Source organism: Salvelinus fontinalis, chromosome 17 (genome assembly GCF_029448725.1).
Source record: "Salvelinus fontinalis isolate EN_2023a chromosome 17, ASM2944872v1, whole genome shotgun sequence".
Classification (NCBI taxonomy): Eukaryota; Metazoa; Chordata; class Actinopteri; order Salmoniformes; family Salmonidae; genus Salvelinus; species Salvelinus fontinalis.
Window position 1 is genome coordinate 43,211,961 of NC_074681.1, and position 144,179 is coordinate 43,356,139.

At 42.4% G+C, this 144,179-nt stretch overlaps 2 protein-coding genes across 2 annotated transcripts; both read right to left on the bottom strand.

Moving 5' to 3' along the window:
* Window positions 1-398: 398 nt before the first annotated feature.
* On the bottom strand, window positions 399-65,729 carry klhl18 (kelch-like family member 18). Its single transcript, XM_055867557.1, has 10 exons — window positions 65,513-65,729; window positions 61,608-61,738; window positions 54,898-55,038; window positions 47,690-47,888; window positions 36,897-37,057; window positions 18,695-18,831; window positions 13,833-14,055; window positions 9,549-9,653; window positions 7,402-7,513; window positions 399-3,193 (listed from the first exon to the last, which is right to left on the bottom strand). Exons 1-10 carry the CDS (start codon window positions 65,645-65,647, stop codon window positions 2,807-2,809), a joined length of 1,731 nt encoding a protein of 576 aa, XP_055723532.1. The 5' UTR covers window positions 65,648-65,729; the 3' UTR covers window positions 399-2,806.
* Window positions 65,730-77,587: 11,858 nt separating this feature from the next.
* Window positions 77,588-138,301, bottom strand: puf60a (poly-U binding splicing factor a). Its single transcript, XM_055867558.1, has 11 exons — window positions 138,197-138,301; window positions 128,716-128,811; window positions 121,144-121,233; window positions 107,826-107,876; window positions 107,376-107,537; window positions 101,487-101,579; window positions 101,184-101,397; window positions 95,385-95,575; window positions 93,990-94,104; window positions 82,282-82,529; window positions 77,588-78,298 (listed from the first exon to the last, which is right to left on the bottom strand). The coding sequence occupies exons 1-11, from the start codon at window positions 138,215-138,217 to the stop codon at window positions 77,999-78,001; spliced, it is 1,581 nt and encodes a 526-aa protein (XP_055723533.1). The 5' UTR covers window positions 138,218-138,301; the 3' UTR covers window positions 77,588-77,998.
* Between the last annotated feature and the right edge of the window lie 5,878 nt (window positions 138,302-144,179).

The following is a 144,179-nucleotide window of genomic DNA, read 5'->3' on the forward strand; positions in this document are numbered from 1 at the left end:
GTGTATTCTTTTGCCCCTTCTGTTGACAAGACTCTCTCAGAACTACAATCTGCCTTTTTTACTTTCCTTTGTTGAACTGAAACTGGTACTTCATCCAGGTAAAAGTAATCATATGTGATTTTCCAAAAAGCTTAAAAATGTAACGGATTATTTATGCATTGGATGGTGCCCACATTGATCATGTCTGGGTATCTGGATTGATACAAAGCTATCTTTCAAAAAGCATATCGAGGTAGTTAAGAATTTCAAAATGGGCTGCTTCCTTTATAGGAATAGGGCATGCCTTTCATTAAGTCGCAGAAAACAAAACATTCAGTTGACATTCATACCGGTTATAGATTATGGTGATATCGCCTATATGAATGCGGCTCCCACTGTATTGAAACCATTGGACGCAGTTACTCATAGCGCACTGCGCTTTATTTACAGGTGACAGGTTCAGTACATATCACTGCTTTCTGTATCAGAAAGTAAGCTGGCCCTCTTTGAAGTCTCATTGATCGACGCATTGCACTATTTGTGTTTATAAAGCGCTCTTACACAAACATCCGCCGTACCTCACTTCATCGTAACCTAAAGATGTACGAGCGACCAGACCCGGTCTCAGAGATGGCTAACTCTGGAGAGCCCATCGGTGTCCACTGAGTTCGGTAGATCTGCGTTACGTTTATTTGCGCCTTACTTGTGGAATGATCTCCAGAACTCTCTCAGGTTGGATGTCTTGGTGCCACTAGAGCAGTTAAGACGACTGGTTGATTTATTACCTTTTTTTACTGAGGGAATGTGTTCGTTTGTCATGAAAGTGTCTTGTAAGTTACTTTTCTTAAATGACTTGTAAATAGTGTATGTTTTTATTGCGTTGGAATTGTAAATATTGTGAATTTATATGATTGTGTGCAGGGCTCCCTTATAAAAAGAGGCCATGGTCTCAATAGGATGTCCCTGTTAATATTTTTTTTAAATGGCTGCAACTCAATTTGCACCAATTGTGATGGTTTTGAATGCACTACTAACGGATGGAATCCTACATTCTCCCGAAATGCTAGTCAGATTATTCTCGACGTTGCTAAATGAACATCTAAAAAATTCGTAAACGGTTTTGGAGAAAAGAACAACACCCTAGGGAAGTCATAAAAAAAAATCACTATCCCTTCAGGCTTACATATTTGTGATAGTAGTACTAATTGTACAGTTAAGAATCAAGCAACAACAACAAGAAATGCACTAATAAATACAATTTTGTAGCCTGGGACCAGACAGTACCAAAAGTGAAGAGCAGTAAGAATACTGCAAACATAATTATGCAAAAAATATATATATATATATATATATATATATATAAAATGTGTGTGTAATATATTACCAGAACATCAGCAGAAATAAGCAGAACATCAACATTTCAAAAGTTCACAGTAATTAATCCCAAAAGAAAGTTATTTAAATCGTGACAAATGCAGCAGGTAAAGTCCGACAAACAAGCAATACTACATCTCACTGTACAATCCATTTTCAATTACATTACACAATACCTCATTCTTAAAATTCTTCTCTTCAAATCACCCTCCATCATATTTTAGCCACTTAAGTTCTCCCATACTATTTTTATAATAAAAGATGGAATTGCACTTTGAGCAGAGGTGTGTTCAACAAGGGTTCTGTTTGTGACGAACATGTTACTTAGTAACAATCTCAAGTTGAACGCTTTTGAATGAACGTTCTGTTGAAACATTAATAAAAAGCTAAACGTTTGTAAGGATTACCATGACAGTTTAGCAATGAGAATCAAACTGAAAATGACGTTCCTATTCCTACTACATGCAATAGAAAGCCTACGTGGTGGCGGCTTAGACCCGAAACAGATAGTGTACGTTCGCAGCGCACTACCACCTTCTCACACTGTTAGCGAACTTTCGCAGCCAACAGAAAAACAAACGGAATATGTTAGATAACGTTAGCAAACTACTTCCTCTGTTGAACGCACCTCATGTGTTGTTCATTTTGTTTAAAACAATTTGAAGGGTGATCAAGTTGCCTAACAACTTGGTGTTGTGGCATCGTAATGCAATCAACCCGGAAGACAGTTCTTCAGTTCCCTTTTGCTGAGACCCTTGTTGGGAAAACAGTTCCCACAACCAAAGGGCAAACAGTTATGGTGGTCAGTTACTTTATAATAATATTCATAAGCAAATGATCCCAATCGAAATAATACCTATTTTCCCAAAACACAAAGAAATTCACCAACATTGTGAAACCTGTACCATATTATGAAACCACGACAATGCTTCCAAATCAGATAGTGCAACTCAATCCTCAGCACAATGGTGCAGACATTGATAGTGATAGTCACATTCGGGACAGATTCTGGTATGTAGTATCACTTCAAGATTGTAAAGTCTGATGCACATATCATACGATACAAGTCCACACTTATCCTGCGATCCATTCACGACAAGTTCATTTATGGTCGCGCCTCCCAAATAGGAGCTTAGGACCCAAATAGGAGCTTAGGACCCTAATGGGTCAGGGCAGTTACCTCCGGCCATTCCAAAACCCCAGCCTCTGTATCCCTACAAACTACGCAACAGAATCCCAACATATGTTTACTCATGTACTAATGCCCTATGAACATTCTCATTATAAACCTTTCAAATGGTACAATGGCTAAGCCAGACTTAAATTAATCAAATGTTTTGAACTGTGGTACCTGGTATACAGAAACATACAGTTATACATTTTTCTTGTTAATTGATTTAAAAATTCATTTAAAAAAATCTAAAAGTCTTTGGGCTTTTGGGGATGGTAGGGGTTAAGCAGGCTGAAGGGGTATACAACCAACACCCACCCCACCCTCGTGGCACACCATGGGTGCCATGAATGTCCAGCGGTTGGTCTCAGCGTCGTACATCTCTACAGAGCTCAGGTTGGATTGTCCGTCATAGCCACCCACGGAGTAAAGCCTGCCACAGTTTGCCACCAGTGAGACTCTGCTGCGCCGTGTGTTCATGGCCACCAGGTGGCTCCATTGGTCTGCCACCGAGCTGTACACCTCGGCCCCGCTGAGGAACCCGGAGCCATCATAACCCCCCGCCACATAGAGCTGGCTGCCAAGGGCTGCAGCGCCATGGCGACAGCGCTTGTTCATCATGCCAGCAACGGGGTGCCAAAGGGCTGTGTGCTGGTTGTAGTACTCCACCTACAGGATGGGAGGGGTCATTAGTCATTCTCTTTCAGTGTCTAATGCATTTTAAAGGGTATGTTCACGATTTAAGAGATGAAGAACTTTTTACCATTCACCCGTGATGATATTGATTGATCCAAACCGTTTTTGAAATGTAAGCTATCTATTGGTCATTGATTATTTTTACCAGAGCAGCCTCCAGTAGATTACTCTGATTAGAATGGAATTGGAAGGGCAAAGCTTGTTGCTTGTTTAAACAGCACTAAAGTGTCAATTTTGAAAATGCTAAATTGCCTCTGCAGCCACTTAATGTCATCAGAGATTATACATGGGTATAGTACCAGATACACTTAAAAGTTTGGAGCGGAGAGTGAAGAAGTCAGTCGGAGCGGGGAGTGAAAAGGGTTCGGAGCGGGAAGGAGAAAGGGTTTGGAGCGGAGAGGAGAAGGGTTTGGAGCGGGGAGGAGAAGGGTTTGGAGCGGAGAGGAGAAGGGTTTGGAGCGGAGAGGAGAAGGGTTTGGAGCGGGGAGGAGTAAAGGGTTTGGAGCGGGGAGGAGTAAAGGGTTTGGAGCGGGGAGGAGTAAAGGGTTTGGAGCGGGGAGGAGAAGGGTTTGGAGCGGGGAGGAGAAGGGTTTGGAGCGGGGAGGAGAAGGGTTCGGAGCGGGGAGGAGTAAAGGGTTTGGAGCGGGGAGGAGTAAAGGGTTTGGAGCGGGGAGGAGTAAAGGGTTTGGAGCGGGGAGGAGAAGGGCTTGGAGCGGGGGAGGAGAAGGCTTTGGAGTGGGGGCGAGTAAAGTGTTTGGAACGGGGAGGAGAAGGGTTTGGAGCGGAGAAGGGTTTGGAGCGGGGAGGAGAAAGGGTTCGGAGCGGGGAGGAGAAGGGTTTGGAGGGGGGGGGAGTAAAGGGTTTGGAGCGGGGAGGAGAAGGGTTTGGAGCGGGGAGGAGAAGAGTTTGGAGCGGGGAGGAGAAGAGTTTGGAGCGGGGAGGAGAAGGGTTTGGAGCGGGGAGGAGAAGGCTTTGGAGTGGGGGCGAGTAAAGGGTTTGGAACGGGGAGGAGAAGGGTTTGGAGCGGAGAAGGGTTTGGAGCGGGGAGGAGAAGGGTTCGGAGCGGGGAGGAGAAGGGTTTGGAGCGGAGAGGAGAAGGGTTCGGAGCGGGGAGGAGAAGGGTTCGGAGCGGGGAGGAGAAGGGTTCGGAGCGGGGAGGAGAAGGGTTCGGAGCGGGGAGGAGAAGGGTTCGGAGCGGGGAGGAGAAGGGTTCGGAGCGGGGAGGAGAAGGGTTCGGAGCGGGGAGGAGAAGGGTTCGGAGCGGGGAGGAGAAGGGTTCGGAGCGGGGAGGAGAAGGGTTCGGAGCGGGGAGGAGAAGGGTTCGGAGCGGGGAGGAGAAGGGTTCGGAGCGGGGAGAAGGGTTCGGAGCGGGGAGGAGAAGGGTTCGGAGCGGGGAGGAGAAGGGTTCGGAGCGGGGAGGAGAAGGGTTTGGAGCGGGGAGTGGGGGGGGAGTAAAGGGTTCGGAGCGAGGAAGAGAAGGGTTTGGAGGGGGGGGGGGGGGAGTAAAGGGTTTGGAGCGGGGAGGAGAAAGGGTTCGGGGCGGGGAGGAGAAGGGTTTGGAGGGGGGGGGGGAGTAAAGGGTTTGGAGCGGGGAGGAGAAGGGTTCGGAGCGGGGAGGAGAAGGGTTCGGAGCGGGGAGGAGAAGGGTTCGGAGCGGGGAGGAGAAGGGTTCGGAGCGGGGAGGAGAAGGGTTCGGAGCGGGGAGGAGAAGGGTTCGGAGCGGGGAGGAGAAGGGTTCGGAGCGGGGAGGAGAAGGGTTCGGAGCGGGGAGGAGAAGGGTTCGGAGCGGGGAGAAGGGTTCGGAGCGGGGAGGAGAAGGGTTCGGAGCGGGGAGGAGAAGGGTTCGGAGCGGGGAGGAGAAGGGTTTGGAGCGGGGAGTGGGGGGGGAGTAAAGGGTTCGGAGCGAGGAAGAGAAGGGTTTGGAGGGGGGGGGGGGGGGAGTAAAGGGTTTGGAGCGGGGAGGAGAAAGGGTTCGGGGCGGGGAGGAGAAGGGTTTGGAGGGGGGGGGGGGAGTAAAGGGTTTGGAGCGGGGAGGAGAAGGGTTTGGAGCGGGGAGGAGAAGAGTTTGGAGCGGGGAGGAGAAGGGTTTGGAGCGGGGAGGAGAAGGCTTTGGAGCGGGGAGGAGAAGGCTTTGGAGTGGGGGCGAGTAAAGGGTTTGGAACGGGGAGGAGAAGGGTTTGGAGCGGAGAAGGGTTTGGAGCGGGGAGGAGAAGGGTTTGGAGCGGGGAGGAGAAGGGTTTGGAGCGGGGAGGAGAAGAGTTTGGAGCGGGGAGGAGAAGGGTTTGGAGCGGGGAGGAGAAGGCTTTGGAGCGGGGAGGAGAAGGCTTTGGAGTGGGGGCGAGTAAAGGGTTTGGAACGGGGAGGAGAAGGGTTTGGAGCGGAGAAGGGTTTGGAGCGGGGAGGAGAAGGGTTTGGAGTGGGGAGGAGAAGGGTTTGGAGCGGAGAGGAGAAGGGTTCGGAGCGGGGAGGAGAAGGGTTCGGAGCGGGGAGGAGAAGGGTTCGGAGCGGGGAGGAGAAGGGTTCGGAGCGGGGAGGAGAAGGGTTCGGAGCGGGGAGGAGAAGGGTTCGGAGCGGGGAGGAGAAGGGTTCGGAGCGGGGAGGAGAAGGGTTCGGAGCGGGGAGGAGAAGGGTTCGGAGCGGGGAGGAGAAGGGTTCGGAGCGGGGAGAAGAAGGGTTCGGAGCGGGGAGGAGAAGGGTTCGGAGCGGGGAGGAGAAGGGTTCGAAGCGAGGAGGAGAAGGGTTCGGAGCGGGGAGGAGAAGGGTTCGGAGCGGGGAGGAGAAGGGTTCGGAGCGGGGAGGAGAAGGGTTTGGAGCGGGGAGGAGAAGGGTTTGGAGCGGGGAGGAGAAGGGTTTGGAGCGGGGAGTGGGGGGGGAGTAAAGGGTTCGGAGCGAGGAAGAGAAGGGTTCGGAGCGGGGAGGAGAAGGGTTCGGAGCGGGGAGGAGAAGGGTTTGGAGCGGGGAGTGGGGGGGGAGTAAAGGGTTCGGAGCGGGGAGGAGAAGGGTTTGGAGCGGGGGGTGGGGATTGAAGGGTTTGGAGCGGGGAGTGAAGGGTTTGGAGCGGGGAGTGAAGGGTTCGGCGTGGGGAGTGAAGGGTTTGGAGCGGGGGATGGGGATTGAATCCCAGTCTCTGATGGGGAGAGGCGTATATACAGTGCCTACTGAAAGTCTTCACATCTTTTGCACAGTTTTCACATTTTGCTCCCTTCATTTAAAATCTAGAAATGCATAAATTGGGATTTTCCCCCACTGATCAACGCAACCTACTGCACACTTTAAAAGTTCCACAAAAAAAGGTATAATTGTGTATTATTATATTGATGGCGTAGCATCTTCACACCCTATAGTTGATACTTAGTGGAAGCACCTTTGGCAGCAAATACAGCTGTGAATAATTGTTATTAGTTTCCACCAATATTGCACAACTTTTGGGGCAACATCTATCCATCATTCTCAGAAAAATTGCTCAAGCTCAGTCAAATTGGTCGGGAATCATTGATGGACTGCAATATGTAACTATTGTCTTTGATTTTCAACCAGTTTTAAAGTCAGGGTTGAGACTAGATATATTTTGTGAAAATGTTAGTTCCTGATCTTAAGATGTACCACAGCAAGGAGTGTGAAAATGTTAGTTCCTGATCTTAAGGTGTACCACAGCAAGGAGTGTGAAAATGTTAGTTCCTGATCTTAAGATGTACCACAGCAAGGAGTGTGAAAATGTTAGTTCCTGATCTTAAGATATACCACAGCAAGGACTGTGAAAATGTTAGTTCCTGATCTTAAGATGTACCACAGCAAGGAGTGTGAAAATGTTAGTTCCTGATCTTAAGATATACCACAGCAAGGACTGTGAAAATGTTAGTTCCTGATCTTAAGATGTACCACAGCAAGGAGTGCGAAAATGTTAGTTCCTGATCTTAAGGAGTGAGAAGGCCTACATTATGTAATCCAAAATTCTAATTGCATTTTCAAGTAGGTTGTGTCGATCTTAAGAAAAATATCTAATCCATTTTTAGATTTAAAGAGGCCATACATGGCACATTTCCCACCTGCAAATAGTGCCGAATAGACCTAATCCTCTCATGTTTAGAACCACCATACTGTGAAATTCGTAATGTCTCTCCTGTTCATCTACCGTAGTCCTGTCAGCAATGTGCAGGCTGTGTGTCAAATGGCCTCCTTACCGTATTGAAGATCTGTAAACCGTCATGACCACCAGATACAAAAATCCTTCCATCATAAACAGTCACCCCAGCTGCACTGCGACTTGCACTCATCTCTGTCATTACTGTCCACCTGCACAAGTGTATAAAGAAAAGCAGATGCACATTAATGTTGATACAGATGGGCTACACCTTTTCACTTCATGTAAAAGTCACACTGCGACAACATTTTGATTTGCAACAAATAATTATTAAAGACAAAAATTGAAATGACCAATTCTATTTCATGGATTACATTTGAAAAAATGGTTTTACATACTTGATATGTGTGATGTGATATGATCTAAAGTAATGGTTTTGGATAGGATTGGATAAGTGTAAGCAAGTAAAACACAGCAGAAATACACAAAATGAATGTTACAAAATATGACATTAGCAATAAAAAATATATATAAAAATAACTTTTACATTCCTCCACAACCAAGCTCAGAATTAAAAAGGTAGTCGGCGGGGCTCCCGAGTGGCGCAGCAGTCTAAGGAACTGCATCTCAGTGCAAGAGGCGTCACTACAGTCCCTGGTTCGAATCCAGGCTGTATCACATCCGGCCGTAATTGGGAGTCCCATAGGGCGGCGCACAATTGGCCCAGCGTCGTCTGGATTTGGCCGGGGTAGGCCGTCATTGTAAATAAGACTTGCCTAGTTAAATAAAGGTTTAATAATAATAATAATAAAACATGTTTTAATGCATTAAGTAAACAGCAGTATCAGGCCGACTTCCACAACAGTTCATGTGGAGGTAGGAGCATGTATATACACTGAGTGTACAAAACATTAAGACCACCTGCTCTTTCCATGACAGACTGACCAGGTGAATCCAGGTCAAAGCTATGATCCCTTATTAATGGCACTAGTTGAATCCACTTCAATCTGTGTAGATGAAGGGGAGGAGACAGGTTAAAGAAGGATTTTTAATCCTTCAGATAATTGAGACATGGATTGTGTATGTGTGCTATTCAAAGGGTGAATGGGCAAAACAAAAGATTGAAGTGCCTTTGAACGGGGTATGGTAGTAGGTGCCAGGCGCACCGCTGCTGGGGTTTTCACGCTCAACAGTTTCCCATGTGCATCAAGAATGGCCCACCGCCCAAAGGACATCCAGCCAACTTGACACTAACTGTGGGAAGCATTGGAGTCAACATGATCCAGCATCCCTGTGGAACGCTTTCAACACCTTGTAGAGTCCATGCCCTGACGAATTGAGGCTGTTCTGAGGACAAAAGGGGGTGCAACGCAATATTAGGTGTTACTAACATTAAGTATTCCTAATGTTTTGTACACTCACTGTAGATTACATCTCCATTGTCAATCAAGGGTCAAAGCCTTGGGTTAAATGTGGAAGTAGTTCCATCTTCTCCTTCAAGGGGGAATTGTTGCTGTACGGCAGACACCTATCCCGAGTGGCGCAGTAGTCTAAGACACCGCATCTCAGTGCGAATCCAGGCTGCATCGCATCCGGCCGTGATTGGGAGTCCCATAGGGCGGCGCACAATTGGCCCAGCGTCGTGCGGATTCGGCCGGGGTAGGCCGCAATTGTAAATAAGAATTTGTTCTTAACTGACTTGCCTAGTTAAGTAAAGGTTAAATGGGAGTACAATGGGAGTAGGGACTAGGTCAGTGATACGCAAGTGGCAGCCTATTAAAATCATTTTAGAATGTCATACAAAAGTATTACTGTGTGTGCAATGTGATAGGTATATATATATTTTTATTTTAATTAACATAAAAAACATTGAATTAATAAAATATTTTAATTGATTGTCTTCCTCAAATGAAGGGGATGATGACGCAATGTTTGCGAGAGAGAGAGGGAATATGATTCAGTTGGTCCTCAACTCACGGCTCAAAAATCATCCAGGATAAACTGAGTTGGGCCTGAGTTAGCCTGCCCCGGAGCAGGTTAGTTCTGAAGCATTTGTTGCCATAGAAATGTACCTGGCTAAAAGGTGAGCCACTTTCATGGTACCGGTTATCCCGAGTGGAACTCAGAGTTGACCAACGTTACCTCACTAACTCCTCAAACCAGCTACGTAAGAATACCCTCTGGTCTAGCTTGACTTGGAATTCAGGGAGTCAAAGGAAAGTAAATCACATAGGAAATGTACAGAACCTGTTGGCTTCTGGAGAGTAGCACTCTACTGAGTTGAGTGAGGATTTGCCGTCATAGCCCCCGCACACATAGATATGTCCGTCAACCACCACTGTTCCCATTGCACTGCATTCGGAGAGATGGAGAAAGGGGAACGAGGATAAACACACTGAGAAAAACAACGTGCTTTTGCAGACCCACCAACTGGATCAAGAAGCTCCTGTCCATTTAACTAGGGTTTTCGCCAATGGTGTATAAAAACCATAGAATATACAGTAACAGTCAAACGTTTGGACACACCTACTCATTCAAGGCTTTTTCTTTATTTTACTATTTTCTATATTGTAGAATAATAGTGAAGACATCAACACTATGAAATAACACATATGGAATCATGTAGTAACCAAAAAAGTGTTAAACAAATCAAAATATATGTGAGATTCTTCAAAGAGCCCCCTTTGCCTTTTTGACAGCTTTAGACACTCTTGGCATTCTCTCAACCAGCTTCACCTGGAATGCTTTTCAACAGTCTTGAAGAAGTTCCCACATATTCTGAGCACTTGTTTGTTGGCTGCTTTTCCATCACTCTGCAGTCTAACTCATCACACACCATCTCAATTGGGTTGAGGTCAGGTGATTGCGGAGGCCAGGTCTTCTGATGCAGCACTCCATCACTCTCCTTCTTGGTCAAATAGCCCTTACACAGCCTGGAGGTGTGTTTTGGGTCATTGTCCTGTTGAAAAACAAATCATAGTCCTTCTAAGCGCAAAGCAGATGGGATGGTGTATCGCTGCAGAATGCTGTGGTAGCCATGCTGGGTAAGTGTGCCTTGAATTCTAAATAAATTACTTGCAGTATCGCCAGAAAAGCACCATCACACCTCCTCCTCCATGCTTCATGCTGGGAACCACAGATACAGAGATAATCTGTTCACCTACTCTGCGTCTCACAAAGACACAGCAGTTGGAACTAAAAATCTCAAATTTGGACTCTAGACAAAAGGACAGATTTTCACCGGTCTAATTTCCATTGCTCGTGTTTCTTGGCCCTTCTTCTTATTGGTGTCCTTTAGTACTGGTTTCTTTGCAGCAATTCGACCACGAAAGCCTGATTCACGCAGTCTCCTCTGAACAGTTGATGTTGAGATGTGTCTGTTATTTGAACTCTGAAGCATTTATTTGGGCTGCAGTTTCTGAGGCTGGTAACGCTAATGAACTTATCCTCTGCAGCAGAGGTAACTCTGGTTCTTCCTTTCCTGTGGCGGTCCTCATGAGAGCCAGTTTCTTCATAGCGCTTTCAAAGTTCTTGACATTCTGTTCTTGCCATAATATGGACTTGGTCTTTTACCAACACAACTGTCACAACACAACTGATTGGCTAAAATGCATTAAAAAGGAAAGAAATTCCACAAATAAACTTTTAACAAGGCACACCTGTTAATTGAAATGCATTCCAGGTGACTACCTCATGAAGCTGGCTGAGAGAATACCAAGAGTGTGCAAAGCGGTCATCAAGGCAAAGGGTGGCGGTTTGAAGAATCTCAAATATAAAATATAATTTTGATTTGTTTAACTCTTTTTTGGTTCCTACATGACTCCATGTGATATTTCATAGTTTTGATGTCTTCACTATTATTCTACAATGTAGAAAATAGTAAAAAATAAATAAAAACCCTGGAATGAGTATATGTGTAGCAAACTTTAGACTGGTAGTGTATGTCTATGCTTTCCCCGGGGCTTATTCGATGATGAGATGACGTTCAAGCACACCAAGTCAAGTTGTAGGTTACATGACTTAAATAGGGTGGGTACTAGTAGAACTTTTCACAATAGTAGCTGTTCCACAACTGGGGAAAGTTATCATTGTTTGGTTTGGGGGAGAATTCATTTACTTGTTTGAATGCAGTCTATGGACAAAGAGTGACTGCAATCTGGTTTTGATAAACTAGCCAATGCCAACATATACTAATGAATTGCATTCAGGGACCAAAATCCCAGTCAATTACTCCTATTTATCATGTTTTAAATTGCATGCCTGATTCCTCTCCAAATCATTTTAAACCTATTAATTTACAAGGACCACCGCACTTTAGTGCAAAGTAAAACATGTGAACCATCCTCCTTTAAGCATTTTAGAATGTCTCGATCAGCTACTAGGTAGATAAAATAGGGTCAATTTGGAGCCTACTAAACAACCTATCAAAATCTACAGGTAATCAGTACATCTACAAGTAATCAGTACACTGTATCTACTTAATAATGGGCCGTTCTATAGGAATTCAATCACTTTCGACCACACCCATTTTGCTTTGAATGAAACCTTCCATACATGGTTGCCGATGGTAGAAGATGTCAGAAAGTAACATTTTGGACCTGAATGCCAAAACATTCATGAGATAGAGGTGCTCAAAATGTGACCAATTTTGCATACCCCACCCTACCATGAGACATCCATGGCAGCGTCACTGAAAAAGATGAATAGTTCAGATTTGATTTGAAAGCTTATAAACAGGGTTTCAAAACTGTTTTATAATATCTAGAAAAAATATAAACGCAACATGCAACAATTTCAATGATTTTACTGAGTTACAGTTCATATGAGGAAATCAGTCAATTGAAATAAATTCATTAAGCCCTAATCTATGGATTTCACTTGACTTGGCTGGGGCGCAGCCATGGATGGGTCTTGGAGGGCATAGGCCCACCCACTGGGGAGCCAGGCCCAGGCCCAGCCAATCAGAATTAGTTTTTCCCAACAAAATGGCTTCATGACAGACAAAAATTATCCTCTGTTTCATCAGTTGTCTGGGTGGCTGGTCTCAGACAATCCTGCAGGTGAAGAAGCCTAGCTGTGGAGGTCCTGGGCTGGCATGGTTACATGTGGTCTGCGGTTGTGAGGCAGGTTGGACGTAATGCCAAATTCTCTAAAGCGACATTGGAGGCAGCTTATGGCAGAGAAATGAACAATCAATTCTCTGGCAACAGCTCTGGTGTACATCCCTGCAGTCAGAATGCCAGCCGTCCAAGAGAAATACGCCTTTTGTGTGTATGGAAAATGTATGGGATCTTTTATTTCAGCCCTTGAAAAATCAATTATCTCAAATATTTTTGTTATTTTTACATACAGTTGCGGACAAATATATTGGCACCTTTGCACTTTTCTTAAATAAATTGAAATTTATAAAAACTTGTCTCCACACAGTATTAGATCTTCAACATTACAGAATTCTAAAAAAATAAATTGTACTTAAGTTACCAAATTTTACATTTGGAAAAGAAACAAATGGCATGCACATAATTATTAACATGGATGTTAAAGGTACATAAAAAATTATCATGGATGTTAAAGGTAATTTTTTTTGTAATGTTTAAAAATAATGTACGAGAAACTATGAAATAGTTTGACAACCCTATGCACACGCGCGGCATTACATAAAGGCCAATCATGGCTCAGCCTCTACCTTGAAATTATGGGAAATTGAGAAAGTATCTCTTTCCTCCAGAGGTGGCAATATGGTGAGGAAATTGTTAAGAGAGGCACTTTGGATCGAATGCTTAGATCACATGGAGCCAAAAGGTCTGAATGAACAGCCCTCTCCTTTTTTGTAAGTACATTTTTCTTTCTTTGTTTATTTCTCTGTCTTGTTATTCAAGTTGAATGTATGTGTAGGAATCTTGAATGATGATCATACTCATTTGAATAACCTGGGTAGTTACTACTACTACTGACAGTATTGACATGTCTGATTGACATGACAAGCGGGACACTCCCTTGCGAGGGAATATAGGTGCCTCCCCCAGTTTTCCTATTCAAGGTTCCGATGATGGCGATTCATGCCAAATCGTAAGCCTATTGTTTGTTTCTCCGGTCAATAAATCTATCAGATTTACACAGCAACAAAGTGCTCCTTTATATTTATTCCCCCAGATAGTCACCAGTTGAAGTATCCTGGGGTAAGGAATGTTTTTTGGGATTTTCAAATTCCACAGTTAAGCACTTGATCCCCCCCCCTTTTCGTTTAAGCTGGGCGGAAGCGTGTCTGGGTATACCCTTTTTCCAGTTTGACAATCCCTTTTGTAAGCGATCAAATAATATCAAACTCAAGCGTGTATATTTTTCAGTGATTAAAATCAGTCATCTTTGAGCACCTATCTCCTGAATGTTTTGGTATTCAGGTTCAAACGTTTCTGACTACTTCTACCATGGACAAACATTTATGGAAAGTTTCATTTAAATCAAAAAGGGCAAAGTGATTGAATTCATATAAAACAACCCTAAAGTACATCATTGGAAAGACATTCTCACCTGCGTTGACTGTTCATGCTAGCAACACATGTCCAAGTATCCGTTTCTGGGTTATAGACCTCCACTGTGCTTAGCCGTGACTGTCCATCATATCCACCGATTGCGTAAAGTAACCCATTGACAACTGCCACACCCACTCGACTTCGAGCTGTACTCATTGGCTGACAGCGGTCCCAGCAATTTGCAATTGGGTCAAATACTTCAACTACAGTCAATGAGTCACCTGGATAAAAAAAAAACAATGCACAACATTTAAACAAAAATAAACAAGTTTAGGGTGTAATGATTCACTTAGTCCGTGATTTGATCCTCAGTTTTTGGGTCACGGTTTCAATAACTTCCAATGGCTTGTGTACTGATATGTGGGTCATTGCACAAAGAGTGCCTTTTGAGTCCCGTTGATATTTTAAGTAGAAATTGTGCACCAATATTACATTTAAAAAAGACTGTTATCCACAAATGAAGTGCACTTTAATATGAACCACATGGAAAATTCAATATATCAGATTTTTTATAAAGACTTGCTAAAGTGCCAAAAATGTCCCTCGTTGTGTTTTTACAACTTATCCCACTTTACCACAAAAGTTTTCACCATCATTGTAAAGCCCTAGTTACTTTGTTGCTTTGATTTAGGTTGCAAAGGGACGGTATATTACTGGAAACCTTCGAAGTTTACCAGTAAACTATCAGAATTTTTGTAATTTAAAGATTTTATGTTATTTATAACAAGATATCTAGTAGCCCTTTTGGATACCTTAGATTTCCACAGATGTCTGTAATTATCTCTGGCCCTCTGTGTGGCCTTAATAACACATGTAAAATATATTTTTTTCAAATAAAAAATAGAATGACAGCTGTGAAACATGATCCTAAATATAAACCAACTTAGTGAACACCACTGATGTTTAATATGAGGGTTTCAGCTTGAAATATCTTGTTTTATACAAACATTTTTTTACTATGTCTATGTATTTCTTGTACATTTTTTGGAACCAAACTGGTGGTAGTTGTGAAAAAAGTCTATAGTAGGAAGAGTTAATTGAAAAAAAATGCCATTGTTGATTTTTTCTCTCCATTAAATTAGCCTATTTTCTCTTTAACCATATAGAAAGTCATGGACAATATGACACACATACACGTACAGTTGAAGTCGGAAGTTTACATACACTTTAGGTTGGAGTCATTAAACCTCGTTCTTCAACCACTCCACAAATGTCTTGTTAACAAACTATAGTTTTGGCAAGTCAGTTATGATATCAACTTTGTGCATGACACAAGTAATTTTTCCAACAATTCTTCACAGACAGATGATTTCACTTATAATTCACTGTATCACAATTCCAGTAGGTCAGAAGTTTACATACACTAAGTTGACTGTGCCTTTAAACAGCTTGGAAAATTCCAGAAAATTATGTCATGGCTTTAGAAGTTTCTGATAGGCTAATTGACATAATTTGGGTCAATTGGAGGTGTCCCTGTGGATGTATTTCAAGGCCTACCTTCAAACTCAGTGCCTCTTTGCTTGGCATCATGAGGAAATCAAAAGAAATCAGCCAAGACATCCGGGGAAAAAAATTGGAGACCACCACAAGTCTGGTTCATCCTTGGGAGAAATTTCCAAACGCCTGCAGGTACCACGTTCATCTGTACAAACAATAGTACGCAAGTATAAACACCATGGGACCACACAGCCTTCATCACGCTCAGGAAGGAGAAGCATTCTGTCTCCTAGAGATTAACGTACTTTGGTGCAAAAAGTGTGACTCAATCCCAGAACAACAGCAAAGGACCTTGTGAAGATGCTGGAGGAAACAGGTACAAAAGTATCTATATCCACAGTAAAACGTGTCCTATATAGACATAACTTGAAAGGCCGCTCAGCAAGGAAGAAGCCACTGCTCCAAAACCGCCATAAAAAAGCCAGACTACGGTTTGCAACTGCACATGGGGACAAAGATCATATTTTTTGGAGAAATGTCCTCTGGTCTGATGAAACAAAAATAGACCTGTTTGGCCATAATGAACATCGTTATGTTTGGAAGAAAATGGGGGATGCTTGCAAGCCGAAGAACACCATCCCAACCGTGAAGCACATGGGTCTTCCAAATGAACAATGACCCCAAGCATACTCCCAAAGTTGTGGCAAATTGGCTTAAGGACAACAAAGTCAAGGTATTGGAGTGGCCATCACAAAGCCCTGACCTCAACCCTATAGAAAATGTGTGGGCAGAACTGAAAAAGCATGTGCGAGCAAGGAGGCCTACAAACCTGACTCAGTTACACGAGCTCTATCAGGAGAAATGGGCCAAAATTCAACCAACTTATTGTGGGAAGCTTGTGGAAGGCTACCCAAACCGTTTGACCCAAGTTAAACAATTTAAAGGCAATGCTACCAAATACTAATTGAGTGCATGTAAACTTCTGACCCACTGGGAATGTGATGAAAGAAATAAAAGCTGAATAAAATCATTCTCTCTACCATTATTCTGATATTTCACATTCTTAAAATAAAGTGGTGACCCTAAAACAGGGAATTTTTTACTAGGATTAAATATCAGGAATTGTGAAAAACTGAGTTTAAATATATTTAGCTAAGGTGTATGTAAACTTCCGACTTCAACTGTATACACACAAACACATACACCTTAGTCAAATACATTTAAACTCAGTTTTTCACAATTCCTGACATTTAATCCTAAACGTCTGTCCCTCATTTTAAGGTCAACATTGTTACGTGAACTGAACTCTTAATTATGGTGAAACAAACCCCCCCCCCAAACATTGAAAATATAATAGTCAAATCATAGCTTAAAAGCAGTTGAGCTGGTGGAAACCTGAGCGCGTTGAGCATAACAAGAACCAACATAAAATGTTATCTTTTTTAGATAAAACTATACTAAATATATTCACGTCACCAAATACGTGGTTAAAACACACTGTTTTGCAATGGTCTACAGTAGTCTCAACAGCACCCTCTAGGGTAGCACCATGGTGTAGCTGGAGGTAAGCTATTTTCCATCCTCCTCTGGGTACTTTGACTTCAATACAAAACATCTGTCTCATCCTACAGCCCCTTGTCTTGGCTGGCTAAGCTGGGAATAGGTGTGAAAAAAACTGGTAAAAAGGCACTAAATACTTTTCGGGGGGTGAAATATAAAAATTCGGACAAATGAGCAGTGTAAAATACAAACATTTAGGAATAGTCAGGCAAGGAGCAGGACGTCTCTACTACCAGTATCAATCCTTTCCTGACATGACCTGAAGCCATGTCTCATGTGCCCTCTCATCCACTGGCAGACAATGTTTCCTTTCCAAGCACTGAGTAACCCTGTCAATTTTCTCTCATTACCGTACGTAGAGTCATTCAATCACACAGTGCTAACTAAATAAAATACATTTTTATATTAATATCACATTTCTGGGTAACAATTAAAGGAGAAGTTTACACAAAATTCACAAGTGATTCCATACATTGAGACTAGTTCAGTGGAGTTTGCCCGCACTCCCTTTAGTGTTGTACTGAAACAGCTGCAAAAACGGTCAGGTGACTCATGACGTTGCTGGATGCAGGCATTAATCTGCTCAGTTGCCAGTGAATTCAAGATTCAGAAATCCGCGAAGTGTGGACAAATGTTGTTTTATTGAAAGCGTCTGGCCCGAATGAGCATCCGGCAATGTCACGAGTCACCTGAGCCATTTTTGCAGCTGTTTCAGTATTGCACTAACAGGGAAAGTGAGGGCAAATTCCACTTAACTAGTTTCAATCTTTGCAATCGTTTGGGAGTTTCCGGGTTTTGGATAAACCTCTCCTTTATGTACCTTACTGTAATAGTTTCCCATTAAAATGGTCAAAAAGAAAGCAATACTTTTTCTAAGACTGTCTGGGAGTGGTCTGAGTGAGGAGGGGAAAACGGGAAACTAGCTGTTAAACTAGCTGTTATCTATTATACTTCACCCATGCAAAATCTGCCGATTAGACGTATAGATTCAGATTGTATTTTCAACCAGCAACTATCATATTTTTTCACACTTTTACAGTGTTAGTTTCATCAGCTGTTGTACAATATGACACAGTAAAAACAAACATTTTGAGTGCATTGGGCCTTTAAGTAAAACCGTTAAAGTGAGAATCCTTAATAGGTAAAACTTCAGCATCCATTTGGGATATTACAACAAAGAATTACTGCAAACAACTAACATTGTTTGTTTTCCTCAGACATTGCACAGGCGATAGAACAGCAGAATATGTACTGCAAAAAATATATTCTTTCATCAACAAGAATTGCAAAGGCGCTGGGGGGGGGGGGGGGGGGGGGGGGCAAACAGTGACAGTGTTTCCGCAAATGCGGATTAGATCTTTACATCTCATTAAGGTATTTAAGTAATTTCTTCAATCACAAATTATTATTTGAAATTACAGGACATATCACAGACCCTCTGGCAATTTCATTGTAAAAGAGTAAATTCACCACTTTTTAACCTCCTTCATTATCTCCAGCACCACACCATAAAAGGCACGTTTATACTTTCCGTAGTTAAATAGATTAAAAGAAAAAGGTCCTTTGAAAGTGCCAGCTGATGTCATCAAAAAACACAGTCACTTTCAAAACCTGCAATGAGTTTCCGCATTACTGCAAATCTCGTTGTCTGTGACAATCACTGTTGTTTTTTAAAAATGTTTGATGACATCAGGTGGCACTTTCTTAGGACCTTTTTATGTACCGAATGACGAAACGATCGTTTTCGCATATGTTGACACTGATATTGTGCTGGAGATACTGGATATGAGGTGGAAAAAGTTGTGGATGTGTAGCAACATTTTTACACCATTGGGACAAATCCAGGCGATGTTAAAAGTGTACCTGCACTATTTAGTCCACCGACTGCATATATTAGCCCTGCGATTGAAGTACAGCATCTTTGTCGAGTCTTAAAAGCGGGCAGGTGAGGACGGCGCTCTGGCATGAGGTGGAAATCCTTCGCTTCATCAACAAGATCCCTGTTGGAAGGAACACAGAACTCAAAAGGTTGGTAATGTATGACAGTAATATTACATGATAGCTACTTGGCCTCTAAAAGTAGCAGATATATACACATTTATCCAAACTTAGATGAACTATTTCGCAATAACAATTTTAGATACACATGCCAGATATACAGTTGCGGCCAAATATATTGGCACCCTTGCACTTATCTTCAATATTTCACAATTTCTTCTAAAAACTGTCTCCACACCTAGTTATTGGGTGTTCAAAAGATAACAATTTAGTATATGGTTGCCCAGCCTTTAGCCAAGATAACGGCCGACAAATGCTTCTTGCAGCCAATAATGATGTGGGCCCCATTACTGGCGATAATGGGGCCCACATCGTTTGACCTTCTCAAGTTGGTTGTGTTGGTGGGCTGTGAGACCTGGGTGCCAGACCAGAGCGCTGTACTGGAGAAGGCCTAGAGCCTTCGGTAATGTCAGAGATGTGCAAGTCCAATTTTAGGTTGGCTTGGAATGTCACGCCAAGCGCTTTGGAGCTGGACACCACCTGAGGTGTGTGTCCGGAGATGGAAACAAGCAAAAGGAAGAGGGGTCATGCTGCGACAGTACATACAGTAGGCCTATGCTATGCTTATTGGAAAAATGACTTAAAAGACATACGATGACCTCTCTGCTTTTGAGTATCCTTTTTGCTTTTGGTATATGTTCTGTCACATGCAGTGCGCTTCTCAGGTTTAGAATCAGGGGTTCAGTCTAGTGAGCTGTGTGCCGAGCGTGAATTGTTGCAGAAAGTAAAATTTAAAACAGGCTAGAGTCTACTTTCATTTAATTCAAATGTTTTGTATCGGGTGTATTTACAGAGTCCGGAAAAATACCTCCGTTAAATTTGTATTTTTACTCCGCCTATAAATTGCACATGGCACACTCGTCTACGGTTTGCAGTTGGTACTAACATCTCTATTTACTTTACAACATTGGAAGTCACTTTTACCGGAGCTTTACTGGACTTTCTAACTTAGAAAGGCTAGCCTGCCTTGTTTTTAGCCAAATGGCTAATGGCAATTATCAAATGGCTACCAACAGCCAACCATTGAATCTCCACTGCAGCCCATAGGCGGAAATCCCAGGGGGGACGGGGGGGACACGACCCCCCCATCCTGGGGAAAATATGATTTGTCCCCCCCAATATATCACTGTAAACATAACTATGTAATTTCAATAATATTAATAATACGCAATGAAAGCACTTGTGCTGATTATAGACACTTAATAGCGCGCTTTTAAATTTCACAAGATTGCGACCCCCCCGCCCTTTGCCTCACAATGGTTTGATCCACTGCCAGTTCTTTAGCTGGCAAGGTAATAGAGGGCTCGTATCTACTGTCCGAAAGGCACTCAATGTACGTAACTGACGTGAGGTAATCCAGTCAATCGCGCTTTAGCAATGTATATATTTTTTTCATGTTGCAGGGTTCACACACTAGCTGAATTTGCAGAGCTAGCGCGCAAACTAAAGCAAACATTAACTATCAAGCTAGCTAGTACCTATTCCATTTATGTGGCATCGTCAAAGATGGAATATTTGCTATCGTCAGTTTATTCCAAGATTAGCATGCGGCTGTTCAAAGTCCCTGTGATAAGGTTAGCGATAAACTGAAGTCCAAACTGAACAGAACTACACTCTCTTATACCATTGTCTTAAATATATTTAATGGTCTCGTTGCAAAAGCTAAATTGTCGCTAGTGAATTTTTAATTTTTTTCACCTTTAACCAGGTAGCAAAGATTATAGCAAACACCACAGAAACGGAATTGGTGCTCGCTAGCTTTGCAAATTCAGCTATTGTTGGAAGCCTGCCAATATGAAACAAACTATGTTAAAATTTCAAAACGTTGCAGCATGTGTTGTGTAAATGTGTGTGTGCAGCTAGACCGGTCAGCCAGCCAGCCAGCCAGGTAGAAAAATGTCAGAAAAAAGTAAAAAGACGGACATCAGAGTATTTTTCAGTACACCAAAACGCAAAGTAAGAACTCTAGTAGCCTAATATCTCAAAGACCAGTTGATAAAATGTTCATAAGAAATAAGTGAAATGCTAATGGAAATATTTCACAATGATGTCATTTGGCAGAGCAGGCAACAGATGGCACACAGACAGCAGATGCAGGGACAGACTGGCAGAGACAGGGAGTCTCAGGTAAGTTTGTTGAGTCTTTGTTTGGCAACATTATGAAAGGTTCTCAATTTTTTTGATTTGTAAAATAGGGACATAATTGGAAAATGCCATGAATACCCCCACTCAACTCAAACTGGTGACTAAACTAAGATTTGTTTACGGCAATGGTATTGCTGTTGTGATTAATTGTGTAGTTTTGGGTACCGGTAGTTAGGAGTACAGCAAACACCTTATTTCTTTTCTAGGAGACAGACTGTGAGTCAGTGAGGGTGGTGAAAGGGAAAGAGCCAAGGAGAGAGACTTCAGAGGACAGTGTCACAGCCACGGCAGGACCAGGTGTCACCCTTGTTGCCAGCAGCACCAGTATAGGGGACAGTGGCACAGCATCGTCCAGTTACCTCAGTGATGACACAAAACCATATCAGCCACACCCACAATTTATAGAACCGCAAACTCTTGCAAACGTTTCAAGAGAGAGGAACACTGCACTGATAAGGAACATTGCTATAACTATTATTATTAGTAGTATTTTAATGATTTAAACAAGTTGGGACAACCCTTCAGTTAACTACTGTACCTAACAATTATCCAGTAGTAGTGATTATGGTCCCTCAATATACATTTAACATATTACAACATAGTCTATGTGTTACAGCACTACTTTTGGTGTCCCCCTCAGGAATTGCTCCTGAGAAAATTTCATGTAATTGTCCCTTCCAAGGTTGATATCAGATTTTCGCCCCTGCTGCAGCCGCTGTGAAATGTTACCTGAACTAAAGGACGAGGTGGAAAACCGAATTCACCTGGGGCAGGGATTTGTCTGTAAAAAGTGCCTTGTGTGACCGGATGGTGGATGACATCGGGGAGCTAAAGCAAAAGGAGAGCCTCATCACCAAGTTCACTGATGTTGCTACAGTCCACCAAGTTCACCAACGTTGCCACAGCACGTCTTGGTGATAAACCTCTCTATCGGCCATTGGAGAGGCGAGCTGGGAGATACCGACCTGTTCCACTCCTTGGTGCTTTCCTGGAGCGAAAATCCATGACATTCTAGTGATGCTTCCCACAATCAAGCAGCAGCTACCTAAGGCTGACTCTCTGGTAATACATGTGGGTTCGATTGACATTAAACAGGGTACCTCCGAAAACCTGAAACAAGACTTCATGGACCTGATAGGAGCCACAAAGTATGCAGGCAAGCAGATTCTTATCTCTGGTCCGCTACACTCAATAGGCTGTGGGTCTAACCGCTTTAGCGGGTCTCCTCCAAATCCACAACTGGCGGAAAACACTGTGCCACGGTGAAAGTGGCATTCATTGACAATTTCGAACGGTTTTGGAAGAGGGAGGCGGAATACACTCAAACGGCCGCGGGGGAACACAGAGCCTCCCTACGAACATAGCACAGTAGCTAACCGAGTGACTGACAGCCCAAGCCCCCAGGTAATTCCCATTATTACCACTCAGTCCTGTGTATGTTCAGCGAGAAATTCTCCGTTCAAGAAGTACTAAAATCAGTACTTTAAAAAATATATATATATATATACAGTGGGGCAAAAAAGTATTTAGTCAGCCACCGATTGTGCAAGTTCTCCCACTTAAAAAGATAAGAGAGGCCTGTAATTTTCATCATAGGTACACTTCAACTATGACAGACAAAATGAGAAAAAAAATCCAGAAAATCACATTGTAGGATTTTTAATGAATTTATTTGCAAATTATGGTGGAAAATAAGTATTTGGTCAATAACAAAAGTTTCTCAATACTTTGTTATATACCCTTTGTTGGCAATGACAGAGGTCAAACGTTTTCTGTAAGTCTTCACAAGGTTTTCACACACTGTTGCTGGTATTTTGGCCCATTCCTCCATGCAGATCTCCTCTAGAGCAGTGATGTTTTGGGGCTGTTGCTGGGCAACACGGACTTTCAACTCCCTCCAAAAATGTTCTATGGGGTTGAGATCTGGAGACTGGTTAGGCCACTCCAGGACCTTGAAATGCTTCTTACGAAGCCACTCCTTCGTTGCCCGGGCGGTGTGTTTGGGATCATTGTCATGCTGAAAGACCCAGCCACGTTTCATCTTCAATGCCCTTGCTGATGGAAGTAGGTTTTCACTCAAAATCTCACGATACATGGCCCCATTCATTCTTTCCTTTACACGGATCAGTCGTCCTGGTCCCTTTGCAGAAAAACAGCCCCAAAGCATGATGTTTCCACCCCCATGCTTCACAGTAGGTATGGTGTTCTTTGGATGCAACTCAGCATTCTTTGTCCTCCAAACACGACGAGTTGAGTTTTTACCAAAAAGTTATATTTTGGTTTCATCTGACCATATGACATTCTCCCAATCTTCTTCTGGATCATCCAAATGCTCTCTAGCAAACTTCAGACGGGCCTGGACATGTACTGGCTAAAGCAGGGGGACACGTCTGGCACTGCAGGATTTGAGTCCCTGGCGGCGTAGTGTGTTACTGATGGTAGGCTTTGTTACTTTGGTCCCAGCTCTCTGCAGGTCATTCACTAGGTCCCCCCGTGTGGTTCTGGGATTTTTGCTCACCGTTCTTGTGATCATTTTGACCCCACGGGGTGAGATCTTGCGTGGAGCTCCAGATCGAGGGAGATTATCAGTGGTCTTGTATGTCTTCCATTTCCTAATAATTGCTCCCACAGTTGATTTCTTCAAACCAAGCTGCTTACCTATTGCAGATTCAGTCTTCCCAGCCTGGTGCAGGTCTACAATTTTGTTTCTGGTGTCCGTTGACAGCTCTTTGGTCTTGGCCATAGTGGAGTTTGGAGTGTGACTGTTTGAAGTTGTGGACAGGTGTCTTTTTTTCCCTAATTTTGTCTGTCATAGTTGAAGTGTACCTATGATGAAAATTACAGGCCTCTCTCATCTTTTTAAGTGGGAGAACTTGCACAATTGGTGGCTGACTAAATACTTTTTTGCCCCACTGTATATATATATTAAAAAAATAAGTACTCTAAGTCCTGTGGAGTTATTTCACCCCCATTAGTACTGCTTACTCCACCAGTCTGCCACTAGTTTCGATGTCTTCACTTTTATTCTACAATGTAGAAAATAGTACAAATTAAGAAAACCCATGGAATGAGTAGGTGTGTACCAAACTCTTAACTGGTACTGTAATTAACGCAATGGACAGGAGACAGCTCTGTGCTGCACTTTATATTGATCAGTCGAAAGCATTTGATACGGTCGATCATGCAATCCTGCTGTGGAGGCTGTCCGAAATTGGTCTAAACCAAGCAGCCTGTGGCTGGTTGAAAAAATACCTGCACAACAGAAGTCAAAGTATGGCTGCTGGTGGAGTTCAGTCTAATTTTCTTGACATAACAAGTCTGCGTTGCACTGCTTGTATAAACTGCTAAACCCAAAACCAACATATTCTGTTGGCTTTCACTACACAGCAGCAGAAATTGGTTTGGCCTGACGCGCCGAGGCAGCTTGTACACAACCCAAAGCCCGTTTGGTCTCACGTGGTATGAGACTAATCCATCACCAGAAAGACAAAAGGCTAGGGGAGAGGACTAACAAATCAACTCCAACATTTCCAGAAACAAGAAATGGTGGACGGTTGGCCATGGGACTTAGCAACCCCATCCCGTAAAACCTTTGTGCTACAAAAACAGCAACAAATGTAAATTCTACAAGTGGATGCGAGGATCTCCCATTGAATGTTCAAACAATGTTTGAGTCTGAAAGCTGGCACAGCTTACCAACAAAATGAGGAGATCCCAAGCTACAGATCCTGGGGGTGAGGGAAGCCAGTTGGATTAGCTCTGGATCCATGAGAACCAGCACTGGAGAAACAGTACTACACTCTGGATGGGAGGACAGACAACATCGTGAAGGTCTCACCATCATCCTACAGAACGGTGTAGAGAAAACCCTGATGGAATGGAAACCAATCAGCAGCATAATGATAAAAGCCACCGTGAAGTTCTCACCATCATCCAACAGAACGGTGTAGAGAAACCCCTGATGGAATGGAAACCAATCAGCAGTAGAATGATAAGAGCCATCATGAAAGTCTCCCCATCATCCTACAGAACGGTGTAGAGAAAACCCTGATGGAATGGAAACCAATCAGCAGCAGAATGATAAGAGCCATCGGGAAAGTCTCCCCATCATCCTACAGAACGGTGTAGAGAGAACCCTGATGGAATGGAAACCAATCAGCAGCAGAATGATAAAATGACAACATACGAAACAAACAATAATCCAATGTTATGCTCTCACAAATGATGCCAAAGACGAAGAAAAATACCTGTTCTATAACACCCTCCAATCTGACAGAGACCTGAATCGTCATCGGAGACCTGAATGGAGAAGCATGGATGTGGAGACCTGAATGACAATAGTGAGAGACTGGCAACATTCTCCGCCACAAATAACCTGGTGATAGGTGGCACCCTGTTTCCCCACAGGAATATCCCAAAATTGATATGGTACCCTCCTAATGGAAGAGGCAGGAACCAGATTGACCACCTGATGATCAACAGCAAGTGGAGAAGCTCGCCGAGGGACGTCAAGGTGCGAAGGTAAGCAGATGTCGCCAGTGACCACCATCATCAAACTAAAGTGGAAACGCTCAGGACCACCAAGAAAAGGAACACCAAGATTTGATGTTGGCATGCTGAGGGAACAAACTGTCAAGAAAACCTTCACAATGCAAGTTCGCAACAAGTATCAAGCCCTTTCAAACAACACATAAGAAGATGAGGAGGAGACAGCAGGGAATGTAGATAGGTAGTGGGAGAAAGTAGAAAGAAAACCATAGGACACAGAAGGCAATGGATCACCCTAGAAACATGGTGAATGATTGAGGAAAGAAGGGACCTGAAAAAAAAACAGATGCCAAATCACATAGGCTGAAATAGAAATTGAAGGAGCTGTACAGAAAAACCAACACACAAGTCAAAAGGCTAGTAAGAGACAAAATGGCCTACCTGGAGGAGCTGGCAAGTGCAGCTGAAAAATCAGCAGCACGCTCCCGAGTGGCCCAGCTGTCTAAGGCACTGCATCTCAGTGCAAGAAGCATCACTGCAGACCCTGGTTTGATCCCGGGCTGTATCACAACCGGCTGTGATCGGGAGTCCCATAGAGCGGCGCACAATTGGCCCAGTGTCGCCCAGGTGAGGTAATTATTGTAAATAAGAATGTATTTTTGAACTGACTTGCCTAGTTAAATAAAGGTTAAATAAAAATGAAAAACTGAAAAAACAGCAAGGAACAGTATTCAAAATCACTAACTTAATCTGTGGCAAATACTCAAATCAAAGACAAGCAAGGCAATCTCCTAACTACCGAAAATTCACAGGAAGAAAGGATGGACAGAACATTTCAGAGAGATTCTCAGAGAACACCCTGTGGATCCAATGAACATGTCTGAAGCTGCTCCAGACACTGACCCACCAAGCAAAGTAGAAACAATCACTACCATCAAGTCACTAGAGAATGGGAAAAATCCAGGTCCTGATAACCTCAACTCAGAGCTGTTCAAAATCGATCCAGTATTGCCTGCAAACATCCTTCTTCCACTCTTCACTGACATCTGGATGAAGGGAAATATACCTTCAGATTGGGCCAAGAGGGGTCATCATACAGGTACCTAAGGGCCCACTTTCTGACTGCAACAACTGGAGGGGCATCACATGTATATCTGTTCCCAGCAAGATATTTTGCAAGATTATCATACAACAGATATCTTCAGCTGTAAACAAAGTACTTAGGAACGAATAAATGGAATTAAGGGGAGGAAGGAGCTGTACAGACCAGATAGTCACCCTCCAGGAACATCGAGCATCGAACATCGAACATCGAGCAATGTAAACTGGCAACAAAAACTCTACATCAACTTTATTGACTGCCAGAAGACTTTTGACAGCATCCACCACGAAAGCCTATGGAAGATCTTAAGAATTCATGGAATTCTCACACATGTCATCATAAAACAGTTCTATAGCAACTTTTCATGCACTGTGGGAACGAGCAACATGAGCTTTGCTGTGAAGTCCGAAGTTTGTCAAGGTTGTGTGATGTCAGCCGTACTCTTCAACCTGGCAATAGACTGGGTCATGCAGCAGACAACAGAAGACCAGGTAAGAGTGACTACAGTGATTCAAAGTCAGTTAAGAACAAATTCTTATTTACAATGACGGCCTACCCCGGCCAAACCTGGACGACGTTGGGCCAATTGTGCGCCACCCTATGGGACTCCCAATCACGGCCGGATGTGATGTAGCCTGGATTCAAACCAGGGACTACAGTGACGCCTTTTGCACTGAGGTGCAGTGCCTTAGACCGCTGCGCCACTCAGGAGCCCCTGGCTCTTTTATCCCACACACCAACATCTAAAAGACCACTGACGGACTCCAATTATGTTGGCGAGAAAGTCGGCCTGGTTACCAACTGCAGCAACACAAAGGTCATGCTCATCAACATACAGTGATAGCAATACAAGGTTATAACATTTACAGAAATGTGTAACTTTAGAATTTGATTTGTAATGTGATAGTGTTGTGTTGAGACTGATCACGTTGATGTATTGTTCCCATGCCACCCTTGTCAATGAGACCGTGGTCTGATCATGTTGATGTATTGTTCCCATGCCACCCTTGTCAATGAGACCGTGGTCTGATCATGTTGATGTATTGTTCCCATGCCACCCTTGTCAATGAGACCGTGGTCTGATCATGTTGATGTATTGTTCCCATGCCACCCTTGTAAATGAGACCGTGGTCTGATCATGTGGATGTATTGTTCCCATGCCACCCTTGTAAATGAGACCGTGGTCTGATCATGTTGATGTATTGTTCCCATGCCACCCTTGCAAATGAGACCCTGGTCTGATCATGTTGATGTATTGTTCCCATGAGACCGTGGTCTGATCATGTTGATGTATTGTTCCCATGCCACCCTTGTCAATGAGACCGTGGTCTCAATGGTTTCCCCTGGTTAAATAGTTTTTAATTCTGGTTGGAACGGAGAGTGCTCTCCAGTGCATTTACAAGGTTCAACAGTGGCATAGCTGGCAAGAATGCAGGTAGGTCTGACAGGTTTAGTGGTGGTCATTTTCATCTGGGGTGACAGATGAAAAAACCTGTAATTATATGATTGGCAATGGAAGAATGGTTGTCTGGATCGAGCCTGTCAACTTTGATGGAGATGGTCTTTCTACTGCTGGTCAGAGACCTCCTTTGATGGTACCATGTGGCTGGGTTCTCCCTCTTGTTATTCTGGATTTTGTTGTGGTAGAACGTTCATCTTGCTGCCTTGATCTCTCTATGGGCTTTGTTCCTCAGCGTGCGCCATGAAGGCCAGTCTTTTTCACGGAAGGCTTTCAGTCTTTTTAAATCAGCTCTTTGATTCTAGGTGAAATCGACTCCTCATCCTGAGCATGCATCCTAACCACCCATTTTGAGAAGAAAGTTGCAATGGCATAATTCAGGGTGTTATAGAAGTTCTCTGTTTTTTTCCTGTGCTCTCTACACATTTGTTACTTCATTTATGGAGGGAAAGCTACTGGCCACATGCTCTGATGCTGGACTCTTTCATTGGTTGAATAACTGTTTTCCTGGTTTGGTGTGGGAGGCAGAGTGAGACTTGGGTGTGACAACTACAATATTAGGATCACTGAGACCCAAAAGGTGACATTGTTGTAGGGCTACTATAAAAGTCCTCTAGATGGTGAATGACAAAGTCAAGGATGGCATTCTGTTTAGTTGTAATGTTAACACGTTGTTCTAATCCATTCCCTGGGTATAGTCCAGACACATCAACATGGTTACAATCACCCATGATAAGGATCCCAGCATCAATGTACCTTCCCCTGATAGTATCAATGCTGTCGGTTAGATGTTGGGTAAGTTAATCCTCTGAATTGGATTGTGGGGGGGATACTCCACACATAATCCACACATTTGGGTCAAACCATGTCTCTGACAGTAGCAATTTCAGTCCTCTCTGCCAGCAGAAAGAATCCAAATTAATCCAAATTGTCAACCAGTGTCCGTGGTTTGCATACTATGACCTTATGAGTACTATTACAGTGTTTCCCATATATATATATATATTTTGTCATTTAGGAGAGCGACTTACAGTAGTGCATTTTTTTTGTATTTGTATTTATGGATCCCAATTAGCTGCTGCCAAAGCAGCAGCTACTCTTCCTGGGGTCCAGCAAAATTAAGGCAGTTTATACAATTTTAAAAACATTACAATACATTCACAGATTTCACAACACACTGTGTGCCCTCAGGCCCCTACTCCACCATGACCACATATCGACAGTACTAAATCCATGTGTATGTGTCTGTGCCTATGTTTGTGTTGCTTCCCAGTCCCCGCTGTTCCATAAGGTGTTTTTTAAATCAAATTTTACTGCTTGAGTCAATTACTTGATGTGGAATAGAGTTCCATGTAGTCATGGCTCTATGTAGTACTGTCTGCCTCCCATAGTCTGTTCTGGACTTGGGGACTGTGAAGAGACCTCGTCACATGTTTTGTGGGGTATGCACGGGTGTCCGAGCTGTGTGCCAGTAGTTTAAATGCTCGGTGCATTCAACTCTTATAAATACAAGTAGTGATGAAGTAAATCTCTCCTCCACTTTGAGCCAGGATAGGTTGACATGTATATTATCAATATTAGCTCTCTGTGTACATCCAAGGGCCAGCCATGCTGCCCTGTTCTGAGCCAATTGCAATTTTCCTAAGTCCTTTTTTGTGGCACCTGACCACACAACTGAACAGAAGGTAAGGTGCGACAGAACTAGGGCCTGTAGGACCTGCCTTGTTGATAGCGTTGTTAAGAAGGCAGAGCATCACTTTATTATAGACAGACTTCTCCCCATTTTAGCTACTACTACATCAACATGTTTTGACCATGACAGTTTACAATCTAGGGTTACTCCAAGCAGTTTAGTCACCTCAACTTGCTCAATTTCCACATTATTCATTACGAGATATAGTTGAGGTTTAGGGTTTAGTGAGTGTTTTGTTCCAAAATACAATGCTTTTAGTTTAAGAAATATTCAGGGCTAACTTATTCCTTGCCACCCACTCTGAAACTAACTGCAGCTCTTTGTTGAGTGTTGCAGTCATTTCAGTCGCTGTACTAGCTGACGTGTATAGTGTTGAGTCATTTGCATACATAGAAACTCTGGCTTTACTCAGTCAGTGGCATGTCGTTAGTAAAAACTGAAAAAAGCAAGGGGCCTAAACAGCTACCCTGGGGAATTATTGATTCTAACTGGATTATATTTGAGAGGCTTCCATTAAAGAACTCCCTCTGTGTTCTGTTAGACAAGTAACTCGTTATCCACATTAAAGCATTATACTAGTTCCCATCCTGACAGACACCTCGTTAAGTTCGCTGATGACACTGCCTTGATCAGCCTGTTGCATGATGATGAGGAACATCATGGCCCGGTCCTAGATAACTTTGTAGAGTGGTGTGAGGAATCATACTTGGTCCTCAACACCAACAAGATCAAAGAGATGTGCATTGACTTCAGGAAGTGTACAACACCTACCTCTGCAACATCTATCAGAGGTAAGAATATAGAAATTGTAGAGGAATACAAATACCTGGGTGTCTTTTGAACAATAAGCTTCAGTGGAGTAAATGTACAGACCAGATCTACAAAAAGAGCCAACAGAGACTGTACTTTCTCAAAAAGCTGGGATCTTTTAGATGTAGACTGTACTATACTGACTCTGTTTTACAAATCTTTTATTGAGAATATTTTAACGTTTTGTATTGTTTGTTGGTTTGGCAATGCCAGTGTCAGCCAGAGAAATATGTTGAGAAGGATTATCACCACAGCAAGCAAGGTACTTGGAGTCAACTAGACAGGCTGGATGAGATCGTTAAGGTCAGGGCCCTCCGCAAGGCTCACAAAATAATTTTAGACCCAAGCCACCCCCTGTACCTGGACTTTGAACTACTCCCCTCTTGGTGCAAGTATAGGGCACCCCTCAGCAGGAAAAACACAACTAGGCAATCATTTGAGCCAGGTGTGATATCCCTCCTAAATAGCCTGGGCTAATGTTCCTATCGACTCAGTAAGGCCAGCAGGCTAGTCTTTAAAAAAAAATAATGTTTTATTGGTATGTAACTTATGGAAGTTGTATTGCCAATTTTGTTTTGTATTTAAACGTGTACATGACACTGCAACAAAATTTCCCCATGGGGACAATAAAGTCTGTAAGTAAGCAGGGGATGTAAAGCCATAACAAGTTTTTCGAGCAGCAGACTATGATCAATAATGTCAAAAGCTGCACTGAAGTCTAACAAGACCGCCCCCACAATCATTTTATCATCAATTTCTCTCAGCCAATCATCAGTATTTTGTGTAAGTGCTGTGCTTGTTGAGTGTCCTTCCCTATAAGCATCCTGAAATTCTGTTGTCAATTTGTTTACTGTGAAATAGCATTGTTTCTGGTCAAAACATTTTTTCCAGAAGTTTACAAAGGGTTGGTAACAGGCTGATTGGTCGGCTATTTGAGCCAGTAAAGGGGGCTTTACTATTCTTGGGTAGCGGAATGACTTTAGCTTCCCTCCAGGCCTGAGGGCACACGCTCTCTAGTAGGCTTAAATTGAAGATGTGGCAAATAGGCATGGCATTATCGTCTGCTATTATCCTCAGTAATTTTCCATCCAGATTGTCAGACCCCGGTGGCTTGTCATTGTTGATAGACAACAATTATTTGTTCACCTCTTCCACACTGACTTTACGGAATTCAAAAGTACAAATCTTTCATAATTTGGTCAGATATACTTGGATGTATAGTGTCAGTGTTTGTTGCTGGCATGTCATCCCTCAGTTTGCGTATCTTGCCAATGAAAAAGTAATTAAAGTAGTTTGCAATATCAGTGGGCTTTGTGATGAATCTGAATTCAATGAATGAAGGAGCCAGGTTGACTTTTCCCCCCAAAATGTATTTCTTTATATAATTTAATCATCTTTGTTCCATAGTGTAGTTTCTTTTTCTTTAGTTTAGTCACATGATTTCTTTATTTGCAGTATGTTTGCAAATCAGTTGGGCTGCCAGACTTATTTGCCATACCTTTTGCCTCATCCCTCTCAACCATCCAATTTTTCAATTCCTCATCAATCCAAAGGGATTTAACAGTTTTTTACAGTCATTTTCATAATGGGTGCATGCTATACACTATATTAGGCCCAGCCTTTGGAACTTTGGTTTTCCTAGATATGGCTATTATATTGTGATCACTCATCCTATGGATGTGGATACTGTTTTAAAGCAAATATCTGCAGCATTAGTAAAGATGTGATCAATACATGTAGATGATTTCATTCCTGTGCTGTTTGTAAATTACTGATAGGTTGACTGATAACCTGAACCAGGTTGCAGGCACTGGTTACAGTTTGAAGTTTTTTTCCTGAGTGGGCAGCTTGATGATAGCCAGTCTATATTTAAAAATCAGCCAGAAAATATACTTCTCTGTTGATATCACATACATTATCAAGCATTTCACACATATTATACAGATACTAACTGTTAGCACTTGGTCGATAGCAGCTTCCCAGATGAACCTGTAGCCATATTACGTCGACAGTATTTAACATGAGATCTTCTCTCAGCTTTACAGGAATGTGGTTCTGAATATAGACCGCAACACCACCCGCGTTGGCATTTCTGTCTTTTCGGTAAATGTTATGTTATAACCACTGTATCATCAAAGGTATTATCTAAGTGGGTTTCTGCGATAGTCAGAATATGAATGTCATCTGTTACAAGCAAGTTATTGACTTCATTGACCTTGTTTCTTAGGCTACATATGCTAATATGGGCTATTTCTAGCACTTTTATGGGTAGCTTGATTGTTTTTAATGCTTTACTGGGAAGCTTAGAGGTAGACTTACTCGTGTTATTTACATTGGAGCTGATAGTGCAGAGTGAGCTGCATAGTGGTCTTTCTACTATTGCACACCGCCTCAGTGCTAACAGTGTAACTCTGGTTTATATCCTGATTACTCAGGATAAACAGATATATTCGGTGCAGTTAGGGGTACATAAATTAAATTACTTACATTGTGTTTGCCAATGCCCCTAAGGTCATGTACATTTGATGCAGCATTATGACTCATTGTCACAATAGTAGGGACTAACTGAGCTGGTCTTGGATCATTACCAGTCATTGTTTCAACGCAGCCTTGAAATGTGTGTCCAGGAGCCAAGATGATTTGGATGGACTCCGTCATTCCTGTAGAGTATCTTCTGTTTCCAGAAGGTGTCAAAGTTATCAATAAAAGTGACTCCAGCAGAGGTACAGTTTTTTAACCAGATGTGTAATGCCAGCAGTCTGTTGAATCTTTCACACCCGCGCCCCAACGATGGTACTGGACCTGAAATTATTGGCCGTTTTTGGAGTCTTTTCATGCTAAAATCAGTTCTTTAAAATCAATTTTCAAATGTTCCGAGCTAGCCCTCCTGATGTCGTTTGACCCCACATGGACTACGACAGTGTCAGCTCCCGGCATCTGTGGTAGAACAGTCGGAAGCAGCCTTGTTATGTCCTGTACTCGTGCTCCTGGGTAGCACAGGGTATTTTCCTTGGGGACCGAGATGTTTCTCACCATAGAGCTGCCTATGATGACAGCTGGTGATGTTGAATGGGCCGGTCTCTCAGACAGCCTCGCGGTCTGGTGAGGCTGGGAGCGCCGAGGATCTGAACCCGAGGTAGAAGCCACCGGAGAGGGAGACAGAACCGAGGATGAAGACGCAGGTACCTCTGGATCCGATCTTGATTGGGAAGCAATCAAGGACGAAGGTGCCGGAACCTCTGGTCCCCCATGGGTATCGAACCCACAAACCTGGTGTTGCAAGTGCCATGCTCCACCAACTGTGCCACATACTCAAATCGTTGCCGCCACTCTAAAATATATGATCAAAAAAGCTCATGTAGAAAAGATAATAAATCTACATTTTTAGAAATATGATTATTTGAGAACTAACAAATCACCAAAATAAAAACTAGACAGTCAGAATCTAAAATTCAAGAAATGTCATGGCATGGGGCACTCATTGATTTTTTAAAATAATGTTTGAGCCACTCAGATAACATAAGCACACAGCGTAAGCCATGGCAAAATGTGTAGAACTGCAGGAAAAAGTACTTTAAAGCTGCACATTTTCTCTCAGCCCCATGCCAGAATGTGTAGAAATGCAGGGAACTAGCTTTAAAACTGAAATGTTCTCTCTCCCATGGCAAAATGTGTAGAATATAAGGAAAAATGTTGTCTCTGCGGCCAAGAGGACAAACTAACATTTTCGGTCAGTGAATACGTTTTCTACCTCACCGTCGCGTCTATGGTTTTTCCATGTTTTCAAGCTGCTTACTCAGGGTAGTCTTGACCTGCTGATGACCGTTAAGGAATCCTCTTGAATGGTGGATGCAGGTTGTCATTGTTTAGCAAATTCGAATCATAACATTAAATTAATAGGACTGTATTATCCTCAAATATACCATTCTTCCACATCCAACATTTCTAAATTAATGTAAAATTTTCTTAAATCAGCTTCCTAAATCTAATACTTTTTTTTACTTTTTTTTATCATAAAAAAAACACTTAAGAGTGAATAATGAATAAATATATAAAAGTCATCATCCAAAGCTGCCATCTCTGCGCCTTGGAAACCACAGAATCAAACCACGTGTCTCCTTCAGCAGTGGGGTCTTCCTGTTAACCAACAACGAAATGAAACATTCAAACAAAATAACACCCTCCCTACAATCAAACATGGGGAGGTTCGATAATGCTGTGGGGTTACTTTGCTGCATCGGGTACTGCGGGGCCTTGAACGTGTGCAAGACATCATGAAATCAGCAGATTACCAAGGTGTTTTGAAGTGCAATGTTCAACCCAGTGTCCAACTGTGTCCCTGTTGTAGGTTGGAAGTCTTCCAGCAGGACAACGACCCCATAACATCAAAAGCAACCTGGAACGGTTCGAGAAGAAAACACTGGACTGGCCAGTGAAGAGTCGAGATCTGAATCACATCCATAACTATGGCGAGGGCTGGAAACAGCCGTTAGTGGAGGGCACCCCTCAAACATTAAAGTACTAGAGCATTGTGCTACTAAAGAGTGGGCCAACTTGCTAGTAAGAAAGTGCAGCAAATGAATTTGTCTGCAGTTATCTTGGCCAAAGGATGTGCAAACAAGTACTAGCTCCGGGGTGCCAATCATTTTGTCCATGCCATTTATCTTTATTAAAGGAGACTAAAATAAAATTGGTTCTGCTAGTACAGTGCCTTCAGAAGGTATTCATACCTCTCGACTTATTTAACATTTTGTGCTACAGCCTGAATAAAAAGTTTATGAAATATATGTTTGTCTCACCCATCTACACACAATAGCCCATAACGACAAAGTGAAAACATGTTTTTAGAAATTGTTGCAAATTTATTGAAAATGAAACACAGAAATATCTCATTTAAATAAGTATTTGAACCTCTGAGTCAATACATGTTAGAATTACCTGTGGCAGTGATCATAGCTGTGAGTCTAAGAGCTTTGCACACCTGGATTGTACAATATCAGTCTATTATACTTTATTTTTTTATTCTTCAAGCTCTGTCAAGGTGGTTGTTGATCATTGCGAGACAACCCTTTTCATGTCTTGCCATACATTTTTAATCAAATTTATGTCAAAACTGTAACATGGCCACTCAGGAACATTCACTGTCTTCTTGGTAAGCAACTCCAGTGTAGATTTGGCCTTGTGTTTTAGGTTATTGTCCTGCTAAAAGGTGAATTCATCTCCCAGTGTCTGGTAGAAAGCAGACAACCAGGTTTCCTCTAGGATTTTGCCTTTGCTTAGCTCCATTCCGTTTCTTTTTTAGTCTTACTCCCCAGTCCTTAACGATTACAAGCATACCCATAACATGATGCAGCCACCACTATGCTTGAAAATAGGGAGAGTGGTACTCAGTTATGTGTTGTATCAGATTTGCTCCAGACAACACTTTGTATTCAGGACAAAAAGTGAATTGCTTTGCCACATTTTTATGCAGTATTACTTTAGTGCCTTGTTGCAAACAGAATGCATGTTTTCGAATATTTGTATTCTGTACAGGCTTCCTTCTTTTCACACTGTCATTTAGGTTAGTATTGTGGAGTAACTACAATGTTGTTGATCCATCTTCAGTTTTCGCCTATCGCAGCCATTAAACTCTAACTGTTTGAAAGTCACCATTGGCCTCATGGTGAAATCGCTGGGCGGTTTCCTTCTTCTCCGGCAACTAAGTTAGGAAGGAAGCCTGTATCTTTGTAGTGTCCGTCCCAAGTATAATTAATAACTTTACCATGCTCAAAGGGATGTTCAATGTCTGCTTTTTTATATTTACCCATCTACCGATAGATGGCCTTTTTTCGAGGCACTGGAAAACTCCCTTGTCTTTGTGGTTCAATCTGTGTCTGAAATTCACTACTCGACTGACGGACATTACAGATAATTGTTTGTGTTGGGTAGAGAGATGAGGTAGTCATTCAGAAAGTATATTAAACACTATTATTGCACACATAGTAAGTCAATGCAACATATTACGTGACTTGTTAAGCAAATGTTTACTCCTGAACTTATTTAGGCTTACTCAAGACATTTCAGCTTTTCATTTTATAATAATTTGCAAACCTTTTGAAAAACAATTCCACTTTGACATTTTGGGGTATTGTCTATTGGCCAGTGACATGTTTTCTCTCCAATTTAATCTATTTTAAATTTAGGCTGTAGCTCAACAAAATGTGGAAATGTCAAGGGGTGTGAATACTTTCTGAAGGCACTGTTAAAGCAACCATACATTAAAACATGAAAGAAAATGAAAATAGATGCATCAAACAGCGTCAGTCACCTGCATTTGTGGCAAAAGCGCACCAGCTCATCCTGTTGAACGCGGTCTGCCAAGAACTGGGGTCGACAAAGGGGCAGACGGGTCTTGGAGAGCAACTCAGGGAGCCGAGGTTCCCGATCCTCGCGTTCATGCCGTACCCACGCAAGAACTGCTTCAAACACCTAGAATGAGGGGACACAGAATGTCAGAGGGATTAGGAAAAAGCTTAGGGATTCAAATCCGGTCATGTTAGACGCTGTTGACCACAGCACAGTCAGTTTTATCACAGGTGAACGATTCTGAACTCATCACTGCATTCTCTATCAGAAAGTGGCCTGGCCCTCATTGGTATCACGTAGGTAAAAAAATCGGTCTGATCATTTATAAAGCTCTTGCGCAAAAAACTCCTGCATTACCTTAAATCATTACTAACCTATAGAAGTATGAGATACCATACCCGCTCACAGGGCTGGCTTTTTGTTTCTTTGGACTTCACTTATGGAACAATCTTCAGAATACCCTACAGTTGGATGCATTGGTGCCTTTCGGGCAGTTCAGAGACTTAGTTGAAGACCTCTTTAGAGAGGAATGTGCATATTTTAGCATTTTTGAGTTTCCTGTGCTCCCGCCTTGAAGTATTTATGTCTAACTTTAAATTAGTAATTTTTGCTGGTCTTGTGATGCAGGGCTCCCTTGCAAAAGAGACCTTCGTCTCAATGAGACTGCCTTAAATAAAAGGTTATATAAAAATAAAAAAAGAGCTGGAGAACATTGATATGGTCTGACCATATGCCCTTTGTGAACTGTCCCCCATCCCTGTAGTGACGCATCTGTTGTCACCAACTTGCGTATGATTCTCCCCGTGGGGCAACCCTGCATCAAGAGGGATGGGTCTCTCCAGCATTAGAGAGGGGCACGCTGGAAGTCTCACGAGGAGGAGGCCAAGCGGGACTACCACAATCATGGAGGTCATGAGCCTAAGACCCCTCAGACACATCCAGTACGTGACCGAGAAGCAGTGGCAAAACACAGAGAAGCAGCGGCAAAAAGCTGTTGCGCTCTCCACGGTGAGCAGGTGCGACATCAGGAGGGCGGTGTGCTCCACTTCCTGAACCCGGGTGTAGGTTAGGACTAGGGCTACGGTGGCTTCAGCACACTTCCTGAATGTCTGTGGGGCCAGGGACAGACGGAATGGAAAGGTGAGAAATTTCTACGCTATGCTCTCAAAGGTGATCATATCACCTGTGTGCAGAACAAACTGATGTGGAATTAAGCATCCTTGAGGTCAACAGTAGTGAACTACTCGTTCAGCCGAATAGAATCTAACAGCATGCGATGCGTTAGCATTCGAAATCCGTAGACACTCAGACACTTGAGGTACCATAAATCTAGGACGGGGCGTACCCCTCCCCCCGAAGAAGCCTTGGTGAGCTTCCTCCCTAGGTACCACTCCCTTGGCCAAAAGAGACACTCATCTTTGAGGGCACGGCCGATTCACCCTGTGCAGTGGACTACACAACTCCCATGAAACGCAGGACCCAGGGGGAGACTTCCCAGGGGGAGACTTCTGTGAAGAGCGGGGGAACCCAGAGCAGGGGAATAGGTGGGTGGAGAGAGCCCTCTGGTGGCCGCCCCAATGGGGCAACCTGTCCCATGGTAGGGAAGGGGGACCTGTCAGGCCTGTTGGCCAGACAAGGTTGGCCTTGAGAGGTTGATGGTTAAAAAGGCAAAATGTGGAACCATCACCCTTCTGCCCCTGGGCCTGGATATGATGGGAACTCTTTAAAGAACTAAACTGGGGTAACAGTGCTTTTGACCCACCCCAACGAGGGCTATAGGTCTCGAGGTGAGGGGCTATGAAATATCCCAACAACTCCATGCCATTCATATCCAAGTGGGCGTAGCCTGGCACTGGATTGACTGACCTTCATGTTTTACGGATTGACTGACCTTCATGTCTTAAAATAATGGAGTCGTTTCACTTTGCTTATTTGAGCTGGACTTTTACCAAATAGGGCTATCTTCTGTACCTTGTCACAACACAACTGATTGGCTCAAACGCACTAAACAGTAAAGAAATTCCACAAATTAACTTTTAACAAGGCGCACCTGTTAATTGAAATGCATTCCAGGTGACTACCTCATGAAGCTGGTTGAGAGAATGTCAAGAGTGTGCAAAGATGTCAAAGGCAAAGGGTGGCTACTTCGAAGAATCTCCAATATATTGATGTTTAACACTTTTTTTGGTTGCTACATGATTATTTCATAGTTTTGATGTCTTCACTATTATTCTACAACGTAGAAAATAGTCAAAATAAAGAAAAACCCTTGAATGAGTAGGTGTGTCCAGACTTTTGACTGGTACTGTAGGTGTGGGAGACATAGAATACTCGGGATCGAGTTTGGAGGCAGCGCGTTTGATCGGTTTGAAGAAGGGGAGATCAGCCATTGACTCCTGCCCTCCCTTCTCAGTTTGGCTGGGCAGAGGAGATGCACTCTTCCTCAGGGGCGTAATACCTCCCCTGGTCAGAGAGGGCGCTGCCTGATGCAGCAAGAGACATGCCGTCATCCTCACTTCGTGATTTATCTGAAAGGTCCGCCCCCAGGGACAGATAGGCGTCCTCCGAATATGCTGGGAGCTTGAGGGGAAGATGGCTGTCCCTCTTCTGAGACTTTGTTCGCAACATCTTCCCCGAGCAAGAACGAGGCCTACCACGCTCTACGTTTAAGGACACCGGGGCCCAGCGGAATGCAATGTAAATCAGACTGGGACACGAAATGGCCGCAACTGCAAGGGAAAGCCTTGCTAGGCTTGCGCTGCTTTCCCTCCCCCTGCCATGACGACTTGGTCGGTTAACCCGTCGACATTTGTTTAGACCGGATGGGCGAAAACAAACTGGAATACCCGGGGGGAGTAGCAAGCTAGCTACTCCAAACTGCTATTCAACGGGGAAGCCGGGCAAGATACGGAGTGACGTTAGCTGGAAGCCATGTAATCAGAAACAGGTCAGGTAAGCAGAAATAGCCTGTCTAGGACTGATATTAGCAACTGGGACTGAGTAGCAGGCAGTTTACTCTGGGCACGCTTTTCATCCAAACGAGAAAATGCTGCCCCCTAGCCAAAAGAAGTTAAGCTACATTATTTCTCTCATTACCGCGTCCCCTCTGAAGAATGGTCGGATGACCGCAGCAGCAGGGTTTGTGATGTTATGCGAATATTTCGGGAAAAGTGAGAGAAAACCACTCAGACTTTGTTTGAATGGTTGTGTGCATCGAAATAGGATATGTAATCCAAAAAAATGCAGAAAAGCCAACAGACACTGACTCCATTAATGTGTCAATCCAAAAATGTGCCAGATCCTCTCCGATCTGGCATTTCTTAATGTATTTATAAGTAATAACCTGAATAATAATAATGAAATGCCATGATAAAGAGGTGTAATGGCTTGTTTCAAATAGGTTCTATTAAGAAGCATATGCCTGTAAACACATGTACAAACATAATTGATATCTCCCCTGGTTATATACCAAGGTATCGCATTGGGACAAGTAGACCACAGGATATCCTAGGTTTCCTTTCCTAGGATCTCGGGGCTTGCCAGACAGTGATGCTAAATTGAGTGACTTGTCTCGCCAGTCAGTGCAGCCTACCGAATCGCATTGTTGAGAAAGCCATTCATTTGGCTCCCTAATTTGCAGAGGCTACTGGTAGGCCTAGGCTTATTGATGCTTATCTGCAGATAAATTATTAAAAAAATTAAATGAAGATGGCGAATCATCACCGCAAGAAAAATATGTAATGAGAGCCTCATTCTGGTCCAAAAATGATAATTAGGGCCCTCACAGAATCCAGGCATTAACATGGCATTCAACGACATTTTTATTGACCTTAGCAGGGAATCAACTCAATGTGTGTGTGTGCGCCTCCTCCATTTTTGGGGTAATGCTGTAATCGATTGGTTGTACTCTTGGATTGAGCAGACCTTCCCGTACAATTCTGATACTTCCATGAAGGACATAACTTCACCATTCCAATTTACAATATCATTTAAGAACAAAATACCCTTTTCAGACATCTTTCACATAAATACAGGTATTTTATCAACCAGCACATTTGAGTTCAGCCATAGTGTTTTCTATCTTTTCAGGGGGATGAAATTGAAATTGAAATTGTAGCCAGCTCTGCAATGCTTATTTAAAAAAGAGAGATACTTTGAAAAAAGTGTCATTTTTAATTAATCGAAAATGAGACATGGCAATCTGCACAAAGGCAAAAAGGCCGTTTTTAAACAATGGATGACCTTTTCTTTAGGGTTCAAGTAACACTTTTGAATAAGTGAAGGTTTTAGAGAGAGGTTTAGTGCTTTTATACTTAATCTCAACCCACCAAATTCATACGCATTATATCTCTGAAACCCACTTACAGTTGAAGATGGATGTTTACATACACCTTAACCAAATACATTTAAACTCAGTTTTTCACAATTACTGACATGTAATCCTATTACAAATGCCCTGTCTTAGGTCAGTTAGAATGACCACTTTATTTTCAGAATGTGAAATGTCAGAATAAAAGTAGAGAATTATTTATTTCAGCTTTTATTTATTTACCTCATGATGCCATCTATTTTGTGAAGGGCACCAGTCCCTCCTGCAGCAAAACACCCCCACAACATGATGCTGCCACCACCGTGCATCCGAGTTCGGATGGTGTTCTTCGGCTTGCAAATCTCCCCCTTTTTCCTCCAAACATAACAATGGTCATTATGGCCAAACAGTTCTATTTTTGTTTCATCAGACCAGAGGATATTTGATACAGTCTTGAAACACTGTTCCACTCGGCTGAGCGGTGTCTTCTGCCCTCTCTTTCAGCAGTCCCTGGATACATTGAAAACAATCTATTGTTGTACCCATCCCAAAAACCTCTAATCCATCTGCATCAAATGATTACAGACCTGTCGCTCTTACCTCTCTCTTGATTACATCTCTTGAAAAGATCATCAAGGCATACATAATCAACACCACCCGACACCTTCTTGACCCCCTCCAATCTACATACCGGTCAGAGAGAGGGACAGATTATGCCATCCTTTCACTCTTACATCTGCTGTACATGCATTTAAAAGGGCAGTAAAACCATGTGTGTATCACGTTTGCAGATTTCTCCTCGGAATTTACACAGTTATTACGTTGGTCCTCGCAGACAGACAGAGGCGGCTTCGGACTTGATGCTATGCTTTTCACACGGATCACCAACTTCCTAACTGATAGGTCTCAGCAGGTACGAGTTGGCAACACACGCGGAGGTGCACACCACTTCAGTTGGAACCCCACAGGGCAGTGTTCTTTCACCAGTACTATACATACTGTATACAGATAGCTGCCAGAGCGGTTCCCAAGGCGCCACCTGATCAAATGTGCTGACAATACTGCTTTAGTCAGTCTTCTCAAAGCGGATGAGACGGAGCACGGACCGGCTCTGATTGATTTTACTGTCTGGTGTCGTCATCCCATCGAATATTAAATACATCAAAAACTAAGGACAAGGTGATTGACTTTGGAAGGAACACTACCATGCACACACCATCACTGATAAAAGGTGAGTCCATTGAAATAGAGGAGTGCAAACACCTTGGGCTAGTCATTGACACCAAGCTGTCCTGGGATCAGTGTACTGACGCTATTTTTAAGAAAGGAAATACAGTCTGTTGGCCTACGGATACTGCACTTTTTTAAGTCATTAATTGAGAGCATTCTGTCCTACTTCTTGACCTGCTGGTTTGGGAATATCAAGGTTGCACAGAAAAATAGGTTGGGCAAGATAGTCAGGACTTGTGGAAAAATTATGGGGCAGCAACAGCAAGAGCTGTCGTCTCTCTACCTGGGAAGAGCCCTCCACAAAGAGAAAAAAATTGCTGTTGACTCTTCCCATCCACTCCACCCTGAATTCCAGCTCCTTCCCTCTGGACACAGGTACAGACAACCTAAGGTTAAAAAAAATAAAATAAAAATCGGGCCAAGTTCTCTTTTATTCCGAATGCAATTCTGCAACGTAACAAATGTTGGACTAATTACACTATGAAATTGCACTTACCCTGCCTATTTGTTTCTAAATATCCTTTGACTGCTGAAAGCTGAATTGCCTCTGAGGACATAAATAAATGGAACTCGGAATAAATGGAACTCTATTACACATTACACGTAACTGATGCAAGCAGTAAAATTTCATTTAAAACACAGATTAAAAAAACGCCTTACGGAACAGAGGAGACTGTGAAGCAACAAACATAGGCACAGACACACGCATTCATACACACACACACACACGATAACATACGCACTATACACACACACACACGTCAAGCTTCTTGGTTACAGCAGAGACAATCAATCCCCTCCTGAATCAAGATCCCTGCTGCCTAAATTTGTTTTGTGCGTATTATATATATTTTTATTTATACACATACAGTATCATCCAAAAGTTTGGACACACCTAATCATTCAACAGTTCCTTTATTTTGACTATTTTCTACATTGTAGAATAATAGTAAAGACATCAAAACTATGAAATGAGACATATGGAATCATGTAGTAATGGAAAAAGTGTTAAAAAAAATCTAAATATATTTTAGATTTCAGATTCTTCAAAGTAGCCACCCTTTGCCTTGATGACAGCTTTGCACACCCTTGGCATTGTGGTCAGGTGATTGTGGTGGTCAGGTGATTGTGGAGGCCAGGTCATGTGATGCAGCACTCCATCACTCTCCTTGGTCAAATAGCCCGTACACAGCCTGGAGGTGTGTTTTGGGTCATTATCGTGTTGAAAAACAAATGATACTCCCACTAAGCGTAAACCAGTTGGAATGCTGGTTAAGTGAGTGATTTATTTAGAAATCAAGGCAGACAGTGTCACCAGCAAAGCACCCCCATGCCATCACACCACCTCCTCCATGCTTCACGGTGGGAACCACACATGTGGAGATCATCCGTTCACCTACTCTGCATCACAAAGACACGGTGGTTGGGACCAGAAATTCCTTTCCTGTGGCGGTCCTCATGAGAGCCAGTTTCATCATAGTGCTTGATCGTTTTTGCGACTCCACATTAACAAACTTTCAAAGTTCTTAATTGACCGACTTTCATGTCTTAAAGTAATGATGGACTGTCGTTTCTCTTTGCTTATTTGAGCTGTTCTTGTAAAAATATGAACTTGGTCTTTTACCAAATAGTGATATCTTCTGTATACCACCCCTAACTTGTCACAACACAACTGATTGTCTCAAACGCATTGAGGAAAGAAATTCAACAAATAACTTTTAACAAGGCACACCTGTTAATTGGAATGCATGGTTGAGAGAATGTTTTTAAATGTAATCTTTATTTAACTTGGCAAGTCAGTTAAGAACAAATTCTTATTTACAATGACGGCCGAATCCGAGGGCGACGCTGGGCCAATAGTGCGCCTCGTTACAGGACTCCCAATCACAGCCGGATGTGATACAGCTTGGATTCGAACCAGGGACTGTAGTGGCGCCTCTAGCACTGAGATGCAGTGCCTTAGACCACCGCGCCACTCGGGAGAAAGCCAAGAGTGTGCAAAGCTGTCATCAAGGCAAAGGGTGGCTACTTTGAAGAACCTCAAATATAAAACATATTTTGATTTGTCTAACACTTTTTCGGTTACTACATAATTCCATATGTGTTATTTCATTGTTTTGATGTCTTCACTATTATTCTACAATGTAGAAAATATTAAAAATAAAAAACCCATGAATGAGTAGGTGTTTTAAAACTTTTGACTGGTACAGTATATATACACACAGAGAGTGCTTTCGGAAAGTATTCAGACCCCTCGACTTTTTCCACACTGTTAGGTTACAGCCTTATCTTACAATTGATTAAATAATTTTTGCCCCCTCAATCTACACACAATACCCCATAATGAAATCTCACATTTACATAAGTATTCAGACCCTTTACTCAGTACTTTGTGGAAGCACCTTTGGCAGAGATTACAGCCTTGAGACTTCTTGGGTATGATACTACAAGCTTGGGACACCTATATTTGGAGTTTCTCCCATTCTTCTCTTCAGATCCTCTCAAGCTCTGTCAGGTTGGATGGGGAGCATTGCTGCACAGGTATTTTCAGGTCTCTCCAGAGATGTTTGATCGGGTTCAAGTCCGGGCTGTGGCTGGGCCACTCAAGAACATTCAGAAACTTGTCCCGAAGCCACTCCTGTGTTGTTTTGCCTGTGCTTAGGGTCATTGTCCTGTTGGAAGGTGAACCTTCGCCCCAGTCTGAGGTCCTAAGCGCTCTGGAGCAGGTTTCCATCAAGGATCTCTATGTACTTTGCTCCGTTCACGCACTGTCAACTATACATGTCCAATCAATTGAATTTACTACATGTGGACTCCAATCAAATTGCAGAACCATCTCAAGGATGATCAATGGAAACAAGATGCACCTGAGCTCAATGTCAAGTCTCATAGCAAAGGGTCTGAATACTTATGTAAATAAGATATTACATTTAATCTAAATTATATATATATATATATATATATATATATATATATATATTTGCAAAATAAATCTAAAAACATGTTTTCGCTTTGTCATTATGGGGTATAGTGTTTAGATTGTTGAGAAAAAAGTATATTTAACCTGTTGAGGATGGGGGCGCTGTTGTCACTATTTATGCTAATCGTGTAATTTTTGAAACGGCTTCCCACAAAATTCTTGATCGTACAATATGCATATTATTATTATTATTGGATAGAAAACAGTCTATAGTTTCTATAGGAGTTGAAATTCTGTCTCTAAGTGGAACAGAAGTCATTCTACAGCAATTTCCCTGACATGGAGTCAGATTTCAGAAATTTTGGCCCCTGATTTGGAGTCAGTTAAAAGGCCGCAGTTATTGCTATGAGTATACGGACACTGCTTACGTCTTCCCCTGGATGCCTTTACGTGATGACGATTTGAATGGGGTCGATTGTGCGTTCACAGGCACTACAAATTTAAAAAACCTGTAGCTAGGAACTCTTTTCTTGCTGCGTAATGCGCCTGGAGGACATCGACCCGCACTTGTTCCAAGCATTAGTGGAGGGAGTAATATTACTCTGGTCATGTTTCTACTCGTTATGGGAGTTAAAAACATCATAAAGTAGTTAATTTAAAGCGTTTTATAGCAATTTATATCCGTTTAGTGCGATTTTGGGACATTTATTTCTGAAACGCTGTGAATTGCTGGGCACGCTTCCAGTTCATCCCGAACGCAGTTGGCATTTCCACATGGCAAGAGGACAGCTTTCCACCAAAAGACGATTAGACCCAAGAAAGGATCCTTTGCCCAAGATACTGATGGAAGAACAGCTCAAAGTAGGACATTTTTATTATGATAAATCGTGTTTCTGTCGAAAAATGTTAGTGGCTTAGGACGCCATGTTTCTTGACGTAGCTTCGCTTGGCGCAAACTGTATTGAAAAGTAAGGATAATTTAAAAAATGTAATTCCGCGATTGTATTAAGAATTAAATTGTCTATCAATCCCTGTCCACCCTATATTTTTTAGTCACGTTTATGAGTATTTATGTATAAGAGTAGATCACTGTCTAATATGGCGCACGGACATTTTCTCACCAGCTGGGCTACATTTCACATTGTCTAACCATGATTTTGGTGGCTAAATATAAACATTTGCGATCAAACTCTATATGGATTGTGTAATATGATGTTACAGGAGTGTCATCTGAAGAATTCTGAGAAGGTTAGTGAAAAAATTAATATATTTTGGCGATGTTGACGTTATCGCTCACTTTGGCTAGAATCAATGCTGGGCTGCTATGTGCTATGTGCTATGCTAATATAACGATTTATTGTGTTTTCGCTGTAAGACACTTAGAAAATCTGAAATATTGTCTGTATTCACAGGATCTGTGTCTTTCGATTAGTGTATGCTGTGTATTTTTACGAAATGTTTGATGATTAGTAAGTAGGTAAACACGTTGCTCTATGTAGTTTTTCTAGTCCATTTGTGACGGTGGGTGCAATTGTAACCTATGCCATCTACCTGAAATATGCACTTTTTTCTAACAAAACCTATCCCATACCATAAATATGTTATCAGACTGTCATCTGATGAGTTTTTTTCTTGGTTAGGGGCTATAAATATCTTAGTTTAGCCGAATTGGTGATAGCTACTGGTGTTGGTGGACAAATAAAAGATGGTGGATTATGCTAATGTGTTTTTAGGTAATAGATGTACATCTTTACATATTGTGTCTTCCCTGTAAAACATTTTAAAAATCGGACATGTTGGCTGGATTCACAAGATCTGTGTCTTTCATTAGCTGTATTGGACTTTAATGTGTGAAAGTTAAATATTTTAAAAAAATATTTTTTTTGAATTTCGCGGCACTGGTTTTTCAGTGGGGGTGGGGGGGGAGTGCCGCTAGCGGCACCCTCATCCTAGACAGTATTTAATCAGTTTTAGAATAAGGCTGTAAAGTAACAAAATATGGAAAAAGTCAAGGGGTCTGAATACTTTCCGAAGGCACTGTATACAGATTGAGTGATAAAAATGTTCAAGTGTTGCTCACAAGTCAAAATGATGGAAAATCCATCATGGCAAATGTTCGTAAGACGTTGGAGAAATTATTTTACAAACTATTTAAATTGAATGGATTTGAACAAATGTGTGACTATCTCAAACAGGGTGCGGAGTTTGAGCTTTCCAAATTTGCATACCGAGTCCCTTGGTATAGCTTAACCATGTTTCACTGCTTGAACCCCTAACGACAATAAAAGCCACAGACCTGCTCCTCCGCTTTGATGTTGAGTTCGTCACAACCCACCAGCTCCAGTACTTCCTCTGGCCTGAGACTGAGGAACTCCTCAGACACGGACACCTCCACAAAGTGCTGGTGGACAAAACTGTTGGCCACGTCGTACAGTGTCGTGCACATCATGGTCTCTGCAAACTGTCGCACGCCCAGACAGTTCTTAGGGTGAAGTCTGAGGTGAAAGAGAGAGAGAGAAAAAGTAAAAATTTGTTATTCGCAACTTTCAGTTACTTTTAAATGTCATGGTTATTTTGCTCACGCAAGGTGTCACCCTAAGTGTGCAACATAGAAAAATGATTTTGTTATAGTGCCAAGGACTTTTGGGAGTTTTATAAATGCTCCAGTGTGGAGAATATTATTGGCATAGAAAGAGACAAAAGCTGAACAGAAAACAAATTTTTGATTTGCAGAAATGAGGAATGAAATGATTAAATTGTCAATGACTTACCACCCACAAGGGTTGGGTGCTGCTAGTAATAGTGTTCTCCCCAGGAATTTTAAACAAGGTGGTGCTGCCGAGTACGGCACTGCCCCTCTTTGGACATAATTATTTATTACATTTGAAAATGTTTTTATTACAAAAATGATCCAAAATGAGAAATAAAGTAATAATGAAAATATAACAGCAGATATGTTGATATATATATATTCATATATATTCAGTATATTATTGTATATATATATAAGTATTTTTTGGCACTCCTATTTTCAATCCCCTGGCAACCTCCCCTCGTGAGGATAACGGCACTGAGCCTTTCTCTAAAATGTCTTATGAGATTTGAGAACACATTGGGAAGGACCCCTATACAGAATCTTTACAGATCCTTGAGATCCTTCAGATTTGCCCTTATGGACTGCCCTCTAATTCAAACCACAAGTTTTCAATGGGGTTCAAGTCCGGAGACTGATGGCCATTGCAAAATGTTGATTTTGTGGTCAAATAGTACATTTCTTTGTGGATTTTGATGTGTGCTTGGGGTTATGGATGTTACATGACATGGATGTTACATGACATGGACAAGATTTTTGGGGAGAGTGAATATATTGGCAAAAGTCTGAGTTTGTAAGTCAAAACATGGATGGCCATGTGGAAGGAAACACAAATACGATAATTTTGAAAATTGTAATTTTCATTATTACGTTAGAGAGGAAAAACAACTTATGGATGGTACACCCTCCATTATGGATGTTACAGAGTCTGAAATAGACAATCAACTCTTAAAGATTTCTTGATCAAAATCTATCATAACACATGTTGTCATTTGGAATGTCAGCAGATGGCATAGTTCCTTAGGGTTGCATAATTACAGGTAACCTGAAGAGTACCCCAAGGCCAGGCACCAATGTTCCCTCTAAACCGCGTGGGTACGTGCGTGGCCGCGCCCCTACTCCAGGACTGCAGCGCAGAAGAAATGCCATGTCGCGCAGAGATGCAAGAGATTGAAATTCACCGAGTTCACCCCATTAGATGGCACTATATAGAGCAATGTTTTTTCTGGGATCGAATCAACATATCTGCGCTTTTCAGATCAGTTCAGATCCACGCGTGAGCACATTGTTGATCATCTTTGCTAGTTAGCAGCCCAGTTATAAGTATAGGTAAGCAATGGGGAGTTATTGCTTCCTACAAGAGCACGAAATGTGTAGGCTACATTTCAAGCCGTCTTTGAAAAGCCAGTCAGGTAGAAATATTTATTTAACTAGGCAAATCAGTTAAAAACGAATTATTATTTATAATGACGGCCTAACCCCGGCCAAACTCTAAACCGAACGTCGCTGGGCCAACTGTGCGCCGCACTATGGGAATCCCAATCACGGCCGGTTGTGATACAGCCTGGAATCGAACCAGGGTATGTAGTGACACATCTAGCATTGAGATACAGTGCCTTAGACCGCTGTGCCACTTAATTGTCTTAATTAAAAGGGGCAGTGTTGTATTTTGAGACAGGCTCAAATATGCAAAAAGCCAATAGGCAGAGGGGTTAAATTAGGCTAAAATAGCCACAATAGCCTATTGACTACTGTCTAAAACTGTAAGAGTACAGCCTCAATGTTTACTGTAAACGCGCGCTGGAATGTGCACAAAATTCTCAATATTCAAGTTTCCGCTCACAAGATCTAAAATTTGCTCAGTACCCCCAAAACTTTGAGGTAAAATTGCCAGGCCCCACATCCTAATAGGTCCTTTTTTCCCCTTCTCTTATATGAACTCAGCAAAAAAAAGAAACATCAACTCACTGTCATTTGCGTTTATTTTCAGCAAAAGTTCCACAGACATGTGACTTACAGAAATTGAATAATGTGTCCCTGAAAAAAGGGGGGGGGGGGGGTCAACATCAAAAGTAAGTCAGTATCTGGTGTGGCCACCAGCTGCATTAAGTACTGCAGTGCATCTCCTCATGGACTGTACCAGATTTGCCCTTGCCCTCACCCTTGAGATCCGGACTCTTTGCTGGCCATGGAAGAACACTGACATTCCTGGCTTGCAGGAAATCACGCACAGAACGAGCAGTATGGCTGGTGGCATTGTCATGCTGGAGGGTCATGTCAGGATGAGCTTGCAAGAAGGGTACCACATGAGGGAGGAGGATGTCTTCCCTGTAACGCACAGCGTTGAGATTGCCTGCAGTAACAACAAGCTCAGTCTGAGGATGCTGTGACACCGCCCCAGACCACAACGGACCCTCCACCTCCAAATCGATCCCGCTCCAGAGTACAGGCCTCGGTGTAATGCTCATTCCTTCAACGATAAACGCAAATCCGACCACCACCCCTGGTGAAACAAAACCGCGACTCGTCAGTGAAGAGCACTTTCTGCCAGTCCTGTCTGGTCCAGCGAAGGTGGGTTTGTGCCCATAGGCGACATTGTTGCCGGTGATGTCTGGTGAGGACCTTCCTTACAACAGGCCTACAAGCCCTCAGTCCAGCCTCTCTCAGCCTATTGCGGACAGTCTGAGCACTGACGGAGGGATTGTGCGTTCCTGGTGAAACTCGGGCAGCTGTTGTTGCCATCCTGTACCTGTCCCGTAGGTGTGATGTTCGGATGGACCGATCCTTCGCAGGTGTTGTTACACGTGGTCTGCCACTGTGAGGACGATCAGCTGTCCGACCTGTCTCCCTGTAGCGCTGTCTTAGGCGTCTCACAGTACGGACATTGCAATCTATTGCCCAAGCCACATGTGCAGTCCTCATGCCTCCTTGCATCATGCATAAGGCACGTTCACGCAGATGAGCAAGGACCCTTGGCAGCTTTCTTTTTGTGTTTTTCAGAGTCAGTAGAAAGGCCTCTTTAGTGTCCTAAGTTTTCATGTGACCTTAATTGCCTACCGTTTGTAAGCTGTTTTACGTTTGTAAGCTGTTTTACGTCTTAACAACCGTTCCACAGGTGCATGTTCATTAATTGTTTATGGTTCATTGAACAAGCATGGGAAACAGTGTTTAAATCCTTTACAATGAAGAACTGTGAAGTTTTGGATTTTTACGAATGATCTTTTAAAGACAGGGTTTTTCTTTTTTTGCTGAGTTTATATATACAAATAAATATATATAAATAAATACATTTACGAGTTGAATTTAGACACAAATACAATATTTTTTGTATTACAGTTTGTCTTAAGTATTGTTAGAAAATATGCAAATGACATGTGCCTTTACTGCCAATCCACTTTTCTGGACACTGGATGAAGTCAGTGGGGTCAGTCAGGGGCTTTCAAATGGAAAAGACACTTCAGGACTATTAAGAGATTGATGATAAGCACGCTTTTCATCTTTCCATCTAAAAATAAAATGCTGTCATGTATGAGAAATGCATTTCAGCATATTTTTTTCCAATAGTATCTTAGCTAGAACATATACTGAAGCAATTGTTGATATCTTGAAAAAGAAAGTCTGAAGAATAGCCTACATCCCAGAACAAGCACACAACATGTGGTGAATGCATAAGCTTCTGAAGCTAAGATATTATGGATGTTATAATGCTGAAAAAGGATACTGACAATGAAAAGAGAGAAACCAATTATATAGTCCATTTAAAACCTTGACAAAGGTTAGCTTTCCAGATTCAGTTTCAATGTATGGTGCATGTTTAAATAAAATATATATATTTTATTATTAAAATTTAAACGTGTGGGACACTAATCCGGACTGTTATAAGAAATCCCGCTATGCCCTCCGACGAACCATAAAACAAGCAAAGAGTCAATACAGGACAAAGATCAAATCCTACTACACTGGCTCCGACGCTCGTTAGATGTGGCAGAGTTTGCAAACTATCACGGATTACAAAAGGTAATCACAGCCGCAACCTGCCCAGTGAAGTGAGCCTACCAGATGAGCTGGCAAGTATCTTCACTGACATTTTCAACCTCTCTTTGACCCAGTCTGTAATACCTACATGTTTCAAGCAGTAACATATACTGCACTTCACAATTCCCTTTTCCACCTGGACAAGAGGAACACCTATGTGAGAATGCTGTTCATTGACTACAGCTCAGCATTCAACACCATAGTGCCCCCAAGCTCATAACTAAGCTAAGGACTCTGGGACTGAACACCTCTCTCTGCAACTGGATCCTGGACTTCCTGATGGGCCGCCACGAGTGTAGGCAACACATCCGCCACGCTGACCATCAAAACACGGGCCCCTCAGGGTTGCGTGCTGAATCCCCTCCTGTACTCCCTGTTCACCCATAAATCCTACACTATCATTACGTTTGCAGATGACAAAACGATGGTAGGCCTGATCAGCGACGACAATGAGACAGGCTATAGGGAGGACGTCAGAGACCTGGTAGTGTAGTGCCAGAACAACAACCTCTCCCTCAAAGTGATCAAGACAAAGGAGCTGATCGTGGACTACAGGAATCGGAGGGCCGAGCACGCCTCCATTCCCATTGGCGGGGCTGTAGTGGAATGGGTTGAGAGCTTCAAGTTCCTTGATGTCCACATCACTAAGGATCTATCATGGTTCACACAAACCAACACAGTCGTGAAGAGGGCATGACAACACCTCTTCCCCCTCAAGAGGTTGAAAAGATTGGGCATGAGCCTGATGGTATTCTTTACGTGTTACACAACAAAAAAAGTATATATCTGATCAAGTGTATTTGTGGTCTATGCTATGTAGGAAAAACTAAACGAGCTCTGAAAAAAAGGATAGCAGAACAAGAGTAATATCAGGATTCTTGACCAGAGAAACCCTGTGGCTGCACATTTCTTGGAGGCTCGTCACAACATTAGCTCTCTGAGATACAACGATATCGAACATGTTAAGACTCCTAGGAGGAGGTAAGATCCTGATCATCTTTTATTAAGAGAACTTTATTGGATTCACCGTTTATGCACCATGTCTCCTAAAGATCTGAACCAAGAGTTTGATATCAGACCATTTTGTACATGAATGTCATTTTTCCTGCCTTTCAGGCCTCCTACTTGGTCATTTTGTACATATACACTACTGTTCAAAAGTTTGGGGTGAATTAGAAATGTCATTGTTTTGAAAGAGAATTTTTGGTCCATTAAAATAACACCAAATTGATCAGACGCCTCAAAAGTCCTCAATTGGCAGCTTCATTAAATAGTACCCGCAAAACACCAGTCTCAACGTCAACAGTGAAGAGGCGACTCCGGGATGCTGGCCTTCTAGGCAGAGTTCCTCTGTCCAGTGTCTGTTCTTTCGACCATCTTTTCTTTTTATTGGCCAGTCTGAGATATGGCTTTTTCTTTGCAACTCTGCCTAGAAGGCCAGCATCCCGGAGTCGCCTCTTCACTGTTGACGTTGAGACTGGTGTTTTTCGAAATAGGCCTCATTTTACTGTGGGTATAGATACTTTTGTACCCGTTTCCTCCAGCATCTTCACCAGGTCCTTTGCTGTTGTTCTGGGATTGATTTGCACTTTTCGCACCAAAGTACGTTCATCTCTAGGAGACAGAACGTGTCTCCTTTCTGAGCGGTATGACAGCTGCATGGTCCCATGGTGTTTGTACAGATGAACGTGGTACCTTCAGGCTTTTGGAAATTGCTCCCAAGGATGAACCAGACTTGTGGAGGTCTACATTTTTTTTTCTGAGGTCTTGGCTGATTTATTTTGATTTTCCCATGATGTCAAGCAAAGAGGCACTGAGTTTGAAGGTAGGCCTTGAAATACATCCACAGGTACACCTCCAATTGACTCAAATGACGTACATTAGCTTATCAGAAGCTTCTAAAGCCATGACATAATTTTCTGGAATTTTCCAAGCTGTTTAAAGGCATAGTCAACTTAGTGTATGTACACTTCTGAGCCACTGGAATTGTGATAGTGAATTATAAGTGAACTAATCTGTCTGTAAACAATTGTTGTAAAAATGACTTGCTAGATGTCCTAACCGACCATCCAAAACTATAGTTTGTTAACATGTGTGGAGTGGTTGAAAAACGAGTTTTAATGACTCCAACCTAAGTGTATGTAAACTTCAGACTTCCAGTGTATATATTAGATTCTGTAACAACTACATGTGCCCATCTCATTGATATAAAACTATTAGAGATATACCTGGTTGGTTAGCTACCTGCAGATTCATACAGGGTAGTAACGTCATGGGGGTATGGGTCATTGTTAGCTAGCTACTTACGTACATGTCTTAACACAAGACTCCACTATGCAAGTAACCACTTCGAGTGCGTTCGTAACGTAAATTCAGTCTGGCCATCTACTCCGATTTCAGAACACTCTCGTCTGAGTGTGCCAGAGCACAGAATAACTGATTTAGTTACAAACGCTCAACACCCGTTGAATATGGCCGGTAAACAGTAAACAAAAATACAAAACACAGCAGAGTATGAAGTGGCCAATCAGACGTAAGAGGACGATGTACTTCCTTTGAGCCCAAAAACTGCCGCAAAAATTATAGGAGGGAGGAAATCCCCCCCACAGCTTAGAATCTTTAGTGTTTTATATATATATATTACAAAACGCAACAATCAAATATAAAAGGAAGGGTAGACCAGCTGATAGAGGTGAGTCTTAAGGCCTGCTTTAAATGCCTCAGTGGTTTGAGCAGCCCAAACGTGAAGTGAGGGAGGAAAAAAGGTTAAACAAGGTTCTCTCTTGATCAATCGATATAAAAATCAGCCAACACATGGCACATGCATTTACATTTTTCAAGGATCAATTAAATGTGTGTGTGAGATGAGAACACACCTTTCCTGGAGGAAGGAGCAGCAGGCATCCTTGACATTCTGCAGCTGCAAAAAGCTGGCTCCAATCAGCAGGGACTGGACGTTCTGCTGGTCGATGGCCACATGGCCATTATACGCAAAATTGATCAAAGCTTCAAGTGCACTGCCAAGGGGGAAAAAGAAAGGACACCTGATGTAAGGGAGCAGCACTATGGCCCAGTACAGAAACACACCCCCCCCACCGATTAGTTACTTTGGTAACACTTTACTTGACACTGGCATAACCATGTCATAACAGCTGACATAACTTGTCATTAGCTGTTATAATATGGTCATAACATTGTCTTGACATATTTAGACTTGTGACATATATTGCGTTAATTTATGGCTGGTTATGATACCTATATTAGAATGCCAAAACCGACCACACAAGGCCACACATTCCATTACACCATAGCTTGCGTGTCAACAGTATGTTAATATTATATATAATCTTCATACATTATTATAATTGCACACACATTGATGTCAGACATGCCCCTACTCCAATGTTCTGATGACTGGGCTGAACGCAGCAGCAGATTTCAGGAGCAGGACAAGACACCCTCTTTTTGACTGATATAAGGGTTGTATGTGATAGGCCTATCTGGCATACGTGGTCATAATACTTTGTGACAGTGTCATAAAGTGTATTTTCTAGGTCCAAGTGAAGTGACAGGATGGTCATAGTGCTTTATGGCAGTGTCAAAGTGTAATTTCAACAAGTTATTTCAAATATGGATGGGAAAAACATGAAGATTTCATTACAACAAAAAAAGGATTTAAGAAACAAACTTTCAAAACGAAAGGACATTTCTTGGCAGGGAAAAACGAATTTGAATAAATGTGGGTTGACACTTATGTAGGTGTCACAAGCAGCCATAAAATAATGAAGTGATAATGCCAGAAGCCGGTGTTTGGAGGATATATTGGCACGGGTGTTGTTAGGCCCGAGACGATGTCGAGGGCCGACAAACCATGCCAATATATCCTCCAAACAGCAGCTTTGAGGGCATTATCACTTTTATACAACAGTTCATTAATACAATTTCTTCCTTCCACAAGAAACAGTCCCGACACAAATCAAGGGTTGCTTCCAAAGTCGGCTGGTCGTTCGTTCTATTGGTTTGGTTGCCAAAGATGCAACGCAGTGAGAGGAGGTTGAGTAAGGTCTTTCTCAGAGTGCCAGGAGCAAACCATGCGCTGACTATGCGCGTTCATGTGAGAGTTAGCTGCGTTCCATCGCATTTCTGAAGACAAAGGAATTCTCCGGTTGGAACACTGAAGATTTATGTTAAAAACATCCGAAAGATTGGTTCTATACATCGTTTGACATGTTTCTACGGACTGTAACGGAACTTTTGGGACTTTTCGTCCGTACTTCCCGCTGGACTTGTACGTGCGTCGTGAGTTTAGATTGTGTACTAAACGCGCAAACAACAAGGAGGAATTTGGACATAAATGGACATTATCGAACAAAACAAACATTTATTGTGGAACTGGGATTCCTGGGAGTGCATTCTGATGAAGATCATCAAAGGTAAGTGAATATTTATAATGCTATTTCTGACTTCTGTTGACTCCAACATGGTGGATATCTTTTTGGGTTGATTTGTCGTCTGAGCGCCGTACTCAGATTATTGCATGGTTTGCATTTTCCGTATAGTTTAAAAAAAAAATCTGACACAGCGGTTGCATTAAGGAGAAGTGCATCTAAAATTCCATGTATAACACTTGCATTTTCATCAACATTTATGATGACTATTTCTGTAAATTGATGTGGCTCTCTGCAAAATCACCGGATGTTTTGGGACTACTGAACATAACGCGCCAATGTAAACTCAGATTTTTGGATATAAATATGAACTTTACCGAACAAAACACACATGTATTGTGTAACATGAAGTCCTATGAGTGTCATCTGATGAAGATCAAAGGTTAGTGATTCATTTGATCTATATTACTGCTTTTTGTGACTCCTCTTTTTGGCTGGAGAAATGGCTGTGTTTTTCTGTGACTTGGCTCTGACCTAACTTAATTGTTTGGTTTGCTTTGGTCGTAAAGCCTTTTTGAAATCGGACACTGTGGCTGGATTTACAACAAGTGTATCTTTAAAATGGTGTAAAATACATGTATGTTTGAGGAATTTTAATTATGGCATTACTGTTGTTTTGAATTTGGTGCTCTGCAGTTTCACTGGCTGTTGACGAGGTGAGACGCTACCGTCCCACATACCCTAGAGATGTTAAATTCGTAACTAAATAGATTTTTAAATTTCTATTGGAAGGTTTTAATCATTTGCAATTATGTCTACTTATGATAAGGTAAAAGGTTTATGTTTGTCTCCATATGATATTGTAAATATATCCAATGCAAAAAACATCGACATTTAAATGGTATTAATATTAATTTATATACATTTCCGTTAATTCCTAAATATTCCCACGGAAAGTTTCCACCTCTGAATATTCTCCAAAATGTGCAGCCCTAAAGAAGAGATAAGAAAATATTAACCAAATAAACTAAAGTAAAAAATAAAACTAAATAACAAGGCTATATACAGGGGGTACTGGTACCGAGTCAGTGAGCGGGGTTAGTTGAGGTCATTTGTACATGTAGGTAGGGGTGAAGTGACTATGCATATATAATAACAGCGAGTAGCAGCAGTGTACAAAACAAATGGGGGGGTATGTAAAGTAATAGTCCGTAGGCCATTTAATTAATAAATCAAATAGTTGACATGACAACTAATTAAAATGCCAAGGATGAGTTATTGTGACAGGGTAGGTACCAAAGTGTTGCTCATTGTTTCCTAGGGGACCCTACAATGTTTGGCTACATTCAATGTTTTTTCATGTAGCCAACATATTCATGCTTCACCTATTCCTCTTTGATTTAGAAGATACTGTTGCACAAACAACATGCTGATTTAGGCCTACACCATCACTGGTATTAGGCTGTACATCTAGCTACATTTGCTCTGACTCAGTACATTTATCAGCTAGCGGCTATCACGATTTGTGAGAATTCGTCAGAGAGTGAGTAAACCACCACTACCCTCTGTTTATTGGCCAACGTGCAATCATTGGAAAACAAACTGGACAATTAAGACTATCCTACCAACGGGACATTAAAAACAGTAATATCTTATGTTCCACCGAGACTTGGCTGAATAACGACACGGATAATATAGAGCTGGCTGGCTTCTCTGTTTTTCGGCACAACAGAGCAGCTAAGTCTGGTAAGACGATGGGTCCATTTGTCAATAACTGCTGGTGCGTGAGGTCTAATATTAAAGAAGTCTCGAGGTATTGTCCGCCTAAGATAGAATACCTCATGATAAGCTGTAGACCAAACTATCTACCAAGAGAGTTCACATCGTAGCTGTCTATTTACCACCACAGTCCGCAATAGTTTTCAAGCCCAGCCACATACGACGAGTGTCAGACCTGGTGTAGTAGGATTCAAGACCGCACTCAACGAGCTGTATACGGCCATAAGCAAACAAGAGCATGTTGATCCAGAAGCTGCACTCCTAGTGGCCGGGGACTTTAATGCAGGCAACCAAATCTGTTTGACCTAATTTCTACCAGCATGTTACATGTGCAACCAGAGAGAGAGAAAAAAAAAAACTCTAGACCACCTTTACTCCACACAGAGACACATACAAAGCTATCCCTCGCCCTCCATTTGGCAAATCTGACCATAATTATATCCTCCTGATTGCTGCTTACAAGCGAAAACTAAAGCAGGAAGTACCAGTGACTCACTCAATACAGAAGTGGTCAGATGATGTGAACGCTAAGCTACAGGACTGTTTTGCTAGCACAGACTGGGATATGTTCCGGGATTCATCCGATGGCATTGAGGAGTATACCCCCTCAGTCACCGGCTTCATCAATAAATGCATCGACGTCCCAACAGTGACTGTACGTACATACCCCAACCAGAAGCCATGGATTACAGACAAGATCCGCACCGAGCTAAAGGCTAGAGTTTCGGCTTTCAAGGAGCGGGACACGAATGCGGACGCCTATAAGAAATCCCGCTATGTCCTCAGACAAACCCTCAAACAGGCAAAGCATCAATACAGGACTAAGATTGAATCCTAATACAACGGCTCTGACCCTTGTCGGATGTGGCTGGGCTTGAAAACTATTACGGACTACAAAAGGGAAACCCAGCCACGAGCTGCCCAGTGACGCGAGCCTACCGGACGAGCTAATTCCCTTTTATTCTCTCTGAGGCAAGCAACACTGAAGCATGCATGAGAGCACAAGCTGTTCCGCACGACTGGGTGATCTCGGTCTCCATAACCAATGTGAGCAAGACCTTTAAACAGGTCAACATTCACAAAGCTGCAGGGCCAGACGGATTACCAGGACGTGTACTCAAAGCGTGCACGGACCAACTGGCATGTGTCTTCACTGACATTTTCAACCTCTCCCTGGCCGAGTCTGTAATACCTCCATGTTTCAAGCAGACCACCATAGTCCCTTTGCCCAAGATAGAGAAGGTAACCTGCCTAAATGATTACCGCCCCAAAGCACTCATGTCGGTAGCCATGAAGTGCTTTGAAATGCTGGTCATGGGTCACAACACCATCATGCCAGAAACCCTAGACCCACTCCAATTCGCATACCGCAGACCACAGATGACACACTCGCACTCCACACTACCCTTTTCAACCTGGACAAAAGGAACACCTAAGTGAGAATGCTATTCATTGACTACAACAACATAGCTTAGTGATGAGCCTTGTGGTGCACTAAGGACCCAGGGACTAAACACCTCCATCTGCAACTAGATCCTGGTGGTAAGGGTAGGCAACAACACATCTGCTACGCTGATCCTCAACACTGGGGCCCCTCAGGGGTGCGTGCTTAGTCCCCTCCTGCACTCCCTGTTCACCTACGACTGCTTGACCAAGCACAACTCTAGCTGACGACACAACAATGGTAGGCCTGATCACCGACAATGATGAGACAGCCTATAGGGAGGAGGTCAGAGACCTGGCAGTGTGTTGCCAGGACAACAACATCTCTTTCAATGTGAGCAAGACAAAGGAAATGATCGTGGACTATAGGAAAAGGAGGACCGAACAGGCCCCCATTAACATCAACACAGCTGGAGCGGGTCGACAGTTAAATTCCTTGATGTCCACATCGCCAACAACCTATCATGGTCCAAACACACCAAGACAGTTGTGAAGGCACTACAAAGCCTATTCCCCCTCAGGAAACTGAAAAGATTTGGCATGGGTTCCCCGAAGTTCTATAGCTGCACCATCGAGAGCATCCTGACCGGTTGCATTACCGCCTGGTATGGCAACTGCTCGGCATCTGACCGGAAGGCAATTCCGAGGGTAGTGCGTACGGCTCAGTACATCACTGGGGCCAAGATTCCTGACATCCAAGACCTAAAAATTGTCAAAGACTCCAGTCGCCCAAGTCATTGACTGTTCTCTCTGCTACTGCACAGCAAGCAATACCAGAGCACCAAGTCTAGGACCAAAAGGCTCCTTAACAGCTTCTACCCCCAATCAATAAGAGTGCTGAACAACTAAACTAATCAAATGGCCACACGGACTATTTACATTGAACCCCCCGTCCCCCATTGTTTTTACACTGCTGCTACTCGCTGTATATTATCTATGCATAGTCACTTTTCAAATGACCTTGATTAACCTGTACCCCGACACATTGACTCGGTACCGGTACCCCCTGTATATATCCTCGTTATTTTATTGTGTTAGTTTTTATTTGATTTAGTAAATATTTTCTTAACTCTATTTCTTGAACTGCATTGTTGGTTAAGGGCTTGTAAGTAAGCATTTCACAGTAAGGTCTACACCTGTTGTACTCGGCACAGGTGACAAATAAAATAAAATTTGATTTTATTTCTTGTTTCATACAGGTATGCATGCATTGGGTTGCAGGTGCTTCAAGGAGGGAATCAACTTAAAGCTGCAATATGTAACTTTTTGGGTGACCCGGCCAAATTCACATAGAAATTTCAAGATACAGATCTGTCATTCTCATTGAAAGCAAGTTTAAAAAGTGGTAGATATGTTCTATGTGTGCTATTTCTATGCGTCCAGTTCTTCCTTTTAGTTTTGCGTCTTTTACTTTTGGTTTTGTACACCAGCTTCAAACAGCTGAAAATACAATATTTCACAGCGGTTTAGATTGTGCAATGATTCTCTACATTATACTAGCTTGTTTGGTCACAGACTGAAATTAGGTGAACTATTAGAATTTTTGCAACCATGAAATGGCAGAGCGATTTCTGCATAGTGCATCTTTAAAAAAAGGTCAATTTTACATAAAAAGCACTTAGCCTACTTTGTTGAACATTTTTGGAACATGGTTTGCATTGTTAGGTGATCAGCTTGACAGTTCAGCAGAGAATTTGTGAATGGTCAGAATAACGCACTTAAATGACTTGAAACATCCTGTGTGCACGACTGCAGCGATATATTTTCAAAAAGGCGATAATAACGTTGTAACTGATTTTAAATGTGTAAAATTATTAATATTGGCTAGGGTGATGGGTTGTTTCTGGTCCAGCCAATACACCTGCGCTTCAAACATCTCATTTCAAATGGGCATTAATATGGAGATGTTTCCCCTTTGCTGCTTTAACAGCCTCCACTCTCAGTGCTGCTGAGTGAGTAGGCTACAGGGGCCTTACCTAGGGTCCATCCCTTGCATTACAATCTCATCTTGCTTGCACTCTACCATGTCATTCGTAAACATGGCATGGAAGTAAGGGATGGAGGCAGCCAGAACAATCCTGTGGGCGCTGAACTTGTGGTCTCCAACCTGTAAGGGCGATACAAGCAAGTGATTTAGTCCAGACATGGGTCAAATATATAGCCTGTCAAATACATGTTCCATACGGCAGACTGGAACAAATGGAATAGCATCAAAAGGGTGCATACTTCAAGTTAAATCAAGCCCACCTCAAGTGCATTCATTTGACAGAATTGTAATACAGTTGAAGTCAGAAGTTTACATACACTTACGTTGGAGTCATTAAAACTCGTTTTTCAACCACTCCACAAATTTCTTGTTGACAAACTATAGTTTTGGCAAGTCGGTTAGGACATCTACTTTGTGGATGACAAGTAATTTTTCCAACAATTGTTAACAGACAGATTATTTCACTTATAATTAACTGTATAACAATTCCAGTTGGTCAGAAGTTTACATACACTAAGTTGACTGTGCCTTAAAACAGCTTGGAAAATTCCAGAAAATTATGTCATGGCTTTAGAAGCTTCTGATAGGCTAATTGACATCCTTTGAGTCAATTGGAGGTGTATCTGTGGATGTATTTCAAGGCCTACCTTCAAACTCAGTGCCTCTTTGCTTGACATCATGGGAAAATCAAAAGAAATCAGCCAAGACCTAAAAAATGCAATTGTAGACCTCCACAAGTCTGGTTCATCCTTGGGAGCAACTTCCAAACGCCTGAAGGTACCACGTTCATCTGTACAAACAATAGTACGCAAGTATAAACACCATGGGACCACGCAGCTGTCATACTGCTCAGGAAGGCGGCGTGTTCTGTCTACTGGAGATGAACATACCTTGGTGCGAAAAGTGCAAATCAATCCCAGAACAACAGCAAAGGACCATGTGAAGATAGATGCTGGAGGAAACAGGTACAAAAGTATCTATATCCACAGTAAAACGAGTGCTATATTGACATAACCTGAAAGACCGCTCAGCAAGGAAGAAGCCACTGCTCCAAAACCACCATTAAAAAGCCAGACTAAGGTTTGCAACTGCACATGGGGACAAAGATCATACTTTTTGGAGAAATGTCCTCTGGTCTGATGAAACAAAAATAGAACTGTTTGGCCATAATGACCATTGTTATGTTTGGAGGAAAAAGGCGGACGCTTGAAGCTGAAGAACACCATCCCAACCGTGAAGGACGGGGGTGGCAGCATCATGTTGTGGGGCATCATGTTGTACTTTGCTGCAGGAGGGACTGGGGCACTTCACAAAATAGATGTTATCATGAGGTAGGAAAATTATGTGGATATATTGAAGCAACATCTCAAGACCATCAGTCAGGAAGTTAAAGCTTGGTCGCAAATGGGTCTTCCAAATGGACAATGACCCCAAGCATACTTCCAAAGTTGTGACAAAATGGCTTAAGGACAACAAAGTCAAGGTATTGGAATGGCCATCACAAAGCCCTGACCTCAATCCCATAGAAAATGTGTTGGCAGAACTGAAACAGCGTGTGCGAGCAAGGAGGCCTACAAATCTGACTCAGTTACACAAACTTATTGTGGGAAGCTTGTGGAAGGCTACCCAAAACATTTGACCCAGGTTAAACATTTTAAAAAGGCAATGCTACCAAATACTAATTGAGTGTATGTAAACTTCTGACCCACTGGGAATGTGAATAAATAAATAAAAGCTGAAATAAATCACTCTACTTTTATTCAGACATCTTCATTTCTTAAAATAAAGTGGTGACCCTAACTGACCTAAAACAGGGAATTTTTACTCGGATTAAATGTCAGGAATTGTGAAAAACTGAGTTTAAATGTATTTGGCTAAGGTGTATGTAAACTTCCGACTTCAACTGTAATCAGAACTTAATGTCACCTTTAACCATTGCTTTCCCCTTGGCAACACCAACATAAGACTATAGCCTATTGTATTCAGTAGCCGTGGTGTGAAGTACTTAAGTAAAAATACTTTAAAGTACTACTTAAGTATTTTTTTGTGGTATCTGTACTATTTATATTTTTCAACTTTTACTTCACTACATTCTTAAAGGAAATAGGGTACTTTTTACTCCATACATTTTACATGACACCTAAAAGTACTCGTTACATTGTGAATGCTTAGCAGGACAGGAAAATGGTCCAATTCGCACACTTATCAAGACAACACATGGTTATCCCTTCTGCCTCTGATCTGGCGGACTCACTAAACACAAATGCACCTTTTGTAAATGATGTCTGAGTGTTGGAGTGTGCCTCTGGCTATCCATACATTTTAAAAACAAGAAAATGGTGCCGCCTGCTTTGGTTAATACAAGGAATTTGAAATGATTTACACTTTTACTCAATTTTAGCAATTACATTCACTTTTGATACTTAAGTATATTTAGAACCAAATACTTTGACATTTACTTAAGTAGTATTTTACTGGGTGACTTTTACTTTAGTAACTTTGTATTAAGGTGTATATATACTTTTACTCAAGTATGACAATTGGGTATTTTTTCCACCACTGTTCATTAGGCTACTTATTTGAGAAATGTGTTTAATTTATATGGAAAACTATAAAATCAAAAGAGACATCTTGCATGAGGTGGGTGCACTGACTGTTAGGCCTAACCAATACCAACGTCAAGGCATGAAGTCGCCTTCATATAGGGCATGCGGTGCAGGTCGTGTTAAAGAGAAAGTGCACTAATGGAAGCCAGAGTGAAGGCTCGCTGGAGGTGATGCATTACAGACAAAGATGAAATTCCCAAGGGCTTCAGAATCTGGCCCAGTAGATACGTAGGCTACAGGACAGTACACTGCAGCTTATCATAATGATGGTGCTTATTAATAGAGCAGGTGCATCACGTGGGAGGGCCTGAAGAGCGAACATATAACTCCTGTTTCCATGTTCCCCGACGAAGGTCCCACTGACCACATGCAATGTGAACTTTTAGTTGATGCTGCAGGTGTTAACGCCACAGATTTTAGGACAATTGACAGTCGGCTCGAGGTTTGTGAAGATAAGGGCAATGGCTGGCTAGTCGTGTTAATTTGATTCAAGAATGCCGCAATCTGAGATAACAATGGTCAGTAGTCCATATTTGTCTCAAAGCAAGGCATACTGGACTAGCTACGTTATACTTTTCTAATTCAGCAGGGCTGTGTATTGTATACGTTAGTAACCAGTTGACTAAGTCTTGCCTGAGAGGCCATTACTATAGCTAGCTAGACACCAGCGGTGAGTTTCCCAAAAAACAAACAGTCAAGATGATGTTAGTACTAAAGATGACCTTTACGTTTTAGGTAACCCGTACACCCAATTAACGTTAACGTTAGTGTGCTGCTTCGCCATCACAGCAAAAAAAATGTTTTACTTGCAGCATTGGCAGTAACGTTAACGTTAGAGTAGACTTCAGTCGGTGCTAACAGTAGTTCTCTCTACAACCTAATAACTAACGAAGTAAAACTCCCTCTGGCTAAAGCTTTTATTGGTTCTTCCGGACGTAGGGTGAGTCTACTAGCAAGTTGGGCGGCCAAATCGTGGATAAAACTACCTTGACAATTGAAAGGGAAGGGCTAAATGTGTTAGATAACTAACGTTACTTATTTGGCACGATAACCGCGACTTCTACATTCATATAATGCCTTACAGTCAGTAGCTACACTAGCTAGATATGCTGTTTAGCCAATAATTTACTTAGGCTAGAGCTTTATATTTACAAATAGAAGGCTCTGCAGCTAGTTAGCTTGCCTCAATTCTATTGCTAGCAAGATAGCTAGTTAGCCGGCTAGCTATTTTCTCAAAGTAAGTTACTGTAGTGCGCTTGGCTAGCTACTAGGCTAACTCCACACATACCTTCAGGGTGACATCGCAGAGTTTCCCTTGCCTTCTGATCTCCTCCATAACAGCATATCCACGACCTGGTAAATCGTGGACTGAAAAATGCATCAAATCCTCCAGTTCTTCATATATCATATCACCCATCGTCATTGAGGAAAAGGGAAATTACGAATTTTGAAAACGCCTAACAATGGGAACTGACCGACTCGAGACACCGTAGTCTGAATAATCTACAATCCACTAGTATTCTGCCAGCAACGCAAATTATGACGTGAAATTGTATGGTAATAAGGAAACCTTCAACATAAAAGCCTTGAATTTCATTCAACTGAAATGTGTCTTCTGCATTTAACCCAAACCCCTCTGAATCTGAGAGGTGCAGGGGGCCGTTTAAATTGTTGGGGGTTAACTGCATTAAGGGCAGATCGACAGATTTTTACCTTGTCTGCTCAGGGATTCAATCTAGCAAACGTTCAGCCCAAATGCAATACACTGTAATAGACTGTACATGGGATACATATTGGGTTGTAGAGAGAACTATTCTACCAGGAAATACTCAGTAGATTGTGGTCAGTAAACCCATAGAATATGGTGTTAGGTAATTGTATAACTGCTGTTATAATAACATTTATACAAATCTATTAGCAAGTACAAATTGCAAATGCTTAACTAGATGTTAATTTTCCAAACCAAAAATTGTTGGTAAAGTATTTTTTTATCGTTATTTTGTTTCAAAGTTTTCATAAACCCTTTACAATATTTGATTGACAATAAAGAGCCTTCTGTTGATATTGGTCACATTACTGCTAACTAATGTGATCTTGTCATGCCGTGAGCACTGTGCAGTTCCAAAATAATCCAAAGGATGGCAGCCTAGACCACAAATTAATGTGTTGCATGAAATAATGTTCTGGTTAGTGCAATATAGTAGGATTGGGATTTTAGGCTGCCATCCTTTGGAATATGTTGGAACTGCGTAAACTCTCATTAGCAGTAAACATGTATTATAACTGTAGAGTAGGGGGACACAGAGATAACTTTTGCAGATATGTAAAAATTGCAGTGACAACACTTCACAATTTTACCAGCAAACAATCCTTTCTCCAAACTAATATTCACTATGCTTGCGAGTTATATTAATCAATCAATCATAGACATATATTATCTTGTTTATATCTGGAAGTAGTGTTAGCTAAATTAGCTAGCCAACTTTAGCCAGTTAGCTTGGGTGCTTGACTGCCTTCTGGGAAATGGACCAATCCTGTTTCTTAGCGGATTTTGGGGTTGAATAATCCTTGTGAGAATCAAGGACAGTGGATATTAGGTAACATATTCAAATGGGCAGTATATATGGGCGAGAGCATAAATTATGTTTAAAAATAGTTTAACTTTATGTCACGCCGCATTCAAACAATCGCTAAAGGGTTTAGATTTGGGGGCTCTGTGTTGATACAATATGTAAACTATGTGGTAGAGCAGGGTCACAAGGAAGTATAGCTATGGTAAAGTACAACCGGCTAAACAAGATAACATATTTGGGGGTTTCGAGAACCATGCGACTCAAGAAAACCTTAGTAGTTTTAAACTCGTGAGCCTTTATTTTGTTTTATTCTAAAATATATTTATTGAATTGACGTAAGGGAGGAAGAGATACGAGTAATTCATGTGGCTTCCCTGTGAAAAGTAGAATTAGGTTTGTTTTGACTAGAAGTCTAATTAAAAAGTCACCTGGTAACATAAACATTAGCGAAAAGAGAGGTGGAGTATGGTTGAGATTGTAGAGGGCTTTCTGAGTTTAAAAACTTCTTAAGGCAAGGGGGCAGTATTTGGAAGTTCTGATGACTGACGTGCCCAAAGTAAACTGCCTGTTACTCAGGCCCAGAAGCTAGGATATGCATATAATTGGTAGCATTGGATAGAAAACACTCTGAAGTTTCTAACACTGTTAAAATAATGTCTGTGAATATAACAGAACTGATATGGCAGGCGAAAACCCACGGAGAATCCATCCGGAATTGTTTTTTTTTTTTTAGGTCATTTCAATGCAAGCCTATGGGATATTCAAAATAATTCCTCCCAGATTGCAGTTCCTAAGCTGCCACACTGCACCTCCTGGACTCTGAACTGGTTTTGACCTTTTGCCTGTCCACGACCATTCTCTTGCCTACCTCTTTTGGATGTAATAACTATCAAAGACTCAAACTATCTGCCTCCCTTGTCTGCATCTGGGTCTCGCCTTGTGCCGTTGTAGAATGTTTACATAGGGCTGTTATTTTAATATCACAAATTAGTGATCTTGCCATAAGAGGACAGTCTATGTCCTCAGGTGAAAGCAGCACATAAGGAGCCAGAGATAACCAAGGGCATGGGCTGAATTCTGGAGATTGAGTGTACATCAAGATACACCAGGCGGGAGGTGTTGGGACAGCGTTGGTCTGGTCCACACACAATACTCCTTGCAGCACCTGCAGCGGTAAAGATCGTCATGTCTCTCCTCGGTGAGTGCATAGTTCTCAATAAAAGTAAGGTCTAGGTGCATAATGGATGAGCTTGAAGACACCATGACAGAGGAAGCAGAGCTAAAGAGAGAGAGAGACTAGATTACACTGTAGATACATGCAGATGGGTTGCATCTAGGAGCTACTTTCACATCATAGTTGGGTTAGCTGTTTTATTGGTTAATGCATCACATGAAAGAGAATTGCTGTTGGGGTAATTGTACTCTAAACAACATTTTGAAGGCATCGATGTGAGAGCATATACAGTGCTGAGTTACCTCAAGAGGATGTAGCATTGATTAGGGATATGCACTTGCCTATCAGGTGATGTGCCTATCAAGTGGCAATGAAGGAGATCGGGAACAAAGTGAAAATGACATGGCTTGGGAACACCTTGGAACCTGGGGCCGGAAAGGGGAAGACTGTGCGAAAGCATGAGGAGGCTTTTTAGGGCCAGCAGAAAAGTATCCTGGAGGCATAGAGTCAGGTGAAGAGAGAGTCCCTTCCGTCTTCAAGAGAGCGAGAGTTGCACCCCTTCTGAAAAAACCTACACTCGATCCCTCCGATGTCAACAACTACAGACCAGTATCCCTTCTTTCTTTTCTCTCCAAAACTCTTGAACGTGCCGTCCTTGGCCAGCTCTCCTGCTATCTCTCTCAGAATGACCTTCTTGATCCAAATCAGTCAGGTTTCAAGACTAGTCATTCAACTGAGACTGCTCTTCTCTGTGTCACGGAGGCGCTCCGCACTGCTAAAGCTAACTCTCTCTCCTCTGCTCTCATCCTTCTAGACCTATCGGCTGCCTTTGATACTGTGAACCATCAGATCCTCCTCTCCACCCTCTCCGAGCTGGGCATCTCCGGCGCGGCCCACGCTTGGATTGCGTCCTACCTGACAGGTCGCTCCTACCAGGTGGCGTGGCGAGAATCTGTCTCCGCACCACGTGCTCTCACCACTGGTGTCCCCCAGGGCTCTGTTCTAGGCCCTCTCCTATTCTCGCTATACACCAAGTCACTTGGCTCTGTCATATCCTCACATGGTCTCTCCTATCATTGCTATGCAGACGACACACAATTAATCTTCTCCTTTCCCCCCTCTGATAACCAGGTGGTGAATCGCATCTCTGCATGTCTGGCAGACATATCAGTGTGGATGACGGATCACCACCTCAAGCTGAACCTCGGCAAGACGGAGCTGCTCTTCCTCCCGGGGAAGGACTGCCCGTTCCATGATCTCGCCATCACGGTTGACAACTCCATTGTGTCCTCCTCCCAGAGTGCTAAGAACCTTGGCGTGATCCTGGACAACACCCTGTCGTTCTCAACTAACATCAAGGCGGTGACCCGTTCCTGTAGGTTCACGCTCTACAACATTCGCAGAGTACGACCCTGCCTCACGCAGGAAGCGGCGCAGGTCCTAATCCAGGCACTTGTCATCTCCCGTCTGGATTACTGCAACTCGCTGTTGGCTGGGCTCCCTGCCTGTGCCATTAAACCCCTACAACTCATCCAGAACGCCGCAGCCCGTCTGGTGTTCAACTTTCCCAAGTTCTCTCACGTCACCCCGCTCCTCTGCTCTCTCCACTGGCTTCCAGTTGAAGCTCGCATCCGCTACAAGACCATGGTGCTTGCCTACGGAGCTGTGAGGGGAACGGCACCTCCGTACCTTCAGGCTCTGATCAGGCCCTACACCCAAACAAGGGCACTGCGTTCATCCACCTCTGGCCTGCTCGCCTCCCTACCTCTGAGGAAGTACAGTTCCCGCTCAGCCCAGTCAAAACTGTTCGCTGCTCTGGCACCCCAATGGTGGAACAAACTCCCTCACGACGCCAGGTCAGCGGAGTCAATCACCACCTTCCGGAGACACCTGAAACCCCACCTCTTTAAGGAATACCTAGGATAGGATAAAGTAATCCTTCTAACCCCCCCCCTTAAAAGAGTTATATGCACTATTGTAAAGTGGTTGTTCCACTGGATATCATAAGGTGAATGCACCAATTTGTAAGTCGCTCTGGATAAGAGCGTCTGCTAAATGACTTAAATGTAAATGTAAATGTAGAGTGGGAATTGTCATGGTCTCAGACTTTGGTTTTCATGCATATATCATTTGCATAGCTTACCAGATTGTTAATACTGTTATGTTTTGTGTTTTTCATTGCTTTCCAAGTCTTATGCTATCACTCTCTTAGGAACCAGAAGGAGAAAGTGGAGGTGTGATGAGAGATGGAAATAAGATTGTGTATGGTGTAATCATAGAACAGACGCCGTTAGTCTCTGAGTTTAAAAACCTCACGGAAAGAAGGCATAAACCTGAACCAGAGGTTCCATGTCCGGTGATCCCAGGGGACCAGGTCTACATCCGAGTGTTCCGGAGGAAGTGGAACGAGCTAAGGCGAGAGGGTCCCTACGAAGTGGTCCTAGCAACACCAACAGCCGTCCAGGTGAAAGGAAGCACTACGTGGTACCATCTAAACCACTTTACCAGAGTTCTGGAGGAGATCGGTGAGCGACCATCGAGCCATGAGGAAGCAGAGGATACTGATACACCAGGCTGGATCCCGGAGGAAACGGAAAGAGAAGAGGACCAAGGTGCAACTCCCAATAGCCAACATACACTCTCTCCTGAATATCCAGAGTCCAGGGATAAGGAGGAGTGACATGCCTGTTGCTCCTGATGACATACCTATTCTGGCAGATACTACTGGAAATGTTCCAGTACATATGTGCCCATTATACATTTCAGAGGAGTTAGCAGGATGAGTGCACTCTATATGTGTGTCTGGGTCATTAGACACCATCAGACATGCACCTGTCTGGGAAATGGACATGACTGTTTAATTCTGTACCAGTGCTATGTCCTAATATTTACTGTTGCTATGGTTGGTTATGCCTATTGGGAATTTTCCAGAACACGTGTGTTCATTTCAGAGTAGTCAAAAGAATAAGTGCACTCTATATGTGCGTCTGGGTCATTAGACACCATTAGACATGCACCTGCCTGGGGAGTGGACATGTCTATTTACTTTTGAACCATTGCTATGGCTCTAAAGTTTCCATGCCCTAATGTGAAACCAAACTAAAATTAGTGCACGGCAAAAAGGATAACAGTGGCCAAATGCCAGAGGGGATGAACCATTAACATAAAGAGGAGTCACTACGTGTGTGACGTAAGGATGAAACCTGTATATAGAGTGTGTGCCAAGGCTGGAAAGTTAGTTGTTTTCATGATCCAACTCGGCTTATCTTACTCTGTAATAAAAGTCTATTTTAACTCACAGGCTCCGGAATTTGAGAAATACTATAGACTGAATATTTCCATGACAAGGTCAGTGATAAAGTAGGCTGTGCCAAGAGATGAACTACAGTGGTTCTTCCTTTAAAAGTTTGGAGCTTATGACGCAACCATTTGTGGTAGATTGTGGTAAATTGTGTCATTCTGGCAACAATGGCTGACACTTAAATAACGTGCCATAGAATTCTGCGGCACCCCACAAGCTGTGCTGCAGTACGCCGCAACATTTAAAGGAAGAACCACTCTATAGGTGTACCTACCATAGGAGTCCCCTCGAAGTCTACCAATGACTATGTACTGTACATACCCAGCGTGCGACAGAGCTGCAGGAGTTGTGACCCGTTTTTGTTGGTTATGTTGTCGTAGTTGTGCCTAGGGGGGCATATGGGGGAGGGAATGCTGTCACCTCCAGGCAGGTGTTTGTCCCCCTGTGTGCTGAGGGTGTCAGGTTCTTGTCCGTGTCTGGCATTTACACTACCAGTCAAAAGTTTTAGAACACCTATTCATTCAAGAGTTTTTCAGAATTCTTACTATTTTCTACATTGTAGAATAATAGTGAAGACATCAAAACTATGAACTAACACATATGGAATCATGTAGTAACCAAAAAAGAGAAACAAATCAAAATATATTTGAGATTTGAGATTCTTCAAATAGCCACCCTTAAATTACACCCTTTCCGTCTCTTATGACCGGAAAAAGGTTCTAGATATCAGGACAGCGATTACTCACCTCGGAATGGAATTAGATTTTTTTCTTTAACTTCTTTATGATAGGGGGCAGCATTTTCACTTTTGGATGAATTGCGTGCCCATAGTAAACTGCCTCCTACTCTGTCCCAGATACTAATATATGCATATTATTATTACTATTGGATATAAAACACTCTGAAGTTTCTAAAACTGTTTGAATGATGTCTGTGAGTATAACAGAGCTCATATGCCAGGCAAAAACCGGATAAAAAATCAAAACAGGAAGTGAGAATTCTGAGACTGGTCAATGTTCAACTCATCGCCTATTCAAAAGTTTGACCAGTGTATTTGACCTGTTATATAACTTTTTTAAGTTTTCGTCCGAGTTCGCCAGCATTTGCGCGAGCGTTTGGACATAAGCATGCACTAAACATGCTAGCAAAAGTAGCTACTTAGACATAAGTAATGGACATTATCGAACAAAACAACGATTTATTGTGGAACTAGGATTCCTGGCAGTGCATTCTGATGAAGATGATCAAAGGTAAGGGAATATTTATGATGTAATTTCGTATTTCTGTTGACTCCAACATGGCGGAGAAAGGTTGTTATGTTTGAGTGCCGTCTCAGATTATTGCATGGTGTGCTTTTTATGTAAAGTTGTTTTGAAATCTGACACAGCGGTTGCATTAAGAACAAATGTATCTTTAATTATATGTAAAACATGTATCTTTCATCAAAGTTTATGATGAGTATTTCTGTTATTTGACGTGGCTCTCTGCAATTTCTCCGGATCTTTTGAAGGCATTTCTGAACATGGCGCCAATGTAAACCGAGATTTGTGGATATAAATATGCACATTATCGAACAAAACATAAATGTATTGTGTAACATGATGTCCTATGAGTGTCATCTGATGAAGATCATCAAAAGTTAGTGATTCATTATATCTCTATTTCTGCTTTTTGTGACTACTATCTTTTGCTGGGAAAATGGCTGTGTTTTTCTGTGGCTATGTACTGAGCTAACATAATCGTTTGGTGTGCTTTTGCCGTAAATCCTTTTTTGAAATCAGGTATGTTGACTGGATTCACAACATGTGTAGCTTTAATTTGGTGTCTTTCATGTGTGAAAGAATGAAAGATTGATTTTTATAGTAATTATTTTAATTTGGCGCGCTACATTTTTTCTGGCTTTTGGCCACGTGGGACGCTACCGTCCCACATATTCCAGAGAAGTTAACGAGTCGGACGCAAAGGATTTACTTCAGACACCCGACAAGGCCCTCATCCCCGTCATTCGTAGGAGAAAGAGATGGAGATATCGGGGACGTAGGTCGGGGTGCCTTGTTAGGATCTGATGGCGAGCGGGTAATCTGCCTTTACCATCGGTCCTATTAGCTAACGTACAATCATTGGATAATAATTAGATGAACTACGATCACGTATATTCTACCAACGGGACATTAAAAACTGTAATATCTTGTGTTTCCCCGAGTTGTGGCTGAACAACGACATGAATAACATACAGCTGGCGGGTTTTCCGCATTTCCCGCAGGATAGTACAGCAGCTTCTGGTAAGACAAGGGTTGGTGGTCTATGTATATTTGTAAACAACAGCTGGTGCACGACATCTAAGGAAGTCTCGAAGTTTTGCTCGCCTGAGGATGAGTATCTCATGATAAGCTGTAGACCACATAATTGTTTTAATGTTTATTTCCCCCCAAAATATTGAACCTTTATTTAACTAGGTAAGTCATAAGAACAAATTCTTATTTACAATGATGAACCAGGAACTGTAGTGACCCCTCATTAATCAACAAGAGAAAGATAGAGGAGGTAGGCTAATAACATTAGTGGAACTTATGAAAGGTAGACCTATATACTGTATGCATCAGCTTACTAATTATACAAGGCCCTATTATATTTCAATATTAAAATCAAATTCGCTAGCATATACCTGTAACTTTGTTGGCAGCATGTGCTGAAACAGAATTGCATGTTCTCTCAGCTTTTTTCAGGTTTGAATGAGGTGTGTAATTTCAGTCCATATGATAAAGTAATACAGTTACCACTCAAAAATATCAGCCTACTGGAGCTAGTTTCATTTACTAAAGAGAGCATATAGCTAGGTACATCTATGGAATTTTATGTTTTTCTGTTGTGTGTAATGTGCAGTAGACTATATTTCATATATCAAATCAATTTGTATTTGTCACATACGCCGAATACAAAAGGTGTAGACCTTACAGTGAAATGCTTACTTACAAGCCCTTAACCAACAATGCAGTTTTAAGAAAATACCTAAAAAAAAGTAAGCGATAAGAATAACAAATAATTAAATAGCAGCAGTAAAATAACAATAGTGGGGCTATATACAGGGGGTACCGGTACAGAGTCAATGTGCACCGGTGTTGAGGGCGCTGAGGTAATATGTACATGTAGATAGAGTTATTAAAGTGACTATGCATAGACAATAACAGAGAGTAGCAGCAGTGTATAAAAAGGGGTGGGGGCAATGTAAATAGTCAGGGTGGCCATTTGATTAGATGTTCAGGAGTCTTATGGCTTGGGTTAGAAACTGTTTAGAAGCCTCTTGGGCCTGGACTTGGCGCTCCGATACCGCTTGCAATGCGGTAGCAGAGAGAACAGTATATGACTCGGGTGGCTGGAGTCTGACCATTTTTAGGACCTTCCTCTGACACCGCCTGGTATAGAGGTCCTGGATGGCAGGAAGTTTTGCCCCAGTGATGTACTGGGCCGTACGCAATTCCCTCTGTAGTGCCTTGTGGTCGGAGGCCGAGCAATTGCCATACCAGGCAGTGATGCAACCCGTCAGGATGCTCTCGATGGTGCAGCTGTAAAACCTTTTGAGGATCTGAGGACCCATGCCAAATCTTTTCAGTCTCCTGAGGGGGAATAGGTTTTGTCGTGCCCTCTTCACGACTGTCTTGGTGTGCTTTGACCATGTTAGTTTGTTGGTGATGTGGACACCAAGAAACTTGGAGCTCTCAACCTGCTCCACTACAGCCCTGTCGATGAGAATGGGGGCGTGCTCGGTCCTCCTTTTCCTGTAGTCACACGATCTTCTCTTTTGTCGTGATCATGTTGAGGGAGAGATTGTTGTCCTTGCACCACACGGTCAGGTCTCTGACCTCCCTGTAGGCTGTCTCTTCGTTGTCAGTGATCAGGCCTACCACTGTTGTGTCATCGGCAAACTTAATGGTGTTGGAGTCGTGACTGGCCATGCAGTCATGAGTGAACAGGGAGTACAGGAGACGCCCCCATGTTGAGGATCAGCTTGGCAATTGTGTTCTTCCCTACCGTTACTACCTGGGGGCTGCCCGTCAGGAAGTCCAGGATACAGTTGCAGAGGGAGGTGTTTAGTCCCAGGGTTCTTAGCTTAGTGATGAGCTTTGAGGACACTATGGTGTTGAACGCTGAGCTGTAGTCAATGAATAGCATTCTCACATAGGTGTTCTTTTTGTCCAGGTGGGAAAGGGCAGTGTGGAGTGCGATTGAATCATCTGTGGATCTGTTGGGGCGGGTCTAGGGTTACTGGGATAATGGTGTTGATGTGAGCCATGACTGGCCTTTCAAAGCACTTCATGGCTACAGACTTGAATGCTAACAGGTCGGTAGTCATTTAGGCAGGTTAGCTTAGTGTTCTTGGGCACAGGGACTATGGTGGTCTGCTTGAAACATGTTGGTATTACAGACTCAGACAGGGAGAGGTTGAAAATGTCAGTGAAGACACTTGCCAGTTGGTCAGCGCATACTTGGAGTACACATCCGTCTGGCCCTGTGGCCTTGTGAATGATGACCTGTTTAAAGGTATTACGCACATCGACTGCGGAGAGTGTGATTACACATTAGTTCGGAACAGCTGATGCTCTCATGCATGTTTCAATGTTACTTGCCTCGAAGCGAGCATAGAAGTTATTTAGCTCGTCTGGTAGGCTCGTGTCACTGGGCTGCTCTCTGCTGTGCTTCCCTTTGTAGTCTGTAATAGTTTGCAAGCCCCGTCACATCCGACGAGCTTCGGAGCCGTTGTAGTATGATTCGATCTTGGTCCTGAATTGGCACTTTGCCTGTTTGATAGTTCGTCGGAGGGCATAGCGGGATATCTTATAAGCTTCCGGGTTAGAGTCCCGCTCCTTGAAAGCGGCAGCTCTACCCTTTAGCTCAGTGCGGGGTACAGGATGGTAATGAAGGACATCCTCTCACCTTCAACTGCGTTTATTTTCTACAAACTTAACATGTGTAAATATTTGTATGAACATAAGATTCAACAACTGAGACAAACTGAACAAGTTCCACAGACATTTGACTAACAGAAATGGAATAATGTGTCCCTGAACAAAGGGGGGGTAAAAATCAAAAGTAACAGTCAGTATCTGGTGTGGCCACCAGCTGCATTAAGGACTGCTGTGCATCTCCTCCTCATGGACTGCACCAGATTTGTCAGTTCTTGTTGTGAGATGTTACCCCCCTTTCCCACCAAGGCACCCGCAAGTTCCTGGACATTTCTGGGGGGAATGGCACTAGCCTCCGATCCAACAGTTCCCAGATGTGCTCAATGGCCATGGCAGAACACTGACATTCCTGTCTTGCAGGAAATCACGCACTGAACGAGCATTTGCTGGGGGGTTATGTCAGGATGAGCCTGCAGGAAGGGTACCACATGAGAGAAGAGGATGCCTTCCCTGTAATGCACAGCGTTGAGATTGCCTGCCTGCAATGACAACAAGCTCAGTTCAATGATGCTGTGAAACACCGCCCCAGACCATGACGGACCCTCCACCTCCAAATCGATCCTGCTCCAGAGTAGAGACCTCGGTGTAACGCTCATTCCTTCGACGATAAACGCAAATCCGACCATCACCCCTGGTGAGACAAAACCCTGACTCGTCAGTGAAGAGCACTTCTGCTTCACTAGCAAGAAGGCTCTGTGTTCTGGCGGTGATAACGTTAGCTAGATCTATTTAGCTATCTATGCGTCTGTCTATATCGATCTCTCTCTCTCGATCTATATATCTATATGTGTCTGTCTATTAATTAGCAATTTTGCCGTGCTGAAATGATCTAGTTGACCACACACGGCTATTGCTTTAGCTACAATTATTATAACGAATGGATTACTGTACGTTTCAGTAAGCAACCATTTGATACATGCCTTCAATTGCATTAGCTTATTATAGAATTTTTTTTGTCATTCAGTAATATTTATTCCCACAGTAATTCTTTAGGATCCATCAAATGTTCGATAAGAAAACGTGCATGCATAGTGGTGGGCGTTGTGAAGAGATGTGCAAAGTGACATCAAAGTTTAGTACTTCCACAAGGATGGCAACAGCTTAGTAACGGGCGCTGCCTAGCAACCATCATTACAAAGCATCAAATCTCATGAACGCGAAATGCTTACGCCGGACTTAGCTACGAGTAGACTTATTTTGTTTGGTGCAACAGGTGTAAATTCTGATCAAAAAGTTGGATGTAACTATGTCTGACCTCGCATTTAAAACCAACTTTCTTTTGTTGTTGACCAAACTAGACTGCTCCCTGTAGTTACTTTCTGGATTAATATCAATAATCAAAATATCAAACCACTTTATTCATGAGGAATTTATTGTTTTGGGCAATTAATACCAAGAGCTATATAACAAGAGAACCTTTGTAGAATTGACCTAATCAAAAAAGGTATAACCGAAATAAAACTAAAATCTGGGAAATTAAACTGAAAACAATACAAAAACAAATATCCAGCCCTTCACAGTAGGCCACAATAATAATTAAAAAAAATCCATGAGCGTCTCCTTGCTTTGTCGGTGTCCCCAAACAGGAGCATTAATAATATTAATATCAACATTGAAAAAAAAAAAAAAACTGGTTAAAAAGAGGCCAGCATCACCTACAGTGGTGCGTGGCAGCCTTGTCTGTGTATGTGTGTGAGGGAGAGAGAGAGAAACACCAGAGGTTGTGGTCGTAGTAGTAGAGATCTTTCAGAAAGGTCAGAACGTCTTATGCAGATAAGTCGCTGTTGTCAAAGCGCTCCTGGTCGTACACCTCGGCAATGACCTTGCGACCTCCAAACCAGCGATTATTGAGTGCCTGGATGGCCTTGTTCATCTCTGCCGCCATGGAGAACTCCACAAAGATCTTGACAATTACCTCCGCATCATCCTCCTCGCCCTGCTTTTCCTGGTAGATGATGACACGGTTGACCGCGCCAAACTTGCCGCACTCCTCAGTCACCTCACCCTCCAGGTCATCGTCGATGTCCTCTGGTCCTACCATGTTTCGCAGCACCATCACCGTCGACTGGGCACAGTGGAAGAAAAGCATTATTATTGTACAATGCATTACTAAAACATAAATATATGTGTGCTATCAGTTACTTTCTTGATCAGAGAAAACACTGACGGTACAGTTAGTTACCCACACGTTGCGACTATTAATGTTGTGGAAACTTTTCAGAGAATGCAACTGTAGCCCTTGTGGCTGAACTGCGCAATTACAACCCCAACCAGGGCTCCAGACTGGGACCACTTAGTAACATTTTGCGACCCTTTTACTTGGCTGCACATTTTACTTGATCACCTTTGGGAGGCTAAAACCGTGACTTGGTGAAATAGTAAAGTGCATTATCCTCATGTAGGGCTGACCCCATTTAGTAGACTGGGCAAATATTTTGCCGAGAGGCTTTTGGTCGACCAAGATTTTAGGGGGTTGAGCAGTTGCAAATATAAACAGTACCAGAAAAAAGTTTGGACGCGCCTACTCATTCCAGGGTTTTTCTAAATGTTTTACTATTTTCTACATTGTAGAATAATAATGAAGACATCAACACTATGAAATAACACATATGGAATCATGTAGTAAACAAAAATATATAAAATATATTTCAGATTCTTTAAAGTAGCCACCCTTTTCCCGAATGACAGCTTTGCACACTCTTGGCAATCAGCCAAGGTAGTCACCTGGAATACAATTCAATGAACAGGTGTGCCTTCTTAAAAGTTAATTTGTCAAATTTCTTTCCTTCATAATGCGTTTCAGCCAATCATTTGTGTTGTGACAAGGTAGGGGTGGTATACAGAAGATAGCCCTACTTAGTAAAAGACCAAGTCCAAATTATGGCAAGAACAGCTCAAATCAGCAAAGAGAAATGACAGTCCATCATTACTTTAAGACATGAAGGTCAGTCAATGTGGAACATTTCAAGAACTTTGAAAGTTTCTTCAAGTGCAGTCGCAAAAACCATCAAGTGCTATGATGAAACTGGCTCTCACGAGAACCGCCACAGGAAACGAAGACCCAGAGTTACCTTTGCTGCAGAGGATAAGTACATTACAGTTAACTGCACCTCAGATTGCAGCCCAAATAAATGCTTCAGAGTTAAAGTAACAGACACATCTCAACATCAACAGTTCAGAGGAGACTGCGTGAATCAGGCCTTCATGGTTGATTGCTGCAAAGAAACCACTACTAAAGGACACCAATAAAAATAAGAGACTTGCTTGGGCCAAGAAACACAAGCAATGGACATTAGACCGGTGGAAATCTGTCCTTTGGTCTGGAGTCCAAATTTTAGATTTTTGGTTCCAACCTCCTTGTCTTTGTGAGACGCAGAGTAGGTGAACGGATGATCTCCGCATGTGTGGTTCCCACTGTGAAGCATGGAGGAGGAGGTGTGATGGTGCTTTGTTGGTGACATTGTCTGTGATTTATTTAGAATTCAAGGCACACTTAACCAGCATGGCTACCACAGCATTCTGCAGCGATACACCATCCCATCTGGTTTTCACTTAGTGGGACTATCATTTATTTTTCAACAGGACAATGAACCAACACACCTCCAGGCTGTGTAAGGGCTATTTGGCCAAGAAGGAGAGTGATGGAGTGCTGCATCAGATGACCTGGCCTCCACAATCACCCAACCTCAACCCAATTGGGATGATTTGGACCGCAGAGTGAAGGAAAAGCAGCCAACAAGTGCTCAGCAAATGTGGGAACTCCAAGACCGTTGGAAAAGCATTCCAGATGATGCTGGTTGAGAGAATGCCAAGAGTGTGCAAAGCTGTCATCAAGGCAAAGGGTGGCTACTCTGAAGAACCTAAAATATATTTTTATGTTTTACACTTCTTGGGTAACATATTTGTTATTTCTTTGTGTTGATGTCTTCACTATTATTCGACAATGTAGAAAATAGTAAAAATAAAGAAAAACCCTTGAATGAGTAAGTGTGTCCAAACAAGACACCTGTCTAAATCATGTCTGTCTCAGTGGACTAATCCATTGTGCAGGCCACCGGGATGGCACACCAGCATCACCAGTAGTACATTTGACTTTAATTCCGATAATGTCTAATCTACAATGTTTGTTTGGTTACGGTAATTTCTGTTAATGCATTCAATATATTATTATTAGTCTTTTACCGTTCTCATTGTCGGAGTGGACACGTTGTTTGCGGACCGCACAACCTAGGCTACACTTGTGAGGAACAAGTTTTGTCAATTTATTCATTGTCTTTTGTTTGTAGCTCTCCTGTCAATGTTGAGTTAGGATGCGCATCTGACTATGCACAGAAGTAGGCCTAGGCTACCTGGCCTGCGTGCAAATGTAGGCCTATAAATGTGCCAATTTGGAGATCTGATAATATTTCTGAACTCACCACCACTGTTCGGTCTTAGCTCACCACCACAGTGGAGTATTTAGTCTTAGCTCACCACCACTGTGGAGTATTCAGTCCTAGCTCACCACCCCTGTGGAGTATTCAGTCTTAGCTCACCACCACTGTGGAGTATTCAGTCTTAGCTCACCACCACTGTGGAGCTTCTCAAAGTAATTTTTTCTTCACCTCAAACAGCAAATAAATTGAGAATGACAACAGTTCCTTAACGTAGCCTATTTCAAAAATATTTCCAGCTCTCTTTTGATAATTACTCGGCGTGAAAGGAGAAAAAATGTAATGCTCTGATCCGGTGGAAACGTCATAAAATAGGACTACTTCTTATCCCTTGTGCAAATAGCCTATAGCTGTGTCTGTCTGTCCGGAGCTCACTGGCATAGGAAACTGAGGGCCCAGAATATTTTTGAAAATGTTGCAAGTTTGATAGTGCTAGCTTCAGGCTGGACCCAAGTTAACAGTTGATATAATGTTTCATGTTCCTTGCAGACAGGCCATGCGTAGCCAATGTAAATTATAGGATATTTATTTTTAACAGGATATTTTCTACCTGCAGGCTGCAATGTTTTTAATTATTGGCTTTATGTAGGTTATGTTTATATTTTACATTCGGAAAGTATTCAGACCTTTACCTTTTCCACATTTTGTTACGTTACAGCCTTATTCTAAAATGTATTAAATAGATTTTTTTCCTCATCAATCTACACACAATACCCCATAATGACAGAGATGTTCGATCGGGTTAAAGTGCGGGCTCTGGCTGGGCCACTCAAGGACATTCAGAGACTTGTCCCTAAGCCACTCCTGCTTGGCTGCCATTTTATTTCAATTAACTGATTTCCTCATATGCACTGTAGCTTAGTAAAATCAATGACATTGTTGCATGTTGTGTTTATATTTTTGGTCAGTATAATTAGCCTATGTGATGTTAGCGCACATAAAGATATAAGCAATTCCATCTCTATTGAAAAAAGAAATACCATAACATTCAGGAGCCCCATTTTAACAGTAAAATATAACAATACCCAAAATTCATGACAATCACTGGATTAGGTTGCACATTAAAATATATTGAATCATGCATTCCTGCTTGGACATGTAAGATGAAACAACTTATTTACTGAATACTAGAGGTCGACCGATTAATCGGCATGGCCAAAGATGTGTATGTCGATTAAGGCACCTCTCTGATTCAGGGGGGTTGGGTTAAATGCGGAAGAGACATTTCAGTTGTACAACTGACTAGGTATCCCCCTTTCCCTCTCAATTCAATTAAACTCAAGGGCTTTATTGGGTGTAGACAAAGATTAGCTCTCCAGTTGGTACCAAAACACTCAAGGGCCATTTTCACTAAAGTGAGGTTACAAATTAATCAACTTTCAAAGCAGAATTACTTTCCCATTGTTCCTCAACTACGATATACCATTTTGTAGCTCTGAGTCTCTACTTTTATCCAAAATAAATTAAACAATTTCAAATTTTGCTATTTAAGATCGAATTGAGCCAGTCGGTCACAAATATGGGCTAGTGCCACAAGAGGAAAAGGTTCGACTGGAGCACTGCTAACTCATCCACTGTGTTCAAGGGGGAAAAAAACAGGAACATTTCAACCCACCTCTTGTTTGCGGAGCAACTTCTGCATGACCATGTGTCTGGCGCTGCTCCCGGAGATGCTCATGTGCTCCTGCTCACTCAGCGGCTCCTGGCCCGTCCCATCCTGCAAGGCCTCCTCCTCCACTTCCTTCTTCTTGGCCTCCTGGGCCGCCACCAGAGAGGTGACCAGCACCGGTGGTAAGGCCAGCACTGGGTTGACCAGGCCCACCTGAGGTAGCACAGGCAAAGCGGGCCGCACTGGGGTTACCCCTGTAAAAGAGAACGGAAGGAGGCAGCACAAAAAGGTCAAACCCCCCCAAGGTTGGACAGCCAACAGAGGAGCCTCCCCAAGCCCTAAGCCAGTGGCCCCTCAGGGGCTTCTCCCAAGATAACTGGCTGGGTTGGCTCCTGTCTAGCAATGTTTAATTGTGACACGACAGCTCCTTGTCAAGTAAAAGGGTGCTATCGAACTGGAGCTAGCAATCATGGTATTGGAATGTTGTGTCCACTAGCAGGCTGTGACTGGACTGACAACGTGTGTTCTGTTGCATAAGGAACATTTCCACGTGATGTTTTGGGGTTGGCAAAAGTTAGATGGCAAAGAATCTCTATAGCAAAGCCTTCCAACCCCCTTCTAAAGCTCTACCATCTATTCCAGGTAAATATGGATTTCCTAGTCCATTAATCTTGGTCAAGTAAGTGTTAAAGCGGCAATCAGCAGTTGAATCAATAAACAAGCGTCCTCCTCTCCCTGATTCGGTAAAATGCTGAGGGAGGGGGCTGGAGAAATGTAACCACTCTCAGATGGATAGGCAGAGCTATGGATGCAAAGACTGACCATCCAGGATATCAAATGTATCATTTTAACCACAGTGACAATTGTTTACATTGACTTTGATTACAAACATTGGAGTAAAACAAGCTTGTATATTTTGGGTTCTGATGGAGTACATCAGTTGAACTAAGCTCAGGAGGCATTTATAAGTTACAGTGCCCTCAGAAAGTATTCATACCCCTTGACTTATTCCACATTTTGTCGTGTTACGGCATGAATTCAAAATGGATTAAATAGATTTTTGTGTCTCACCCATCTACAAACAACATCCCATAATGACAAAGTTCAAATGTTTTTAAGAATTTATTGAAAATGAAATACATACATTCATTTCTAATTTCCATAAGTATTCACAGCCCTGGTTCAATAGTTTGTAGAAGCACCTTTGGCAGTGATTACAGCTGCGAGTCTTTCTGGGTAAGTTTCTAAGAGCTTTGCACACCTAGATTGTGTAGCATTTGCCCATTATTCTTTTCAAAACCATCAATCAAATTGGTTGTTGATCATTGCTAGACAACCATTTTCAGGTCTTGCCATAGATTTTTTCATATAGATTGAAGTCAAAACTGTAACTCGGCCAATAAGGAACATTCACTGTCTTCTTGGTTAGGTTATTTGCATGCTGAAAGGTGAATTCATATCTCGGTGTCTGGTGGAAAGCTGACTGAACCAGGTTTTCCTCTAGGATTTTGCCTGTGCTAAGCTCCATTCCGTATCTTTTTTATTCTGAAAAACTCCCCAGTTCTTAACGATTACAAGCATACCCATAACATGATGCAGCCACCACTATGCTTGAGAATATGGAGAGTGGTACTCAGTAATGTGTTGTATCGGATTTGCCCCAAACATAACTTTGTATCCAGGAAAAAATGTGAATTGCTTTACCACATTTCTTTGCAGTATTATTTTAGTGCCTTGCAAACAGAATGCATTTAAAAAATATATTTTAATATTCTGTGTCACGCCCTGGCCTTAGTATTCTTTATTTTCTTTATGTTTTTTAGTTAGGTCAGGGTGTGACATGGGGAATGTATGTGTTTTGTAGTGTCTATGTCTATGTTCTATGTTGCAGTTGTGCACTTAGTTCTGTTTAGCTTCACGATCGTTTGTTTTGTTCATTTTGTAAGTGGTTGTTTTTCCCTTCATTAAAGAAGATGTATTTTTCACACGCTGCGCCTTGGTCCTCTCTCTCTCACGAAGACGATCGTGACAGAACACCCCATCAACCATGGATCAAGCAGCGTGAGAGAAACCAGGACTCGTGGACATGGGAGGAAATATTGGACGGAAAGGGACCCTGGGCTCAACCAGGAGAATATCGCCGCCCCAAAGCTGAGCTGGAGGCAGCGAAAGCAGAGAGGCGGCGATATGAGGAAGCAGCACGGAAACAAGGCTGGAAGCCCGTAAGTCAAACCCAAAAATTTCTTGGGGGGGGGGGGGGCTCTCGGGTAGTTTAGTTAGGTCAGTCGGGAGACGTGAGCCAACTCCTCCGGTTTACCGTAAGGAGCCGGTGAGGGCGGATTTGGAGGTAAGTGACGCAGAGACAGTAAAAGAGTTAATGGAGAAATTGGAGGAGAGAGTTATGAGGGATGTATTGGTTTGGTGCATGAGGCACGGCATCCGTCCGAACGAACGTGTTGGTGAGTTAATGTCACCGGGAACAGCTCTCCATACTCGTCCTGAGGTGCGTGCTAGCCGTCTGGTGAAGACAGTACCTACAGCACGCACAAAGCCTCCTGTGCGTCTCCAGAGTCCTGTGCGTCCTGTTACTGCTCCCCGCACTAGCCCTGAGATACGTGTTCCCAGCCCAGTACCACCAGTGCTGGCATCACGCATCAAGCCTCCTGTGCGTCTCCAGAGCCCTGTACGCACTGATCATTCTCCCCGCACTCGCCCTGAGGTGCGTGCCCTCAGCCCAGTACCACCAGTCCCGGTACCACGCACCAGTTCTATAGTGCGCCTCGAGAACTCAGTGTGCCCTGTTCCTCCTCCACGCACTCTCCCTGTGGTGCGTGTCTCCAGCCCAGTGCCTCCAGTTCCGGCACCACGCATCAAGCCTCCTGTGCGTCTCCAGAGCCCTGTACGCACTGTTCCTTCTCCCCGTACTCGCCCTGATGTGCGTGCCCTCAGCCCGGTACCACCAGTGCCGGTACCACGCACCAGGCCTATAGTACGCCTTGAGAGTCCAGTGTGCCCTGTTGCTGCTCCCCGCACTAGCCTGAAGGTGCGTGTCTTTAGCCCGGTACCTCCAGTTCCGGTACCACGCACCAGGCCTACAGTGCGTCTCAGCCGGCCAGAGTCTGCCGTCTGCCCAGCGCCTGAACTGCCCGTCTGCCCAGCGGCGCCTGAACTGCCCGTCTGCCCAACGGCGCCTGAACTGCCCGTCTGCCCAACGGCGCCTGAACTGCCCGTCTGCCCAACGCAGTCTGAACTGTCCGTCTGCCAAGCGCCGCATGAACTGCCCGTCTGTACTGAGCCTGCAAAGCCGCCCGTCTGCCATGAGCCTTCAGAGCCGTCCGCCAGACAGGAGCCGCTAGAGCCTTCCGCCAGACAGGAGCCGCTACAGCCTTCCGCCAGACAGGAGCCGCTACAGCCTTCCGCCAGACAGGAGCCGCAAGAGCCTTCCGCCAGACAGGATCAGCCAGAGCCTTCCGCCAGACAGGATCAGCCAGAGCCTTCCGCCAGACAGGATCAGCCAGAGCCTTCCGCCAGACAGGATCAGCCAGAGCCTTCCGCCAGCCAGGATCAGCCAGAGCCTTCCGCCAGACAGGATCAGCCAGAGCCTTCCGCCAGACAGGATCAGCCAGAGCCTTCCGCCAGACAGGATCAGCCAGAGCCGTCAGCGAGCCATGACCAGCCAGAGCCGTCAGCGAGCCATGACCAGCCAGAGCCGTCAGCGAGCCATGACCAGCCAGAGCCGTCAGCGAGCCATGACCAGCCAGAACCGGCATCCAGCCATGACCAGCCAGAGCCGTCATCCAGCATTGAGCCGTCATCCAGCCATGACCAGCCAGAGCCGTCATCCAGCCATGACCAGCCAGAGCCGTCATCCAGCATTGAGCCGTCATCCAGCCAGGATCCGCCAGAGCCAGCCAGCCAGGATCCGCCAGAGCCAGCCAGCCAGGATCCGCCAGAGCCAGCCAGCCAGGATCCGCCAGAGCCAGCCAGCCAGGATCCGCCAGAGCCAGCCAGCCAGGATCCGCCAGAGCCAGCCAGTCCGGAGCTGCCTTCCTTCAGTCCGGAGCTGCCTTCCTTCAGTCCGGAGCTGCCTTCCTTCAGTCCGGAGCTGCCTTCCTTCAGTCCGGAGCTGCCTTCCTTCAGTCCGGAGCTGCCTTCCTTCAGTCCGGAGCTGCCTTCCTTCAGTCCGGAGCTGCCTTCCTTCAGTCCGGAGCTGCCTTCCTTCAGTCCGGAGCTGCCTTCCTTCAGTCCGGAGCTGCCTTCCTTCAGTCCGGAGCTGCCTTCCTTCAGTCCGGAGCTGCTCCTTATCCCGGTGCTGCTCCTTATCCCGGTGATGCCCCTTAGTCCGGTGATGCCCCTTAGTCCGGAGCTGCCCCTTAGTCCGGTGATGCCCCTTAGTCCGGTGATGCCCCTTAGTCCGGTGATGCCCCTTAGTCCGGTGATGCCCCTTATCCCGGTGATGCCCCTTAATTTAGGTGGGTTTATTTGGAGGGTGGTCATTGAGAGGGGGATACGAAAGCGGGTATTGACAATGGTGGAGTGGGTGCCACGTCCCGCACCCGAGCCGCCGCCATGATGGGGCCCACCCCGGACCCTCCCCTTTCTATTTCAGGTTGTGCGGTCGGAGTCCGCACCTTTGGGGGTGGGGGGGGGGTACTGTCACGCCCTGGCCTTAGTATTCTTTGTTTTCTTTGTTTTCTTTATGTTTTTTAGTTAGGTCAGGGTGTGACATGGGGAATGTATGTGTTTTGTAGTGTCTATGTCTATGTTCTATGTTGCAGTTGTGCACTTAGTTCTGTTTAGCTTCACGATCGTTTGTTTTGTTCATTTTGTAAGTGGTTGTTTTTCCCTTCATTAAAGAAGATGTATTTTTCACACGCTGCGCCTTGGTCCTCTCTCTCTCACGAAGACGATCGTGACATTCTGTAAAGGCTTCTTACCTTTCCCTCTGTCATTTAGGTTTGTATTATGGAGTAACTACAATGTTGATCCATCCTAGCACAGCCATTAAACTCTGTTTAAAAGTCAACATTGGCCACATGGTGAAATCCCTGAGTGATTTCCTTCCATTCCGGCAACTGAGTTAGAAAGGACACCTGTATTTTTGTAGAGACTGGTTGTATTGATACACTGTGTGTGGGGTACAGACATGAGGTAGTCATTCAAAAATCATGTGAAACATTATTAGTCCATGCAACTTAAGCAAATGTTTACTCCTGAACTTATTTAGGCTTGCCATAACAAAAGGGTTGAATACTTATTGACTCTTGACATTTAACTTTTCCTTTTTAATCATTTGTAAAAAAAAAAAAAAAAAAATGTATAACATAATTCCACTTTGACATTATGGGATATTGTGTGTAGGGCAGTGGCAAAAAAAACGATATTTAATCCATTTTAAATTCAGGCTGTAACACAGTAAAATCTGGCAAAAGTCAAGGGGTGTGAATGCTTTCTTGATGCAATGTATATTCTTCAAGAATCAATGGGTACATCATTAATTCACAATCCAAAAATGGATGTATCAACTGCAGACTGCCCCTTTAAGGGGAAAGGGAGGAGGGGCATGGGATGCAAACTAAACACTCCTTACAATAGAAAAATGAATCTATTCAAATGAATCCCCCCCACCCTCTAACCACCCTGGTTGTAGCTTCTTAATGGTCATGTTGATGCATACCAAAAGTAAACTCCACAAAACACACAGGATCTGAGACTCACTGGCCAATAGGAATGAGGGGCTATGTTTATGAGGGGAGGGGCTAGAAACAGTCCTCTTCACACTTGGTTGGTCAGTGTGCAGCAAAGGGGAGGGATTAAGTGGCCACTGTCGGTGCGATTGTGGAGTCAAGAGAGGGAGGGGAAGAAAGGAGAGAGAAAAAAGAGAGAGACAAGGAGAGAAGAGACAATAAAAGAGAATCTATTAGTGGAGTGGTCCTCCGACAGGCTATGTACAACTAACACACTGTAGGAGACAACAGCACCCTGAAAAAAGTACAGAGGCAATTCCACTTCAGACAAAAAAATATCTATATGCACCGGTTTAATTCCTCATCTCGTTTTGGTTCCACCATATAACATTATAGGGTGTCACTAAGTTATTTTCAGGACTCCCTGTAACGCTACACCAGCGGTGTCAAACTCACTTTGCCCCAGGGGCCGCATTCGTTCTTCAACGAGGTCCGGAGGGCTGTACTGAAAATTGGTTATACTTCCTTGCCAACAAAGTTAACAAAAAATGGTCCTCTATCCATCATTTTTTACATTTTCTATGCTCCCTGACACTTCTAGCGAGCTGGACAGTCAAGAAACTGTACGAATATGGGTCCATTATTTCTACACAGTTTTGATTTTGGTTTTAGTCATTTTAAAGTATATTGAGTTCGTTTCCCCCGCTTAAAATATATTTTTTCTATACTTTTTAACTCAAACCAACCCGCGGGCTGGATTGGACCCCTCGCTGGCCAGATCTGGCGTGAGGGCCATATGTTTGACACCCCTGCTCTATACAGAACTGTCTCTCTCTTCTTACTGAACTCAAAACAAAGTGAAAGGCATTGAGATGCCAATTGATAGTCATTTTGGAAGAATGGTTAAAACCCTAATAAATACAACCTGTAGTTGTTAATATAGGCAAAACACATTACTTCTCATTGTAATTTGATCCCAAATATGTCAACTGAACAGCCCCTCTATTTGACTTAAAAAGACCGCTACAAAATTGCACGTTTACAGCGTTGTTTTGGGAAATGGCCTCTAAATGACCACATAACACAGCTAACATAAATCTTATAATATATGTTGCATCAGCTTGTCTGTTGCCAGTACTTGTATTTATCCAATTCATTCCCAATGACCCTACAACTGTCCAATTCTGCACTTACCTGGGCATCTGGCCTCTTTTCATACACACCAACTCACTGTCTCACTCTGGATAGCCCATGCAGTGAAAGGCATGCTAATAAATGCACACAGTTCCCTCGCCAGCCAATGAGAGGCACATTGTTCAATGGTGGTGCAAAGAGGGTGTTTAAAAGTAACTTATTTTCTTTCTGATTCAAGGCCAAACAAAAGGCTGAGTGTGAAAGCTGCCATTACCAGCACCTGCTCCTCAACTCAATTTCTTACAGTCCAATCTTCCATCTTCCCATTTCAACTCAGTCCACACAAGCTAGCCTGGTGGAACAAGCCCGATTGCTGCGTTCCTCATTCCATTTCACTTCACATATCAGCCTGGCATTCGTCCTCATTGAAACTGTTTGAGCCTATGTCTGTTATGAGGGAATTATACATAACTAAATTGTCAGTGATTGAATCACCTTTCACCAATCAGAAGGCATACCCGGCATATTCAAAGCACTATATTTGGCCACAGGGTTTTTGACCTAAACCCAGCCACTGTTTCTATTTGGAGCAGCCATTTTCTGGCATATTCCAAACACACATCCGTTGAAGAAAGGCCAGAGTGATAACAGCAGTAAAACAGAATCAGGCTGTTTACAGCAGCGATCAGATTCCTCTACCACCCCCCATGATGTCCTTTCAAATCAGCGAGGTTACCAGGAAGTCAGAGTTCCTCTTTCCACATCCCCTTAATCTTTTGCTAAATCCCAAATGAACCCCCACAGAACTTCTTCATGGCCAGTAAAATGATTCTCTACACAATGACTGCTTGTTTTGCCACATAAACTGAAATTAGGAAAACTATTTGAATTTTGCAAACAGGAAAAGGCGGAGCTATTTCTGCATATTGCACCTTTCATTTGGCTCTATACTCCAGCATTTGGGATTTGAGACCAAATGTATCATATGAGACGACAGTACAGACTGTCAACTTTGATTTGAGGGTATTTTCAGACATACATTACCATTTAGAAATTAATGCACTTAATTTATCTGTAATTTTCATTTGTGTATTAAAGTATTCAAAAGTTTAAAAGTTGGTCTCATATTCATAGCACGTGACTCCACAAACTTGTTGGATGCATTTGCAGTTAATTTTGGTTGTGTTTTGGGAAATTCTTTGTCCATTAGGAACTGAATGGTGAATGGAGCAATTTTCTTTCTAAGTGATATGTTTCTGAACACTTCGAAATTAATCCTGATGCCAAGATTAAGAAAAATCATGAATAAATCCTTATTAATCACCAATACCAATAAGAGGGGCGTCAAACTTTCTCACTCATCATTATTAAAATTGTATTTATGGGCCTCCCGGGTGGCGCAGTGGTCTAAGGCACTGCATCGCAGCGCTAACTGTGCCACCAGAGACTCTGGTTTCGCACCCAGGCTCTGTCGCAGCCGGCCGCGACCGGGAGGTCCGTGGGGCGACGCACAATTAGCCTAGCGTCGTCCGGGTTAGGGAGGGTTTGGCCGGTAGGGATATCCTTGTCTCATCGTGCACCAGCGACTCCTGTGGCGGGCCGGGCGCAGTGCGCGCTAACCAAGGTCGCCAGGTGCACGGTGTTTCCTCCGACACATTGGTGCGGCTGGCTTCTGGGTTGGCTTGGTTGGGTTGTGTTTCGGAGGACGCATGGCTTTCGACCTTCGTCTCTTCCGAGCCCGAGTTGTAGCGATGAGACAAGTATTCACATTACTTAAATAACATATTTTAGTGTTGTATATTTGTTTTTGGTATGATGATGACTATTATTTAATTAATAAAACCCTTATGATGGTAGAGACTGCCTATTACTGCGTATCACTTATTAATAAACTATCCTTTAGTCACATAACTTTACTTTAACCCCTGTAGGTCTAAGCCCTTACAGCTCAATATCTACTAAGCTAACATATGGAATTGTTTTAAGATGGTCATAAAATGGATCATTTACCCACTTGATTTTAAATGAGGCATACACTACCGGTCAAAAGTTTTAGAACACCTACTCATTCAATGGTTTTTCTTTATTTTGACTATTTTCTACATTGTAGAATAATAGTGAAGACATCAAAACTATGAAATAAAACATATGGAATCATGTAGAAACCAAAAAAGTATTAAAAACATCTAAATATATTTTATATGTGAAATTCTTCAAAAAGCCACCCTTTGGCTTGTAGACAGCTTTGCACACTCTTGGCATTCTCTCAACCAGCTTCATGAGGTAGTCACTTGGAACGCATTTCAGTTAACAGGTGTGCCTTCTTAAAAGTTAATTTGTGGAATTTCTTTCCTTCATAATGCGTTTGAGACAATCAGTTGTGTTGTGACAAGGTAGGGGGGGGGGGGGTATACAGAAGATAGCCTTATTTGGTAAAAGACCAAGTCCATATTATGGCAAGAACAGCTCAAATAAGCAAAGACAAACGACAGACCATCATTACTTACATGAAGGTGAGTCTATATGGAAAATTTCAAGAACTTTGAAAGTTTCTTCAAGTGCAGTCGCAAAAACCATCAAGCGCTATGATGAAACTGGCTCTCATGAGGACAGCCACAGGAATGGAAGACCCAGAGTTACCTCTGCTGCAGAGGATAAGTTCATTAGAGTCACCAGCCTTAGAAATTGCAGCCCAAATAAATTAGTTCAAGTAACAGACACATCTCAACATCAACTGTTCAGAGGAGACTGTGTGAATCAGGCCTTCATTGTTGAATTGCTGCAAAGAAAGCACTACTAAAGAGCACCAATAATAAGAAGAGACTTTCTTGGGCCAAGAAACACGAGCAATGGACATTAGACCGGTGGAAATCTGTCGTTTGGTCTGATGAGTCCAAATTTGAGATTTTTGGTTCCAACCGCCGTGCATTGTGAGAACGTGGTGTGGGTGACTGGATGATCTCTGCATGTGTGTTTCCCACCATAAAGCATGGAGGAGGAGGTGTTATGGTGTGGGGATACTTTGCTGATGATTTATTTAGAATTCAAGGCACACTTAACCAGCATGGATACCACAGCATTCTAAAGCATGCTTAGTGGGACTATCATTTGTTTTTCAACAGGCCAATGACCCAACACACCTCCAGACTGTGTAAGGGCTATTTGACCAAGAAGGAGAGTGAAGGAGTGCTGCATCAGATGACCTGGCCTCCACAATCCCCCGACCTCAACCAAATTGAGATGGTTTGGGATGAGTCGGACCGCAGAGTGAAGGAAAAGCAGCCAACAAGTGTTCAGCATATGTGGGAACTCCTTCAAGACTGTTGGAAAAGCGTTCCAGGTGAAGCTGGTTGAGAGAATACCAAGAGTGTGCAAAGCTGTCATCAAGCCAAAGGGTGGCTATTTGAAGACTATATATTATATATTTTGATTTGTTTAACACTACATGATTCCATATGTGCTATTTCTTAGTTTTGATGTCTTCACTATTGTTCTACAATGTAGAAAATGGTTAAAAATAAAGAAAAACCCTTGAATGAGTAGGATGTTCTAAAACCTTTGACTGGTAAATGTGAGCAAACATTGAATTTGGACTTTACCACTGTAGCCCAGAGAAACACATTGAATAACACATTTGTACATGGCAAAACAGACAACTATCAATCAATTAGATGTATTTCGGTTAGAGATACCTAAGCAACTGCTCTCTGTCGCTCTTCCTTTCCATGTCTGTCTGCTGGCCCCCCAAGCAAGCCTGGGCAAAAACCAATGAGAACAGGCAGCTGTAGGTGCAATGGATTCTGGTCATTGTAGTCAATTACCCCGTTTTCCACACCTAACTATGATGAATATTGATTAGCCTGTTGAAAACCACATCTTTCTACAACCTACCACAGTTCATGCTTGATTAAATCGAAGATGCCTAGAAACTGCTTCTCCAATAGAAATCCCCGATCATGCTTGTAGGGGATGTCATGGCAGCGTTGGCTAGCTAAGCTCATGCGCAGAAACACAAGCTCATGTGCAGTCATCGGGTTTAATGGTCATCTACCGCCGAACTGCGCATGTGCAGGCCGTCAAATCAAAGGCACTCCTTCGATATAAACGTGTTCTTGACGAAAATTAAAACGTGTCAGTGTGTCACTTTCACGAGGTTGGCGTAATAACATGCTCAGTTACTTAAGACATTGGCTCGAATCAAGGTTGGGCGTTTACCTTTAGAGAAAATTAACAACAAAGAGTTTTTCTTTTGTCCCATTGACTTCCCAACCCCTAAACCCCTGTCTGGTCTGTCGAGTCTGCGAAGCATTCCCAGAAGTATCGTGATGTTGGGTCTCTGGGTTTAGAAACTTCTCTCTGGAGAAACGGTGTGTTGAGCTCACAGAAGAAAAAAAACGAACTAAATGGAATTCAAATAAGTTAAGTTATTTCAAAATCGTAAATAAACCGAAATTTTGGGCTAATCATTCAGCACGAGTAGATAAATAAAGTGTTTTCATTTCTAAATGGTTAAACAGATACAGTATGGAAATACCCTCAAATAAATAATACATTCTGTACTGTTGCCTCAAACATTTGATCTCAAATCCAAAATGCTGGAGTATAGAGACAAATATTATTTTTTAGCTTTACTGTCCAAATACTTGTACATACTTTACTAACGACTCTACTCCAAACCCCTCCCAACTGCGCAGGCATGGCCAAGGTCCTTAGTAGTAGAAACATTGCCATTAAACTTTTAGGAGCTTTAAAACAATATACTTTTTCCCCAATTGGAATTGTTGGTAGCCTGCAACCACAGAGGCTTGTTGGATGTGCATACACTTTTCTTTAAACAAACGTGTGTGTGTGTGTGTGTGTGGGGCGGGGGGGTTGTTGAGGTGCTTGGCTTACCTGTGATGATCCCCGGGGCCTGGGCTGCCATGACGGCTTGGGGCAGGCCACCCAACTGTTGAGAGAGGAGGGCGGGCCCAGCCAGCGCTCCCAGCACCGATGACCCAACCGTCTCCTGGAAGAACAAAGCCAGACATGAGGGTATACCACCTGGACTGTGCCAGTGACTACAAGGACAGAAAATGAGAAAGGCAACAAAAAAAAGTCAGGATAGTCTGTCCTGGAAGACCGAGGTGTGCATTGTTTTTGGTTTTCTCCTCCAGCATATTAGTGCATTTTATATGGATCACGTCAGTCATGCGCGCATTCACGTGCATGCTTGCATTTGAAATATAATGTATTGAAGTGGATGAGAGTGATACACGTAAAAAAAGTGAGGTGTCGGGATCTGGGGCTCCCAAAGAAAAGGGGCAATGCAGCGACCTTAAAGTATCTGTCCAGTGTTCCAGATTTCAAAGAAATATGACCTAAAATGTATTACAATATGTAATAAATAGATGTCCTTTCCAATTAAAAAAAAAAAATAAGGATGTTAAAAAGCTGTTTTTCTCTGTGCCCTGGTTTGGGTGCGTAACAGAAAAAAAATGGGGGGAAAACCCTGCTGATTTGCCTGCTCAGCCAATAAGATGAACATACACTTGGATATTCAAATGAGCTCCAACGTGGGGTCAGAGTCACTGCCAAACAACCCCGACAGGCTTGCCCTTTGCTCATGCGGCGGCAAACCAAGTCAAATAGTATGGATGGATTCAGTATTTGGAAACGTATGATGGAATTACTAGGGCACTTTACTACAACAGCAATAAATAGACTGTCATTTCTGTCCATTGCTTTGTCACTATTCTGTCAGAGGTGATCAGCTCGAGCTAATTGAGGTGCAGAGTCACTGATCTACGAACAGTATTCACTGCCAAATAATAGGTTTTGTGCAATTCATAGAGCTACACCTCCCCTGATTTAGGCAATTCCCCGACTGAACACACACATGCACAACCAGACATTGATTGATTGGAGACTGCTTGTGTCAATTAAAGACAATTTCCTCAAATGTTCTACCTGCAGCAACACAAGTTGATAATGCTGGATATACCAGTAAAACCAAAGTGCCTCAAAAAGTACCTAAAATGCATGGCCCTAGTTATGTTTTGCCTGTGTTTGTTTCCAAAAAGGTACAACTGTCACCCTGTCAGTTTAATATTTCATATACACAAATGACAGCTAATATTAAATTGGGACTTACTGAGTCTGGCTTTATGAAACAATACATCATTCAAAGAATATATCACAGAGCTTGAATTGAAATTGAATCTCTTGCGCCAACGTAGATTCAATTTGCAACTGACCCCAACAGTGGAAAATAGTGTCTTCTAAAATGAGGGCACAGACAGTACTAACCTGGGCAGTGATTTTGGCTGTGGCAGCTGCAGCCGCCACAGCTGCTGCAGCGGGGAGTCCGCCAGGTGCGGTCGGAGTGAGCAGGGGCATGGGGGGGGTGACCGCTTTGCCCACACGCAGGTATTGACCCCCTAGGTCAAAGAGATTCATGGAGGAAACTGCATCCTGGGAGGACTGAGCCTTGTCGTACTCTAACGGGTGGCAGATGGGAAACAAAAGAGATTCAATTAGGGCTGGAACAATTACCGTATAACTGTGTAACCGACAGTTATGGATGACTACCGTCATGAAAATAAAATAACCATCATAACGGTTAAAAAATAAAATAGAAAAATGGCTGACGGGACGGTTGGGAATTTGTGCGTTTGAGTCTGTTTCTGCTGTAACATGGACTCTACACGGTGATGAAACTTTGTTGCTCCTTGCTAAAACAAGGTAGCAAACAAGTCTTTGGTTGCCTAGGCAACGCCCCCCTTACTGCAGCAGCGGCACATGCAGTCAGGAGTGGAAAAGAGGAGGAAAATGTGCGCCGAATTCCATGACTATCACAGCCCTAGATTCAATACCTAATTGTCTTATTTGGGAGGCGTGTTTAACAGATGCATAATATAGTACTGGAATGAACATTATTGTAACATAATTGCTTTTACCTGATTATCACCCACAGTCATGATACCTGGACAATTAAGGGGTTCGTTAAAGAACAAACCCAAATGTAGCCGTAGCCTACTCTGCAAAATGCACAACACATTGTATTACTGTCGGTCACACCATAGCCATCCCATCCCGGACAGAACATTAACTAAACTCAGCAAAAAAAGAAACGTCCTCTCACTGTCAACTGCGTTTATTTTCAGCAAACTTAACATTTGTAAATATGTGTATGAACATAAGATTCAACAACTGACATAAGCTGAACAAGTTCCACCAACATGTGACTAACAGAAATGAAATAATGTGTCCCTGAACAAAGGGGTGATCAAAATCAAAAGTAACAGTCAGTATCTGGTGTGGCCACCAGCTGCATTAAGGACTGCAGTGCATCTCCTCCTCATGGACTGCACCAGATTTGCAAGTTCCTGCTGTGAGATGTTACCCAACTCTTCCACTAAGGCACCTGCAAGTTCCCAGACATTTTCTGGGGGGCCCTAGCCCTCAACCTCCGATCCAACAGGTCCCAGTCGTGCTCAATGGCCATGGTAGAACACTGACATCCCTGTCTTGCAGGAAATCATGCACAGAACGAGCATTGAGGCTGGTGGCATTGTCATGCTGGAGGGTCATGTCAGGATGAGCCTGCAGGAAGGGTACCACATGAGGGAGGAGGATGTCTTCCCTGTAACGCACAGTGTTGAGATTGCCTGTAATAACAACACTCCAGACCATGACGGATCCTCCACCTCCAAATTGATCCCGGTCCAGAGTACAGGCCTCGGTGTAACGCTCATTCCTTTGACGATAAACGCGAATCCGACCATCACCCCTGGTGAGACAAAACCCTGACTCGTCAGTGAAGAGCACTTTTTGCCAGTCCTGTCTGGTCCAGCGAAGGTGGGTTTGTGCCCATAGGCGACGTTGTTGCCGGTGATGTCTGGTGAGGACCTGCCTTACAACAGGCCTACAAGCCCTCAGTCCAGCCTCTCCCAGCCTATTGCGGACAGTCTGAGCACCGACGGAGGGATTGTGCGTTCCTGGTGTAACTCGGGCAGTTGTTGTTGCCATCCTGTACCTGTCCCGCAGGTGTGATGTTCGGATGTACCGATCCTGTGCAGGTGTTGTTACACGTGGTCTGTCACTGCAAGGACATTGCAATTTATTGCCCTGGCCACATCTGTAGTCTTCATGCCTCCTTGCAGCATGCCTAAGGCACATTCATGGAAATGAGCAGGGACCCTGGGCATCTTCCTTTTGGTGTTTTTCAGTCAGTAGAAAGGCCTCTTTTGTGTCCTAAGTTTTCATAACTGTGACCTTAATTGCCTACCGTTTGTAAGCTGTTTTACGTCTTAACGACCGTTCCACAGGTGCATGTTCATTAATTGTTTATGGTTCATTGAACAAGCATGGGAAATAGTGTTTAAACCCTTTACAATGAAGATCTGTGAAGTTATTTGGATTTTTATCTTTGAAAAACAGGGTCTTGAAAAAGGGACATTTATTTTTTTGCTGAGTTTGTCAATTAATCCACTATTGTAAGTCTTGCACCTATTAAAAGTTAAAATACTTCCAAAACCCACATTTTACCATTTCACACTACCACATCTATTAATATTGCGCTAATGCTAACTGTTGGAACTTAACTGTTGAAGCTTAGCTAGCTAGCTGAATGGAACTGTTTTGATTTGAATGCCACAACATCGGAGAAGCCTGAAGTGAGAGGACTGCCCAAATGGAAATGACTTGAAATAGTGAAGATTTTCTACTCTGGGCCTATGCGCCATTGGTGGCATCAACCAAGTGGGTGCTACACAAATATTATTGGAAGAGTAGCTAGCTATCTACAAAGCCCAATGCACGGAGAAGCTGAGAATATTGGTGACAGCTATGTGTACTGCTGACCTACCCGTCTCTGACCAGCTATTCCCCTTGGCTGTGATCGAGATGCTCCCTCCTCCAGACCATCGATACATCCTCCACTAAAACCATCCAAAATACTTCAACAACTGCCTGATGACTTAAATTTCTTAATAAACCTGTATCACATTTATTGATTTATATTGGTTTTCTAGAATTTTCTGTTGTATACAGAACTCAACTTTTAGCTGCCATGTACAGATGCAGCACTCCATCACTCTCCTTCTTGGTCAAATAGCCCTTACACAGCCTGGGGGTGTGTTGGGTCATTGTCCTTGTTGAAAAATAAATGATAGTCCCACTAAACCCAAACCAGATGGGATGGCGTATCGCTGCAGAATGCTGTGGTAGCTACTTTGAAGAATCTAAAATATATTTTGATTTGTTTTACACTTCGCTGGTGACTACATGAATCCATATGTGTTATTTCATAGTTTAGATGTCTTCACTATTATTCTACAATCTAGACAATAGTAAAAATAAAGAAAAACACTTGAATGAGTAGGTGTGTCCAAACTTTTGACTGATACTGTAAGTATTCAGACCCTTTGCTATGAGACACAAAATTGAGCTCAGGTGGATTCTGTTTCCATTAATCATCGTTGAGATGTTTCTACAACTTCATTGGAGTCCACCTGTGGTAAAATCAATTGATTGGACATGATTTGGAAAGGCACACACCTGCCTATGTAAGGTCCCACAGCTGACAGTGCATGTCAGAGCAAAAACCAACCCATGAAGTCGAAGGAATTGTCCGTAGAGTTCCGAGACAGGATTGTGTTGAGGCCCAGATCTGGGGAAGGGTACTAAAAAATGTATGCAGCATTGAAGGTCCCCAAGAACACAGTAGCCTCCATCCTTCTTAAATGGAAGAAGTGTGGAACCACCAAAACTTTTCCTAGACGGCATCCCTAGCCGCGTCCTCAGAGCATAAGCAGACCAGCTGGTTGGAGTGTTTACGGACATATTTAATCGCTCCCTATCCCAGTCTGCTGTACCCACATGCTTCAAGATGGCCACCAATGTTCCTGTACCAAAGAAGGCAAAGATAACTGAACTAAATGACTATCGCACCGTAGCACTCACTTCTGTCATCATGAAGTGCTTTGAGAGACCAGTCAAGGATCATATCACCTCCACCTTACCTGCCACCCTAGATCCACTTCAGTTTGCATATCGCCCCAACAGGTCCACAGACGATGCAATCGCCATCACACTGCCCTATCCCATCTGGACAAAAGGAATACCTATGTAACAATGTGGTTTATTGACTACAACTCAGCATTCAACACCATAGTACCCTCCTAGCTCATCATTGAGCTTAAGGCCCTGGGTCTCGACCCCGCTCTGTGCAATTGGGTACTGGTCTTTCTGACAGGCCGCCCCCAGGTGGTGTAGGTAGGAAACAACATCTCCACTTCACTGACTCTCAACGCTGGGGCCCCACAAGGGTGTGTGCTCAACCTCCTCCTGTACTCTCTGTTCACCCATGACTGCGTGGCCATGCACGCCTCTAACTCAATCATCAAGTTTGCAGACGACACAACAGTAGTGGGCTTGATTACCAACAACGATGAGACAGGGAGGAGGTGAGGGCCCTCGGAGTGTGGTGTCAGGAAAACAAGATCTCACTCAATGTCAACAAAACAAAGGAGATGATTGTGGACTTCAGGAAACAGCAAAGGTAGCACCCCCCTATCCACATCGACGAGACAGTAGTGGAGAAGGTGTTAAGTTTTAAGTTCCTCGGCATACACATCACAGACAAACTGAAATGATCCACCCACACAGACAGAGTGGTGAAGAATGTGCAACAGCGCCTCTTCAACCTCAGGAGGCTGAAGAAATGTGGCTTGTCACCTAAAACCCTCACAAACTTTTACAGACGCTCAATTGAGCGCATCCTGACGGGCTCAATCACCGCCTGGTACAGCAACTGCACCACCCATCAACCGCAAAGCTCTCCAGAGGGTGGTGCGGTCGGTACAACGCATCACCATGTGCAAACAACCTGCCCTCCAGGACACCTACAGCACCCGATGTCACAGGAAGGCCAAAAACATCACCACGCACAACAATCCCCCGAGCCACTGCCTGTTCACCCCACTACCATCCAGAACGTGAGGTACAGATGTATCAAAGCTGGGACCGAGAGACTGAAAAACAGCTTCTATCTCAAGGCCATCAGACTGTTAAACAGCCGTCACTAACTCAGAGAGGCTGCTGCCTACATAGACTCAAATCATTGGCCACTTTAAATAATGCCACTTTAATAATGTCTACATATCTTACATTACTCATCTCAAATGTATATAGTGTATTTTATAGCATCTTGCCTATGCCGCTCGGCCATCGCTCATCCATATATTTATATGTACATATTCTTATACCATCCCTTTACATTTGTGGGTATAATGTAGTTGTTTTGGAATTGTTAGATTGCTTGTTAGATATTATTGCACTGTCGGAACTAGAAGCTCAAGAATTTCGCAATTAACATCTGCTAACCATGTGTATGTGACCAATAATATTTTATTTGGATTTAATTTGAGAGATCCTTGATGAAAACCTGCTCCAGGGTGCTCAGGATCTCACTGGGGTGAACGTTCACCTTCCAACAGGACAACGACGCTAAGCACACAGCCAAGACAACGCAGGAGGGACTTCGGTACAAATCTCTGAATGTCCTTGTGTGACCCAGCCAGAGCCCAGTCTTGAACCCGATCAAACATCTCTGGAGAGACCTGAAAATAGCTGTGCAGCAATGCTCCCAATCCAACCTGACAGAACTTGAGAGGATCTGCAGGGAAGAATGGGAGAAACTCCCCAAATACAGGTATGCCAAGCTTGTAGCGTCATACCCAAGAAGACTTGAGGCTGTAATCGCTGTCAGTGGTGCTTCAACAAAGTACTGAGTAAAGGGTCTGAATACTTATGTAAAAAAAAATATATATATATTTTTTTTTAAAGACATTTACAAAAAAATTCTAAAAACCTGTTTTTGCTTTGTCATTATGGGGATTTGTGTGTAGATTGATGAGGGGGGAAAACGATTTAATCCACTTCAGAATAAGGCTGTAACGTAACAAAATGTGGAAAAGATCAGGGGGTCTGCATACTTTCCAAACGCACTGAAATAATACTAAACCAAAAAAATATACTGATTTAACGGCATTATTTTATTTGTTTCAGCGGGGTTAGTTTGCAGTCTGAAGAAGTTTTCCTCACCAATAAAGCCGTAGCTCTTGTGTTTCCCCGTGGTGGGTTCTCTCGCCAGAGTGCACGACTTGATCCGGCCGAACGCCTCAAACACACTCTTGATGTCCTCGTCCGAGAGGTCGGGGTGCACAGACGCCACGTAGATTCGGTTGAAGGCGCGTGCCTCTTCTGCCAGCTGGTCAATGATCGGCTGGGCCTGTCCGATGTTGCTCGGTCGTCCCACCTTAAAGTGTGATGTGTGTTAAAATAGTGTAGTCATGGCATTGAGCAACAAAATCAAGAAACTCTTTCAAAATTGACAGCAGAGCTCACCTTAATGTTTCTCCCTCCCAGCAAAACGGAGTTCATCTGCTCAAGGGATAGCTGGGCTGCCTCAGGCACATCATACTCCACAAATGCAAAACCCTGAGGGACAGGGGAACAACAAAAAAGTCAGGCTTCAACCTGAAGCAAGGAGACGGGTCTTTGCAAAGGGAATTTACCTGTTTGGGAAACAATGGCTATACGCTCTGGAGAAACTTCAGCTAGGACTAAAATTAAAATACATTTGTTAGGGTTTATTTATTTTAAGATGGTATGGTACCTGCAACTACCATCAATACTCATGGTTAATAGCTTATTCCTAATCAAAAGAGATTGCTTACAATTATATTTCAGGGCAGGATAGTTGCAAAAATATTGATGACTATAACACACTGCACCAAAACCTTAAAGGGCAATTACACCACTTTTCAAACTAATTTTCATTATCTCCAGCACAATACCAGTGTCTACATACACCGAGTGTACAAAACATTATGAGCACCTGTTAATGAGAGAATGATCAGATGAAAGCTATGTCACTAAGCTTATCGATGTCACTTGTTAAATCCAATTCGATCAGTGTAGATGAAGGGGAGCAGACAGGTTAAAGAAGGATTTTTAAGCCTTGAGACATGGATTGTGTATGTGTGCCATTCAGATGGTGAATGGGCAACACAAAATATTTAAGTGCAATTGAACGGGATATGGTAGTAGGTGCCAGGGTTTTTCATGCTCAACAGTTCCCTGTGTGTATCAGGAATAGTCCACCACTCAAAGGACATCCAGACAACTTGACACCACTGTGGGAAGCATCGGCATCAACGTGGGCCAGCATCCCTGTGGAACGCTTGAAACCTTGTGGAGTCCATACCCCCAACGAATTGAGGCTCTGCTGAGGACAAAAGGGTATGCAACTCAATATTAGGAAGGTGGTCCTAATGTTTTGTACACTCAGTGTATGTGAAAATAGCGCATTTCAAGTTTTGTCTAACAAATTTCTAAATGTAAAAGGTTCTACCTAATGACATCATCAAAAGTTAAACCATTTTAAAAACATTGATTTTCAAACACTGAGATTCGCGGTGACGTGGGGAGCAAGAAAATATCCTCCCTCAAGGGTTTCCGTTAGACGGTAAGTTCAGATAAAAAAATACCAGTAAGGTAATACTTGACACCCAACGTCATAACACATTACGACACGGTAATAACCATGTCATAAAATGTGATAACAGCTGACATAACTTGTCATAACCTGTTGTAATATAATCATAACACTGTCATGACACATATTTAGACCTGTTGTGACATATATTGCGTTATTTTTGGGCTGTTATGACACCTAAATAAGTGTCAAAACCAAAAAAACCTACCACAAGGCAAAACATTACATTACACCATAGCCTACGTGTCAACTGTATGTTTTAGTTATATAATTATTCTTTAAATTGACCATGTTAAATGATCATTGTAATTGCACACACATTGATGTCAGACATGCACCTACCCCAATGTTCTGTTGCTGATGACTGGGCTGAATGCAGGAGCAGATTTCAGGAGCAGGACGAGACAGCCTCTTTTTGACTGATATAAGGGCATGTACGTGATGATTATGATGGTCATAATGCTTCATGACAGTGTCATAAAGTGTATTTTCTTAGTCCAAGTAAAGTGACACAGAATGGTCATAATGCTTCATGACAGTGTCATAAAATGTTTTTTTCTACATGTTATTTAAAATATGAAAAAAAAAAAAACTAAAGAATGAATTTATGAGAAACCTTCAAACAAAAGGAAACTTCTTGGTAGGGAAAAAACTAATTTGAATAATGTGTATTTTGAAACTCTTATGTAGGTGTCATAAGCCATGAATAACGCAATATATATCACAATAGGTGTAAATAAATGGGTCGTGACAGTGTTATGGCAATATGTCAGGTTATGACAAGTTATGTCAACTGTTATGACCGTGTCATAACGTGTTATGACCGTGTCATAACGTGTTATGACACTGGGTGTCAGGTAAAGTGTTACCCAAAATGATGCATTTTATTCATTGATGGAAATACCAGTCGATGTGCTCCAACTTCAAAGGCAAATATACTTATTAGGCTAATAAACCCCCAAGCTGCTTGGAAATTAGTGTGGTGTGTGTGTGTGTTTCACGCAAAAGACGCAAGGTCCTCACGTAAGCGACTTCAGCTACAGTAAGTGTACCCCGACTCAAAATCGGCAAAGATTGTGTTCATTATCCCTGTTTCCAGTGTGCCTGCCGAGAGGTGATTCTTTCTCCAAAACAGTAAATACGGCCGCAAGAGCACATCCTTCTTGAGGACAAAGTAACGAGGCTGATGTGCATCAAGCTGCTCCAAGGAGGTTGACAGTTTTGACTTCCCAACAACAGCGGCTCACTTTGAGCAGGCCAAGGTTGGCCACAAACGCAAGTAAATTAGAGACAAATTACTGTGTTAGTCAGGCCCGGTCCTAGCAGTTCTGCTGCTACCCTAGGCAAGATCAACATATGCATCATGTATAGTATAAAGATTTGGAATGGATTGATAGACTAGAGTAATGATGTGTATCATGAGCAATTGGTGCATATCAGTTGAGGTTATTCAGTAGCACTTGGAAACGAAACATCGTTGCCAACTATTCAGATTGGAGAGTTACAATGTTGTCATCACTAGGCAGCCAACTACCTATAGTAGGAAACAGTTGTATCAATAAGCCACACGACTCGAGTCACGTGACACGAGTCTAACCCTCACCCTATCCCCACGATAGTTCAAATTACAATAAACATTTACAGCATTTACAGCCTAATTTCTATTCTGTTAAGATGAACTGTGATGTCACAGAGAATCATTTTTTAGGACCTTGTCTTTTTAAATCACTGATTAATCACAGCGCTGTTTTCACAGATGTGGACACTAGTTTGGTGCTGAAGATGATGAATAGGAGGTTGAAAAGTGGTGGAATTGCCCATTAATATGTTCAAATTAGAGCCCAACCAATATATGGATATTGGCCTGTTACCTATATATCAGATGATAATATCAGTCAACATCCACTCCCTTATTCTACTGTATTTTCTAATCTGAGCTTCTGTTGAATCAGTTTTACAACCAAACAAAAAAACTGACATTCATGTGTAATTGTAGCATGAGGTGTAGATCTGTAATTATGCATCATGTAAAAAAAAAAAATAGACTGTCGTTTAGTAATTTTAAAGAATATACATAGCTCTACTCTTGTACTTCCAATATAAAGAATTTTCAAGAAGCACTTGCCATCAGCCGCTGCTGCTGCTCTTGCATTCAACCCAACATTACAAAGTAGCGATTGGCTACACTGCTCAGTCTGATCCAACGTTACGAGCTAATCTCTGAAAACAATTCCTTTTTGGTAGCCTGGTCCTCCTGACTTCAGAGTCTGGGAGGCCGTTTCGATGCTGTCAGTAGTCGGCACGATGAGTCGATAATGAAGGGCTTTTACTGGTTAGTTCTCTGTGTCTTTCTCACTCAAAAACCCACATGTAGGGCCCTATTAAATCCGCCATGCGGAGAACGCGGACGGAATCGCGGTCCGGATGTTAAAATGGAATTAAACAATATTTTAAAACGTGTTGACGTTAGTAGAAGATCAATTCATTGTATTAAACTTAGTCGAAAAAGTATTGATTTGCATTTTCTCCCAAGACATGAACAAAAATGGATGAAGGATTAGAATTTCCTACAATGTTCTGAAGAAGCAATGGCATGCTAATTCCCCTGTCTGTGTAGTGCTCACTTTTGTCTCTCACTTTGTGTAGCCAGTTAGCGATGCTAATGACAAACGTCTTGTGGGTAGAGGGGAAGGCCTTCATCAAAACCTTCTGAATTAAACGTTAACTGCAAAGTAGGCCTACTGGGCAGAATGATATCATGATTATTTGTATCAATCGGGCGGGCATTTGTTTTGCAAACTATGCCATCACATGTGCAGTACAGAAACACCGTTAGCCAAACATTCCTCTTGCTGAATGCACAATTACTTTTTGTGATTTATGCATGGTCATGGACTCATCCAGTTCTAATTTTGAGTCACAAAATAAAAAAGATGTAAGGAATCCCAAACCAGGAAAACTAAAACCGGGAAAAAACGAATTTGGGAAAACAAAGATTGTATAGGGCCCTACACATGCACAGTCACACACAGCCCCCGAACGGCAACCCCTTCAATTACAACGATTGTATTTTGTCATAAAAACAGTGACCTCAACCCCCCAATAAATGCATGCACTTTTTGAGAGTGGAATATGGATTAATAAGGAAAGGGTGTCCAGACCATCGGGGCACAGCTCCTCTCGCTGTGTCACGTGGTCTGTGCGTCAGCCAGGCTACCGGTTTGGTGCAGAAGTCTACAAATACAGTGCAGTGAAAAAGTATTTGCCCCCTTTTTGATTTTCTCTATTTTTGATACTGAATGTTATCCGATACTCAACCAAAACGTAATATTCGATAAAGGGAACCTGAGTTTACAAATATATATATTTTTTTAAGTATACTAATTTGATTTATTTAATTAACAAAGTTATGCAACACCCAATTCCCGTGTGAAAAAGTTATTGCCCCCTTACACTCAATAACTGGTGGTACCACCTTTAGCTGCAATGACTGCAACCACAGACAGATGGCCTGACATTCTCCTGTAGAATTCTGTGATAAAGAGCTGAATTCATGGTTCCTTCTATTAAGGCAAGTCATCCAGGTCCTGAAGCAGCAAAGCATCCACAAACCATCACACTACCACCACCATGCTGGACCGTTGATAGGAGGTTCTTAATGTGGAATGCAGTGTTTGGTTTTCACAAGACATAATGGGAGTCAAAGTCCTAGACCTAATCCCAAATAAGATGTTGTGGCAGGACTTGAAATGAGCAGTTTCTGCTTGAAAACACATCAATGTCACTGAGTTAAAGCAGTTCTGCATGGATGAGTGGGCCAAAATTCCTCCACAGATACGTGACAGACTGATAAACAACCACATGAAGCGTTTGGTTGGAGTCATTGCAGCTAAAGATGGCACAACCAGTTATTAAGTGTAATGGGGCAATTACTTATTCACACAGGGGCATTGGGTGTTGCATACCTTTGTTAATTAAATAAATTAAGTAAAATTAAAGTATGGAATTGTTGTGTTATTTGTTCACTCGGGTTCCCTTTATTTAATATTACGTTTGGGTTGAAGATCTTATAACATTCAGTAAAAAAAAATATATGCAAAAGTAGAGAAAATTAGAAGGGGGCAAATACATTTTCACAGCACTATACATCAGCAAGCTGCAGAAGTAGCATTTCATTTCAACAGGTTTAAACATTTAGAGACAAGCTTGCTTACCTAGTATTTCAGCAAGCTAGCTAGCAACAAGTTCAATCAGCTGATCAAGTCAGTGGCAAACAATATGCTTTCAGATCTTTTTTTGCAGGAGGTAGAGCCGCTTTGAATACACTTTCTCACAATTGCAAATTTTTGAATCACTGTCAAAATGTGTGTATAATAATGAAGCTAATTCTGCCTGTGTCAGAGATTCATGCGAGAGCTCAGTAATTCCAGAAATTAGGAACTATGTTTTCATTTTCTGTGGCGGATGCTTAAAATATAAACATTTTTATTCCACGACCTACAAGACAGGTCGGTTGAGGGACGAGCGTTGAACAGGAGTGGCACCACCTGACGGGAGACAATGATATTGGTCGGGCTAGAGTTTAAATTATACACAAATGCAATAATAATAAATATCCTTACAACATTGTGGGTAGATACAGAGAACATACAGTAAAGGAATCCCTCATTCAACAGCTGAGTTCAGCTGAGGAATACAAGTCTGGGATGTTCTAATGTTCAGTTGTGAAATCTCACCTTGTGTTTCATTGTAACAGAGTCCCAGGACATGTCGATGCTCTTGATGGGGCCGAACGGGGCAAAGGCCTGCCGGACCGTGTCCTCTCCCAGCTCGTAGTAAATGGAGCCCACGTACACTCGGCACATGATGGCTAATGCTCGCTGTCTCTGAGCCGCTACCTACAATAGGAGGAAACTGTGCTTGAATATAGCACTGACTTGCTGTTCCACTGTATATTACAAACACAAACGCTGACCAAAGACACACAAGAAATGGAGATAGGTGGAATTGCTTGCTTCAGTTATTGACATTCCATTGCATGGACTCCACTCTACTGATCGTGTAATTGAATTTTAAAAATACAGAGAAAATCATGCAAAGATTCTCTATTTTGTTTTAACAAGACATTCATGTCATAATAAAAATAACATGGGGTTTTTAACATAATAAATGATATAACAGCTTACCGATTGTAAAGGTGAGAGGGGATCTCCAAAGCCCATTGTCAGCGATGCCATCTATGAGAAAAAGTATACATTTAACTCAGAAAAGAGGCTTGTCAAAAAAGGCCATGCCGCTTAGGACAAAGGCCCATCAATCAAAAAGTATTCTAAAACGCAGCATTGAAAGTAATTGAGTCATGCTTTATACTATACCGAACAAAAATATAAACGCAACATGTACAATGTTGGTCCCATGTTTCATGAGCTGAAATAAAAGATCCCAGAAATGTTCAATACGCACAAAAAGCTTATTTAAAAATATTTTAAAAATACGGCACAAATTTGTTTACATTTCTCCTTTGCCAAGATAATCCATCCACCTGACAGCTGTGGCATATCAATAAGCTGATTAAATAGCATGGTCATTACACAGCTGCACCTTGTGGTGGGGACAATAAAAGGCCACCCTAAAATGTGCAGTTTTGTCACACAACACAACGCCACAGATGTCTCAGGTTTTGAGGGTGCGTGCAATTGGCATGCTGACTACAGGAAGGTCCACCAGAGCTGTTGCCAGAGAATTGAATGTTAACTTCTCTTGCTCCCCAGTGGGTGGGCATCACTACTCATTTCAGGAAACTAGGTGTATGTCGCACGTCACAGGAGCAGCCATCGAACGTAAACATTAATTTCTTATCAAAATGTGTTTTTTGGTACAAATTCCTTCTGGAACATGTCTACTTTCATATACCTTAATAACAAACTTGTATTCCAGCCATATATGTGAATACAATTCTTAAATCACGAGCCTAGTTGGCTTAGCCACAGAATAAGACAGGAACCTTCCCACTAACCAAGATTGGCTGAGATAATGGATGGGCGGGACATGCCGGGATATGAGTTTGGATTGGTCTGCCATGTAGCATGCTTCTGTCTATAACGTGAACTGTTCAGTATGTGTTGACAGTCCTTTCTACCGTGACTTTTTGAAAGATATAACGTTAGCCATCGAGAACTACAAAAGTTTTGCTACTTTTCTCAACAACATTGATGGCCTGAATTTAGCAGCCGCTATCGACAAATCAGTTGGAAAAGTGATGTGCTACTCTCTGCACACGCCACGGTCAGCGTGAACCGGAGAGAATTCCTTGACACAACGCTGGCCAAACAAGACGTAGCTACAAACAAAACAGAGTTAAATAGTTCCAGTGAACTGTGACGCGTTAATTCATGTATACGGGTAAGAGTGTAGCTACATTTTCAGATATAAGTTCCTAATTTAGTCAGAAAGCCGTTTTCATTGCAAGTTAAAGCGTACTATTAGTTAGCTAGCAAACATTAGCTTGCTGGCTTGCTAGCTAACGTTACGTGTAAGATCTATGTAGTAATATCATTTCAATCAGAAATCCATTTAAAAGTTAATAACAGAAATGAGGCTAAATATACAGGTGGAACCGGAACAGAGTCAAAGTGCGTGGGCACAGATTAGTCGAGGTAATTGAGGCAATAAGTACATGTAGGGAGAGCGAAAGTGACTATGCATAGTTCATAAACAGAGTAGCAGCAGCATAAGAGCAGGGGGAGGGGGGGACAATGCAAATTGTCTGGGTAGCCATTTGATTAGCTGTTAACGAGTCTTATTGCTCGGGGATAGAAGCTGTTAAGAAGGCTTTTGGTCCTGGACTTGGCGCTCCGGTACCGCTTGCCATGCGGTAGTAGAGAGAACAGTCTATGACTGGGGTGGTTGACAATTTTTAGGGCCTTCCTCTGACACCACCTGTTATAGAGGTCCTGGATGGTAGGAAGCTCTGCCCCAGTGATGTACTGGAACATACGTACTACCCTCTGTAGTGCCTTGCGGTTAGAGGCCGAGCAATCGCCGTACCAGGCAGTGGTGTAACCAGTCAGGATGCTCTCGATGGTGCATCTGTATAACTTTTTGAGGATCTGAGGAACAATGCCAAATCTTTTCAGTCTCCTGAGTGGGAATATGCTTTGTCATGCCCTCTTCACGAGTGTCTTGGTGTGTTTGGACCATGATAGTTTGTTGGTGATGTGGACAGGAACTTGAAGCTCTCAACCTGCTCCACTACAGCCCCGTCGATGAGAATGGGGGCATGTCGGTCCTCCTTTTCCTGTAGTCCACAATAATCTCCTTTGTCTTGATCATGTTGAGGGAGAGGTTGTTATCCTGGCACCACACGGCCAGGTCTCTGACCTCCTCCCTATAGGCTGTCTCATCGTTGTTGGTGATCAGGCCTACCACTGTTGTGTCGTCGGCAAATGTAATGGTGTTGGAGTCATGCCACCTGAACATGCAGTCATGAGTGAACAGGGAGTACAGGAGGGGACTGAGCATGAACCCGAGGGGCCCCCGTGTTGAGGATCAGCATGGTGGATGTGTTGTTCCCTACCGTTACCACCTGGGGGCAGCCCAGGATCGAGTTGCAGAGGGAGGTGTTTAGTCCCAGGGTCCTTAGCTTAGTGATGAGCTTTGAGGGCACTATGGTGTTGAACGATGAGCTGTCGTCAATGAATAGCATTCTCACATAGGTGTTCCTTTTGTCCAGGTGAGAGAAGGCATTTCTGGGATATGGGTGTTGATGTGAGCCATGACCAGCCTTTCAAGCACTTCATGGCTACAGACTTGAGTGCTATGGGTCAGTAGTCATTTAGGCAGGTTACATTAGTGTTATTGGGCACAGGGACTATGATGTCTGCTTGAAACATGTTGGTATTACAGACTAAGACAGGGAGAGGTTGAAAATGTCAGTGAAAACAGTTGTCAGTTGGTCAGTGAGTACACGTCCTGGTACACGTCCTGGTGGCCCTTCGGCCTTTTGAATGTAACCTGTTGAAAGGTCTTACTCATATCGGCTGCGGAGAGCGTGATCACACAGTTGTCCGGGACAGCTGATACTCTCATGCATGTTTCAGTGTTACTGACATCCGACGAGTGTCGGAGCCGGTGTAGTACAATTCAATCTTAGTCCTGTATTGACGCTTTGCCTGATTGATGGTTCGTCAGAGGGCATAGCGGGATTTCTTATAAGCTTCCGGGTTTGAGTCCCGCTCCTTGAAAGAGGCAGCTCTACCCTTTAGCTCAGTCCGGATGTTGCCTGTAATCCATGGCTTCTGGTTGGGGTATGTACGTACAGTCACTGTGGGGACGACGTCATCGATTCACTGTGGGGACGACGTCATCGATGCACTTATTGATGAAGCCAGCGACTGATGCAGTGTACTCCTCAATGCCATCGGATGAATCCCGGAACATATTCCAGTCTGTGCTAGCAAAACAGTTCTGTAGCTTAGCATTTGCGTTATCTGACCACTTATTTATTGATCGAGTCACTGGTGCTTCCTGCTTTAGTTTTTGCTTGTAAGCTGTAATCAGGAGGATAGAATTATGGATGCTTTGTTGGGTGCTTATTAGGCACCCAGACCTACGTCCCCGATATCTCCGTCTCTTTCTCATGCGAATCACAGGGATGAGGGCCTTGTCGACTGTCTGAAGTAAATCCTTAGCGTCCAACTCATTAAAGAAAAAAAGCTTTACCAGTTTGTGGTGAGTAATCGCTGTCCTGATATCTAGAAGCTCTTTTCGGTCATAAGAGACGGTGGCAGAAACATTATTTACAAAATAAGTTACAAATAACGCAAAAAAACACACAACAGCACAATTGGTTAGGAGACCGTAAAACGGCAGCTATCACCTCCGCCATTATCAGTATCCCTAAAGAGATGGGTGGGGCTAAGGCTTTAGAGGCCGTGAAGTGCTGCGCTGAATGGGTTTAGACAAAGCAGAGCTCTCCAGTTGGTGTACCAATACATTCAAGGGCCATTTTCTCAAAAGTGGGACTAGAAGTTGATGTACTTTCAAAGTAAAATTACTTTCCCATTGTACCTCAACTGCAGTGTATGATATACAATTTTCTAGCGCTGAGTCTCTACTTTTATCTAATGTAAAAAATAAAATAAAATAAAAAACACCATTTCAAATATTGCTACATAAGACCAAATCGAGGCGGTCGGTCACATATGCCCTCCAAAGCCCTCCCCTGCCCAGTCATTTGAAATCCATAGATTAGGCCCTAATTCATTTCAATTGACGGATTTCCTGATATGAACTGTAACTCAGTAAAATCGTTGAGATTGTTGCATGTTGCGTTTATATTTTGGAGAAAACCTACTAATAAACTCCTCACATTTCCTACACTACACAATCTTCTCGATAAGGAAGGAATGTTGGGAAGTTGGGGGTTTCAAATATTATCCCAATGTATGAGTACAGCGTTTGTTCTATTCACAATAAATAATTTTTAAATAATCTATATTTTCAAAAGCATTTGCATCTCATCTTGTGTTCATATTTCACAACCTCCGTGGATTTAGAGTTGCCTATGTGCAAGTCAAGAACAAAATAATACAATATTTAGGCCGTGGGCACTCAAGCACTATTTGAGAAGGTCCGGTCCCACAAATTTCCTGGGTAGCAAAGGTCTGGGTGGATAAAGTAATTTATCTGTGTATTAACCCTTGTGTGGTGTCCATGTTTTTGTTATTCACCCAATGTTCGCTTGTCTGATGTACCCACAACATTATTGGGTTTTTAAAAACACAGCCATAACAATTTACGTAAAAAATACTTAATACTTAGATCAATTACAAGCAATATAGATAGCATACATGGTTAATATTTGCCATTTACCTCTGCTATATCACATTTATCAATAAAAGCGCTATTTTTTTTTTTTTTTAAGGAAGTGATTTTTGTTTACAAAATCAATTATAATCAAGACATGGGTGGAATAATTCATGTTTATCTTGAACATGATGTGCTGGTTGCTGACGGGCTGGTCCTGGCCGAGGTTCAATCTCATCCTCTTCTTCCAACTCACTGTCAGACCTCAAATTGACAGAGACATGATCATCATATTAGGAAAATTCTTCATCTTCCAAAGTGGAAGGTCCTCTTTCCACACACAATCTCTGCCACCTGAGCAGAGATTATTTTTGCCACACTGAATGATTGTGGTAAGGAGCCACACATGGCAAAGCTATTTATTTTGTTGTATCCCTCCCCCAATTTGCACCTGGCTGGAGTAAAGTGTGGGGAAATAACATTGTGCAGGTTTCCATAAGACATTGTGTAATTTCACACACTACAAAGGGTAAAGAGTGCGAGAAAAGCGGGAGACAGACAGACAGGTTCTTGGTGCTGTTGAGACAGCAGGCCCGTGGAAGAGGAACACCGAGTGAAGGCATACAGCAAACCTTTTTGTTTAATTTGCACTTTTTTTACCCACACACACTTGTATTACCCGAGTCCAGTGAACCCTTACACCACATGTGCAATATAAATGTGTAGGGGGGTGCAGTCAATGAAAATGTGTTATTTTACATGTTCTTCACAGAAAATGAGCCAAGGCCAATGAGTCTCAGGTTGAAAAAATCATTAATCGGATCACTTATTTTAGTAAACATTGAAAATGGGTCCCACAGACCTGAACACCACACAAGGGTTAAAGCCCACATGCAGTCTTTGTAATTGTTTTAATCATCACTGCATGCTTATAATGAAAACACCCCCCCCCAAAAATGAATGATTTCTTTCCCTGAGCCACCTTTGGCCCACCATCTTACCCAGATGAACAGTCATTGGTCTATTATAATCAGATCATATTGTGACGTAATGATGTTGGCAAAAAGTTTCATCCTACCTGAAGATGCAGAAATTCCAGGCATTTTTTTCAACTTACACAAAAACATTACCATCATTCTCACAATTTCAGAGTGTTATTTCGACCTCACAGTGTGGAAATAGCATAATTTTTTTTTCAAAATCACATTAATTGCACTGCCCTTTCGACAACCAACCATCTTTTACAATTTCTTTGTTGTAAATGTTTGTGTGCCAAACATGGCAAAATATGAGCTTGTTTTACTCCAATGTTTGTTTACAATGTAAATGTGAACAAACACTGTATAGCCTCCAAACATGGTTCATAATTTGTTAATAATTTTAATCATGTTTTGAGGCTATACAGGGTTTCTTCAAATTTACAATGTTTACAAACATTGGAGTATGACAATGAGAGATTTAACTTAAAACTATAACTCTGATATCATGGAAGGTCAGTCAGCTTTATTAGTCTAATGCTATTGTGGGTGCAAAATGGTTGTGTTACAGTTACTGGTAATTTTCCACAGTCACTGGTAATTTTCCCACAGTCACGGGTAATTTTCCACAGTCACAGGTAATTTTCCACAGCTGTCCATTAATCTCTTCATACACCCCACAAAGTAGTGATTCGTTATTCGTCCTTATCTTTGGGGCACTAAAAGCCATCCAGGCTGAATTCTTCTTTAGGGGAGAGATACGATCTTTAGAGCCCATCTTAGACACATAGGCTGTGAGAACTTTAAGGGAGTAGAACTAATGACCCTTTATCTATTTTGTAAGCTTTATAGCTCTTTGTGTAGAGGAAGTATATAACGATCCTCTCCGGCTTTATCCTGAGAGAGTGAGCGTCCTTGCAATTTCTTGAATAAACCTACTATTGCTGATAAATTCGTTCCGCATGATTCCATGAATTAATATTCCACGCCACGAACAACGGGAGATGCGCAGTCTCGCGGCCTCGTTTGAAATGAGCTAAACGAAATGCAAGCAACAAGTGACTATGTAGATAGCTAACGATACATGATTGTCAGTAATAGTGAATCAATGGAGCTAGCTTTGGCCACTCAGCTAGAGCTAGCTACGCAGCATCTCTTTTAGTTGCCGACTAGCACAAATGTCATGTAGCTAAGTTTCTCTATAGTCCTTTTGTAAAAACTTTGATAACTCTAGGTGACGCAGACTACTATACAGCTTCAGCCCAATCGGCATTGTAAGCTAGCGATAACACTGGATATAATTCACAGCTTACTTATTAGCTTCTAAAACAATGCAACTATCCATGATGTTGATGCTATCCATCTCGTCAGTCAGGCTGGCTGCAATCACTCGCTTAAAAAGCCACATAGTTTAACGCAAATACGCAAATTCGGGAAAATGCAAGGTATGGATTGCAATGTTTTGTTCTTCCTCCTCTCGCGCGCCTTTACTTCTGACAGAGAACAACCAAACTTTGACCAATCAGCGTGGCTTTGAAAGTTGCTAAGTTTCTCATGGGCGTGGTTTTGCACCAAGTTTGGAGTGGATAAAAAGGACACCGAATTGACATGCCTCGCAAAGTTTAGAACTGCCACGAGGATGGTAACAGCCTAGTAATGACTGCTGCCTAGCAACCATCATTATGACGCATCTAATCTCATGAACGTGCATTGCTTAAAACGGATTTAGTAGGGCCCTATAAAATGTATGATGCGTACGGATGGAATCCAGACATTAAACCAACCTTTGAGGTCTGGGAAAGTGTGCACCAGCAAGAGACTGTTTTGACGAACACTGTTCCTGTGACAGCAGAGTTCGCAAAACAAATGCCCAACCGGAATGATGCCAATAATCCTGATATTGTTCTGCCAGCTAGGCCTAGACTACTTTGTAGTTAACATTAAATTGAAGCTTCTGGGATAGCCTTTCCATCTACCAGAATATGTTATCATTAGCTAGCAGAACCGCTAAACGCTACACAAAGTGTCCTGGATAGGCTACGTGAGCTAGGCTACACATTCCCATGGCCTGCCGTTGCTTCTTCAATTGCCGAAAATACAAATCACTAATGCATTCTATTCATGGTCCAAACACACCACGACAGTCGTGAAGAGGTCACGACTAGGGCTGTTGCGGTGACCGTATTACTGCCACACCGGCGGTCACGAGTCATGAAGGCAGTCAAATTCCAAATGACCTTTTAGTCACGGTAATTAGGCTTCTCCAAGCGCTGATGCTGCTGCTGGTCATTAGTAGCCTACCAAACTTGCTAACTGCCTGGTACTCAGCACTTTAATGTCCCTCTAATCACTCTGACATCAATGCAAATGTACTCAAAAATCTAATCAAACACTTCATGAGAGTCCATGAGCTCCTGTTGGGCAACATTTCTATGGGCTATGCAATTGCGTGAGAAAACAGAGTGATGGAAACTATTACAAATATGAGGATCCCTTCAGCTAGGCCAACTATATTCATTTCTCAACTTTCTTAGTATTAAGCACATTGCTTCTCTTTATAACAAGAGTATAGCCTACCTGGCTGGAATGAAAATGAACCACGGGAAAAGCCTCCTACATTTGCTATTTAAGTGCATTGATGAAATGTATTTTTGTCCCCCTGCCTGTTTCGAGACAGGTGCATGATAATGATCCGTTCTAAATCAAAACAAATTTCACACATTTATTATTTCGGTTCAATCCTCGGTCCGACTCTTTTCTCTTTATACATCAATGATGTCGTTCTTGCTGCTGGTGATTCTCTGATCCACCTCTACGCAGACGATACCATTCTGTATACTTCTGGCCCTTCTTTGGACACTGTGTTAACTAACCTCCAGACGAGCTTCAATGCCATACAACTCTCCTTCCGTGGCCTCCAACTGCTCTTAAATGCAAGTAAGACTAAATGCATGCTCTTCAACCGATCGCTGCCGGCACCTGCCCTCCCGTCCAGAATCACTACTCTGGACTGTTCTGACTTAGAATATGTGGACAACTACAAATACCTAGGTGTCTGGTTAGACTGTAAACTCTCCTTCCAGACTCACATTAAGCATCTCCAATCCAAAATTAAATCCAGAATCAGCATCCTATTTCGCAACAAAGCATCCTTAACTCATGCTGCCAAACATACCCTCGTAAAACTGACTATCATACCAATCCTTGACTTCGACGATGTCATTTATAAAATAGACTCCAACACTCTACTCAGCAAATTGGATGCAGTCTATCACAGTGGCATCTGTTTTGTCACCAAAGCCCCATATACTACCCACCACTGCAACCTCTATGCTCTTGTTGGCTGGCCCTCGTTTCATATTCGTTGTCAAACCCACTGGCTCCAGGTCATCTATAAGTATTTGCTAGGTAAAGCCATGCCTTATCTCAGCTCACTGGTCACCATAGCAGCACCCACCCGTGGCACGCGCTCCAGCAGGTATATCTCATTGGTCACCCCCAAAGCCAATTCCTCCTTTGACCGCCTTTCCTTCCAGTTCTCTGCTGCCAATGACTGGAACGAACTGCAAAAAAAGAATCTCTGAAGCTGGAGACTCATCTCCCTCACTAACTTTAAGCACCAGCTGTCAGAGCAGCTCACATATCACTGCACATAGCCCATCTGTACAGAGCCCATTCAATTACCTCATCCCCATACTGTTATTTATTTTGCTCCTTTGCACCCCAGTATCTCTACACATTCATCTTCTGCACATCTATCACTCCAGTGTTTAATTGCTATATAGTAATTATTTCGCCACCATGGCCTATTTATTGACTTACCTCCCTAATCTTACCTCATTTGCACACACTATATGGACTTTTTCTTTTTTTTATTGACTGTATGTTTGTTTATTCCATCTGTAACTCTGTGTTGTTGTTTGTGTTGCACTGCTATTGCTTCTTTTTTTTCTTTTCTTTTTTGTCATTTAGCAGACGCTCTTATCCAGAGCGACTTACAGTAGAGTGCATACATTTTATTACATTTTTACATACTGAGACAAGGATATCCCTACCGGCCAAACCCTCCCTAACCCGGACGACGCTATGCCAATTGTGCGTCGCCCCACGGACCTCCCGGTTACGACCGGCTGCGACAGAGCCTGGGCGCGAACCCAGAGACTCTGGTGGCGCAGCTAGCACTGCGATGCAGTGCCCTAAACCGGCGCAGGTCGCCACCTCCCAGGTCGCAGTTGTAAATGAGAACTTGTTCTCAACTAGCCTACCTGGTTAAATAAATGTGAAATATATATATATTTTTTTTTTGTATATGTAAACGCAAGATTAAATCAAGAATAATCTGATGAGTGACAATATTAGCCTATCACTTGTGAATGACGCCCAGCATAAGAAACAATGCTTTTTTTGGCGACTTTTTCTAAATCATAGTCACACACCTCATGTAGCCTAGCCTATAGGCCTATATGTTTTGATAAGGTTTGTATCACAACTAAAGTGGTCAAATAACTTCTTAAAATGAAGCAGATTAATCTGCTTTACAAAGGGGTGTAGAGCCTAACTGGCATACATAAGCAGCGCGCGAGTTTCAAGTTTGGGGAAGATAATTTTCACCATAAAAATGCACCTTTATAATAAAAGCATTACATGCATAATTGCATTTGCGGTCACTTTTGATAATGGTGTTTTCTGCCTCCTACCATGTGCTCATGGCTGCGCTTATAATGTGAAGAAATAGCCTAATAGTTTATCAACATTTTAAGCTAAACGTTCTGATCTGTTGCGTCAGCCACATTGCATTAAAAAGGATTTTTGATACTAGTTGTATTCATTTGAGATCTATCGCATCCCACAACTGTCCCAGACTATGTTTGGAATATTTATTTCTCGCACAGTATAGAATAGGTTGACTTTTGTACTATGGGGGATAGTAGATTGACATAGGCTAGTGCTTTTACTGTTCGTTAGGCCTACTCATCGTGTTGGCTGATGAAAAGTAAAATGTGGACAAATGCATGCCCCCCTTTATCCACCGTATTTAAAAAGTGAGAAATAGGGAAAGTGTGTGATATTCCTTTCACCTCTATAGTGGCATCCATCTTAAGCCAGGCCCAAGCTCCAGCTACACTTCATCCCCGAATCCACTTGTTTAACAAGCAACGCCTCATTTTCACCAAATTCTCTCATTCTGAAAATGAACCACATACCGTAGAGGGAAAACATCAGTTCACAGATAACTAGTTAACTAGCTAACGAACGAGCTAACATTTCACACAGATTGCCGGGGAGCAAGCAACTAACTGGTTATAACTTGAGGAACGGCAAGGAGTCGGATACCAGTTAATACTGTAACGACCCTTGCTTCATAAACGCGGAAATGAACTCTGCCACACGAGCATGCTTTTGCGGCACAGTCGATAGCACGTCGGACCTCGGGCTAGAAGGTTGAGGGTTCGAGACCTGCTCCCTGCTGTTTCATTACAATACTATAGCAAATTGGTTAGCTAGCTAACGTTAGCCATCTGACTTTATTAGCCAGCTAATGTTCACACCATGAAATCAATTATTTGATCAGTTAAGTTGGCTAATGTTGCTCAACATTTCTCTGGCTAGCTGTGAATTTGATCCAGCTAGCAAGACACTTAACAATGCTAATACTTGTTCCACCACACTTTCTCTCTCACCTCAAACTATCCAAATGCCAGTGGTTTTTCGGTTACAGCTCATGAAGTACACTTCATCACCTTCTCACCCCGTGCCCGTGGTCAGGCTTTTCGCCTAACGTTACCTCGTCGTTATCATTCAGGGACGAGATGCTGTAACTGACAAGCTGCCTTTCCAGAGGGCGCGCTGATGCTGTAACTGTTCAATTGGTTGTCTCTTCTTTCTTCAGTCTCGTGCTGCGCTGCATTCTGTTATGTGAACGATTGGCTGAGCCTTGGATACAGCCAGTATAACTCCAAATGCGCATCACTCTTTCGCTTACAGCCAATAGTGAACTTTCATGTGCTGTATTGGACTTGTTAATGTGTGAAAGTTACATATTTCTAAGAAATATTTTTTAATTTCATCAGAATGTTGTCGAGGGGTTCCGCTAGCGGAACGCCTGCTCTAGAAAGGTTAAGCAGCTTCTTGATATGCCACACCTTTCAGGTGGATGGATTGTCTTGGCAATGGAGAAATGCTCACTAACAGATGTAAACAACTTTGTGCACAAAATTTGAGAGGATCCTTTTGTGAGTATGGAACATTTCTGGGATCTTTTATTTCAGCTCATGAAAAATGGGACCAACACTTTACATGTTGCGTTTATATTTTTGTTCAGTATAGTTCATATAGTTTTGAAACCGAAATGTACTTTGAGGGTAGTATTCAATATTATGTGTAGTTTAGAAAATGCCATCAGAGGGCATCTGAGTTCAACAGGTTAATACATCGCCCACTTTAATAAAATACTTTGAGAGCTGAAGCAAGAACACACACTTTCTTTGGGAAATGTACCGTTACTAGTTTAGTGATATTTATCTTACCTTAGACCAGTAGTACAGCATCTACCATGAGCCCATATTTACTTTGCAGGCTGACTAGCATCTACAGAGATGCAATGTTCCATAAATTGAATGACCAAATCATGAGAACATTATTTTTGCTATAACCTTGCAACTTTTCTGTATATATTTTTTCGTTTGCTGTCTACAATTCCATTTTATCTCCTAGCATGCTAGTAGATACCCATAGAGACCCAGTCATTACTAACTATTACTTTTGCTCGTTAGTATTGGCTCACGAAACTACCTCGAACTTCTTTCAAACTGGACACAGACATACAATTGGTATCCACAAGTTCATCTGACTTTATGGAAGTAGATAAAGGGCCTCATTGCCAACATATGGAATTCTTTTAAGAAGGATAATTTATCTTTTGATTTTTAGAACCCCTTGGGGGTCACTAAACTACTTCCACTCATTTTTTAAACTAGGGTTGGTCTCTGGATGGGAGACCAAATGCTGCTGGAAGTGGTGTCGGAGGGCCAGTAAAAAATATCCCCATGCCCCAGGGCAGTTATTGGGAACGTTAAACGGGTGTCATGACTCTCTGTTGTCACTAAAGATCATATGGCACTTATTGTAGGGGTGTTAAAGTCGGTGTCTCGGCTAAATTCCCAATCTGGCCCTCATACCATCACGGCCACCTAATCATCCCCAGCTTGCAATTGGCTCATTCATCTCTCCCCTGGAACTATTCCCCAAGTTGTTGCTATAAATGAGAACACATTCTCAGTCAACTTACCTGGTAAAATAAGGGTTACATAAATAAAGTCTGATAAACACAGCTGTAGATTGGCCACCTTCCACCGCAGATGCAGAAGGTCGCCATTGGCGAATGCGGTGGACTGAGACCCAGCCCATGCAAAAAATGTATCTCAGTTTAAACAGACAGATTTCTATGGATTTGTTTTTGTATTATGCTAATTCAATTTACGCAGGTGTGCAGACATCAATTCTAGGGGTTTTTTCAACAGTAAATAAACTTTGTATGGCTGTATTTGTTTTCCATGAAGTGTGTAGTACGTTGTGTAGAACAGTTAAATATGTTAAGTGTTCCAACAAAATGTGAAGGGGTCTGTGCAGGTTCTCAGCACCGTATGAGGACGGAAGCTTGGTGGACAGGGCTGTCACCCCACAAATGAGGCCGGTGCAATGGTGCCAAGGTTCTCCTTACCTGTAAGTTGGTGAGCTGCTGTTGTTGATGGGCCAGGGTCTGTTTGACCAGCACACTCTTAATGCTCTGCTCCATGGCATACTTCTTCGCCTGCAGAGAAGAGGTTGACATTTTCAACATCACACTAGTGACATGATACCAGAAATGTGACCTTTGATACCAATACTAGCCTGCACACTTAGTACCAGAATACTTTATAGTCTACACCGCAACGAGAAAATACCTCAGAGAAACTGGACTGTTACTGTATAAAACAAATGTAGTCAACACTCCATCTGGAGAGCTACTGGGGTGCAAGGCTATTTTCCCAGCCATGCTCAACATACTCAGCTCATCAGGGTCCTGTTGAGTATCTTATCAGTAGAAACTGGTGTGTTAATGCAGGGCAAATATTGTCAAAATTACATTTAGCAATCGAATCACATTCAAATATCAATTTGTTTGCCACATTGGTCTATGGGAAAAAAACTCTCCAGGTTTGTCTCTCATTGGGTGTTGTCATAACTCTCCTATGACGATCTGAAGGATCAGGTTACAGTGGGTCCACTCTATAGCGTGCTCTCTCGTAGAGGGGGGAGAGCGGGACGTCGGCTGTTTTACGGCGGTCGTAAAATACGCTGCCTCTATGCTCTGTGGTGTTTGAGATTGGAATGTAAACTGTGGAACACAGAGAGACACTTGGACAATTAAACATTTGAATAATTAAACAAGATTTCTATTTTTGAGAATGTGGGAATTGTCCGTGGGTATTTTAAGAACAATCCTGTCAAAGTTGTTTCATTTGGTGACCTCCTGAAAGACAGGAAATCCACATTACTGTATCTCTGTGTACACTTTTCAATTATCAGATTTCTATCTAGATGTTGGATAAAATGAATGAGTAAATATGAAACTATTTGTGAAAAGATGTAATGTGATGTGTGCATTCTAAATGAGAATTGTTATTTTTAAAAAGGTTTTAACCAAGTAAATGGCCACGTGGGCATAGACTTGGTCAGCATCATGGAATTCCCCCTTCTTCCAGAGTATAAAACCCACTTCCTACAAAATGTACAGAAGGAGCAAATCTTAGACAAGGCCTTTTCAGTCTGCAGCTGGAAATGTACGTAACCTAGGACGAAGAATACCGACAACCGCCGAAACATCTATTCTATGCGACAACATGGGTACGCCTGACGTATGCTTTTGGAACAAAACTTTTCTTGTCGACTCTCTCCAGCAGATAGACCTGCGACAACAGAAAGACGTAAATTCGTAAATTGCAATTTGTTTTCGAATGAGCGGCTGTTCATATTCAAAGTATTAGCAATTTCTATGAGTGTAGTTATCAGCTATGAGTTTCCCACTCTTGAGCGGTCCCCACCCCCTTTCCTTTGTCTACCTAGACGTCATATCGGTTTCGTCCACTAGGGACTTTTTCTTTGTATCATGTAGTAACCCTCATGTATGAACTAATTGTGTGGGTTTATGCAATTCTGTGATATATTTATTTACTAATTAACTTAATCATTGAACCAATTTGTATATCGCTGATTCATGATTTAGGCTAGGGTTCGTGCAGATATTCAAGGGTTTGCGACATTCAGTAATGAGACTGACGAGGTAATAATAGTACATTAATACAAGACTGTACTCGATAGGATATGAAAATATCTGAAGAGTTATATTCAGGAATTGAAACTCTAAACATTCCCGTGGTGCCCTGACTTCCAAGTTAATTCAAGTTACATGATTTGTTTAATTGTGAAATTAAATTACTCAGAATTGATTTGATAAGATAGTCTTCACATTTAATGATAGTCAACGACACGACATAATGATGCTCCCGTGCGAGGAATCTAAGATAGAATGAAGCATTTATTTTGATTCAGCCTATATAAAATTGGAAAGCAGATTACATTACGCACCCAGATTATATTATACAACATGGGAGTTGTAGACAGGGTTTACTGACATGTGTTGACATTTGAACAATACAAGGAGGTTCCCTCCGTCTTGTTTCTCTGACATAGTCAGTGTAGGGTTAAGCTTACATTTCTAGTGCTAATTATAGATATCTGACAAATAGATGTGTTGGGCCAAAGTGCTATTTCTGTCTCTCGTGTTCAGAAGCGGGTAGACTCGGTCATTATTAATTTCAAGAGCGAGGACATAGGGCCAGCCGATTGAAATTTGAGGTCATATTACCCTGACCAAGCGATAATTCTCTTTCCCTCACATTTTCAGAAGCGTGAGGAGACCACGGTGTATTTCGTTGTTTTCTGCGCATTCCGGTTAAAACATCGCAAAAATAGCGCCGTAAAGGGTTTGAACGGAAGACGTTATAAGTAAAACTATTCTCTTGTTTAAGGGGATCCTATGTTATGCTTGAAAGTGTAAAAAGTAGGATTATCTTGCACGAGATGCTACAGCTAACAAAGGGAGAGCAACCATTTTGTTTTTCCTGTGTCACGTTGAAATTCTTCTGTCTTGGGCGACGGAAGTCCCGCCCTTTGTACTTCCGTTTTATTTCAGCTTTCTGCGATCAGTGACCCCTGGGGGTGAAGAAACACCAGAATAAAAAAAAAAATGTATTTGTGACATCCAACGTGTATCACGTTTATATCAAGTGGTTACCTATGATATCCAGCCAATCTCAACGGATTGGATATCGTTGTCTCATTTCAGTTAACTAAGAGGTAAAATTGCCAGACTTACCTTTTTCAAATGGACATTTTAAATTATATCCAAAATGATTGGTTTCTACAAATGAGACAATTTAAAATTTTCCACATTAACCTTGATACAGCTACACTTTCAGGTTAATTAAAGTTTAATTCCCCAATAACCTATACAGGTTTGATTTATCATTAACATTGATTAATCAGTAAAATGTGTTTTTGCTAAGCTTGGAAGTCCCACCTTCGCGGGAGTCCCATGTGGCTTCGGCCTTAGGGATATGTGAACAGGGTGGTGAATGTACCCTAACATTTAAACTACTGGTTACACTTATGATAACCCCGTCAATCTCAATTGATTGGATATCATGGTCTCATTCAATTTAATAAATTAAATTGTCGAACATACTTTTTCAGGTTCTTCCAATTAAATGAGAAATTAAATTTTCCCATATTAACCCAGACCAGGTATTCCCAAACTGGGGTGCACGCAATGCCGTCAGGGGTACGCCAAATAAAAATGTGATTCACATTTAACGCACAAAAAAAATCTCTACACATTTTCAAAGTCCATTTATATTTTCCAATGGGGCTATACATTTGAGTGAGTTTGTCACCTGAGTAGCCTCATTTCACTGCCCAAAAGAAAAATAAACCATCTAGTGTTCAACGAAATAACTAATTAACATCCAATCACATTAACCGTTACTCTCTCGCGGGAATTCTACTACCGGTTCGTATGTAGCTGCTGCTCATGTTGGTATCTGTACTGATGGCACAAAAGCCATGACAGGGAGACATAGTGGAGGGTTAATGCGCATGCAAGCAGTTGCTCCCGACGCCACTTGGGTACACTGCAGCATCCACCGAGAGGCTCTTGCTGCCAAGGGACAGCTTGAAAGACGTTTTGAACACAAACAAAGTTAACCATTTTCACTGTAAAGCAAGGCCCCTGATCTCTCGTGTATTTTCTGCATTATGCAATGATATGGGCAGGGACCATACTTTTACAACATATAGAGGTGCGCTGGTTATCAGGGGGCAAAGTATTGACACGTTTTCTTAAAATGGAGAGATGAGCTTAAAGTTTTCTTTACAGAACATCCTTTTCAGAACGAGTTTCTCACATGACTGGCCCATCTGAGGGATGTTTTTTCTCGCCTGAATGATCTGAATCTAGGATTACAGGGACTCTCCGCAACTATATTCAATGTGCGGGACAAAATTGAGGCAATGATTAAGAAGTTGGAGCTCTTCTCTGTCTGCATTAAAAAAGACAACACACAGGTCTTTCCATTATTGTATGATTTTTTGTGTGCAAATGAACTCAAGCTTACAGGCAATGTCAAATGTGATATTGCGAAGCACCTGAGTAAGCAAGTACACATGTACTTTCCCGAAACAGACGACACAAACAACTGGATTCGTTATCTCTTTCATGCCCTGCCTAATGTCCACTTGCCAATATTTGAACAAGAGAGACTCATCGAAATTGCGACAAGAGGTCCTGTGAAAATTGTATTTAATCAGAAGCTTACTGCCAAATTTCTGGATAGGGCTGCGCTCAGAGTATCCTGCCTCGGCAAATCGCATTGTTAAGACACTGATGCCATTTGCAACCACGTACCTATGTGAGAGTGGATTCTCGGCCCTCACTAGCGTGAAAACTAAATACAGGCACAGACTGTGTGGAAAATTATTTAAGACTGAGACTCTCCAATACAACCCAACATTGCAGAGTTATGTGCATCCTTTCAAGCACACCCTTCTCATTAACCTTTGGTGAGTAATTAATAATTTTTGATGAACACATAAGGTTTTTAATGTAAGATGGCTAAATAAAGAACAAAACTATTGATTCATATTTGTGCCCTGGTCCTATAAGAGCTCTTTGTCACTTCCCACGAGCCGGGTTGTGACAAAAACTCACTCATTCTTATGTTTAATAAATGTATCATATAGTGTGTGTGGCAGGCTTATGATGATGGCAAAAACAACATCTGAGAGTGCTCTGACCCTGGTGCTAGAGGGGGTACGCAGTTGGAGGTTGAATGTTTGAAGGGATACGGGACTATAATAGTTTGGGAATCACTGGACTAGAGTAATGATGTGTATCATGAGCAATTGGTGCATTTCAGTTGAGGTTATTCAGTAGCACTTGGAAACGAAACATCGTTGCCAACTATTCAGATTGGAGAGTTACAATGTTGTCATCACTAGGCAGCCAACTACCTATAGTAGGAAACAGTTGTATCAATAAGCCACGTATAATCAAACGACTCGAGTCACGACCCCACAATAGTTCAAAATACAATAAACATAACATTTATTAACACCATTCAGTAGAACTGTGAAAAGACATTATTTGAGCTTTGGAAACAAGTGCTTTCATAAATGCATGAAGCGGGCCTCGTTTTACAGGAGCATTGAAGAATAAGCTCTCTCTCAATGAACCAGCCGTAACTAATTGTGTTAATGTACATATCGAATTTGATTGTCCAACATCAGTTTTATAGTTTGTTCATTTTGTGGCCACCTAGAGTGTCCTCTTTCCACTGCTGTGGTGCTGAATCACAATGGGAATGGGGAGTGGGACCGGCCGGCCCGGTCATGGCTAGAAGGGATCCAGCAAGACAGGAAAAGGAAGAGAGGCCCAATTCGGCAACAAAAATCTGTCTCCCTCCAGCAGGTGGAGTTTTTGTTTTGTTTCGACCACAAAACAAGGAGTTTTTGCATGGAGGTCTATGAATGTCGAATCTGATCAACAACAAAAAAAAATCTGCCTAAATTTGCTACTTGAGGTTTATTTGATATAATAAAAGTTGCATAATGCTTAAGTTGTTACTGATATTAGTAGGACACGTGACATCCCGGAAACTTTGGGGAAAAAACGTTATATCGGAGTTGTCTCGAGATGGCTATTGATAGGAATGGATTTCTGAACTTTAAATGTTATTAATCATTAGTTGTAATAGAGACCTGAGTGGTGCCGTAGTCTTGGGTCTACACCAGAGGTTAATGGTTATCTGTAGGAAGAAGGTATATGGTGGGTGCAACTAAGCTTGAAATGTACTGAGTGTAGGGAAAGAGATCACATGTGGCAGGCATTGATGAGGGGAGAGAGCCGTGGATTCGTGATGAAGGGGGTTGAGGACAGGTCAGGTCACGTTAAGGGAGAAGGAAAGTGTATTACCGTATCACTTTGTTTAGCGAGAAGAAGGAGACCACCCAAAGTGGGTTACATATATAACAACTATTCTAACCATGTCTTTTTCTAACGCAGCTGTATTGACCCTCAGGGAAGAATAAACTTGGCTTGAGCTTTCATAGTGTCCGTTGAGTTTTTACTCTGGGAATTAGAACCTAACACTACGCATATTCATTGCATGACGCTAGCAGAATAGCTTCTCTCTCCATTGAATCCATGCAGTTGAAGTCAACAACCCTTATCGAATATTCAAAAATCAATTACAATAATGAGATGTATCCACCAATCCAAAGAAAGGAAAGGCGGGAGCTAGACAGCACTCTGTGCCGCTTTGTGGACAATGACTCCCATTGTTAGGGCGCAGAGACATGTATAATTGTCAGTGTGTGCATAATCTTTTATCCATCTTTTGTCAAACTAACATCAAAAGTTGCATTTAGCATTTTTTTTGCAATTTTGCTAAACCTAACCTTAACCTAATTATCCTAACCTACTAGGAAAAGTCAAATATGACAAAAGCTGAATCCCTTCTAATCATGACCGGCTAGACAGCCATGTAGCCTGCCATGTTTTGTTAGTTATTGGCCTAATTAAAATGTTCATGCCTAGTCTAAATTACATTAGAAGGACCTAGGTTGTATTTGAAAACAGCTGTGTTATGTTATTTATTAACACATTTCATACAAATAGTCTACAGGACAGGTCGTTAGCAAATTACATTATACAAATATTATATTTTGAAGTTGTTTTATTACCGTGCAGGCGACATATTCTAGGCTAAAAGTTTTTTTAAATTTAAATTTTTTATTATTTTTATTTGATATTTATAGCGGGGATGAAGACGCAACAGGCAATGTTTTGCTTTTCAATAAAAACCTGTCATGCTGGTATAAGAACATCGTTTTACTTTATTTTATTAGAACTTTACAGGCTAATTTCTATTCTGATAAGATAAATGACAATAATCTAAATGTGATTTTGAGCACAGTGGGTGGACGCCCTAATGCGGTACACACCCAACGCATTTGGCCGGTAAATTAAAATCTTGCCGGTCACGTTGTCCGGCGCCAGATTTTGCTAACGGAAACCCTGATGTGGATATCTTTGGTTTGTTGCTTTGATGTTGATAGGCTGGGCTAAGACGTTAAGTCAATGAGTCAAATATATATATATTTTATTTACTGTGCTCTGAACAGAAATGATAAGTAATGTCATACAACGTGTGACACTGATCACCATCAATTGAGCTATTCACTTAAGCAATTCACTTGACAACTGCACAAAAGCATTAAGCATGACTTTTTGTAATGATAGCCCCAGGTCTCCTAAATAAGATGTATAATTGATGGTTCATATAACATATTTGTAAGGGAAATAATGTCACGTCGAGGTCAGACCTCATTTTCCCATTATTGTTATCATGAAATAGTCTACCACCCAAAAGATGTTGTCATGTTAAACTACAGACTATTTTCCTGCTTTTATATAGGGCACTGTCATTAAAGCACACTCTCTCTTCTATCTCTCCTCTATCTTTCTTCCCCATTTCAGTTCAATCCAATTAACAAGAAAATATATGAGGAGTGACTGCCCCACTCCTTCAGCAGAACAAAAGAATACTGCAGCCTGTGACTATACCACGTCTGCACTGTTGGCCTATCGCTTTTGTGAAAATCTCTGGAATAAAACCGTTCTAGGGGGCCTTACCTTCTGCAGTGCCTCCTGCTGCTCAGGGGTGAGAGGCGGCAGGCCGAGCTTTGAGGCGGTGCTCTGTCCATTCTCCATCATCAGAGCCTCGCCTCCCTGCAGGCACACAAGTGTATGGTTATGATGACAGGGAGGAAACACCCACTACAAATCTTTGCCGGAAACACCCAAATCAAATCTCTGCAAATCTCTACTCAGAAAAGACAAGACCAAGATGGTTGAACTAACATGTACAAACAAGCTAACTATGTATAACCAACCCCTACCCCCAAACTCAAATATGATCCGAGACTCCAAGTAGAAGGCTCAATAATGAATGCAGTTAACTTACAAGTTCTAATTATATCCACTATCTCCTACTGTGCTGGTTTTGGAACAATAGAATGCAAATTAAGCCTTTTGCACCATTTATCATACATGACCTAGGTTTGAGAGACACGTAGCCGTTTCTCAAATATGCAGGTACAATTGAGAAGATGTGCCTATTTTGAGCTTGCTCTGAAACCAACCGTGCTCATCATTACACTGTGGTGGTAAAATGACACACAGGAACAGTAACATATTTGATATACAAAAATAGAGACAATTTAGATAAACCTGCACTGTGGTTTTCTAACGGTATGAATTCAGACTAAAATATGACTCATTTTTGGTTCAGACATTTAGTGTAGTCTAAGAATAACAGGATTAAAGAAAACACGATGTTAACAAAATATAACAATGTCTTCCAAAAGAAGAAGCGTGGCCACTTCTTTCAATAGCCAATGTGGGGGACTGAGTGCCATCTCCCCAATAAGTGTGCCTAATTCTACAGTGCGTGCCATGAATTTGGGTCCCCCTATTGACGACCACACAGAAGAAAAACTAACGTGACATTTACGGACTCCAGAGGGATGCACCAAAATGAGCAGTGAGACGATGCACACTCGACGTCCCAACTCACACTCAATATTCCAAAATTCAAAAGCCATTCGCGAGCATCGTCTCTCGCAACCTGTCTTGTGCACGACTCACTCGCTACGAAACACGGGCACTGGGGAAAACACAGACGCGTAATCTGACAGACAGTGAGAAAGTTGTAAAAACAAAACGACATCTCCAACTCCGCACAAAATATGTGCAACTACAGTGCATTCAGGAAAGTATTCAGACCCCTTGACTTCATCCACATTTTGTTTAGTTACAGCCTTATTCTACAATGGATTTAATATACATTTTTTTTATCAAATAGAAAACACAATACCCCATAATGAATTGTCTACGAACAATTCATTCGACGTCATGGCTTGGTTTTTGCTCTGACATGCACTGTCAAGTGTCAACTGAGGGACCTTATATAGACAGGTGTGTGCCTTTCCAAATCATGTCCAATCAATTGAATTTAGCACAGGTGGACTCCAATCAAGTTGTAGAAACATCAAGGATGCTCAAGAAATGTATTACAAATAAATAAAAAAACAGAAATATCTTATTTACATAAGTGTTAAGACCCTTTGCCATGAGACCCGAAATTGAGCTCAGGTGCATCCTGTTTCCATTGATCATCCTTGTGATGTATCTACAACTTGTTTGGAGTCCACCTGTGGTAAATTAAATTGATTGGACATGATTTAGAAAGGCACACACCTGTCTATATAAGGTCCCACAGTTGACAGTGCACGTCAGAGCAAAAACCAAGCCAAGTGGTCAAAGGAATTGTCCGTAGAGCTCAGAGTCAGAATTGTGTTGAGGCACAAATCTGGGGAATGGTACCAAAACATTCCTGCAGCATTGAAGGTCCCCAAGAACACATGGAAGTTTGGAACCACCAAGTCTCTTCCTTGAGCTGGCTACCTGGCCAGACTGAGCAAATGGGGGAGATGGGTCTTGGTCAGGGAGGTGACCAAAAACCTGATAGTCACTCTGACAGAGCGCCAGAAGTCGTCTATGGGGATGGGAGAACCTTCCAGAAGGAAAACCACCTCTGCAGCACTCCACCAATCAGGCCTTTATGGTAGAGTGGCCACTCCTCAGTAACAGGCACATGAAAGCCCGCTTGGAGTTTGCCAAAAGGCACCCAAAGACTCTCAGACCATGAGAAACAAGATTCTCTGGTCTGATGAAACGAAGAATGAACTCTTGACACCAAGTGTCACATCTGTAGAGAACCTGGCACCATCCATACGGTGAAGCATGGTGGTGGCATCATCATGCTGTGGGGCTGTTTTTCAGCGGCAGGAACTGGGAGACTAGTCAGGATCGAGGGAAAGATGAACGGAGCAAAGTACAGAGAGATCCTTGATGAAAACCTGCTCCAGAGCGCCCTGGACCTCAGACTGGGGCAAAGGTTCACCTTCCAACAGGACAATGACCCTAAGCACACAGGCAACAACGCAGGAGTGGCTTCGGGACAAGTTTCTGAATGTCTGGACTTGAACCCGATCAAACATCTCTGGAGACCTGAAAATAGCTGTGCAGCAATGCTCCCCATCCAACCTGACAGTGCTTGAGAGGATCTGCAGAAAAGAATTGGAGAAACTCCCCAAATACAGGTGTGCCAAGCTTCTAGCGTCATACCAAAGACTCAAGGCTGTAATCGCTGCCAAAGGTGCTTCAACACAGTACTGAGTAAAGAGTCTGAATACTTTTGTAAATGTCATATTTCTAAAAACCTGTATTTGCTTTGTCATTATGGGGTATTGTGTGAAGATTGATGAAGGGGAAAAAAAGATTTAATACATTTTAGAATAAGGCTGTAACATAACAAAACGTGGAAAAAGTCAAGGGGTCTGAACTTCCCGAATACACTGTATTTCGGTCATCGGTGATTTCATCAGCTGATTTAGTTTGCTGTAGCCTGCTTGCCGCCAGCTAGCTTCACTGACAAACACAGGGATGTAATGTTAGCTAGCTAGCCAAGGTTGGGCACTGCACTGACAAAAAACGTGTAGCTTATCACTTATTTACGACAGTAAGGCTCCACAGTCTGCGAACCTTTTACTCAGATATGCGCCTAAATATTTAGCTGTGCGACCTCGAAGTTTTATTAAGAAGAACCATTGCGCCTAGAATTTTTTGAAATTCTATCTTTAATACCTCAAATATTTTTCGTTGTGCTACTATATTTCTTTGTGTGCGCCTACAACTTTGGCGCACACGTGCTCTTTGTGAAAAAGGGTAATAGAGCCCTGGATAGTTTGACAGCTTGTTGAAGAAGTTGTAGACACGTTCCCAGCATGTTTCCAAAGCACCAATCGCTACTTTGTAATATTGGGTCAGCTAAAACAATGGTTCCCAACCAGGCATACTATGACCACTTTGGGGTACCTGGCCTATCAACAGGGTGTACTTGAGAAGACTCATGAGACCATAGATGCTGGGGGACTCAGGGCAGAGAAAATTTCACTTGGTGGTGCAGTAAACGAAAAAGGTTGGGAACCACTGAGTGAAAAGCACAGCAGCAGACTCGATAGGAGCAGAGCAGGCTGTTCGCGTCAGTCGCTTGCCTTTCTCTGCCATTTTTCCAACTTAATGACGTACGCCGCACTCTATAGCCGTGGCAAATAATGTATCATTTCTACCCTGCTAGAGCTACCCCAATCAACTGCAAGTGCTGTTATTGTGAAGTGGAAACATCTAGGAGCAACAGAGGCTCAGCCGCAAAGTGGTAGGCCACACAAGCACACAGAACGGGAGCACCGAGTGCTGAAGCGTGTAAAAATCGTCTGTCCTCAGTTGCAACGCTCACTACCAAGTTCCAAACTGCCTATGGAAGCAATGTCAGCACAAGAACTGTTAGTCGGGAGCTTCATGAAATGGTATTCGATGGCCGAGCAGCCACACACAAGTCTAAGATCACCATGCACAATGCCAAGTGTCGGCTGGACTCTGAAGCAGTGGAAACACGTTCTCTGTAGTGATGAATCATGCTTCACCATATGTCAGTCCAATGGACAAATCCGGGTTTGGCAGATGCCAGGATACTTTCATACTTTCCCCAATCCATAGTGCCAACTGTAAAGTTTGGTGGAGAAGATAAAATGGTCTGGGGCTGTTTTTCATGGTCCCTAAGTTCCAGTGAAGAAAATTTGTACTGTTTTGTACTGTTGATTTTGACACACACACTGAGGAACACATTAATAATTTTCTTTCTCAAAATGGCACAGATAATTCTGGGCGGTCTCTCTATAAAAGTTGCTGACCACACACCAATACACGGATTTGAGAGTCAAACTAACAGCCAACCCTTGTCAGTGTTAATATCCTATGCCAGGTCATGATTCGTTGAAGTCCAAAAATTGAAAAAGTGGTTTGCTCCCATTTCCGTATTGGCAGCTTCCCGAAATCAACATCCAACATTCCAAAATATAGATAGCAGCCTTCTACAAATCCTCATCTAACCAACCATATATAGATTATTCCAAGTTTCTGTGCTGTCTTTGTATAATGTTATTTTAAACAGCGCATACAACTAAGGTGACCACATTTAAAATACCCAAATACAGGACAAAGGGATGATTTTGCAGGACAGTGTAGCCTTCATGAATAAAACATTTTGGCAGCACCAACAACCTCCTTGAAACAAAATGCAACAATCCAAAATGTAGCTGGCGGTCTTCTACAAGTCCTAAACCAATGATATATATATATATTATTCCCAGATTGCCTGTGGTTTGAACAGGACGTGCAACCTGACTTCACCCCTCTTGTTCTATTGATTTCAACATTATATTGATATGTGTGATTTAGGGCTGGGCAGTATACCGTATTTTATGATATACCGGTATTGATGCAGGAACCGGTTTGGGATTTTACTTTACCTTCTATACCGGGATTTGAATGTTTGGTTTGTTAAATGTGATACGCCATGTGTAATGTCAATTTTTATAGTTTACCTCGCTACTTGAGTCATCTCTCTCCGCGCCACTTTCCACACAGACCTAGCCACGCTAGCTAGCTAGCTAGCTAATAAATGTACTGAGTAAGAGCAAACGTAGCTAGCTAATACAGCCTGATAATACTAATGACGGTGTAGACCTAAATCAGCATGTTGTTTGTGCAACAGTATCTTCTAAATCAAAGAGGAATATGCAAAGCAAGAATATGTAAGCTACATGAAGTAGCTAAGAAAAAAACATGCAATGTAGCCAAAAGCTTATAAGGTCCCCTAGGAAACACTTATAAACACTTTAGTTCCTACCCTGTCACAATAACTCCTCCCTCGCATTTTAATTCGTTGTCATCTCAAACAACACTGTATTCTAACTATAGAATTAGAATAGTCATTCTACTTCCATGATTCCAACAGTTTTGCTGTAATTAGCAAGTCAAATCGCAATTGCAACATTTGGTTAAAAATAAGTCCTAGATTATTTGCCCATATCGTGAAGTGTGGAAATTATCTCAATTGAGCAGTGGTGTAAAGTACTTAAGTAAAAATACTTAAGTACTTAAAAAAAAAAATGTTGTATCTGTACTTTACTATTTTTGACAACTATTACTTATACTGTAAAAAAAAAAAAAAAAAAGAACTTTTTACTCCATACATTGTTTCTGATACCTAAAAGTACTCGTTACATTTTGAATGCTTAGCAGGACAAGAAAATTATCCAATTCACACACTTGTCAAGAGAACATCCCTGGTCATCTACTGCTTCTGATCTGGAGGACTCACTACACAAATGCTTTGTTTGTAAATTATGTCTGAGTGTTGGAGTGTGCCCCTGGCTAGCCGTTAAAAAAAAATAAAAAATAAGAAAATGGTGCTATCTGGTTTGCTTAATATAAGAAATTTGAAATTAATTATAATTACATTTACTTTGATACTTAATTTAAGTATATTTAAAACCAAATACTTTTACTCAAGTAGTATTTTACTGGGTGACATTCACTTTTACTTGGGTCATTTTCTATTAACATATCTTTACTTTTACTCAAGTTGGACAATTGGGTACTTTTTCCACCACTGCAATTGAGTGCAGCAAATGCAGAAATGATAAAAGTGCTGAAATTTGTTTTGGTTGAAGTTGAATTGAACAGTATAAACTAATCAGAATGGAGAAAGACTACTTGAAATCACTTAGAATGTATGTGTTGCCACCCTAGGATCACTCACTACTCAAAGCAAATGTAGATATTTTATTACTCAAAAACTAAAAATACCAGTCCAATTTTTTTTAAATAACGTGATATGTTTTGGCCATATATCACCCCCAGCCCTAGTGTGATTGAAAATAAGTGTTGAATTTCTCTTTCCGTTTTGGCAACCCCAAAACGCAAATGCATCACTCCAAAATGTAGCTGACTGTCTGCTGCAGGTTGTCCTCTAACCAGTGATGTAAAAGAAATATCCAGTTTTGATGTTTTTTTTAAACTCATACAACCTGATGTCTCCTCTAATCGATATCAGTGATTTATTGCCACTTGTCAAATCCACAGGGTTTTTGGTATGTGTGAAGTTAATAGGATGCTCGTTTAAAAAAAATACAAGTATTATGATTACTATTGTTACACGTGTAGATATATATTGAAACGTTAAAATATACTGACAAAGTGTTTCTGCATATTGGTTATTAATTGACACATTAAAATTGCAATTTGTCATTGGGCTATTTATCAAAATGTCTTGTCAACAGGAATAGAAATTTCACTTCCAACTTTAATTTCAAATGGTATTGTACTTAATTATGTAAAAACAGCTGAATGAGTCCAAAAACTTGGTTTGATTGATTTTTGATGTTAAACCAGATATCACCAAAAATATTTTGCCCTACGAGTAGCTAGGACAAACATATTTTCACTCATATCATTGAAATCAATCAATCCTAGCACATTTTGCAGCTCATTCGGTAGTTTTTACCTAATAATGTAAAATCCTGTATAAAATGTAAGAACCATTTATATTCCTAAAACATACACTGATAATGATACTGTTGCTGCTTCCTGACTTTTTGATTTATGGCCGAGTGTCAAAACACCGGTTTTAGATGTCCAAATTCATAATCAATATGCTGAAATAAGTTGTGATATTTTGAAGACCAATACATAAATGTTACTCCCTACGAACATTTCACACTAAATTAGTACCTTCTAAACTGCACACGCACCATTATTTACCAAGCGTTATTGATTATCATGTTCCACTGAAGGGCCTAAAATTAACACCCGCAACCAGCCAAATGCAGGTAGATTTTGGCAGTGGCGGGTAAGATGTCCCTTTCACTGGCCACGTTGGCAGATGTTCAGGGCACCATTTCACTCACATTTGTGAATGAAAATAGTCAAGTATGACCTCACATTTATAGTCAAATAAATGCTGCAGCAGCTGTTTTCAAAGTATTTCTGACATTCTGTTTCATAGCTGGTAAATGAATCGCACAAAGTCAATGAACGATGAATCCTATATAACCTATTCCACCTCACGCTGCAACACTGCCTGGTTGGGGGCTGTGTGCATGTGAAGAGCTGAGAGAAAGTTGCATTTTTAGAAACACAGCGCACAGGGATAAAAGTTGGTCTAATTAACTTGAAAGGTAAGTCTACTGAAGTGAGACTTTTGTCCTTGTGTTTCTTGGCTATTTACATGGTTTTGTTCACAAGCAAGATGGTTTTTCTATGGTTGAGTTTCAACTACTCGCAAAGAGAAGACAACGCAGACTCAAACGAACAGGCACAAACATGACGAGTTATCGCAATAACATTTCACCCTTAAAGGGGCAGGCAAACATTTGTGTCTCATCTGTGATATTTTGGTTAAAAGACTCAGATCACAAAAAATGCAATTAAACAATATACCACATTACTTCTTACTAGTAATACATGTATTGTTTTAGAAAAATTACAAAGCATGCTCATCATTTTTTGTTGGTGTAATTTGAGCAGGGAAAATATATATTTTGGCTGGTAAAAAATCTGAGTGACTTATAAGATTTTAAAATCTACCTGTCACAGTGACTGGTGGACCAAAAAGTTAATTTGCCCTGTTCTACTGTAATCAATAGTGGGTGGAAATGAATCTCTCTCATTGATATTGTATTGAAATCAATGGAACTGAGTCAATAACCACAGCGACATGTACCATTTCCACTCTTCTAATACAGCGTTTCCCAAACGCGATCCTGGGCCCAACCTAGGTGCACTACACAGCTGATTTAAATGACCAACTCATCAAGCTTTGATCATTTGAAATCAGCTGTGTAGTGCTAGAGGGGGGGGGGAGACATCTGGGAGGGTGCCCAGGACCAAGTTTGGGAAGCTATGTTCTAACAGACAAACCTCAATGAACTTGGACACACTACATGTGTGTTGATAAACGACAACCTGTTGTAGCCATTTATCAACTTATATCTCTGTGAGAAAATGATGGCTAATACGGAAAAGGAAACCGTTTTCAAAGGATCATTTCAACCAATCACCACCTTACACCAGTTTCTAGGTTTTGAATGATAGTTTAATCCTCAAATCCACGAATTCATGAGGCCAGAGACTTACGGAAGGAGCTACCGATTTTTTTACTTAGCCACGGTGGTCTGAAAATGACAGCTACGTTAAATCCCACTACAGACTGGCGCGTATCACAAAAACACTGGTACTAAACCAAAGTTATTGATCTGTTTAAAGCAATGGAATTTTGAGCTCGTTATGACTATAAACTTGATACTAACAACACCAATCGGAAGTAAAAATGTGTATTTCCTGTTCTTGTGTGTTGATAACGTCAGTCTAATGTACTAACACTTCCTGTCCACCATAGGGACATTAACGTAGTATAATGAAATATGTCAAAGTAATTCAATACATCGTTCTTCCTACTTTAACCACGAAGAAAGGCTCCTAAACACAATATAACCAGGCGCTCTATATCAGAGCGTCAATAGCCAGGGTGTAACAGGCTGAACGTTCGACCTCCCTAGCTACTAACGTTACTAGTTAACCTTAGCTATGACAGACCGTTGTCAGGCTCGGCTACCTGACTAACGTTAATTGACTAGTTAGGTAGCTAGTTAACTACATCCAGCCGACTTGGATAGCTAGCTGGTGCCTACAGTTTCGCGAGGGACGCTACTACTAGTAATTATCCAACGTTAGTTAACTACTATTATCGAAAGATGCAAGTTCGTTGGTTAGTACCTAGCGAACGAACGTTAGCTTCATAGTTAGCTAGGTCTATAGATCCCGCTCTTTGCTATCTAGCTAACTAACTGTACTCAATTCACATTTACTCGATAGTAACGTTAGCAAGCTAACTAGCGGTTGGGTTTGTAGTGCCAGTAATGGCTATGCTAACTAACGAGCCAGTGTCAGGCTGGGTTAGCAAGCTAACTAGCTAGCCATCTAACGTTAGCCAACTGAATAAGGGAACTGGATGAGTGCAGGACAAGCTTGTACTGTACGCATTCAACGATGAGCTGTGCAAAATATGGTCAATAATCCCTTTTAACCATCAGAGATGGACCATTGGTGTAAAATATAATCGAAAAACAATGCTATTCGATTTATTTACCGCAGAAACAGCCACCGCCATGAAGCACACCTTTCAGCACAGGGCGACGCCAATGAGGACTTCTTCTTCTATGATGTTTATTGGCGCCTAGCAACCAACTTCAGAGGTGCATTACCGCCACCTACTGGACTGTAGGGATCAGGGGCCGGTTGCATCAGCTACGTGTAAAGCCGTCCTCATGCTCCCATCCGGAACATGTATTTATTTGTATATATTTTTTATCTTTATTTAAAAAGGCAAGTCAGTTAAAAAACAAATTCTTATTTACAATGACAGCCTACCAAAAGGCCTCATTTTGGGATGGGGATTGGGAATATAAAATATATATATATTGGACAAAACACACATTATTTTATTTATTTTTAATGACGACCTACCAAAAGGCCTCCTGTGGGGACGGGGGCTGTGATTAAAAATTAAAAATAAATTAAATACAAATATAGGACAAAACAAACATCATGACAAGAGAGACAACACAACACTACATAAAGATAGACCAAAGACAACAACACATCATGGCAGCAACACATGACAGCATAGCATGGTAGCAACACATGACAACAACACAACATGGAAGTAGCACAACATGTTAGCAGCACATAACATAGTAAAAACATTATTGGGCACAGACAACAGCACAAAGGGCAAGAAGATAGATAAAACAATACATCACGTGAAGCAGCCACAAGTGTCATTAAAAATGTCCATGATTGAGTCTTTGAATGAAGAGATTGAGATACAACTGTCCAGTTTGAGTGTTTGTTGCAGCTCGTTCCAGTCTCTACCTGAAGCGAACTGAAAAGAAAAGCGACCCAGGGATGTGTGTGCTTTGGGGACCTTTAACAGAATGTGACTGGCAGAACTGTTGTTGTATGTGGAAGATGAGGGTTGCAGTAGGTATCTCAGATAGTGGGGAGTGAGGCCAAAGAGGGTTTTATAAATAAGCATCAACCAGTAGGGGTTGCGACTGGTACACAGAGATGACCAGTTTACAGAAGAGTATAGAGTGCAGTGATGTGTCCTGTAAGGAGCATGGGTGGCAGATCTGATGGCCGAATGGTAAAGAACACCTCGACGGTCTAGAGCACCCTTACCTGTCGATCTATAAATTAAGTCTCCGTAATCTAGCATGGGTAGGATGGTCATCTGAATAAGGGTTCGTTTGACAGCTGGGGTGAAAGAGGAGCGATTATGATAGAAGAAACCAAGTCCAGATTTAACCTTAGCCTGCAGCTTGGATATGTGCTGAGAGAAGGACAGTGTACCATCTAGCCATACTCCCAAGTACTTGTATGAGGTGACTACCTCAAGCTCTAAACCCTCAGAGGTAGTAGTCACAACTGTGGGGGGAGGGGCGTTCTTACCAAACCACATGACCTTTGTTTTGGAGGTGTTCAGAGCAAGGTTAAGGGCAGAGAAAGCTTGTAGAAAGCTTTGTTTTAGAGAGTTTAACACAAAATCCGAGGAGGGGTAAGTTGAGTACAAGACTGTATCATCTGCATATAAATGTATGAGAGAGCTTCCTACTGCCTGAGCTATGTTGTTGATGTAAATTGAGAAGAGCATGGGACCAAGGATCGAGCCTTGGTGTACTCTCTTGGTGACGGGCAGTGGCTGAGACAGCAGATGTTCTGACTTTATACCCTGCACTCTTGGAGAGAGGTAGTTAGCAAACCAGGCCAAAGACCCCTCAGAGACACCAATACTCCTTAGCCGGCCCACAATAATGGAATGGTCTACCGTATCAAAAGCATTGGCCAAGTCAACAAAAATAGCAGCACAATATTGCTTAGAATCAAGGGCAATGGTGTCATCATTTAGGACCTTCAAGGTTGCAGTGACACATCCATAACCTGAGCGGAAACCAGATTGCCTACCAGAGAGAATACTATAAACATTAAGAAAGCCAGTCAGTTGATTATTGCCAAGTTTTTCCAACACTTTTGATAAACAGGGCAAAATATAAATTGCCGTATAACAGTTAGGATCAGCTTGATCTCCCCCTTTAAATAAGGGACGCACTGTGGCTGCCTTCCAAGCAATAGGAACCTCCCCAGAAGGGAGAGACAGGTTAAAAATGTTGGAGATAGGCTTGGTGATGATAGGGGCAGCAACCTTAAAGAAGAAAGGGTCTAAACCATCTGACCCAGCTGTTTTTGGGGGGTCAAGTTTCAGGAGCTTCTTTAGCATCTCGAGCTCAGTGACCGCCTGCAGAGAGAAACTTTGTAGTGGGACAGGGGGAAAAGAGGGAGGAGCATCCAGGCTAGTCGCATTAGAAGGGCTGGGAGATGTGGAAATGTTGAACGGGCAAGGAGGCATGGCTGAGCCAAATAGGAATCCTGGCTTAATGAAGTGGTGATTATAGAGTTCAGCCATATGTTTCTTGTCAGTAACAACCACATCACCAACATTAAGGGACATGGGCAGCTGTGAGGAAGAGGGTTTATTCTCCAGGTCTTTAACCGTTTTCCAGAACTTCTTGGGGTTCGACCCACAGAGAGAGAACTGCTCCTTAAAGTAACTAACTTTGGCCCTCCGGATAGTCTGAGTGCACTTATTTCTCATTTGCCTGAAGGAGAGCCAGTCAGCCTGAGTATGCGTGTGCCGAGCCTTTCGCCAAATGGAATTCTTGAGGTGGAATAACTTTGCTAGATCAAGGTTGAACCAGGAGCTGAACCTGTTTTTAATTTGAATTTTATTTATGGGGGTGTGTTTGTTAACAATACCACTGAAAATATTTAAAAAAGAAGGTCCAAGCGTATTCGACAGAGGGGATCAAGCTGATTCTATACCAATTTACACAGGCCAGGTCATGAAGGAAGGCTTGCTCATTAAAGTTTATTAGCAAGCGTCTATGACATATCAGGACAGGTCGTTTAATTAACTGAGCAGCCATTACGAACACAGGCTGTAAAACAGTGATCACTGTCACAAATTCAGACTTAGTGTAAGGGGCCAGGAGAGAGCTTAGGGTAGGTAGGGTACAGGCCGGTGCTGATGGTGGATGATAACACCCAGCAACAGTCAACAAAGCGAAATTTGAAAGCTTAATGCTTAAAACCAGCAAATCAAATTGTTTGGGGACAGACTTGGTAGAGACAACCGAGCACTGAAGGTGATCCTTGGTAAAGATTGCCACTCCACCACCTTTGGAAGATCTGTCTTGCTGAAAAAGGTTATAACCATAAAGGTTAAAATCAGTGTTCAAAACACTCTTTCTTAACCATGTCTCAGTAATGACCAACACATCTGGATTGGAGCTGTGAACCCACACTTTCAATTGATACATTTTAGGTAATAAGCTTCTAGTGTTAATGTAAAGAAAACCCAGGCTTTTACGAGAGCAGAAATCAGTGAAGCAGAAATCAGAGCACAAGTCAGAATTGGGGCTAGTAACAGAAATGGGTCAGGATGTATGTACACATTTCCAGATATCATCAGCAGTAATATTTCAGGGCACGGCAGAAGACATGGAGAGCACTGCAGTGTTGATTTTATATGACATTTGAATGTGCATCAGGTGGTAACCAGATCATATTGCACAGCAATTTCATCAGGTAATATGAATACAAAGCCAGCGAAAGGTGGTTAGAATAGGATGGGAGGCCAAGAGTCCGTGTAACCAATAGAGGGTCAGAGTCCAGAGTGTGGGGACAAACATAGTCTGTCCCACGGTTGGGTAAATGAGTAAGTTCATAGTCAACAAAGCACGCAAGAGTCATGGGGCAAATAGCATAAAGCACAAGAAAAAAATCAAACGACTTGGGGCTAGCCATTGTAAGTTCAAAGAGTCTCTCGCCCCAACAAGATAACTTGAGAGAGTAGCTCTCTATGAGTCCTGTAGGCTATAAAAGTTTGAGATAAGATAAATAAAAAGTAGGCCTATACTAGTTAATTAAAGAGTTTGAGGAAGCTCACATAATAAGCTTCACAAGTTAATTAGCCTATCTAAAATTCAGATCAGTCCATGTGGTGTGTGTGTGTATATGTGCGTGTAAGCTGGAGGCAAGCGAAAGCTCGTGAGAGAGGGGGAGAGTGTGGTGGTGGTACCTGTGCAAGACAGGGGGAGACAGGCCAGGGCAGAAGGGGAACAGATCATCAGGTGGGATCAGCAGTGCAGCAACGCCAGTAGATGTCACACCCGCTTGGGAGAAGCTTTTTTCGGGATGCTGAGTCGGAGACTAGGCATTCAAGTTTGCACGACTAAAATCTCCTCGGCAAAAACGTCAATATTAATATTCCTTGAGTTATGTTAGATTCATTCGGACTGTTTTGAGGAAGTGCCTATTTGTTCATCTTGAGATGACGTAGCCAGTATACTGCCTGACAATAGTCAGAATGAATCTAAATTAACTAAAGAAAACTGTCATTAATTTGGATGGTTTTGCCAAGGAGATCTAAGTCGCACAATTTTACATCTAACTAACATGTTAGGTGCAGTATTTCTCAAGTGAAAAAATGTGCATGACACGGAAGTTCAAAGCCGACCTCTTTTAATACACCAGATTATTTTAAAATCTCACACAGAAATTATAAAAATAACTTTGTTGTTAATGGAAGTCTGCAGTACCCCGGTCGGCCTTCAATTTGAGTTTCTCAATGAGAGGAGGCAGCACTGAGCTAGCCTGCAACGTCACTTCCTGGAGTAGCTTAAAAGTTATTGCCTAACTGAAGACAACTGGGAACTCGGAAATCTCTGACTTCTGACTTTAGCGCGTTCAAGACAACTGGGAACTCGGGAAAACATGAGCTCCTACTGGGAAAAACCTTTTGAACGGTCATCCAACTCAGGAACACTGGCATCTTTCTTGGGAAGTGTCTCCTAGTCCTGATCCTCGAGTACCCCCAACAGCACATAGTCTCATTGTAGACCTTGACAAACATGCCTCATTCAACTCATTGAGGGCTTGATGATTAGTTGACAAGTTGAATCTGGTGTGCTTGTCCAGGGTTACAATAAAAATGATTGTAAACACAATACGTTTCATGGCTCACTCGGGATACGTCATCAGAGTCGGTACAGCCACCTGGCTTCTTCACGCATCGCGCCGACAGAAACAAACATCTCTCTGGTAAGAAGAAGGGCGGGGGTGTATGCTTTATGATTAACGAGACTTGGTGTGATCATAACAACATACAGGACCTCAAGTCCTTCTGTTCACCTGACCTATAATTCCTTACAATCAAATGCCGACCACAATATCTACCAAGAGAATTCTCTTCGATCATAATCACAGTCGTGTATATCGCCCCCAAGCAGACACATCGACGGCCCTGAAAGAACTTCATTTGACTCTATGTAAACTGGAAACCACATATCCTGAGGCTGCATTTATTGTAGCTGGGGATTTTAACAAGGCTAATCTCAAAACAAGGCTCCCTAAATTGTATCATTATATCGAATGCGCGACCCGGGCTGGCAAAACCCTCGATCATTGTTATTCTAACTTCCGCGACGCATATAAAGCCCTCCCCCGCCCTCCTTTCGGAAAATCTGACCACGACTCCATTTTGTTTCTCCCAGCCTACAGACAGAAACTAAAACAGGAAACGCTCGTGCTCAGGTCTGTTCAACGCTGGTCTGACCAATCGGATTCCACGCTTCAAGATTGCTTCGATCACTTGGACTGGGAAATGTTCCGCATAGCGTCGGACAATAACATTGATGAATATGCTGATTCGGTGAGCGAGTTTATTAGCAAGTGCAACGGGGATGTTGTACCCACAGCGTCTATTAAAAACATTCCTGTTAAAATATTTTATCAAGGTTTAAGATAAATGATTAAATAATTCTACCCGGAAACTTAACCATTAGGATTAGAGGTTATGTAGCATGGACAAGGGGTAATTATAAATGATAACCATTGGGGAAGAAAGGAATGTATGTGTGTGCCGAAAGAAAGCAAAGAGACTCCTTAACCGATGTTTGAACCAACCCAGTGAAAACTCTGGGGAGATAAGATAAGACAAGGAGAGCCCCTCC

Excerpts from the sequence above, each read along its gene's own strand:
- klhl18 (XM_055867557.1), bottom strand. The coding sequence starts at position 65,647 with ATGACGATGGGTGATATGATATATGAAGAACTGGAGGATTTGATGCAT. Across the intron at positions 47,889-54,897 it reads TGCTCCTTCCTCCAGGAAAG|ACTTCACCCTAAGAACTGTC; the intron begins GTGTGTTCTCAT and ends CTTTCACCTCAG. Across the intron at positions 9,654-13,832 it reads AGCATGAACAGTCAACGCAG|TGCAATGGGAACAGTGGTGG; the intron begins GTGAGAATGTCT and ends CTCCGAATGCAG.
- puf60a (XM_055867558.1), bottom strand. The coding sequence starts at position 138,217 with ATGGCGGTGGCTGTTTCTGCG. Across the intron at positions 94,105-95,384 it reads CAGCCAAAATCACTGCCCAG|GAGACGGTTGGGTCATCGGT; the intron begins GTTAGTACTGTC and ends TTGTTCTTCCAG. Across the intron at positions 78,299-82,281 it reads AGTTGCTCCGCAAACAAGAG|TCGACGGTGATGGTGCTGCG; the intron begins GTGGGTTGAAAT and ends CACTGTGCCCAG.